Genomic DNA, 114,899 nt, shown 5'->3' on the forward strand with positions numbered 1-114,899 from the left:
GAACTAAATACAAAGATTTAGGGGGTTTCTATGCATTTAAATGTTAGAAACCCTCCTAATACAACTATCCTTGAAGGAACTGAATAAAAAAAAAGTATCAATTGTATTAGATACTGAATGACCTCGAAGGGAAAAGAGATCCTAGGCTTTATAGCTTTGAGAGGTGGACCCAATGTTCCCATCCTACAATTTGCAGATAATTGCATCATCTTTGCAAAAGCCAATATGGATAATGTGGTTAAGATCAAGGGAATTACGGAAATTTATTCTAAGGCCTCTGTTCAGAGCCCAAATTTTGTTAAATCTATTATTTTCTTCTCTAGGAATAATCATAGAAGATTCTAAAGAATTTTAACAAATATTCTAAAAATCTGTAGAAAAAAAAAGAGATTTATTTGGATGCCCCAGTTATAGAAGGAAGGGTCACTAGAGGAACTTTTAAACAAATAGAGGAAAGAATGGATACGAAGCTTGCTGGTTGGAAGAGAAGCCGGCAGAATAACCCTTCTCAAAGCTTCTCTAAGTACTCCTTCCTCAATTCCTTATGAGAGATTTCAAGCTTCCCAAGGGTACAATAGACAGACACAATAAAAAAGGAAACAAAGAGGCTTCAAGAAGCAAGGAAAAAAGGGCTTAAACTTACTCAAGTTGGAAAAGATTTGTACCTCCAAGATTAATGGAGGATGGGGAGGGAGTAAAGAACCTGAAATGGACTAATGCAGTCAGTGTTGCAAAATTGGGATGGAAAGTACTCGCTTAACCGATAACTTATGGGTCCAAATTGTCAAAGAAAAATATTTGAAAAGTATGGACTTGTGGGAAGGTATATAGATATATATCTTGGGCCTAGAGGGGAATATTTGAATTCAGAGAGATTCTCAAAAAAGGCATCAACTGGAAGCTAGGTGATGAGAAATCTATTAGATTCTGAAAAGATGTTTGGTTCGGGAGAGATAAACTAGAAGACGTTCTAACCAACTCCCAAGTTAGACAGGACATTAAAGTAAATGATTTCATCAATGATAATAACACATGGAACAAGGAAAAAATTCTTCAGGAAACATCTCTGGGGATATGGGAAAAAATTTGGGCAGTCCTCATCCCGTCGAATAAGAGGACTGATACTATAATTTGGAACCCAAACCCAAAGGGATACCATACAATGAAATCGGTCTATAGACATTTTGAGAAAGAGATACCGAAGATAATAGGGACAGTAGAATGAAAATCCAATATTTCATCTTCTTGCCTTTAAAAGGAAAAATCCTAACAAATGAAAGACTCAATAAATGGGGAATAAGGAGCGATGCAAATTGCCCTTTCTGCGGAGAAATAGAGAATATTAACCATCTATTTCTCCTCTGTGTAGATGCCCAAAACGTTTGGACAAATTTAAATAATTATAATCCAATGCCTCAGCAAAATGACCAGTTCACGGATTGGTGGTTCAATATGGAAACAAAAAGTAAAGGAACAAACATAATCGGGAATGGGGATTTAGAATTGGTGGGATCTGCCATTTGGCATATCTGAAAGAGAAGAAATGAAAGAATTTTTAAAAATGCCCTAGTCCCTCATAGACGTATTGTTCAAAAAAACATTGATGATTAGAATGAATTAACGAAAAGCAGTCCATCAACCGTAATGGATAAACAACAAAAGAATACAAGTTTGTCCATAAAATGGGCCCACCCAAGTAGTGTGGGTATATGAAGATTAACTTTGATACCTCGAGGAAGCCTAATGGCAAGAATGCAGTTGGGGTGACCATGAGAGATGAGTTTGGAAGGACGAAGTGAATCAGTTGCAAAGATATAGGTGTTTGTACCATCAACGAAGCTAAAGCCTGGGCGGCATTGGATGTTGCGAAGTTGGGGTCTCTGAAACATGGAGGAGAAGCTTTGAGGCACGTTTGAAGATACTGTCTTTAGAACGTTGTTTGCCTCCACTCAGTTTCATTGAGTTTACTATTGGGTTACAAGCAAATCCATTCTCAGGATACAATAGAGTCTTGGGCGAGAATTTGCAATCAGCAAAGTTGAAGAGTCTCCGAAGAAACCTTCTATGAGACTAGCAAACCGGATTGAGAGAGAGAGAAAGAAAAAGTGATTTTCGAAATTGTAGTTTCTAAAGAGTTATGAAGAACAGGAAGGTGCTGGTTCAAAGAAAGGCACCTTGAACAGTCACAATTTTAAACATTGTGACTGTTTAAAAGGTAGTTAACAGTTAATGACTATTAACTTTAAATTGTGCCCCTTGATCACATCCGATCGAATCGTGGTCGTTGATCACATCAATGGTCAGCATCGCACCAAAAAGCCAAAGCAACCATTCGCGAGCCATGCAAAGTGCGAGCAAAGTGCATCTCTAAAGTGCTTCATTGCGTCGCACACACGCGCGCACATGCGTGCGTAGTAGCAAGCCTCCATACTCTCCTCTTCTATTTCTAAGGAGTGTAAATCAACTTCTATTAAAAAACTCAAAACAAAACTTATAATTTTCCAATGTGGGACAAGTTCAAAGTTGGTCTTAGTAAGAGAAAAGCTATTTTTTAAAACAATTGTGCAGGTGCAATTTCTCATGTAATTGACCAATCAAATCCATTGGATTTAATCTCTAATGAGATTAAAATCCAATAGTCCCCCACATTGATTGATCAATTACAAAGGTCTCTCTCAATCCAAATACTATGACACAATTATGCATACAAAAGGTGTTTAACAACTTAAACATTTTATTAGTATAGATATCTCAGAGCCTTGTCAAAGCATAGCATACATCAGACTTCCTATTGCACTAGCATACTCAAGTTGTGCAATTACTCTACCAAAATTTTCTACTAGCTTTATACTAGAATCATATGATGTGCTATATTCTTTAAACCTTAAACGCTTAAATTTCTCAAGGATTCTCTCAATGTAATGTGATTGGCTTAATGCATAACCCCTACTTTGCTTTTTAACTTTTATTTCCAAGATGGTATCTACTTCTCCTTAATCTTTCATCTTGAAGATAGAGGATAAATAGTTTTTTGTTTCATTTAAGCCAACCATATTAGTACCCACAATAAGCATGTCATCAACATAAAGACATACAATTACACATAAGGTTCAAAGTAATGACACGTATTGGCCCGTATCGGTCGATACGTATCATTCCGGGACCCCACCGATATGCCCCTATAGTGGGTGTATCGGGGGTCTGACCAGTTCTGGGGATGGAGGAGACCTAAACCGGCCCCCTTGAACTGGTTTCAGAAAAAATAAAACAAAAAACAAATAGTATCGATTCACCCGATACGTCCACACCAGCATATCGGACGTATCGATATTTTGAACCTTGATTACACCACAATTTTCAATAAATTTTGAATAAATGCACTTATCAACACTGTTGTGTTTAAAACCAAAAGCTATAATGCAAGAATCAAATTTCTCATGCCATTGTTTGGGTGCTTGTTTTAAACCACATAGAGATTTAACCAATTTATAGACTTTCTTCTCATTTCTAGGAAGAACAAATGCTTTTGGTTGTTCCATATAGACTTCTTCATTTAAACCGCCATTTAAGAAATCAGTTTTAACATCCATTTGATGAACATATAAGTGATAAATGGATGCTAGTGCTACAAGTGTTCTAATAGAGGTTGTTCTAGCCACTGGTGCATAGGTGTCAAAATAGTCAATCCCTTCCTTTTGACTGAACTCTTTGGCTACCAATCTAGCCTTAAAAGTTTGTACAATTCCATTAATATTGTATTTTCTTCTAAACACCAATTTGCATTTGATTAGTTTTGATCCTAGAGGCAAGTCTACTAGTACCCATGCATTATTTGACATTATTGAATCCATTTCATCATTTATAGCTTCCTTCCAAAATGCAACATCTCTAGAGGTCATGGCTTCACTGTAGGTCTTTGGATCATTTTCAATGTTCACTACAATGGGTATCTTATTTCAAATCTTCTCTATTAGCCTCGACCAAAAATACACTTGATTGGTGTTTCTCTGTTCTTTGTCTTTGACTTCTTCTAGGTTCTATTGTAGGTGTTATAGTTGTGTCATTTCTTCTTTCAGTTTCATTATTGCCAATGAGTATTGAGATCTGAGTTTCTCTTCCTAGTTCTCTGTCATTTTCTGTGGATTCATTTCTTGTGGATTCAGAACACGATTTATTTTCAAAGAATTCAACTTCTCTAGTTTCAATAATTATGTTGGACTCTAAATCTAGAAGCCTATAGGCCTTGCTATGTTTTGCATATTCAACAAATATACTTCTTTTTGCTATGAGTCCTAATTTAGTTCTTTTTTGGTCTAGAACTCTGTAGTATACTAAGCACCCCTACACTTTTAGGTATGCTAAGTTAAGATTCCTTCATATCCATAGTTCATATGGACACTTATTATTAACTCTAGAAATAATTCTATTATGTAAATGACAGACTATTAGGAGTGCTTTCCCCCACAAGTTCAATAGTGCATTAGCTTTCATCAACATACAATTTATCATTTCTGTAAGTGTTCTATTTTTCCTTTCAGTCAGGCCATTCTGCTAAGGGGTATAGGGAGCAGAACTCTGATATATTATTCCAAACTCTTCACAGAAAGAATTAAACTCATTTTTAAAGTATTCAGCACCCCTATCACTTCTAGGGATTTTAATTTAATTTTCTAATTGATTTTCAACTTCAATTTTGTATAGTTTAAACATGTCAAATGCTTCCATCCTTAGTTCTCATAAGGTATACATAGGTGTATCTAGAAAAATCATCTATAAACGTTATGAAATATCTCTTATTTTCTCTAGTTAATACACCATTGAGTTCACAAATGTCAGAATGAATTAGTTTTAGAAGTTGAGAATTTCTCTTAACACTTGGAAAATGTTTCTTAGCCATTTTAGATTTACACATATCTCACACTTATCATTTGATTCATTACTACAAGCACTTATACCAAGTTTATTCATGTTCTCTATGGATTTAAAATTCAAGTGTGCTAATTTATTATGCCATAAAGAGAAAGAATCAACAATATAAGTAGAACACTTTCTTTCATTAATACTTAATTTGAACATACCATTACAACGATATCCCTTTCCAACAAGCATCACATTCTTGGATAGTGTTAGTTTGTCGAATTCAAAGACAACTTTGAATCCCCTCTTATAGACAAGATTTACTGAGACCAAGTTCTTTCTAATGTCAGGGACATGGAGAACATTCAGAAGAGTCAATGTCTTTTTGGAGGTGAAATTCAATTCTACGCTGCCCCTTCCAGCAAATTTGGCACATGTTTGGTTTTCCATATGTACCTCCTAGCCATCAGTCACTTCTTCATATGTCTTGAACAAGGACTTGTCCTTGCAAACATGAATTGTGGCGCCTGAATCAAACCATCATCCAGAAGATGATTCTGCCATGTTGACTTCAGTAATCATGACCACTACATTGTCTTCCACCATGTTTGCATACTTGGTTCCACCTTTTCGATGTCGGTAGACTTGGGCATAGTGCCCCTTCTTTCCACAAACATATAAGGATCATTTCTTATTATTGCTCTTCTTGAAGTTCTCGTCCTTCTTCTTTACTTGTAATGCAGGGTTAGTCTTCTTCAATCCATTTTTCACAAAATTAACCTTAGAGTTTAGCATATCGGACAGGGTCTTATCCCTATTGTCTCTAATCCGAGACTCTTCTTCAATGTGAAGATGTTACAAAATTTGCTCCAAGTTTTTCAGCCTTGTGCAGAAGCTTCTTCCTGTAATCCTTCCAAGAGGGTGGAAGTTTGGCAATTATTGCTCCCACTTTGAACAATTAAGGAATGATGATATCAAGGGATCGAATTTTATTGATTATCACCTATAGTTCGTGAACTTGCTCCAATATGGGCTTATGGTCGTTCATGATGAAATCAAAGTATTTGCGATAAAATACTTGTTTGTACCTACTTCTTGCACCTTGTATTTGAATTCCAAAGCCTTCCAGATTTCCTTTGGAGATATAAGTTCCTTGTAGAAGTTGTAGAGTCGGTTTGATAAGGCATTCAGTATATGTCCCCAACACAGAAGTGAATCATCTTCTCGTTTTGCTCTTTCCTTCTTCAATTTCTTTGAGTCTTTGTCAGTGGGTTCAGGAAGTGATTGCATATTCGAATCCAGGAGATAGTGCAGTTTTAGTGTGGTTAGAAAAAATATCTTGTCTTGCCATCAACTGAAGTTTGCTCCATCAAATTGGTCTAGTCAAACAAGATCTTGGTTCATCATCTTGATTGAAGTCATGCTTGCTTCCGCCTCCATTGCAAAACAACGTTTTAAAATTGTTGGGAAGTTGGGGTCTCTAAAACTTGGAAGAGAAGCTCTAGGCACATCTGAAGACATTGTCTTTAGAACGTTGTTTGCCCCCACTCAATTTCACTAAATTTGCTATTGGGTTACAAGCAAATCCGTTCCTAGAATACAACAGAGCCTTGGGTGAGAATCTGCACCCAGCAAAGTTGAAGAGTCTCTGAATAAACCTTCTATGAGACTATAGAAAACCAGACTAAGAAAGAGAGAGAGAGAGAGAAAGCGATTTTCGAAATTGTGTGAAATGTCTGATCCATGCTCCTTAAATAGTTTCTGAAGAGTTACGAAAAGAATGAAGGTATTGGTTCAGAGAAAGGCACCTTGAACAGTCACAATTTCAAACATTGTGACTATTTAAAAGGTAGTTAACAGTTAATGATTGTTAACTTTGAATTGTGCTCCTTGATCACACCCGATCAAATCGTGATCGTTGATCACATCAACGGTTAGCATTGCACCAAAAAGCCAAAGCTGCCCTTCGCGAGCCACACGAAGTGCGAGCAAAGTGTGCCTCTAAAGCGCCTCATTGTACTGCACACACGCGTGCACATATGTGCGCGCACGTTGTGCAATAGCAAGCCTCCATACTCTCCTCTTCTATTTCTAAGGAGTGTAAACCAACTCCTATTAAAAAACTCAAAACAAAACTTGTAATTTTCCGATGTGGGTCAAGTTCAAAACTGGTTTTAGTAAGAGAAAATCAATTTTTTAAAACAAGTGTGCAGGTGCAATTTCTCATGTAATTGACCAATTAAACCCATTGGATTTAATCTCTAATGAGATTAAAATCCAACATTGGAAGCCCATTCCCTTACGTCCAGATTCCCTAGTTTGAAGTGTATTATTGAAGACGACTCAAGCATCACCATCGATACTTTGAATGGAAGGATAGACCCCCTCCCCCCCATGGAACGTGAGTAGACATTTTCATGGGCCAGGCTGACTCTTCATTAACAGAAAATTTTCGAGCCCAAAGCCCAGGCCCGAGCCCGAAGCCTAATCTGGGAGTTTGAGCGCCAGTGCCTGAGTTCACCTTTGAGAGTGAGAATGGTGCCTGAGTTCGCCGGTTCCTGGGAGTCTGAGAGTGAGAATGAAAATTGAGAAAGTGAGAAGATAGAGGATGAAAACGGTGGCAGCCGGAGAGAGAGAGAGAGGACCTAGTTTTGGTGGCACCGGCCGTTGGTGCCTGAGTTCGCAGAGTGAAAATGGTGCCCCTGGATTCACTGGTTCAATGAGTCTGAGAGTGAGAAACTGAGAATGAAAAGAAAAGTGAGAAGATAAAATAGAACACTACTGAAAAGAGGGAAATGGGAAAGGGTTAGACAGTTTAGGAATTTAGGGTTTAAACTATATAAAAGTCGGGCCGGGCTTATTTGACAAATCCCGAGCCCGGCCAGAAAAAAATTGAGCTGGGCTTTTAGGCCTGAGGTCAAGCCCACGGGCTAAAACTCATGTTCAAGCCTGTCCGGGGGCTAGGCCGGGCCGGACCGGCCCATGAACAGGTCTAAACGTGAGTAACCTTATAAAGGAGTGCAAGAGTATGAGAGAGAGTACTCAGGGTAGCGGGCTAGATATCTTGTACGTGTATGCATTCAAAGAAGCTAATTTTGCTGCGGACCGATTGACGTCTTTGGGCATGAGCAAAATAATTCAAGTCCAAACTTAGTTGATTCCAAGTTGGAGTTTATATGTTTTTTTGACGCTTGGGGTCGTTATACTGAGCGCCCTTTTCTTTTTAGTTTTGTGTATTTCTCATATTTAACAAAAAAAAATGATACTGAATATATATGGATACTTCGATCCATGCTTGGCAATTTGATAACTGGATTTGCATGATTTATCTAGTGCATTTCCAGCTACAATCATGCAAAACCGGGCTAGATCTTTAGTTTTGTCAAGTTTCTCGTGTTCATATTTCTTGGACTTTTCGGGCTTCCCACTCTCTAGCCCAATTAGCAAAATCTGTTGAGAGAGATGTTATCTGGAGAGATCGCCCTCCTGCTTTTATTGAACCTTTTGTTCCCTCTTTTTGCTAATGCAGTTATTTAACTTATAAAAAAAAAAAAAAAGGGATGAAAACATAGAAGTTCCAAGAATTACTTGTTCTTAATGTCTAATGATGAGATTATAACAAATTCATTATTGACCCTTTAAGAATCCTCTTACAGGATTTTTGAGAACATTACATTATTTTGTAGTTTTTAATTTATTTATTATTATTATTTTTTATTTTTATTTTTTAGGGAGGATGGATGAAATATATTGCATAGTTATCCTTGGTTCCAAGACATGCATAGTTCTACGCTGTTAGAAACCTAACGAGCATTAAAAATGTGGCTACTATTTAAACGGATAACTTGTTAGTGTTGTTCAAAACAGAGGAAGTTTAACAGGTTTGTGGTGTGTCTAAATGAGTCGACCACGCCAAGATAAAGGTATTTATATTAATGCAAAGTAAAAGAACAAATCTGTCCCTAATATAAAAGACGTATAATACACAGTGAAAGAATGAAGAAATATGTACAATAAGAAGTAATTTTACAGTAGTAGGCCTCACTGTTCTTGTTTCTACACTCCCCCTCAAATTGATATAGAGATACTAACATCAATTTACTCATGAGAAAGGAATGGTTGGCTCTAGTCACAGCTTTGGTGAGGATGTTCACCAGTTGAAGGTTGGAAGATACATGAGGAGGTGAGATGTGGCCAGAAGTGAAAAAAATCCCTGATAAAGTGATAATCCATTTCGATATGCTTTGTTTTCTCATAGAAGACAAGATTAGAAGCAATCTTGATTGCATTAAGATTGTCGGCAAATAGGGGTGTTAGAGATGATTAATCAAGATTGAGATCACATAGAAGAGACCGGAGCCAAACGATTTCACTCCATGCTAAAGACATGACTTGGTATCTTACTTCTGTGGATGATTTAGAATTTTTCTACTGCTCCTTGTGTTTTAAGGAGATAAGGGACTAACCCAGAAAGATGCAACATCCTGTAGTGGACCGTCTAGTATCTAGACAACTAGCCTAGTCGGCATTGGCATAGGCTGATAACTGAAGAGATGAGGAGGAAGGAAAGAACATGCCATAAGAAACAATCCCCCTAATATAACAAATGATACAATGTACAACTATCATATGAGACTGGCGAGGGTTGAAACAAACTAGCTGATTATCTGGATAACATAAGAGATGTCTGGATGTGTCATTGTGAGGTAAATAAGACTTCCCACAAGCTAACCATAGAGAGTAACATCCTCTAAGAGTGGACCATCATTCTTACTCAACTTCAGATTAAGTTCCAATGGTGTATTAACTGCCTTAGTGTCAGTAAGATGAGCAAGTTTGATGAAGCCAGTGGCATATTTCTATTGATTAAGAAAGTAGCCACTAGAATTGTGATGCACTTTCAAGCCCAGAAAATGTTTTAGTTGATGTGTATCATCTTGGTCATCTCTAGTGATGAGAATATCATCAACATAAAGAAGTGACAATGTGATAGCTTGAGAGTGTTGTCATGTGCAAAAAGAGTTTAGTCTGAGGAGTTTTGAGTGAATTCAGCATCAGCAATAATGGATCTAAATCTCTTAAACCAGGAAAAGGGGACATGTTTGAGATCATAAAGAGACTTCTTGAGGTGGCAAACAAGATGTGGATCATCACAATAGCCCGGGGAGGTTTCATATAAATTGTCTCATTCAAATCTTTATGTAAAAAAGCATTTTTGATATCCAATTGATGAATAACCCAACTTTTCACAACTATAACATAAATGAGACAAACTTTGGTCTTGGAAACTAGAGTAAATGTCTCATCATAGTCAATTCCATACTCTTGCTTGAACCCATATGAAACTAATCTAGCCTTGTATCTGTCTAGGCTACCATCAGACTTCATTTTAACTAAATATACCCACCGACTTCTAATGACTGAAGCATTAGGAGGAGAAGAAACCAACTCCCAAGTGTCATTCTCTAGGAGAGCATCAATCTTAGAGTCCATGGCATCTCTCTAGTGTGTGTAAGCAATGTCTTGCTAGTAGGATTTGGGAATAACTATGACAGACAACACAATAGAGAAAGAACTATGGTATGAGGGGACACCATAGTGGTTAGGTGGTCTGGAAACTTTAGTAGAACGACGTAGGGTAGGAACATCAGTAGATGGAGGAGTAGTGGTAATAGGAGGGGATGCCATACTTACAAGAGCTGGAGTAGATCAAGAACCATGCTTTGGAAGAGGTAGAGAGGTTGGGAGCATAGGAGCATAGGAGCTGGAGAAGCTATCCACTTTTGGAAATAAGTTCAACGTAACAACTAAAGATGAGACGGTACTTCTGAAGCACCTACAAGTGCTAAGTATTACAAAATGGACATTGAAGGAGTAGGAAATTTGATAATATGCTGAATATCTAGGAGAGCATCAATCTTAGAGTCCATGGCATCTCTCTAGTGTGTGTAAGCAATGTCTTGCTAGTAGGATTTGGGAATATCTATGACAGACAACACAATAGAAAAAGAACTATGCTATGACGGGACACCATAGTGGTTAGGTGGTCTGGAAACTTTAGTAGAACGACGTAGGGTAGGAACATCAGTAGATGGAGGAGTAGTATTAATAGGAGGGGATGTCATATTTACAAGAGCTGGAGAAGCTATCCACTTTTGGAAATAAGTTCAACGCAACAACTAAAGAAGAGATGGTACTTCTGAAGTACCTACAAGTGCTAAGTATTACAAAATGGACATTGAAGGAGTAGGAAATTTGATAGTATGCTGAAAGAAATGGAGGTTTTCAAGAAAGATTTGAGAGATTCTAGTCCGATGCGATTTAGGGTCATAGCAGATAAATCCCATATGATCAGGACTATATCCCATAAAAGCACATAAGGCAAACCAAGCAGATAGCTTAGTCTTCTTATGAGGAAGAAAGTGTACAAAGAAAATGCATTTAAACACACAAAGCATAGAAAAGTCAAGAGGTGTTTTAAAAAGGGATTGATGTGGGGATAGGTTAACAAGAGCTGATGATGGAAGAAGGTTGATAAGATGTATAGCAGTGTTGACCATCTCTACACAGAAAGTTGTGGGAGCATGGGAATCTAGAAGAAGGGTTCTCACAACACTCAAGATGTAGCCATTCTCGCATTTAGTAACTCCATTTTGTTAAGAGTGTCAGGACAGGAGCTCTGAGTTTGTATTCCATGATGCTGCAAATAGGTAAGAAACTCCTCAACCATGTATTCTTCCCTTGAATTTGAACATAAGGTACAAATTGTAGCATTGAACTATGTGGTAACCTTGGCATGAAAAAGTTTAAACACAGAAAAGGCATCTAACTTTTTTACAAAGAAAACATATCCAAGTATATCAAGTATGATCATTAATGAAATAAAATATCTAAAATCCATTATAAATATCACAAGAGACGACCAAACATCACTATGTAATAACTAAAAGGGTGTAGTAACATGAAAAGTAGAGAAAGAAATTGGAAAAGAAATGTTAGATAATGTATTCTCTTAGCTCCAATGTACAGATACATTTATTGTAAATGAATAAAAGTGCATTATTGTTCCATATTAATATTGATATGTTTCTATATATTTACCCCTTAAACTAGACACTTATGAGACTCGTGTTAGTTTAGAATGTTCTTAGTCGTTGGATAGACTTGGGGAGTTTATCCTGCCAAGCTTGACATTGATGTGCTACCACCAAAGAAGTTGGGGCAGTTTGTCTCAACTGCTAGGGCTAGACTCGAAGAACATATAGTATGTGTTTAGATGAAACAATGACCCAGATCATTTTCTAGTTATGCCTTAGACCTTGGAAATTGATGGGTAAAATTGGAAAGTTACACATAACCTCGGATTTGATTATGGTACTGCATTACGTGTTGGATTGGACTATCTTTGATATGCCAATTAGTGAGATATATCAAGGGTCAAAACCTAGGTATGTTGGGGCAGTCTGAGAATTCACCTGAGTGGGTGATCATAGTGATAGGATCGGCCCCTTTGTCGGACAAAGTGAATGATAGGGTTTACACTCTCTCTGATGGAAACCTAAACTGTCGGTAGTGAATTCCAACCGTGTTTGAAATATGATTTTGCAAAATATATTTATGATATATATATTAATGTTTTATAAAAAATATTTGCAAAAGGTTTTGATTCACAAGATCCATCCGAGTAGAGAGTGTGACACTACACCTTGTAGCCAAGGGAATAGTCATTTCCTGTCGGACAGTGTTTGATCATTATGGGCCGAGAGGTTAAGTGTAAAAGACTCTTACAGGGTTGATTACCTAATGGGCTTTATTTTACTGAAGTCCATTATCCTTAGATCTTCATAGGATGGCTGAATTCAATGATCGTTTAAGTGTAAATGTTAGGCCCATATTGAGTCCATAGTGATGTGCTCAAGGGTTCAATGCATTTAGTAGTGAATTCGACTAAGCATTTTGACAAGTGTTGGGCCGAACCCATGTGAATTTATGTGAGGTCATTGTGGGGTCCCATGCCATATAAATTAGGCCTAAGTTGGCCATGCAACAACCTTGGGTCGTGAGCCTTTAAAGTAAATGGGCCTTAGGCCCATAATTAATAAGATTAAGTAAGCTGTCATATGACAACTTTAAAGGACAAGGCTTATCTCTTAATAGAGTTCATATCCAAATTAGATTTGGATAATCTCCTAATTTGATTAGGAGAGTGTTATATAAGGAGATAAAAGAAGAAGAGGGAGAACCAGACTAGAAGACCACTCTCTTTTGTTCTCTCTTCTTCTCTTTTGTCTTCCAAGAAACCCTATCACAACCTAGGCTTTCAAGAACTGATTTATATCAGTTTTCTTCTTTGTTTTCATAAGAAAAATTCAGAAGAAAATCAAGCTCACTTACCTCATTCGATTCAAGCAAGTTGGATCACAGTTTTGCTGAAAAACAGTGTTGCTGAACCAACTTCACTTATACATTGTGCCATCTTCGGTGGAGGCTGGTCTTAGGATTGATTTGGGCAAGAACTTCCACCTCGGGATCTACATCTGTGGAATCCATATTAGGTATACATCTCCCTCTTTGTTTGGTCTCAAATCTGGTTCGGTTTAGTGTAAGATTGATTTGGAAAATTTAGTTGTCAAACTCACCAAGAAATCGGTTCTTTAGAAAATTTTTTTAAATTTCGCCCAGCCAATTAGCATGGTTCGGTCATCCATGTGATGGATTCTAAATCCTTCCAACATTGGTATCAGGGCACTAGGTTCAGCTCTTGGACTGAACCATATTGGATTTGAACCAAAACTCAAATCGACAAGAACTAGTCTAGCAATTTAAGTAGTTAGCAAAAACCTCTAAGAATTCGGTTCTTAGAATGAGCCAACGATCTGATTTTTTATATATATTTTTTGATATATTATAAAACTATTCTATTATGGATTCTTGAATTCTTGGGTTGAAAGTGTGATGGAGATGAACTCTTGATGGTGGCAAGATTGGTGCGCACCAAATTTATTAATTTGATTATTTGGTCTGTAATTAATTATTTTTCTTTTCTAGAAAGAATGTATTAGGTTTTTCTGATGTGAGCAATATAAATTAGAGTTATTTTTATTTTTTTTACGTCAGAAAAATCGCCGGAGCTTGTAGAGAAGACAAAGGTTGTAGATGGAGATCGATCTGTAGATTGTAGGTTTGCAAGAATGCAGTTTTTGTCCGGATTGGATTTGAACCATCACACTGTCAGCCCTAGCCATTTATTTCTAATTATCTGCTATTTATTTGTTGATATGATTGTGAATCATAACTGAGAATTTCATATCATTACCTATGTGAATTGATGCAAGTTTTGGACACCAAACACTAGGCCGATCAGACTTAGTTTTGTTCCAATTTTGTTGGGTCGAACCTATAGTTCTTTGGAGTCTGATCACAGTCCTTAGGATCACTGTTTAAGAGACCCAAAATTGATATAGGCCAGGGGTTTGATGGTCCATTGCATGAACCAATTTGACCCATACTTGAAAACCCTTTTATGTTAGATTAAAGAAAAACTAGCCCATTTCAGCATGGATTGCTATATGGGTCGAACTACTTTCTGTAGTTTAACCCATATATCAAGATAAAATTATTAAATAATTTGGTTCATTGATGGATTGATCATGTGTTAATCTAAATGGATCTGGGTTTCAGAAGTTTTAAATTGATATGGATTGATTATGTGTATGAGATGTGCTAAATGGATGTGATTTGTTCATGGACCATAAGTGCTTAGCCCATGTATTGACTTATGTGGCTCTCCACGATCATCATGACTGAATGCACACCATTGCCATGATGCCCATGAATCATTGCATGATCTCTTTTTCTAATGGGCCTCCACAATAGCTTTCTCCCCAAGAAGAACCTCACGGGAACCCTAGCCCATTAAGGGCCCATTTGAATCTAACTTTTTGAAAGTCAGTGGAAGCCACTATAGTATGACATAAATCTGACCTAGGGAGTGATATACATGTTCCCTCATGATTAATATAAGTGAAATGAGATAGGGAATGTCATAAGATGATATCTCTAAAGGCCTTCTATCATTAGCATGAAAACGGGCTAAATTGGTGGGTAGAGATGCATCATAAAATTGGGATATTCATTTCACTAAGACAGTCAATGAAATTACTTCATGAGATGATAGGGGCGTCATAGACTGGTGGGAGGGGCCTATACTAAAATGGAAGACTTTTCCACGGTATCTCGAGGCTCCCGATATAATAGGTCTGCACTTATTAGTTAGAAAGGTTTAACTTAAAATGACAGTGAACCTTGTCTGATGGAGATCAAAGGGGAATCTCACTAGATGGGTCGGTATGTAATCCTTTAAAAAAAGTGATAGGGTTGTGCAGTTGAAACAGTTGGCCCCATGCACATATGTGATTTCCCACATTTCTGGGGAAATGAACTATGTCCTTGTCATCAATATTAGAGAAAAATCTCATAGATGAACAAATGGAGATGGAACGTAGATAAATGTTCGTTCTATGAAAGATAACATGAAACAATATTAAGGTTGCAGACTAACCAATCGTGTCGTTTATCAGAAATGGCACATAGACAGTTCATTAATTTGTTGAACAACAACAAATTGAAAGGATCCAACTATGCATTCTGATTTCGTAACCTAAAGCCGGTGCTCACGTCCGAGAAATTGGATAAGGTTACAAAAAACCTAGCATTGGAACGTCTGGGTGATAGGGCTTTTGAGTCTCTTTAAATTGTTTGACATTGTATGCCTTTAGCTCCAATCAAATTGATGTACAAATACATTGTTGTTTCATGTTTATATTGGTATGCTTTAGTGTAATTACCCCTTAAACTAGACACTTATGAGACTCGTGTTAGTTTAGCTTAGCCATTGGATAAACTTAGAAAGTTTATCTTGCCAAGGCTAACACTGGTGTGCTGCCAAAGAAGTCGGGGTAGCTTATCTCAACTACTAGGGTTAAACTTGAAGCACATGCAATATATGTTTGGATGAAACACCAAACCTAGACCATTTTCTAGTTATATCCTAGACCTTGGAGATTGATGGGCAAAACTGAAAAAATATACATATTCCCTAGACTTGATCATGGTACTACACTAGGTGTTGGATTGGGTTGCCTTTGACACGCCAATCAATGAAATTCATCGAGGGTCAAAACCTAGGTATGTTGAGGCAATCTGAGAATTTTTATGAGTGGGTGATCATAGTGATATGATCGGCCCCTTTGTCAAACAAAGTGAATGATATGGCTTACAGTCTCTCTGATAGAAACATAAACTACTGCCAGTGAATTTCAATAGTGTTTTGAAATATGGTTTTGCAAAATATATTTATGATATGATATGACATATATATATATGAATGGTTTATAAAAATGTTTGAAAAAAAGTTTTAATTCCCAGAATCCATCTGAGTAGAGTGTGACATTGCACCTTGCAGATAGGGGAGAGGTCCCTCCCTATCGGGTAGTGTTGTGATCATTATGGACTGAGGTTAAGTGTAAGAGACCATTATAGGGCTGATTACCCAATGGGTTTTATCTTACTTAAGTCCATTATCCTTGGATTTTCATAAGATGGCGGAATTCAATGATCATTTAAGTGTAAATGTTGGGCTCATATTGAGCCCATAGTGATGTGCTCAGGGGTTCACTATGTTTGGTAGTGAATTCGGCCAAGCCTTTTCACAGAGGTTGGGCCAAACCCATGTGGGCTTATGTGAGGTCATTGTGGGTCCCATGCCATACAAATCATGCCGAAATTGGCCATGTAACACCCTTGGGTCGTCGAGCCTTATAGCTGATGGTACTAAGGCCCAAAATTAATATGATTAATAAAGCTATCACATGACAAATTAAGTTTTCATGTGCCATGGAGTGAATATGGGTATAAAGCACCTAATCTTATAAGAAGATAAGGTATATCTCTAATTAAAGTCTAGATGTGATTTGGATTTAGATTATCTTCTAATTAGATTAGGAAATAGCTCTATAAGAGATTATAAAAGAGGAGGGGCAAACCAGTCTAAAGCAATTTCATATTTTTGCAATTTCTGGTTATCTCTACACCCTTTTGTCTCCTAGTTTTTTTCCAGTTCGACATTAGCTATATGGGACTAATTTGGATCCATTTTCCTCTAATTTTTGCAAGAAAATTTTAGAGAATATCAGGCTCATCATCCTCGATTCGATCCAAGCAGTTAGATTTCAGTTTTGCTAAAAACTGTGTTCAGTGGAGGCTGATTTTAGGACCAATTTGGGCATGAACTTCCACCTTGGGATCTGCATTTGTGGTATCTGTATCAAGTATATATCTCCTTTGTTTGGTTTAAAATATGGTCCAGTTCAGTGCAAGACCAATCTTGAAAAATGTAATTTTTCAAAACATTGAGAATTCAATTCCCAAAAAGATTATGAAATTTTTGAAATTTCGCCTAGCCATGCATGGTTCAGCCATCCATATGATGGATCCTAATTGAATCATAACCCTTCCAACAGTGGTATCAAAGCATTAGGTTCAACCCTTGGACTGAACCAAACCAATTTGAGTAGTTAGCAGAAATCTTTGATAATTCGGTTCTCAAAGTGGGCCAATAATCTAAAATTTTTATATATGTTCTGATATATTATAGAATTAATCTATTATGGATTCTTGAATTCTTGGGTTGAAAGTGTGATAGAGATTGAACTCTTGATGGTGGCAAGATCAGTGCACACCAAATTTATTAATTTGAGTATTTGGTCTATAATTAATTATTTTCTTTTTTAAAAAGAATGTATTAGGATTTTGAGTAAACTAATATAGTAGTTGCTAATATTTTTTAAATATATACATTTCAGTAATCAATTAATTTTTAGATAATTTTTGATACACATGTTATAATAGAAAATATTGGAAGGTAAAACTTTAAAACCTTAGTGTTGGGCATTTCTACCCAACCTGAAAAATTCTAATCGTCTAGGCCCTGCCTAATTTAGACCCACATCTAGCCCGTAGCTAATGCGAGCCAGGCCTAGGCCTAAGCCCGTTATATACACATGTATATGGGTCCAACACCAGAAAAGCATGAGAACTAAAAGAGCCATTTACTTAGACACCCCTATAGTTTTGCTTCTTTTTTTTTTTACAATCATACCCAATCACCCACTCAATGAGAATATAACCAGTATAACCAAGCATCCATATTTCAGGATTTCTACCCATGACCAACCCCGGAATCCATAGTGATATTAAGTTATTGGAGCCAAGGTTCAAAAAATCATTATGCATCGACCGTATCGATCGATACATATCATATCGGGAGAACCCCGACACGTGCCTACAAAGGGTGTATTAGGGTTTTGACCGGTTCAAGGGGTAGAGAAACCTTAAACCAGCCCCACTGAACAAGATTTGAAAAAAAAAAGTTTAAAAAAAAAATAAAAAAAAAACAATACCAATACTAACCAATATGCCCCTACCAGTGTATCAAGCATATCGATATTTAGAACCTTGGTTGGAGCCATCGGGTAATGCCACACTCTCAAACTCCAAGTTTTCCATTCAAGGCTCAAGGTATCAAAAAGAATTTGGCTGTTGGGGTTCAATAGCCTATGCTGTTGAGAGAATTTTTAGGAATGCCATGTTACTTGGGGGTCAACAGCCTAATTTATTTTCATAAAAAACAAAGGCATGAGCGTGAATAGGTGAACGTGCCCAACCCAAAAACTCTTTCAACAGCATTGGCTGTTGACCCAACAGCGAAAGTTATCCCCAAGGTATCAATCAATAAATGATTTTGCGATTAGTCTTAAAAATAAGGCATATTGGCCACCTGCCGATACAATCTGATATGCCTAACCTATCCCCTGTAGAAGTGTTATTGAAGATTTGATCTCACGTATCAACATTTAAGTCGAGCCATTATGTTCTCAACATTTGCATCTTCAATCCATCAATCCTCTTTACAAGGAGTGTTAATGATGTTTTTGAACAATGAAAAAAAAATTATGTATTGGTTATATGAAGTTATGAACAATTGATTTCTAAGCCGAGACCTGCAAACAAAAAATCTGCATAGCATCTAGCCACACATTGAGAAAATCTCCCGTACATTTATGTTTATTTATTCATGGGAAGATGTTCTCAATGTACAGCAGGGTTCCAATGCTATCACGGTGTGTGCAGCGATTTTGTAGACAAATTCACAAACCATGGTTTCTAGGGTGTTCATCAACCATCAGTCATCATACGAGATAACTAAGAACCGAAAAATCGGTCATCACATGAAGCGCAGGATAAGCGGTGGTATATGAAATATCAATGTAATTTGACCGCGATTCTGAAGATATACAAACAATTCTTAATGGAAGGCAGATTAAGTGGTTCCAACGTAAAACAATGGAAAAGGACTTCAATTCCTTTTTTTTTTATTTTTGATAGAAGAGAACTTGTAAAGTGAAAAATCAATTATGTCATTTGAATATAAAGAAAGGGGAGAAAGGTTTGAATTGGAAGTTAATGAGAGAATCATAGCTTAATATGGATAAACATGGGGGTAATGAGGCAAGTAGCGTACAAGTTTCAATGGAATTACGGCCATTCCGTCCATGCCGCTTCAATAATTCGAAGTTTCAAACCTTCAATACCACCAATTATTAAGCAAGTACTGTTCTCGGCAAGGATACTGGATAATACCTTTCACTTGAAATTTTAAAGCAACGTCGAATGAACGAATGAATGAACGAGTCGTTAATAATTTGAGATGAAGCGCCTACACTACAGATATCAAAGTTACCACGACAACACCACAAGTAGCGTAGGTTTCCTTGAGAATTGCCTAATCCACTAATTTATCACAAGGACCACAATTGAGGAGCCAAAAAATGATTATTAGTTAAGCAAGCTGAAGCACTGACTGAGCGGAAGAAAGTTGGCATTTGCAGACCAAAAACCAAACGATCTTGATTCCACATTTCCATGGTCAACCATTAAAGAGGACTAATTAAGTTCAAGCCTTCAATTCAAGCCTTATATCAAATCGCACGCCTTGGACACGAACATCCAGACCCAGAAAACATGAATGAAATATCTATTAGGTCATCCCTTCCAGCTTCAAAACGAAAGGATACAACAACTTAAATATACCAGTTATTTTATGCACGCACAGAAAAGTGAAAACATCGTATGACAATACTAATAAGCCCAGAACATCGGAGATACCGAGCCAGGAACTTGTGACAGAAATTTGTGGTTAAATCACCAAGGACAGAACCCATGGCCCTGTACCGTGTTTAAGGGCATGAATTTCAAATTTTATTTTTCAAGGATTTGGCTTCCATGGAGAATTTATGATGCCTTCAAATAATTTCTGCAAAGATCATCTTGCTAACCCACCCCCAAAAAAACACCATTACATTAAAACCGCTGACCCAGTACCAGAGTTCATTTCTAGTTTTACCGAGTATATGAAGATAAAAAACCTAAGAGGGATCCAGAACCATCCCATTACTACAGGCATACTACCTCAGCTCTGCGGAGACAAATTAAAACAAATGGAAAACACAAAAATACTGCATGGCTTCAATCCTATCATTCTGCAGATTCTATCTATAAATGCAACCAGGAAATCTACATAACATACCTACCAGAATAGACAAAAGTCCAATTCCAAAATTATAGGAACCTAACTTCAAACAAACAACAAGAACCAACCTGTAAAAGATATCACCAGCACCTTGCCTGACATGGTGTGTTCTGAGAGTAGGGTAGAAACAAAATAAAAGACCACAAATGACATTACCCAGTAGTAAACCAGTAGACAAGGGGTTGCTGCTAATACAACAACTTGACACTGATCATGAGAAGGCAGAGTAACTCAACAACCGCTGCAACATGACGACGACAAGACTCAACTTTTCAGACACCCATATTGAGCAAGCCGGACGAAGACTCTGGACCTTCTCAACCCTCAAAAGGGTTCTAGTACTCACTGGAACAATAGACAACTATGTATCAATGTATGCAATGGGATGCACAAACACAATTTTAGGAAAGAAAGAAGAGCAACCATTCCAATAAGAGATGTTTTTTCCCTCTTTGATCGGTGAATAAGAGATGATTGCAACTATAATGTTTATTGAGTTTGTGATGTCTAACATGTACAAGGAAGACCATTAATTGAAAATATGGGCATTTAAAGGAACAAGTAGACATAAATATCTCACAACAAACCTGTTCATCGTCATCAGATGTTTGTGCAGGAGACTTGCTTGTCTCTGATGGTTTTTCTGCCCCACAGTTCTGTCTATTGCACTTGGTCCTAAATGGGTAGTTTATATTGTTACATTTCTCACACTTCCAGCTACCTTCTGGCATCTTTTGTTCTGCAAGACAGGTAGTTCATAATGAGAATTGAAATGTCAAGCTAATAGAAATTGACAGGTTCCCAGTATAAACCAAAAAAAGACTTACTAGAATTTTTCTCTGATTTGGCAGCCTGCACCAGAAAACAAAAGCTCAATATAAGATGTACAAGAAAATGGGATGAATTTTTTTAGGAGGTGACAAAGGAAAGGTTTAACCAAACGAAAAATAGTATGTGTGCACCCAAAGAAAATGCCAAGCCATAATGTAAAAACCAGCCACCAGGAAAAGAAATTATACAGAAAAGAGAACGAGTATTTTGCCATTTCATCCAACAAGGATGCAGCAATACAAACCTGTGACCCAGGCTTTGGGGTATTGCACTTCCTCATGTTGCAAACTGTTCTAAAAGAAAAGTTAACATTCCCGCAATTGGGGCATGTCCAATCATTGTCACGTGTTGTATCTATGGAAACCAGAAAAAGGCATTACAATTAGCGTATCAAAGAAGACATTGCAGTGGAAAATCCACAAGAATGCACAAACAACTTAGATTAGGCCTACCTGCAGGCTTCTTTGGAGGCTCATCTGGAAAGACTCCTGGCCTTGCCCCCTGCACCAAAATACCATACATCTAATAATATATACACCTCATAAAAACCACTGTAATTCAAAACACCATCCATGCAAGATCAACCAATCAGATAGTGTTCCCTGAAGTGAACTACATCACTTGCATGCAACACGAAATGCCAAACTCGTGTCAGAAGAAAAAAAAAAAGCTCAAGTACAGCTCAAATAAGGGCCAAAGCTTATCATCGAGTTGAGTGGTCCTTTCTCCATAGTTTTAGAAAAACTGGGATTTGGGACTAAATGGATATCTTGGAAATGGAGTGCGTATTTTCAGTTTCCTACCAAATTTTAATCAATGGGAAACCTAGTAGGAGGATCTTCATTCTAAAGGCCTCAGACAGGGATTCCCTGTCCCCCCTATCTTTTACTTCTTTGTGCTGAAGCCCTTTCTCTAGTAATTGAGAAGCTGTCAAACTCATAAAATAGCTAGACAATGTCTGAAAATCACTCGTTTATTCTTTGCAGATGACGGTTACATCTTCACAAGGGCAAAGCTTGGAAGGATGAAACCTTTTGGCAGCTATCAAGGAGTATGGAAGAATCTTTGGCCAGCAGGTGAACCTCTCAATATCTGAAGTTTTCTTTAGCAAGAGTGCTCATCCTAAATTAAGGAAAATCTTAGACAAAAGTCGTCATTTAAAAAATGTTGCCACTCCATCTATCTACTTAAAGTTGCTTGCCTCTATTGGAAGATCCAAAAAAGAGGTTTTTAACTACCACATAGAGAGAGTGGAGAGGAAAACCTCCCCCTGGCACAAACAACTGGTCTCCTCTGTTGGCAAGTAAGTACTTCTGAAGTCTGTGGCCACAGCTATTCCTAGTTATACTATGTCCTGCTTTTTACTCCCAGATTGGATTCTCTCTGACCTCTCCAAAGTGCACAGAGCTTTCTGGTGGGGAAATACAAAAGATAAAGAAAAAAGAATAAATTGGATTAGTTGGAAAAAGCTGTTTGAAATCAAAGGCAATTGTGGCCCTGGGTTCAGGGATGCAAAATCTTTTTAACCTTGCTCTGCTAGCAAAGCTAACATGGAGACGTTGCACAAACAAGGAGTGTATGTGGGCAAAGATTATGAAAGCCAAATATTATCCCAAGTCAAACTTGGGGGGTGGAGAAGCATCCTTGCAGGGAGAGAAGTGCTTCTCAAGGGAGTTTGCTGGTCTATATGCTCGGGTGAGGAAGTAGACATCTGGTTGGACCCTTGGATTCCTAATCTTAGTGGTTTTTTAGGGTCATGGGACCAAGTACGGGGCCAATGGGAGCTTCGAAGGTCAAAGATTTAATTGACCAAAGGAGCAGGAGTTAGAACCTCTCTTTCCCTATGAAATCACACCAAAAATTGTTGACATAAGGCTTTCCCAATTTAGTTGACCTGACTCTCTTGTCTGGGTGCTGGATTCAAAAGGTATGTTTCTCTGTGAAATCAGCTTATCATGCAATTAGGAGTAATTTTGTTGAGACTTCTAGCCCAAACTCCTCTAGAAAGAGCTTCTCGGATTCCATTTGGAGACTCCCTGTTGGGCAAAAAGTGAAATCATTCCTCTGGAAAAGAGCTAGTAAGGCCTCGGCAGTTAACCAGCAGTTACGGAAAAGGAATATCCTCCCCTCCCCACTTTGTCCGGTGTGCCAACAGAATGCAGAAACAATTTTCCATGCCTTGTGTGTCTGTTCTTTTGCAAAAAGCATTTGGTTTGGTGGGAATCTGGGGTTCAGAACTGAATCTTATCCCTCTGATTTTGATTTCTCTGTTTGGATCAAACAAACCTTCAAAGAATGCTCAAGAAATAAATCCTCAAAAGTTTTTAATGTTTTCTATTTGGCCCTTTCTCTGTGGTCTATTTGGAAAGGTAGGAACAGTTTTATCTTTGAAAATACTAACCTGGACCCTCTTTCTACTATAAATAGTATTAACAGGAATGTGTAGGAAAGGCTGGCCACCTGCAAGTCAGCACTCTGGCCACCAGGCTGACTGCGAGAAAAGAAGCTCTAGTTTCTTTTTGGATCCCTCCGGATTATGGATGGTTAAAGGTAAACACTGATGGAAGTTTCTTTTATAACAATAAAGGTTCCTTTTGTGTGGTTATTAGAAACTGCAGGGAAGGACTATTGCAGGCTCCTGTGGTTTTTTTACCAAGATTCTTCTCCCCTTGATGCCAAAGCTATTTCCTTTTTGGAAGGCCTTAAATTGCTGAGGACTGCTGACCCGTCACAGTCCCAAGTGGTTTTTGAAAGTGATTGCAGGAACCTGGTTTCTGCTCTTGAAAGCTTGAATTTTAGACCTTGCTGCAGTGCGCTTTTTTATCAAAGATGCCAGATTCTGGATTCAAAATCTCAGATTGAAGTTGTCATGTAGTCATGGTTTTGCTCTGAAGCGATGGTCCTTGGTTGATTCTTTCTTCTCCCAGGTTCCAAACTGGGCTCAGCAAGTTCTCTTCGATTCTAGAGATCTCTTTGTTTAGTTTCTAGTTTTTGTTTTGCTGTTTAGTTTTCTGTTTCTGTTTGTTTTACTTTTCTGGTTGTATTCTGGACTACCAAAAAGATAGAATTAGGGCCAACATGACTGATGACCCTAAATCTTATTTTACTTCTTCCACTTTGGTTAAATTGAATGGCTCCAAAATGGGCTGAGTACAGCTAAAAAAAGGAATAAAAAAGAAGAAAAAAAAACCATATTGGCAAAAGTTCTAACAAACAACCATAGAGAAGCAATTCATGCAACCATTGAAGTGTAAGACTAACCAATAACTGCATACATACCATAGCATGGCCCATGGGTAAACCCAAGCCATAACGATCCATTAGAGGGGGCATACCGTACATCCCACCTAGGAAAATAAGAATCCTTAATAAAGTAACCCGAAAGCATATATTTTAAAAGATGCAATAAAGGTGAAGAAAGGAAATATAAACATCTTGGTTAATAGAACAAATGCAGATAAAAATGGAAAGGAAAGGAAAGGAAAGGAAAATAAGTTGGAAGAGAGATTACCACTCCCCAACATAGATCCACTGGAATATGGTGATGGTCCAGACAAATGCAGCGGACCATATGGGCTGCCAGCAGAAAGGCGGCTCCCATAATCATAATGATATCCAGAACCTCCAGAGAACCGAAGATCATAGGGAGGAAGAGAAGTTCCATTGAACAGTGAAGACCCATATGGAGGGACACCCAGGTACATAGAAGAAGGTGCACCTGACCCTAGATAGGCAGCTGATGAAGAGTAACTCTGAGGGGCTTGAATTGGCTTTGCAGCAGATTTCTGAAATGCAGGAACAAATTGGGTGAGAACACATAAGAAATAAAGCTCATCTGTTACCCTTGCAAAAAAGATGTGAAAAATTAAATAATGTCCACTATGACTAAACATTTGTTCAGCATTATTGAAAGGAAAAGGGGCAGAATAAACTAAGCAAAAGCACCAAGTACAAAAAAAAGGTTGAGTTTTGCACACAAATCAGCAGTTTGATAAAAATCCACAAATTTTCAAGTTGGGCACAGACATACCTTTCTTGCTTGTTCTGTTGTGACATGCATTTATTTTTATTTACATTATGCAAGAGTTGCTTCATCTAATTGCGACTGTTCCAAATAATTGTCTTTCTTTTCTGAAGGGTCAGATGAGAACCATAACAGGACTTCTTTTTGTGATGAAAGAATTGAGTAAGCTCCATTCACTGCTCTTACTATCTATTTACATGGTTTTGGGGATTTACTTTGAGAGAGAGGGGGAGTCATTTTCAGGTGCAAAGGCTTGGCTTAGCCACTGGTTCCAGCTCTATTTTATGGTCCAATGGTCATCTCCATTGTTGGTTCTTTGACACTAAGGCATGAAGTTTTTTGACACTAAGCCATTTTATCTCCAGCTGTATTCTAATTTACATTTGTTGATCAAGAAAGTCTTCCAATTCTAGTTCTTCATTACCAATTATCTTTGTGGCAATAGCTGTTCTAATTTTCCACCTTTTGCCTTCCATAGCCGCAGCCAGCTCTAGCTTACCAATATCCGGGTATTCTGTATTTCTGCATTGATTTGTATTCTGTTCAAACCTTCAAAAGTAACTTCACGGTAGCAATTGCATTGAAAGCATCAAGATTAACAAGTCCTCTCATTACAACAGTCCTAATGATAATAGCATCCTGTACCTTTTTCCATTCCACTATTGTCTCACGGTAATGTACCAAGGAGAATTAGGGTTTTATTAATTACATAATGGATCACTCACTATTTTAATTCATAGTTTTAAAGGCACTGAGGCGAGGCATTGAGTTGCATGCCTCAAGGCGAGGTAGAGCCAAAACCTCTGGCCTCAGGCACCTTGCCCCTCTACTAATAGGCCACTGCCTCTATTTTTGAGAGGCATATACACATCACCACCTCACACCTCAAATTGGTGAGGTGTACGACTCATACAAAAAAAAGTAAAATTGAAAAAGAAAGAAAAGAAAATATCATAAATTTGTTATAATGCTTCTTATGATTTAAAAATGATTATTTAGTTGTTTATAAATAAAATAAATCAATTTATACTAAAAAGTTTCCATAATACTTCTTTTAAACCAAAAATGTCATTTGTTTCTCTTACTAAATGTACATGTTATAATAGGGTTTCTTTTTCTTTTCCCCCTTTTGCTGGCTCTAAATTTCACCATTTATAAATTAGATTTTATATATATATATATATATATATATATATATATATATATATACAAATATGTGCAAATTAAATAATTGGATAATTTTATTTAGTTATTATTACCATAAAACATAATTTTAAGACAAAATAATATAAATATAAAAATTGCTATAAAATAAACAGTGTACTCTTATTTGTGAATCCAAGAACAGAATAGAAACCAAACTCTTTTCCTTATATAAACTCTAGCTATGTAGCTCTTCTCTACGTTGACCTTCAAATTGGGCATCTTAACAAAATTCAAACAACATAATTTGTGAATCCAAGAACAGAATAGAAACCAAACTCTTTTCCTTATATAAACTCTAGCTATGTAGCTCTTCTTTACGTTGACCTTCAAATTGGGCATCTTAACAAAATTCAAACACTATAATTTAAAGCCCCAAATTCCTCACTATCTCTTCCTCCCCACCTTCATGGAATAGGAAAATGGAGGTGTGTTACCACCATTCCTGTCCTCTTCCAATCCTCCACCCATTAATTAATTGAAACCTATATGTTGTCAATATTAAGATGCTAAAAACATCAGCTATGAAGGTAAAATTGTAAAAGGGAGAAAATGGATCCTGCTGTCTCAACCCTCTCCTAGCCAAAAAGAGAACTCTCCAACCATTCCATTAACTAATCATGAATAATGGCAAGACTTCAGACACCCCAATATCCATTTACACCACCTCTCTCCAAAACCACATCTCTTTCACCTCTACCAAGAAAGACCAGTACACAAGATCATGAGCTTTCTCATAAACCAAGCCCGTCCCACCAAATTTTCTGTTTTCCATAACAAGCTTGTTTGCTATTAAAATTTGATACATGATCTACCTATCCTTTTTATCAATAATATGAAAACTACAGCTGCCAAACCAAAAAATAAAAATTGTCATTTAAATCAGATACAGCATGCCCAGCCCTAGTTTCCCCATGGAAAATTTTCCCTTGGACCTCTAGCTTTAGCCAAATTATCAGATATTTAACTACACGATTGACAAATCCATCTAACAAGCAACTCAAATTGGATAACAAAGCAATGCTGCTCTGATCATCTATCAAAGCCACCCACTAAATGTGCTGTATAAATCAGATTAAATGGCAAAGCCCTTCCCGCCAAGTTCTCTTTTCCTCAACATACTCATTTGCTATTAAAATTTGATACATAATCTACCTTTCCTTTTTAATGAATATTTGAATAAATTCAGAAAATAAAAGCATCCCGAAACATAAAAAGAAACTATAGAAGCAGCATGAAGTTGACAAACCCAAAAACTTTGCATTTAAATCAGATTTATATCAATGCTCAGTCCTAGTATTTATTCACTCTGGTTTTAGTCAATTCAGATAAAATGACGAAGCAACACTGCTTTAATTATCTGTCAAAGCCTCCATGTGCCCTCATTTTTGTTCTCCAGCCATCCCAAAACCACCTTACAAACACCTTCAGAAATTTCATGGTACCACATTGATGGATATAAGAACCCCCCTAAGCCTGACAAAAAAATTATGGCAATGATCTTGCACAAGCCACACAACCAAGCTTATCAATCTAAACTTTTCAGAATGGCTAACTTCAGGTTTCTTAAGGATGAAGGCTAAGAACATAGCATTAACCCTTGGATTAATAATCCCCCCATCAAAAAACTCACCAAGTACTTCCACAAGTCCATTTTCAACAAGGCTGTGTTTGGTAAGAGTGCAAACACTGAAAACAATTTAAAGTTTTGCCTTGCTCATCAGTTCCATAATTACTCATCTTTAAAGCACTTTCCAATCCTCTCAATTCCAATGTATGATCTTAATCCTATCTTACTTTTGTTTCTTTTTTTTATAAGTATCCTAGCCTTGCTTTGTTAGCATCCTCTCTCTTTTTACCTAATCATAGGCACGATTACATTGCTGAGAAGAGCCAATGGGATCAATATAGGTTTCAATATAGAACTCCCCTATCTTTTCTAATTCTTCTTTCCTATCACCAAGCATGACTTTCAGTTCGATGTGCTCAAGAGATGTTTCATGATACATCTAACTACTGTCACAGTGGCAGGGCCATGAAAGTTCTTTCCCACTACTTCTCTGTTCTGCGATGCATAACGCAAAAGAGTTTTCCCCCAAAGTACAAATACACTGCATTCATTTTGCATTTGGTTGTATCTCTTTCCCCTCTAAGTGACAACTAGACCTGTCATAATCCATAGATGCAACTAAATCATTTCTTATCTGGTTTTTGCCCTCTTTTTCTTTGAGCAAAGTTAACTTTTATTTAAAGAAACAAGAGAGGATGTACAGCAGCCTGAAGAGGATAAGACAGAATTGCACGGGTAAGTATTTCCACTAAACAAACTTTCTCTCAGAACCCCTGATTTTGCTAGGCCGTCAGCAACAGTGTTAAGCTCCCTAGGAATCCAGACCAGCTTTACTTTTTTTTTTTTGATAAATGATCCAGACCAGCTTTATATTCAAAGAGCTCAAAATATCCCTAGCTTCAGCTAGCAAGTGTGCTAGTCTCCAAGACCCTCCTTCCTTCTCCCTTAACCAAGCTATAGTATTTTCCAAATCCCCTTCAATGGTTAGAGAGGATAGACCTAGCTGTTTAGCAAAGAGAATTCCTGTGAGTGCAGCCAAGACCTCTGCAGCTCTGCCTTTGCGGCACCTGGCATCTGCCCTCCCAATCGGACCACTAAAATCCCACCAAATATTCCCCCATTCCTCACGGTTAACACCTTCAATTCCTTCTTGACCTGTGGAGCCTTGTGCATTACCATCAAAGCTTGGGAGTCACCACTCCCTCCTCTCTAGCAGGAGATCTCAAAATCGATTCAGCTCTTGGAGAGAAGTGCAGGACTGCTAACAGGTTGCTCTGAAGATTGTTTAGGGAGAGATCTTTGAAAGCCTCAAAGTTAAACACCCAAAGATTACAGAGAAAAATAATAAGGGAAGTTAGGTCTTGAAATATTTTTAGCTTTATTTTCAAAAATTATGTTGTTCCTTTCTTCCCACATACCCCACAAGACTGCATGAGTCACTGTGTTCCAGTATAGCCTTCCTCTTTTTCCTAGCCCTCAGCCTTGCCATTGCCAAAGGATGTCACCACCTTCTCCAGGAATACGCAACTGTATTCCACTCAATTCAGGAAGTAGCACCAGACCTTCCTAGTGACAGGACAGTGGAAAAGAATGTCTTCAGCTGCCTCTAAGTATTTATCTTCTTTAAACAAGCCTCCCAAACAGACTGGTTTTTGCCTCTTGATTTTAACTACCCATCCTTGTCCTCCATCTGCATTCATTGCACTCCTTGCTTCCTTGCTAACCAGGTATAACCCACCTTTGCAATAATACCCTTTCTAATAGCACTTAGCCCATGGCTTTTCTTAGGGGCCATTGCTTGCCGCAATGGTAATATATTGGGCTAGCAAGTGTAAAAAACAGGTTCAAGCCTTGATGGTGTGTTGCTTATGTGATACAATGCCAGATTATATCCAAGACCCACGATGGCTAAGACAACACCCGCACTAGCAATGTCCATTCAAACAGCACACAGCATTTGTTCCTCCATGTGAAAATTATGCTCAGAGTGGACCTACTGATAATTTAAAAAAAAAAAAAAAACCTCTTTCATGTTAAATGAAGATATGGCAATATAAACACAGCTTACCGAATTATGGTCAGCTGGCCTCGATTGAGTACAATTGCGCATATTGCAAGTCGTCCTGAAGGAAAAATTGACATTACCACAACTTGGACATGTCCAATCATCTTCCCGACGACTACCTGAAGATGAGAATAATGCAAATATGTTGGCATCTCAAAAATTATAACATATAAGGAATTTGAATATGCAAATATACCAAACACTTGGCAATGACATTCTATGGCATATGGTCATGCAAATAGACGTATGCATAATAACATGTAATAACCAGAAACTAACAAATTCTTCTCAGGTCTAAAAATTAACAGGAACATTACGGCACCATAATCATCACATGATATACCACTTGGAATGAGTAGAAATAAACAAATAATAGCATGTCGCAATTGTGCATACTTTCAAGTTTCATGTTCAGTATTGGCTTGTAGCCAATGCAATATATGCTTTTATACTGGATATGCATATAATCAGAGAGAATGACCACAAAGTCCAATCTTATATAACTCGATATATAACATAAACCAACCACTCAATTTGAGCATATGGTTATCATAAGAAAACATTTGGCTAACCAAAAGTTAAAAAAAATAATAATAATAATCTTGCAATCAACCAAGGTTTTAAATTGTTATTAGCTAATATTTTTTTGATAAATGTTATTAGACCTACTCATGGTCCGGGTAGCCCGACGGACCAGGGTCGGGCTCGGGCTCAAGACCTAGGCGCACTGGTCGGGCCGGGCTCAAGCCCGGGCCTGGGTAGTGTTTTAAAAGCGCAAGGCGCAAAAAAGCGCAAGGGCACTTTGTGCCTGAGGCGCAAGGGGAGGCGCGCGCCTTTTTAAGAAAGGCGCAAAATTACAAAAAAAAAAAGCTAAAAAATAAAAAAAAATGTCAGAAATTTGAAAAAAATGCCAAAAATTCAAAAAACGTTAAACATAATGTTAATAAAAAATATAAACTTAAATTTTAAAATGACTTAAAAAACATATTATCTAAAATTAAAATACATAAACATAACATGTAAAGTGTATTCAAATGAAAATTTAAAAATAAAAGCAATCATATAAAGCATTTTCAAGCATGTAAAATCCATAATCTCTTTTTTTTTCCTTAATTGCATTGCTTTAAGTAGTTAATGTGTTGTAAAACATATTGCATTCTTGATTCTCTGAGTCGCCTTTGTACCACGCCCCTCAAAGCAAGCCCAAACAAGTCTATGTTAGGGTCTGAAATTCTTCCCAGCCATTAGACTCAAAAAAAAAAAAAACAAAAAGCGCAAAATTTTAAAAAGGCGCACACCTAGGTGCACTAGGCGCACGCCTTTTGAAAGGGGTGCGCCTAGGACCTGGGCGAGGCACATACCCCAAAATGTGCCTCGCCTATGCGCCTAGGCGCACCTAGGTATATTTTGTTAATATAGAGACAAAGCCCGGCCCTGACCATGAACAAGTCTAAACATTATTAGATAAATTATCAATAACTTCCAGTGCCAACCACTTAGCAATCAATAGAATGTATACATTGACACTAAATGTACAAATGATCAAATATAAGTGCATGTGCCTGGCTTCATTCCACTATGATTAGAGTCGAGATAGATACAAACAGCTTTGGGATGACATGAAGTCGTGCCTCTAACAGAGATAAGTTTGTTAAACAGCCACCATATCCACCTCAGGACCTATTGTTCCTTAAGATGGCCATGTTTTGTTAAACCATGTACTATTTTAGCTAATCTTGGAACCTCATTAAACAATCCATTTATATGAATTGCTAGCACCTCTGCTTCCCTTATCAATTGCATAGGAGCTATGATCCATCAATTCATGAGGATATCCAATCAATCACCACATAAAAGTCACCTTAGATTATCAATTTTGTCCAACACTCCAACCTAATATGTGTCACAACTTTAGAGTAAGAACCAACGTTTTGGCCCATCGGGTAAAACTATAGCCAAGTGAGATGTTCCCTGTCTGGTTTATAATTACACCTCAAATACCTGAAGCCCTGAAGGACCCCAAGTCCCCAACTGGCAGGGCTGCAACCATTTAAATTGAGTTTTTGTCTCTCTAATATGCTATTTTCACCATTATGAGTTCCATGGCAATATTAGCATCTTTTCTTTTGATCAGCAGACAGTATAGCATCTTTGTCCCTTATCAATGAAGATTCTCTTATTTATTTCAGTCCAGATACTTCATAATCCCTCCATGACCTTTTTTTTTATAAATATTCCTCCATGACCTTTTCACCAATTTCCATTGCATCATATTTCACATTTTGGATATATTGTCATATAAAATGTCAACTGTGTGACCCTCCATTACCACATATTATGCTTTTACAGAAATCAACCATATACCAGAGAAAACATTTCTAAGTATGTCAGATTAATGTCTTAAGGCTCACCTTAAGGCAAGAACCTCAAACTAAAACCTGAAGAAAATGCTCTAAGGCTCATGCCAAGCTTAAGGAAACAACCTTTGGCTCACACTTAAAAGTACATGGCACATGTCTTACACCTCTAGAGATGCCTTATTTCAAGAACATGTCTTTTACACATTAATCGAAGTAGGCTTCTCACCATAAAACCAAGTTAGAGATGACCTCTAAGTTTTCCATAAGTGGCTCTATCATTAATTTAAATATCTATGGTTTTAGCACCAATTTTAGGTTTTATTATACATTAAGGTCTTTCTAACATTACTTAATGATTTGTAAGAATGTTCAGTTAGTTCTTTTAGATAGCTCTTAGCACTTTGTAATCATTAAAGGCAATTAATTCATGTATATATCCTGATAAAAAAGTGAAATCCCTTTAATGCGTAATTCTACCATTTCTCTTGTTGTTTACGTTTAATTTTTTTTCTTGAGATAAGGAGATCTCACGGAGCATAAGATTCACACCATGAGGTTTATGCCTTGACTCAAACAAGCCAGTGATGTCTAATGGGGGATCCACCTGACCCTTCATTACATATCTTATTTGTATAGGGGATTCATTCACAAAATCACTTGGAAACCAACAGAAGGTAAGGTGTTGTCCTCTTCATAGTAACCATAAGTAGCTTCTTTCTTCAAATTTCACATTTTACATTACGCATAAAAACTATAAAGTATGGCAACCTTAATCACCAATGACTAAACTCGGACAAAGTATACACGAAGAGGACAACACATAGGTAACAATGCATTTGTATACATCATTCTTTAGTCGACACCTATTTAATTCTTACAAGTTACAACTATCCAATCATGCATAGTACAAGAACCTTTCAGTTCTTAAGATTGTGCATGTTCTATTAACGTACAGAGAACAACAATTTTTTTTCATGGCATACCAGCATAAATTAACCAAGTGATACAATCTTTTTTTTTTTAAGTTGTTAATGGTGAGATGATTCTGAACTCCCTTGAAAATAAAAACATCACATATACGGTGGCATTATTACATGAAGGAAATCCAAAACATAACAGATTATGCAATACATATATATATATGACGGAGAGTACCATCAGTTCGAGCACGCTTGGTTGCTGAAGAATTTCTGTTATCCACCTGCAAAAATTGAAAAAGGATAAAATTAGGAAAAGCGGATCAAAAAAACTCCCATCATTTTCAATCCCGAAGTTGATGAATGCGTTGCAACACAGTACAAAATAAACCTAAAAGTTTTACAATTCAACCTGTAAACAATAAAAATCAATAATACGCCTTGAATTAAAAGAAGCAATAATCCTAAGTTTCTATACGAGAAAACCCTAATTCCCAAAACAAACCACATAATCCAATAATAAACAGTGAAAATCTGCTATGAATAACCAGGATAGAGATGATTAGAATAAAGATCCAATATTAGACAGAATGCCAACGAAAATCATGAAGACGAAAGGAAGAGACAGACAGAACAAGAACCTGAGACATGGCGAGAAGAAACTTTTCTTAGAGCTAATGCTCGGGGTTGTGTCTTGAAGCGAGGAAACGAGAGAAGAGGGAGGAAGAAAAAGCACGAGGAGCCGACCGGGGGAACTGGTTTCGACGATTAGGGTTTCGGTGATCAGAACAATGAACGAATGTGGTAAAGGAAACAATATTCGTACTGGATCATGATGGAATGTTCCAAGTATAACAAAACGAAATTGTCCACTTCACTTTAAAACTGTTCGATTGGAACCTTTCACAAGATCAATTGAATTCATCATCTTCAGAGTATTCTTTTTTGAGACCGGATCTGTTTCACACACGGCGCCTCACAACGACCTCACAGATACATCCCACCGTGTATCAGAAATATCTTCCGTACTTATGTATTATTATTTACGAGAGAGGTTTCCAATGCTTGTGAGGTCGTTGTGAGGCTCCCTGGTGAGGAACAGATCTCAATTCTTTCTTTTTAAGCGTTTATTTACTAAGACAACCCTGTACTTTACTATATAAATTAAAACAACCTTTTGTAGTTTACATTTTACTAATACATCCTCTCATAGTTAATCCTTAAATCACAATGAGAGGATGTATCGATCGATCGACCTTCTAGCTATTGGGAGGATCTCCAATTGCGGGTTTAAATGATTTGATGGGGTACCCTCGGTTGTCTAGCCCCAGAAAAAAAAAATGTTTATAATTAGAGGTGAGTAAATAGATAGGTTGTACATGGAATTGAATGACATCAATTTTGAATTGGTCTTGAACCGACGCTACCCAATTTCCAATTTGTTATAGGGTAGTTCTTGGAACTAAACCTCACTCAAGTTGATTCTAGGGTCTCGAGGTTTATCTTATCAAAACTGACTTGATGAATTAGCCTTACAACTGAACTTGCCTTGAAATAACCCAAAATTTATTTTTAAAATATGAAAATTCGAGCCCAAGCACTCGTGGTTACAAAAGCCATGGTCTCACTTGACTATTGAGTTATTTAAGTGTTTTGATCATTTATTTTCATTTTAATATTTGTATGTGTATAAAAAATAATGTAAAGGTAATATTTACAAAATTTAAATTATAATGACAAATTTTCAACCATATATTATAAATTTATAATCTACTTATTAAACTACTCAATTTAATCAATAAAGATAATATAAGTTTTAAACTATATTGTCTTTTGAAGGACATGTTTCATTTTTTTTTCTTGAAGGGAGAGAGTAAGGAAATAATAGGTTCCACGGGTAGACCTTGAAATCAACCCCAAAACCGCCAAGGCCAAAACCAACCTTCACAGGGTAGGTTCTAGGTTCTACCATGGAACTGAACCGAACCGCCCCATGCTCACCCCTATTTATAATGGCCAAACGAAGGGTGGCTCAATTGGTACATTGACTAGTTTGTTCCAGTAGAAATGTAGATATGATTCCTACAAACTGCAACCAAGACATTTGAGACTGAGAAGTTAGTCTGAAATTTTCCCATCTCCCTTCACCATTGATGACCACCGTTACTCCCCCGCATGGGACGCCACTACGCTAGCTCAATTCACCTGAGAAAAGAAGGCGAGAACATTTTTAGGTCTAGTCATGTTGTCATAAACTTTTAAGGGTAAATTGTTGAAACCTCCCCCTAAACTTTTTCCACTGATGTTGAAACCTTCCTTGGAGTTCAATAATTACAATCACTTTTCCTAAACTTTTTGACACAATTGCAATAGACCCCCTCTCTTAGAATATGCTAATAAAATGCACAAAAATGTCTACAATACTAATACAATTAAGATTGAGAATGGTTTCTACCAAAAACAAAAACAACAATAATAAGAGATAGATAAGTTGCAAGTTTACCTTTGAGCAATTGATATGAATGGCAAATTTGAAAAATAAATCAATTTCAGAAAAAGAGAACGTAAGGGTTTGGGCTAGCCATTCATATGAAGAGAAAGTTTGAAAAATAAACATTTTGGTGAAAAGTAGTTGCATGGGTATTTTGGATATTTTCATGCTTCTTTCTAGAAAATCTTAACAAATAAAGTCTACTTGTAATTATATCACCAAATTTAGGGGAAGTAATTGCAATTATCAAACTCCAAGGAAAGTTTCAGCAATAGTCAAAAAAAGGAGGATGTTTCAGCAATTAATCAATTTTTAAATGATTATATGGTTTGTCAATATTTACAACCATTCTTTTAATAAGAAAATGGGTGTTGCCTCGCGTCACATTAAAATGGGGACAAAATAGATGTTTTGCTTTTAGGCTCAATTTGGCAGGAGTACAAATACAAATATGTAGAATGCAAAACCTTATATTTTGTATGTATTTATATTGTACATATTTGCATTTGTACTCTTTCCAAACTGAGCCTTATGATGAATACCATTGAATGGACAACGAAGGTTAAAAATGTCAAATTATACCTTCATTAAAGATAAATAGCATTAAGCAAAATTAGTACAAATTATAGGGGTGTTTTTTTGTTGGTAATCAACATAGGGGTGTTTTAATAATGCACGATTGTTTCTGTTAATACAATAAAGTACAAAGGATATTTTAGTAAATAACTCTTTTTTAATCACCACACACTTTTCATACTTGATAATTTAACAATGTAGGCTATGCATTTACCCAATTTTAAAATAAAGGGAAAATACTTGGTTAGTACCTTTTTTAATGACCACACACTTGTTATTAAAAAAGGGAAAATACTTGGTTAATACAATAAAGTATAAAGGATATTTTAGTAAATAACTCTTTTTTAATGACCACACACTTGTCATACTTGATAATTTAACAATGTAGGCTATGCATTTACCCAACTTTAAAATAAAGGCAAAATACTTGGTTAGTACCTGTACTTTGGGCTTAATGTCACTTTGGTCCCCAAACCTTAAAACACAGCAATTCAGTTTCCAAACTTTCAAAACGTGTAGTTAACCGGTCATCAAGTGGCATTTGAAAAGACACAAATGCCCTTTGAGTGTTATTTAAATTTCTTTATTAACCATCTAAATGTTGACAAAAATTGAACAGTCCTAAATCATTTTCTCTCCTATTTAAGAAAGTTGGGGTTACGTCTCAATGGGCATTTTTGTGACTCCAACTTTCTTGAATAGAAAAGGCAAGGATTTGGGATTGTTCATTTTTTTGTCAACGTTTAGATGGTTGATAAAGAAAATTAGATGACACTCAAAGGTCATTTGTGTCTTTTCAAATGCCACTTAACGTCTAATTAACCGTAGGTACAAATTGGCATGTTTTGAAAGTTTGGGTACTAAATTGTAGCATTTTAAAGTTCATGACCAAAGTGCATTAGGCCTAAAGTACAGGGTATTAATTAGGAATTTTCCCTAAAATAATAGGTCTTATTGACCGCAACATGAGTTTAATTCACCCAATGATACATGAGGGTGAACTAAGGGTGGCTAAAATTGGGTTGCACTACTCAAAATGGCCCCTATGAGGGATTTAGGTGTATTATTAAAAACAAATTGACTTGGTTAACAATTGTTGATTTGAATTTTGAACTGTTGACCCCTTTTGACCCAAACAATGGATTTTTTTTTTAATTATTTTTTTTTTATTTTTAAGTTGGAATGGGCCATCCATTCAAACCGGACGGTCGAACTGCTAACCCAAAAACTAATGGCCAAAGCGGTTTTGGTTCTAAGTCGGTTTTTAAAACTTTATAACCAAGTGTGCATGCGTGCACACACACACAGCGCTACGCTACTGAATTTAGCCAAATTTATACATGTCACATTTGCATATGTTGCTTAAATTTGTTATTTAGTCACACCATGGTTGAGATTTGAGAGAAATTTGATGATTTTAATATTTTATTTTTTTATTTTTTATCTTTATGACTGAAATATATATGCCTTGTGCATTATGAAATTTAAAGTCAGATTTCCTTGTAGACGGTGTTTGTTTGGTAATTTTTTCTCTCTTTCTTAATATAGATGTGTAAGCCAACTAGCTTTTGCGAGGCTATGGTAGTGGTCTACCTTCGAAAGTCCAAAGGAATGGCAGTGGTTGTAGACTAGAGGTCGGTAGAATAGAGAGGGAGAATATGGATCCTTTCTCCTCCATAATGGGTTTAACTAATGTATTTAATTAATTAGGCCCCCATATGGGTATGGGGCTTATTTATAGTGATTTGAAGCTTCATCTTACAAAATCTTTTTATTCTTAATTTTTGTCAATTTTGCCCTTATGCTCAATTAATGCATGTGCTCTTAGTTGCCATTCTAGAATGTTCTTAAATATCTTTTTTTATATAGAAAGTCCCAACTCTTGGTTCATTTGTAAATAATTGGCAAATAATTGGTTTGACTCAATCCGATCTAACTCTAATTTATGTTGGGTTAGCCTAGTTAATGTGCTTATATAAATCCATTATCTTAAATTACCCCCCCCCCCCCACTTAACAATGGTGAAAGTCTTTTGTTAAGCAAAAATTAGGTTAGGTGTTTAACTACTATATTCAGGTATTAGGCCCCATTTTGAGAGCAAGATTTCAAAATGATGTTTCTAAAATTGAATATATTGTTATTGTTGAAGATTTTTTGTTGCGATATTAGCCTATAGAGTTCTAAAACAATTTAACTCCAAAGAATTTTTTAAAGATTAGCCCCCAAAATATTGAAGAGATTTGTGAAAGATTAGTTCCCAAATGTTTGAGGAATTTTCTGAAAGATTAGTCTCTAAAAGTTTAAAGAAATTTTGCGAAAGATTAGCCCTAAATGTTTGAGAAATTTTCTAAAGGAGATTAGCTTCCCAGAATTTCGAAGAAATTTGTGAAAGATTAGCCCCCTAAGTGAGAGAAGTTTATAATATTGTAAGATTTTTTCGAGATCAGTGCATTAATTTATATTATCATTTTTTTGCGATTTTGTGCAATAAAAAACAATGCTAAAGTAAAATCATGGTCATAGTAAGGTTGAGTGATGTTATTCAGAGCAAAGTCGTGCTAAAATGGGTGAGGCCATCAAGCAATGTGGCCAAACTATCGAGGGTAAGGTGAGGCAAAATTAGTATGTAGTCATAGGGCATATTCTTAATGTAAGGTGACAAGGAGTGAGGCCAAATTTAAAAATGAGGCACAAGGCACACGGTACGAGGTGTGAAGCAAAAGTTACGAAGTTACAATTTTGAATGCATAACAAGTCGTAAGATTAACTTTATGGGGTGACACATGAGGCCAAGTTGTGAAGCGAGGTCTGAAACCAAGGTTCTATGTTTTGTGACTTTGAAGGGTGTGAGGTTTCTTTTAGAATTTAACTTTCTTGAATGTAGTTGTGCATAAGCCAATACCAAAATTGTGTATGATGTAAGACTTTAATATATACATGTAAAACAAATTTGTTGTATTTGAAAGATATTTTATGCATGGAATTATGAGTAATATGGAGTGTATATAGTCAATAATCAATAAATTATTCGTAAGTTTGTGAGATGTACAGATTGTGTGTCAATCAATATGAATTTATAGTACTATAAACTATAAGTACGTATGCTATCAATACAAATTTATAACCAGCAATATGTTTTTAGCAATATAATTCGGGGATAAGTTTTTTCATTGGAATTTGATGATCATGTGCTTGAATATAGATATGGGCATGACTATCATTAATGTTTTTTATATTCATAAATGCATGTGTATACATGTACATAGTTATTATTGTTAGTGTATAATAAGATAGATCATGAGTATATGTATCTATAATTTATGGGTCCGAACTTGCTATTACAAGTATCAGTCATAAGTATATACAAGAGAGTCTAAATTATGATAATATATGAGCATCAACCATAAAATCATAAGATAAGTATAAGCTTGTGATCTTGAATTATGTAAGCATGTAATGAATACTAAATAGGTATTTCATGTAAGAATATATACATATAATGTCTAATCATGAAATTTAAGTATCTATAAGCATGCAATTAAATAAAAAAAATAAACCAAAATGAAATCTACAAATTTCATCTAAGATTCAAACTACAATAATAAAAAATTAAGGATAAGAAATATAGGAATTAGGAACAAAATCAAAACTACAATTATTAGAATTTAAAACTCTCATCTAAATGCCCATCTTCCTACTCTAGGTTTTTGTTCCCTATCTTGTTTAAGTAGATGCATGACTCTATGAGTTCAACTCTTGAGAAGTAGCATCAAAATACCATTTTGACCCCTTTTATTATTTGTCCTATGTCAATTTCTTGGCTAAGTAGATGCATGAATCTATGAATTTAACTCTTGAGAAGTAGCATCAAAGCGCCACTTTGACCCACTTTAGGTATTTAAACTTCGGGAGTATCTAGTAGATATATATGTTGAAGGGTCTAACCCTCCCTTAACTAGTATCAAAGGATACTTCATTCCCTCAACTGAACTTAGGCCAAATAGATGTTTGGCTCTATGATTTACTCTTGAGAAATAACGTCAAAAGGCTACTTGGACCTTCATACCTTCAAAATTCCGAGATGTCAAGTAGGTACACATATGATGTAGGAATTGATATTCCCTTAACTAGTATCAAAAAGACATTCTCATATTCCTTCATAAACCTTCAAACTCAAATATCTTTCTTGCTCTTCTCTAAACTAAGTATATGTTTGACCCAATGAATTTGCTCTTGGAGAGCAACATAAAAAATGTTGTTGTTTCATAAGCATGGCACAAGGACTAATTACTCTTGGCATTTCCTTATAATCTTAACATTTTCCAAAATCCAAGAGTCTTTTCTAAATTAGAACTTGATCCTAATTACAACACTAGTTGCCTAGGTCCCAAAATTAATAATAAGAACAAAGGGAAAAAACAAATGCATCAAATAGCATCAAATCGAAATACTGACTCATAATAAAAATCTATTTCCAGAATCATCCAATATAGAAATCTATCAAGTCAACAAAAACACAATAAAGGAAAATCTCATGAAATGAAGTGAAATAAAATTGTCAAACCATCTAGTTTTATTGTAAGGATTGTCAAATAAAGTCTCTTTATCAAATCCTAACTCACATAATTTCAAGTCATGTATAGTCAATTGCAAAAATCAACATTCCATAAAATTGAGAAAATATTCAAGTTTATGAATACTCTCCCAATCTTATCAAAATCGACAAAGTTAATCAAGTTTGCACAAACCTCAAAAGATTTTTCAAAGTTACTTTTAAAAATTGGATTTGTTTTCCAACTTCAAGCTTAACCTTGGTTTTCCCTTTCTAAATGTTTTCCTATTTTTGAATAGATGCCCAATAATTTAAGACATTCCCCTTGCATAACCTAGTTTAGTTGCCCATAGATCCCTGCACATCCTTGCTAGGTTCCTTCGACCCCCTCCAAGGAAGCCATCCAATCAATAGCTAGACAACCCTAGAATAGGATCAATCCCTCCCTTTTGACCAACACTTGTGTAGAATAGGATCATTCCCCTTGCAACCACATTGAACTATTGTTCATGGGTGACCAAATTTTGTGCATTGGGGACATTGTCCTGATTTTCAACTATTTTTTGAAATGTTAAGTAGTTTCTTAGAGTTTTTGGAAAAAGGGTGAAGATGTTAAATCGTTCCCATAGACGGTGCCAATTAATGCTAGAAAATATGGAATCGAGGGCAGCAGAGTAATTTTTGAGGTCCAAGGGCTGTTGGTCCCACTTGCTAAGAGTGAAATACGTCAAAGGCCCTAGGAGTATTCCAAGGGGTGAGGACTCCGATGGTCAAGTTAGCTGAGGGCTTAGGCAAAGCTAAGGTCATTACAAGAGTGTAAGCAATAGCTCAAGTGTGCATGCATACCTTTAGAAGTAGTGTCCCTTTTATAGTAGGAGTCGCCCAGGTGGTGAGTAATGCACGACGCATAGCCATCCCGTAGATTGTGATCACATAGGGGGATTCAAAGAGGCGTTGATCGACTACGACCCCCTAATTAGTGGCTCAAGAGTAAATGCACCTAGAACGTGCACCCATATCAAGTGCTCCATAATCGCTAAGGGTGGGAATTAATCGATTGCCCTTAGGAGATTGTCTATTGATGAAAATATCCCTAGCCGATGCTACATGCCAGGTTTTGGCGGGTTGACCAAATATACCTATGTCGTTGACCATTAACAACCTAACACTTAGAAATATTAGAAACACTTATTTAAAGGTTTGGAGACTCCTCCTTTAGCATTCTGATGAGGGCAAATTTGGCCCTCCAATGACATTATGACACATGGCATCCCGAAATAGTTGGACGACACCCAAACGCCATCTAGGCGATGATTTGGAGTCCCAGATCGAAGTTCATCTTCACCTTGACCTGGTGACCTGGCTTTATCGCCAACCTAGTGACTTTGACCACAACTTAGGCTGGCTAGGAACACCTCGTCTAGGGCCAACCTGTAGCACCTCGTCACTGGCTGATGTGACCCTGATGAGAGGAGCGACCTCTCTCGAGGGCTTGCTGACCTACAAGTTGTGCTCGCCGACAAATTCGGTATGCATATCCCGACACTCCCAAGTTTCTCGAAAGTTGGCCCACGTATCGAGTGTTCTGGAGGATGGCCAACGTGCATGGTGGTTAGCTCTGGGGATCTCAGACCGGTTAGGCGACCTTCCAAAAATCTTGGATGCGGTACGTGAAGCCCACGCCAAACAAAGCCTATATAAAGGCACCAACCCCAATGACACAAAAAGGTACGTGCGATTTAGTGCATTCTAGCTCTCCTTGTTCTCAAAACTCTCAGCTCGCAAATACTATTACTGGCTTAAGCATCAGAGCGACCTTGCCAGGTTGGCCACCCCAAGTTCTTTGATACCTCCCTTTCTTTGTAGTTCGAGTGACCTACTTGGCGACAGGCGTCTGGGCTGCCCTACAGCTAGGAGCATCCAGATCGTGTACCATTAATTGACGCCGTCTGTGAGAAACGCTACAAGAAGCTAAGTTCTCACCTTCTAAAAGGCTAAGTCCTCATCTTCTAGAAAACTAAAGATCTCACATTTTAGAAATTAAAGTTCTCACTTTCTAATTTCTATTTTTATGAACTTAAAGACACTTTTGAGCAGCATCAACACCCAGAACGAATACCGATTACTAGGGGGCAAAAACATCTGTGATGAACCTGGAGAACTCCCCTGTGACAATCAAACAAGTTCAGCCCGAACTCAGCATCCCTAGTGCCCTAGATAAATACCCTGCTACCACATGTGAATGCCCCTCTCCCCGCGGTAGAGCCATCAGCAGTTCCCTCCGGGATCGAAGTGCGGCAGTTCCATGAGATGAAGCATGAATTTCTAGATGTGAGCATGGGAGCAGCTCGACATATTCATGTCGATGCAGAATAGGCAGCAACATAATGACCTTAACAACCAGTAGTCTGGCGACAGGCACCTCAAAGTAAGGCTGCCCCTGCAAGTCGAGCCAGTCATGGTTCTTGCGGGAAATTGATGGCCAACAAACTAAGCAGCTCTGTCGACTTTATTTCATCCTGGATAAGCCTCACTAGTCCACTTCGTGAGGTCTCCCCTACAGATTGAACCCTTCGCAGCTCCTGCGGGAGTTAGCGGCCTACGAACTATGCAAACGCCCTTGCGAGTTGAGCCCCTCAGGGCTCCCGAGCGAGTTGGCGGCCTACAGTTAGTAGAGCTGCCCTCGGAGGTCTAGCTCCCTATGGCTTCTAATAGGAGTGGACGACCTGCATCATTACGAGGCTGATGCTGTGCAACCGTGGCCCCGAACTTTCAACTTACACCGAAGAAACAACATTATGCCCTCGCAAGGGGGGGGGAACATGTCGTGGTCTCGCAAACACTCATCCAGGAAGATAATCCCACGGGATGACGTAGAAGCAACCATATGAGAAGTTACTACAAAATGACCACCCGCTTAATAAGGATAAGGAGAGTGGACCGAGAACTTAAAGGCTAAAGTGCCGAACTGATAAAAGACCTCGACACCACAGACCCAGTCGCTTCTTCGGCATGGGCAAGACCAAGGATAAGGAGAGAGGACTATAAATCACTCCCTAAGCCTAAGGGCTATGGTGTCGAGCTGACAAAAGACCTCGGCACAATACAAGTCACAGTCGCCTCTTCGGCATGGGCAGATAAGTCCTAGCCACCTCTTCAACATAGGCATGCTAAGTTCCAGTCGCCTCTTCGGCATGGGAAGATAAGTCCTAGTTGCCTCTTCGGCATAGGTGTGCTAAGACCCAGTCGCCTCTTCAGCATGGGCAAAATCAAGGATAAGGAGAGTGGACCGCGAGTCGCTCCCAGAGCCTAAGGGCTAAGGTGCCGAGCTGATAAAAGACCTCGACACTATATCAGACCCAAACGCCTCTTTTGCGTGGGAAAAATAAAAAGCAATTCGCATTCAGTACGAGAAAGAGAACAAAGGAAAGACTAGTTCGCTTTTAGCACCATGACAGACGCAAACTTAGTCGATCTCTTCATAGTAGACCTCCACCTCAGTTTCAGGCTCCACATCGAATTCGCTGGCTACTCTTAGCCAGCTCGAAGGATGCTGCATCGAAATCTACCTAGGTGGAGTGACCTGATAAAGCAGTCACATAGAACTCCCTCTTGAGGATGACATGATAAATTTCACTCTTGAGGTAATGGTCAGATTGCAGAACTCCTTGATTGTTCCATCCCTAATAAGGTAGATGTCCTCGGGGTACCTGCCCCGATAATCAAGACGGCGTGGTCCTACATAAGGCTACAAACACTTGGACTCTTTCGACCTAAGAAGCAAATTGGACTGATGCTTATGACTACGAGCTTATCGAATTAGTCATTTTGGGCCAAAAGGAGCGATCTACTCCCTTCGCCGAGCTACTTTCAACTCGGGAGTCGGGGCAATTGATGAGGGCGGATTTGGCCCTCCAATGACATTGTGACACATGGCATCCCGAAACAGCTAGACGACACCCAGACGCCACCTAGGCGATGATTTGAAGTCCTAGATCGTAGTTTGTCTTCGCCTTGACTTGACGACCTGCCTTTACCGCCAACCTAGCGATTTTGTCCACAACTTAGGCCGGCTAGGAGCACCTCGCTGTTAGACAATTTTGTATGCCCTTAGCTTCAATCAGAATGATGTACTTTATGAGTTTATTGTAAATGAATAAAAGTGCATAATTGATTCATGTCCCCTAGGTATATTTCTGTGTAATACCCTTAAACTGGACACTTAATGAGACTCATGTTAGTTTAGATTGTTCATAGCCAGTGGGTCGGTCTGTGGAGACCTATCCTGATAAGGTTGACACTGTGGTGCCACCAAGTCGGTTGGGGTGGCCTGTCTCAGCTGCCAGGGTGAGACCCGACGCACATACAGTGTAGGATTAATTGAATCTTTGATCTGGACCAGATTTCCAGTATTACCCTGGACCTTGGAGATTGATGGGCAAAACTGGAAAGTTACACCCGACCCCTAGACTCGATTATGATATTGCACTAGGTGTCGGATTGGGCTGTCTTTGATGTATCAATCAGTGAGATCCTTAGCGGGGGTCAAAACCTGGGTATGTTGGGACAGTCTGAGAATTCATATGAGTGGGTGATCATAGTGAAAGGATCAGCCCCTTTGTTAGACAAAGGTAATGATCGGGGATGCACTCTCACTGATGGAAACCAAGACTACCGGCAACCGATTTCAACCGTTGAGATTTGTTTTGCAAAGTATATTTTATATGAGATATAAAAGTATATATATTATGGTTTCTAAAATGTTTTAATTCCCGGGATCCACATAAGTAGAGAGTGCAACATTGTTCCTTGCAGCCGAGGGAGAGGTCCTCTCTTGTCGGGCAGTGTATGATCATTACGGGCTGAGAGGTTAAGTGTAAGACCACCACTCAGAGAGTTCAGATCTGAATGTGATTCAAATCTAGAAACCTCCTAATGAGATTAGGAGAAAACTAATATAATCTGTAGATAAGATAAGGGTTTATCCTTATCACCTAAAAGAGAGGGCTGATTCAAAAATGATTTGGATGAGCAGCTCCTAATTGGATTAGGAGCTGTTCTTTTAGGTTAACAAAAGAAGGAGGGGGTGGTAGCCTTTAGAAGACACACATAATCAGATCCTCTACAGAACTGAAATCACAGAAGAAAGAATTAAGCAACCCTGTAGAATTCTTTCTTGCCGCCTCCTTGTTTTTGCCGCCCTGTTTGCTAGTTCGATCTCTAGTTGTGGGAGAAGTCAAGTTTCGATCTTCACATCAGTTCTTTGAGAAAGAATTAATAGGAAGTTATGCTCGTGTGCCATCCTGTTGTTTTTTGCGAATGACATAATTCTTGGAGAAGAATACTGCTGATTCTGCTCCATCCTGCACTGCGTCATCTTCAGTGGGAGCAGTCTTTGGATCTTTCATTGGGCGTGAACATCTTCATTGGGGATATTATTTCTCCGTATCAGGTATAATCCTCTTCTACTCCTTTTGGTTTAGATCTGGTTCAGTTTATGGTTCAAGAATGATCCTTGAAAATATGATTTTCTAAATAGGGAATGCGATTCCCAGTTGAAGGGAGAGAAAAACTTTTGAAATTCGCCCCCTTTATTCTGCAAGATTTGGGCGTCCATACGATGGATCTCTCATCCCTTCAGTGGTACCTTGGTGTTCACGAATATGATGGGTAAGCACTCACTGGACAGAAAGTTTTACCCGAAAACGGCTCTGAACCTTGTCTGACAGAGGCCAAAGGGAAAACTCATATGATGAGTGGATATGATCCTTCACAGAAAGGTGGTGGGGTTATGCAGCTGAAACAGTTGGCTCCATGCACCCTATGTGATTTCTCACATTTCCAATGACAACTCGTAGTCTCCGTCACTGAGAAAGGAGGGAAATCTCATAGATGAATAAATGGAAATGGAACGTAGATTAAAATCCATATCAATGAAATGAACATGAATCAAATTAGGTTGTGAACTGATGTTTGCTCTTTTATCAGAAAATGGCAAACAAATCATTTGCAAAATTGCTTGATGACAACAAATTGAAGGGCCCCAACTATGCCGACTGGTACAGGAACCTTATGCTGGTCCTAACTTCTGAAAAGTTAGACAAAGTGGCAAAGAATCCTGCCCCGGAGCGTCCGGGTGATAGGGCTTCTGAGGCCCGAATGAGAGACTATTAGGAATGGGAGGAGAAGAACTCCCTTGCCCGATGTTACATCATTGTCTCAGGACGATGTACGAAGAGCAGAATCGTTTTACTCGACAAAAGGTCTTAAAACAGTTCATGACCGCACAAATGTCCAAGGGCCAGCAAGTTCATGACCATTGTCTTCGGATGATGGGATACATCAACGAACTGGAGGCTCTTGGATCCGGTATGGACCTAGCGACCCAGATAAATGCTATCCTTAATTCTTTGCCTCCTTCCTTTAATCCGTTCATCATGAACTATAACATGAACAAGCTGAATGTCAGCTTGTAAGAGCTCAGCAATATGTTGCAAAGAGCTGAATAACTGATTAAAAAGGACGATTTCCAGTAGGATCCAAGGGTATATAGATGCCGATTTCCAGTCGGATCCAGATGATAAAAAGTCTACATCTGGATATGTTTTCACGATAGGATCGTGTGCTGTTTCCTGAATGTCAACATACAGGGGTCCTGAGTAGCAAATTAACAGTCCACAACCCAAGCCGAGCGCATTGCCGTAAGTGAGGCTGCCTTATGAATGATGGTGTTCATTTCTAAATTTGGAATTCAGCACATCACCCATTCCACTGTGGTATGACAACACTGGACCTACGGGAGGATGATGTTAAGAGGTAGCATCAACAGAGAATGTGGTAGATCCATTGACAAAGCCACTATCACAGAAAGTGTTTTAGAAACACGTGGAAAGCATGGGACTTTGGCTTGTACCTGATTGAACCTAAGTGCAAGTGGGAGCTGTTAGACAGTTTTGTATGCCCTTAGCTTCAATTAGAATGATGTACTTTATGAGTTTATTGTAAATGAACAAAAGTGCATATTTGATTCATGTCCCCTTGGTATGTTTCTGTGTAATACCCTTAAACTGGACACTTAATGAGACTCGTGTTAGTTTAGAATGTTTACAGCCAATGGGTCGGTCTGGGGAGACCTATCCTGATAAGGTTGACACTGTGGTGCCACCAAGTCGGTTGGGGTGGCCTGTCTCAGCTGTCGGGGTGAGACCCTAGGCACTTACAGTGTAGGATTAATTGAATCTTTGAACTGGACCAGATTTCCAATATTGCCCTGGACCTTGGAGATTGATGGGCAAAACTGGAAAGTTACATCCGACCCCTAGACTCGATTATGATATTGCACTAGGTGTCGGATTGAGCTGTCTTTGATGTACCAATTAGTGAGATCCTTAGCGGGGGTCAAAACCTGGGTATGTTGGGACAGTCCGAGAATTCATATGAGTGGGTGATCATAGTGACAAGATCAACCCATTTGTTGGACAAAGGTAATGATCGGGGATGCACTCTCACTGATGGAAACCAAGATTGCCGACAACCGATTTCAACCGTTGAGATTTGTTTTGCAAAGTATATTTTATATGAGATATAAAAGTATATATTATGGTTTCTAAAATGTTTGCAAGAAGGTTTTAATTCCCGAGATCCATATAAGTAGAGAGTGCAACATTGTTCCTTGCAGCCGAGGGAGAGGTCCTCTCTTGTCGGGCAATGTATGATCATTATGGGCTGAGAGGTTAAGTGTAAGACCATTGAGGATAATACCTGATGGGCTAATCTTGCATCTGCCCACAGTCCCTGGGTGTTACAAGGTGGCTTGGCCCAAGGGCCACTTAGGGTTAGTGTTGGGCCCATAGAGCCCATTTGATGGGTTTCAGGGGGTGCACTGTCCATAATAGTGTATTCGGCCAGGCCTTATAACAAAGGGTGGGCCGAACCCATGTGGCTGATGTGTAGATCAATGCTTAGGTCCCACGCCATACAAGGAAGCCCAACTGGGCAGCAGTTAGGAAGGTTAAGTGACCACATAAGCTTAATGGGCCTAAAGCCCATTTTGAACTTGACTATTTAATTAGTTAATTATGGGGCGAATTCTGAGATGGATTAGCAGATAGGATAGGGTCTTGACCCTATCCACTAAGAGAGTTCAGATCTGAATGTGATTCAGATTTAAAAACCTCCTAATGAGATTATGAGAAAGCTAATATAATCTGCAGATAAGATAAGGGTTTATCCTTATCACCTAAAAGAGAGGGATGATCCAAATATGATTTGGATGAGCAGCTCCTAATTGGATTATGAGCTGATCTTTTAGGTTAACAAAAGAAGGAGGGGGTGGCAGCCTTTAGAAGACACACATAATCAGATCCTCTTCAGAGCTGAAATCACAGAAGAAAGAATTAAGCAACCCTGCAGAATTCTTTCTTGCCGCCCTGTTTGCTAATTCGATCTCCAGTTGTGGGAGAAGTCAAGATTCGATCTTGACATCAGTTCTTTGAGAAAGAATTGATAGGAAGTTGTGCTCACATGCCATCCTACTATTTCTTGCGAAGGACAGAATTCTTGGAGAATAATACTGCTAATTCTGCTCCATCCTGCACTGCGCCATCTTTAGTGGGAGTAGTCTTTGGATCCTTCCTTGGGCGTGAGCACCTTCATTGGGGGATATTATTTCTCCGTATCAGGTATAATCCTCTCATACTCCTTTTGGTTCAGATCAGGTTCAGTTTATGGTTCAAGAATGATCCTTGAAAATATGATTTTCTAAATAGGGAATGCGATTCCCAGTTGAAGGGAGAAATTTTTTTTTGAAATTCGCCCCCTTTATTCCACAAGATTTGGGCGTCCATACGATGGATCTCTCATCCCTTCACTTGTCTAGGTCCGAATTATAGCACCTCATCACTAGCCAATGTGACATCGACGCAAGGAGCGACCTCTTTCGAGGGCTTGCCGACCTGGCCGAGGTCCAGGAGAAGACCTGCTAGTTGTGCTCGCCGACAAATTCGATATGCATATCCTGACACCCCCAAGTTTCTCGGAAGTTGGCACATGTACTGAGTGTTCTGGAGGATGGCCAATGTGCGTGGCGGTTACCTCCGGGGATCTCGGACCAATTAGGCGACTTCCCAGAAATCTCGGATGCGGTGCGTGAAGCCCATGCCAAACAAAGCCTATATAAAGGCACCGACCCCAATGACACGAAATGGTACGCACGATTTAGTGCATTCTAGCTCTCTTTGTTTTCAAAACTCTCAGTTCGCATATACTATTATTGACTTAAGCATTGGAGTGACCTCGCCGAATTAGCCACCTCAGGTTCTCTGATACCTCCCTTTCTTTGTAGTTCGAGCGACCTACTTGACGACAGGCGTCCGAGCTGCCCTACAACTAAGAGCATCCAGATCGCACACCATCACTTTCAAGATTCTAAAAACTTATTTAAGTACAAAAAAGCTTAAGAACCAAAGCTATCCTAACATTTGGTCTCTAAGGTTGATTAAATCGATTTTGGTCTTGTTGAGTGTCATAGAAAGTGCATCTCAAGCTACTGAATCAAGTAATGATTCTATTTCATCTTCAACATTAAATTTGCTTAATACAATTATAGCTCAAAAAAATTTACTTGAGTTAGCTGCATACTTAGCACACTATTAATATTGTTTTGAATTTATTATCTTGAAAACACATACGATCAACAATGAGCACATATGGACTCGTTCTTTTGTACAATTCACCATTAATGGATTATAAGGGCATTGTCTACATAGAACTTTCTCCTATAGTGCTTTTGTGAAGACTTTCTATGAAGGAACCAAACTAATGGAGAAGAAAAGAAGAATCAATAAACGCATGAAGTCATTTTAGCGTTTAATTAGTTTGAGTTTCCTGAGAAGGAAAGGAATTTGCAATGGCAAGCAGTTCCACCATACAATCTCCCATAATTTATGTTCCGCTGTTTATGGAGAAGAGACTTTTCACAATGATGAACAGAAGACAAACAAATCATGTATTCTATTGGCCCTGACTCCAGAGAACAGCACTAGGAATGTGATTTTCTGTTGTTTAGGGGTTTGGCTACTCAAAACAAAAGCATTCCGCAAGTTCAGACAAGTGCTATCGGTTCACACGGCAAGATCAAAGTAGTGAATTCATCTTTTTGTGTTCATACTGGTGTGTTTGGTTGCAGAGCAATTTTATTTGCACTAGTGTAAATGAAAAAAATGCAATCTCTCCTTTAATTTTATTTGGGGGTTTACTTTATTCTGATTCATGTCATAATTTACTTCATTTGTATTACAATCAAACAAAATAAGCTAAAATTTAAAACAAAAATAGGTCAGAATTTGCACGGCCATTATTTTGCATCAGTGCAAATTTATTTGCATTGCAACCAAATACAGTCTACTGGAACCTTGTCGCTGTCTGGTTTGGTTACGTTGTGGTGGCAGAGAGAGAGAGAGAGAGCATCTGCTGGACCCTCCAGTTAGAACGTATTTCAATATTCTCAATTCTCATCTTTGCCGAAGTTGCACATTATAGTGAATCTAGTGATTAGTGCAAGAATGTAATAAACTCAAAAAATTATTGCATAAAAATTTTTACCGAAGTTGCACTATGATACTGATTAGTGATCGTGATATGGTCATTGCTATTCCGACAGAAAGGATGTAACAAACATTACTACAGCAGGAAGCAAGAACGTAATGAATTCAAAATGAGCCATTCAAGGTGATTAAGAGACTATAAGTTACAGGATCAAATCTATCTTATCTTCCTTCGTCTTGCCTATGGCTTTTGCTGAAGACCACGCAACAACTTTCTCACTTTCTTTCTGTTTTTTTTTTTCGCTATATAAAACGAAAATACGATATTCCTGCAGTGTTGCTAAAAAAGCAAAACATTCTCCGCAGGATATCGTTCTTTTTGATGATCATCCTGATGGGATACCAGATGTATTGAATTATATTGACTTACTTCCTAGCTAATATCAATATTTTATCTTTCAAAAAAAAAAAAAAAACTAAGGTCTTCCCACGTGACCAGATGATTCAAAAAGAATGGATTTAAGTTCAAGAATATGGCGGCTTGGTAAATGGATTTCGTTTTGAAGGCTTGTTGGATACAAGGGTAAGCTATAGCATTCTATATTTCTACCGTCACAACATTCATAGCTTAAGTGCGTGCAAATGTATGGAATTTTCTCTTGGCAAGAAGAGTAAACATTATATCAGAAAAATAAACAGTTCGGCATTATACTAGATAATTAAACATATCATAAGGCAACGATAAAGTTTATAAATATTGTGTTCAGCCAGATATTTAACAAACAAAGCACCATATGATAATTGGTGTCTGGAAATTTTCAGAAAGGAAAACCAGGAAATTTAACCAAAAGTTGACAATAAGTTTTTATAAGTACCATATGAACAAGAGAAAAAAAAGGAGCAATGTTATTCCCATCTTAGAGGGCTGTATGCGAGGGTGAGCCGCTCAGCATAAAATTTCAGGCTTCTGGAAATGCCCATAAAACTTGAGATTGGAGTTCGCATGCCGGCATCGTTGAAGTTGCAACAGAGATTTTGGAGGGTATAACCTAATGAAACAGGTTTTCCAAATTCAAAATGCAGAACTTGTACCTGCATTATGACTGGCACAAATTGTTAAGTGAGGACTTCCCTTCTCACACTAAAACTGAATTGAATTCCTTAAAGAAAAAAGAATTTCAAATCAACCAGTATGTTTTTCATGATGGAAAGGGTGGTGTTCAAGGAGAGATCGGAAGATCTAAAATTGGAATTTTCGAAAATATATTTTTTCTGTATTTTTTGCACAGTAGGGGCATTTTTGTCATTTTGACTAGTCCCAAGTGGCCCTAACCCATGATATCCTGTTCTACTTGTTTAGTAGGGTTTATCTTTTAATTTTCAGTTTAACTGCATAGTGGGTGCAAAGTTATGGAGCTTCTCGATGTAAATAATATGCAGTGGCATTTTTGTAATTATGATGAACAGTATTCTGAGCCACGCAAATCTCTTGTATTCTCTTCCTTTTGAAGCTAATGAAGATTTATTTAGAGCTCTTTTTGCAAGTTTTCTGTATCAAGTGATCCTAGGTCCTATAGATCAACCAAATAAATTTTTACACAACAAAAACTAATATTTGACTTCGTGTTTGAAAAGAATATCGAGCTGTCTCAAAGTGGTAATCATGTCCATCAGGCTGGCAAATAACATTGCTACTCCACATATCTCCAATATTGTCACCAACTTATAATACTATCTCTTGTATTCCACATAGTGCCAATAGTGTTATTCACTAGGGACAATGTCGATTCCAGAAAAAATTCGTGTAGGTACCAATGGAAATGGAAATGTCGTGCAAATATTAGGAAATTTATGGACATTTCAAACCATGATTGAAGCAGTGTTATTGGGATGTGTATCAAAGGGTAGTTGGTAGACTTTGATATCTTTGCATGACATAACATCACTAAAATACAGGGAAAAAAGAACAACAAGACAAAAAAGAAAAATGACTGACCTGTGGATGCAGCCACTCCTGGGGAATAATGCTTATGGATCCTCTGATCAGTTCATCTGATTGGAATAAAAGAAGCCAGACTCATATGGTGCTTTGAACAACTGGAACTCTTGAAATTGGTTACTGCCATTACTACGTACAGTTAATGAATGCATCCGGGGTCCGGCTTGTTGTTCAGCCTGCCAGTATTCTGATGGAGGTAGGCCTTGAGGCACCAAATGCACCACTGGCTGAGTCATCTTTGTACGGTTTGTATGTATTATCTGGTTGAGTGAATTGGGTTCAGGGTCACTTGAACCCCAAGAACTAGTTGACAGAAGAGAGAGAGCACGCCGGAGATCTGGTGTTGTGTCCAAGTTAGAAGTGACCCCAGATGCTTCCATACCTGAAAAAAGGTAGTCAAATCATACCAATAACATGAAAACCTTAACTAAGAGAAAATATGAAAAAACAACTTGCAAGATCTTACTAAACAGAATATCTTCTAGTTGGGCCATTTAACAAATGCTGAATGATGGTGTTCTCTCAACACCTATCTATGTTGTATTTTCTTTTTCTTTTTAATGAATTTTCTTTTTTTTCTTTATCAAAAAAAAGGAAGCTTCCACATGGCAAATTGGTTTGGGATCCAAAACGGTCCCACAAGTTCTTATTACTATTCTTTATTAATGGAGCAAATTTGATCCCAAAAACACTTGCCACATGCCAGAATATGCCCATCTTTTTGGATTAAAATATTAAATCTTCAACAGTCTCTTTTGTTTGACAAAATAATTGAAGTTAGCGTAAAGGGCTTTTATGAATTGGAGGATTGAGCAGGTCTCCCACCCAGAGAGTCCCTTGCTTGTTGGACAGCTCTAATTGGGCATATCCATAAGGTGAGGCTTGGAAACAAGGGGGGCGGGGGCTTGTCACCTAGTCAACCAGCAACCATCTTTCACTAGTAATTTAATCCTTATAAAAAAGTATAAACTTCATATTAAAATCTAGAAAATCAACATATTCATGAGAAGAAAAAGACGAAACAAAAATAAAATTCAGAAAATACAAAGAAAAGAGAAGAGGAAGAAAAATGTGTTGATTGGAAAAAAAAATAAGTTCTTCCTTGTTGGTTCAAGTTTCAAAGTCTTTTAGGGTTCAAGACAGCACACAACAATCATGTTTGTTGATTGAACGCTAACAAATAAGAAAATAATAAAATATAAACCCACAAAACAAACAAATCAGTTTAATAATGTCTATTTTATTTATTATAATCTCAAAAAAATAAAGAATATAAAGTATTTCATAGGCACCATATACAAAACCAAGTCAACAGACCACAACTTGCTATCAGTTGTAGCCTTGTAGCATGTGTAATGGTGCATCAAAATTAATAACATACATTAAATAGTATGAATCATCATAGGATAGAGTTTTTCTGAAGAAGAAACAAATGATACCTTGGTTGAGGACCTCGGCAGTGGTGCCCTTCAATGACAAGAGCCTTTGAGGTTCATGGCTAAGTGTAGAAATGGCATTTGGCACCTCATTGCTGGGCAAATGTAATTGGCCATCAATGCTTCCTGCTTTGGCCGGTCTCATCGGAGATCCCTTTGTTTGTGTAAACTTAAAGTCAGATGCGCTTTCCCAAGTTGGACTTACAGCAGGTCTCATGTGAATGATTGGGATCCTGTTTAACATAAGGCTCATCTGTTGCCTTTCATCTGTGAAGGTTGGCACAAGCAGATCAATTAACATGCATAAATTGGAAAAAAGGAGCAGTATTGCTTCTCTTTGTTTTACTTTACTTTTATTTTATTTCTTTTTTTATGTAAGAAAGTCCAAAAATTAATTCTTGAGTTGTCAATTTGTAAGTATCAAGCAAAATGGAAACATTCATGCCCAACCAGAAGTTACAACATGAAAAACAAACAAAAATAAATGATAGCAATAAAAATGTTGACATCTTAGAGAATACGTAGAAGATGATAACATTCTTACATGTCCAAAAATATTGTATATTATACCAACCAGTTGTCTGACAACAAATGAAATGAGATGATAACAAGCCCAAACATAAGTTACAAACAATGTTCATAGATCAGGACCAGGCATAGAACAAGAGAAAGGAGAGGTTCATGGGTCAGAGGTTCAACTGGGGTCAAACCAGAGGTCGAACCATGACGATGTGGCATATATGTATATGTAGGTGGGTCACATAAATACTATACATAATATATTTTACAAGTTGTATTGTACTTGAATGTGGTGGATAGATGGCAAATTTCCTTAGTTTTTAAAGAAAATAACCAGGCATTTTCTTTAAAATACTTGTATTAAAGTAATATACACAACAACATTTTAAAAAACGACCTGGAAACGGAACCTTTCTGGCCACCGGTTTCCGGATCAACGGTTTGACCGTCCGGTTCGAACGGACGGCCCATTCTGACAGCAAAATTAAAAAAGGTCAAAAAACTGTTGAACGGGTCGACGATTTGACCACCCGGGTCAATGGTTTGTTGACTTTTTCAACGGTTTTTGACCAGATTCCGAGTTTTGGGTAAAACGGAACCGGTTGACTGGACGGTTTGCAGGCCGAACGGTCGTCCGGGTCAACGGCGATTCGAAAACGTTGATACACAATAAAGGGTCATTAATTAACACAAATGAAGAGATGGATAAATGGTAATTGAGCAACACATAAACAAGTGGTCATGCGTTCAAATCTTGCCATAAGCATTTTGAAATTTCAGTTATTTAGTGACCAAGCGATTTCACGAAACCAGGATCAGCTCTCTGGTTAAACTGGCTGGTCAGCTGGTTTTGACTGGTTTTATATGAATTCCGGTTTTCAGTGTATGAACAAACCAGCCAGAGACCCAGATCACAGTTCAACCGGTCCGGTCCAGTTTTCTGAAGACTAGTTACAAACTTGGAGAATTGTACTGAAACTATGCATCAATCATTGATTTAATATGGAAAGTTGCAAATTAATAAACAAAATAGAGATGGCAAGGAAATGACTAATTGCAACAAAACATTGACATCTATGCAAAAGGTTATGTCAGTTATCCTATATATACCCAAACCATAGGCTTGAATGAAATAATAAGTACAATAAAATAAAGATGTCGGTGCAGATTGAACCGTCATCTATAATGTATATTTGAAAGGCAGAGAGGATCAACCATCATATCTACTGCTTTGCATTTAGGTCTATAGTCAACTCATCATTATCATCATTTAAGCCTTATACCAGCTAATATGGGGTCACAGCTACATGAAACTTGTTCCACCATTCCAGTGTATTCAATGCCATATACATTTTTGAACTATGGGCCCTTTAAATCATTTCTCACTACATCAACCCATGCCTCTTTTGGTCTGACCCTAGCTCTTCTAGCCCCTTTAATTTGTCACAGAGTACTTACTGGCTGTAGATGGTCTTCTCTGCACATGCTCAAAGCATCTTAGTCTACTTTCCTTAATTTTACATCCTAGTGGAGCTACTCCTAGTTCCTTCAAATTAGGTCTATAGTCAATAAGTTGTATTTTTCAGAACCTAACATTTTCAGGTGGACTCTAAAATTTCTTGGTTATCTTGTGAGCTTATCATGAAACTCCATTGAAACTTTGGTGAAAACTAGTTCCTTAACAAACAAACAGCATCTAATTATAGAAAAAATTGTAGCTGAAATCATGTTCAATTCAGTATCATTGAAGCTGAAGTCAAAGATTTTTTATTTTTTTTTGATAAATGACATAAAGTCAAAGATATTGGGTAAACTATACTAATATCCCAAGGGATTTTGCACCAATGTTTTGAAAACCAACCCAGACATCAAAATGGAAAGTTGGATGGGTCATATTTAGAATGGTTTAACCAGTGATTCATCCAGTGTAACAATAAAAACTGTCAAAAACCAATGACCCACCCAGAGGTGCAGTAACCAGTTCTACTACCCATAGCCATAAGGCTGATCATTTCTAGCCTACATAACATCTGTTTTATTTATGTTATATATGTGAGGCTTAGATGATGATGATACTAAATACAATGTATTTAAATTTGTAGGCCCAAAATCTCAGGATTACATTTCAGGACCAGGGTGCTGAACTGGGCCCAGGCCTGGGCTGTGCCCCTTACTATAGGTGCTAAGCCTGGCCCATGATTTTCAAAGGGTGCACGCCTGGACTGAAGTGCAAGGCATACCAGGTGCATGCCTAGGTGCACACCAGGTGCATGTCTTTTGAAGGTGCTGCGTCTGGGGGCTAGGATGGATTCGGATGGAATTATTCTAAGATGAGGATTAAGGAGGGGAGGACCCACAAGGATTTCAACACAATGCATGTGTTAGTCTTTGGACCCGCTATATCCTTTGAGTAGTTGAGTCAAGATTAGGATACAATCAGGATTTAGGAATTTAGTAGAGGCAAACTCTTCAAAGGGTGATAGTTTGAAAAACTTTTGAAAAAAAATACGATCATTCTTTTTCATTTTCTTGTGTATATGTTTTGGGACTTTGGAGAATTCTCCAAACAGGAGAAAGAAAGAGCAAGAAAGGGCCTTCTAATGGAAAAGTCTGGTAACACCTGTGCAATTGGAGCAAATCCTAAAGCAAGTCTAGTAAGGCAAAAGGGCTTCCCTGTGATGGGGATCGGTCCATGCATTATAAGGCCTATTCTTGTAAAAAAGGCCAACAAACAGGTTCTAATGTGGCATAGAGAAGACTCTTGGGACTTGGACTGATCTGGTCAGGGGTATTTTCGTCATTTGACCATCCCAATGTGGACTTGGGCTATAGAATCTTGTTCCTATAGCTTAGTAGTGCTTGTCTTTCAATTTTCAGTTTATTTGCATTAGTAGATAGAAAGTTATTATGTTTCTTGATGCACAAGACAAAGAGTGGCACTTTTTGTAATTACGGTGAACAGTGTTCTAGGCCACACAAGTCACTCTATAAATAGATGTATTCTCTTCTTTTTGAAGCTAATGAATGAATGAAGATTTCTTAAGAGCTCTCTTGCTGTATGGAGTGATTCCTACAAACCCTAGAGTGATTCTAGGACCCCTTGGAGTGATTCCTTGGGATTTCTCTCTCTTTTCTCTTTCTCTACCCTTTGTACTCTCTCTTCCTCTCTTTCTGTCTAGGACCCCTTGGAGTGATTCCTTGGGATTTCTCTCTCTTTTCTCTTTCTCTACCCTTTGTACTCTCTCTTCCTCTCTTTCTGTCTTGTGTTGGTTTGTCCCAGCCCTACTGCATCACCCTATTACAGATATACACTCTTGGAATGAACTGGGGAATGATATCTAAGACCTTGACATGTACAAGCAAAAAGCTAGTAAGCTACTAGATGTGATGAATGAGTCGAGAAGTTGGCACAAGCATCAACATAGAGGTGCCAAGAGAAATGATAATGGGTCCAAGGCTAGAGGTTAAGGTAAGTGCACAAAGAAATGGTCCCGTAGAGGCCTAAGGGATGATGAGTCCATTTGTGTTTCGGAGCTCTTGCTTCTTCCAAAGTCTGTGTGTTTGGACCCTTCTAGACCTGATAAAAGGATTTGGACACTAACCCTAAGTGGCTCCTTTACTTGTGCCTGATACGTGCCTTAGGAGAACTCATCCCTAAAGGCTAGCTGTAAGAGGGAGGGAACCCAAGCACATATATATAACACAACGGTATCCCATACTACCAATGTGGGATATCTCACATTAGCATCCCATGCTACCAACATGGGACAAATGGATTGTAACAGTGCTTCTTTCTTTAAATCCCTCTTCCATTCCCTCCTCTCAGGTTTTCCCTATTAAAGAAATCTGGTCAAGGCCAATTCCTCCTAAAATAGCTGTGTTGTTTTTTATCAATAACAGAATAGCTCATTAAAAAATAAGAATAGGTACAACAGGACGAGGAGAGATAAACTCTCTTAATTCCCCACCAAAAGAAAAACAAAATAGCTGTGTTCTGTTGCGAAGCCTTTTATGGTAAGATCAATACTTTGGAAAACTTGCAAAAGAAGAAACATTATATGTGTTTGTCCCCAAACTAATTCATTTTGTGTGAAGTGAAGAGTGAGCACTTTCACCATTTGTTGGTATCTTGCTCTTTTGCTGCTAGTATTTGGAATTGGGTTTTAACTTCATTTCGGTGTAGGTGGAACTTGCCCTCTGAAGTAAATATGCTTTTTGAACCGTTTTCCTTTGGGCAACTGACAAAGAGAGGGAATTTAATGCGGAAGTGTATCAGAGCAGCGCTTGTGGACAATTTGGGAGAAGATGAAAGCTAGAATTTTTCAACAAAAGGAGAGAAGCCTTGCTGAAGTAAAGGAGTGTATATTGACAAAGGCAACCTTCTAGTTGAAATTTCAGACCTGTTCGTGAATTTTTCTTATGATGATTTAAGGAGAAATTGGACAGTAGTGGCGGCATCCACAGCTTCCACAAAGAATAGACAACAAGCAGAATGGAAACCCCCTCCAGAAAGAGTGCTTAAACTGAACTTTGATGGAAGCAAACAAGGTAATCCAGCGCCCTCGAGTATAGGAGGGATCCTAAGAGATAAAGACAGCAACATCCTATCTTTGTTCTCAGGGCTAATGGGAGTTGGAGACTCTACAAGGGCTGAGATATTAGCAGCAGTACAAGGTATACAGGTTGCTAACCAACTTGGAGTTGAGAACATGATAGTTGAGGGGGACTCCAAGGTGGTAGTGGGCTGTCAAATCCAAAAACAGTTTTGGGGTTACAAAGATCTTTTCAAGAAAGTTAAGTAGAAAGCTTGCTGAATTAAGGAGTTTATTGAAGAAAGAAGGAGAAGAAGAGAAGTTGAAAAGAAATGAGAGCAATAATCTGGCCGCCCCTTTCACTTATTATTTATACTAAAAATAATAGAGCAGTACAAAGACAACTATGCCCTTATAGGGCAGCAAGACATAAAACAGCATATATAAGACACAAAAACATAATAAAATTTGGACTCACATAACTACTGTGGTCCCTACCTCCTATCTAACAACTAACATAAAACATCTACTCATAAAAAATATCATAAAATTGATTAATCTTCAACACTCCCCCTCAAGTTGGGAGTAAATGTCACACATTCCCAACTTGCATAGATCATGTTCAAGCTTGTTCTTTGCCACCCCTTTAGTGAGAACATCGGCCAGCTACAACTCTGAAGAGACATAAGGCAAACAGACTTTTTCGGTTGTTGCCCTTTCTCTTATAAAGGGCAATCAACCCACCATTCTTTGATATCTCCCTGCATCCTTTACCAACTCACCATCAACACCATTAATTTTGTGATTTGGATCAATAGGAGTGTCTACTAGTTTGGTCCCCAACTTCCCAGTCTCCCGTAATAGGTCAAGTACATACTTCCTCTATGAAATGAAGATCCCATGCTTAGATCTTGCAACTTCAATCCCTAAGAAGTATTTGCTCACCAAGATCTTTGATCTCAAATTCTTGCTGCAATGATTTTTTGAGATCATCAATCTCCTCTAGATCATTTCCTGTCACCACTATATCATCCACATACACAATCAGAATTGACATCAGAGCATCTCTCATCTTCACAAAGAGAGTGTGATCAGACTGTGTCTGTGTGTATCCAAAACGGATGAGTGCCCCTCTGAACCTGTCAAACCAAGCCCTAGGTGTCTGTTTCAGTCCAAACAGAGATTTTCCGAGCCTGCACACCTTTCCCTTACCAACATTCTCATAAAAGCCTGCTGGAATGTCCATATATACCTCATTCTGTAAATCACCATTGAGGAAGACATTTTTTACATCAAGCTAGAACAAAGGCCATGAATATGGCTAGTAGAGATAAAAGGATACGAACTAAACTCATCTTAGCTACTGGAGCAAAGGCTTCCAGATAATCAACACCATAGGTTTGAGTATACCCTTTTGCTACCAACATTGCCTTGTATCTCTCTATCTTGCCATCAGCCTATACTTCACTGTGAATACCCATCTACATCCGACTGTTTCCTTGTCTGAGGGGAGATCAACTATTTCCCAAGTTTGGTTTTTAACCAAAGCATCCATCTCATATTGAATGGTTGTTTTCCACTTAGGTTTGGAGAGAGCCTCAGTAACATTCCTAGGTATAGACACAGAATCCAGGGAAAAAAGAAAAGCATGGTAGGAGGGTGATAAGACACTGTAGGAAAGATGGTGTGAAATGCAATGGGCTGTACACTTTCTCTTCCCCTTACGAAGTGCAATGGGAAGATCAAGGTCAGTGGGATCAACTGCAACAATAGTGTTAGGGACAGGAGCATTATCATCAGAAAACATAACAGGCTCAGGCTCAAGAGGAATACCTGGAACTATATCTGCCAAATCTGGAGTTTCAGAAGGACTGATAGAGAGTGGTGTGGGTTGAGGATGTGTGGAGTCAACCATCATTTGCCGGCGCTGATATTTCTGTAAGCTGCCTGTAGTGGCTCAGATAATGAAACTAGAGGTGCAGGTGTTGGCTGAACTGATGAAGGTGCTGGTTGAACTGATGAAGGCACCAAAGAAACAGGAAGAGGAACAAATTGTGAGTGCTCCTCCCCAAAACTCTCCCCTAAGGAGAACCACTCGAGAAAAAGGTGGATTCAAAGAAAGTAAGATCCATTGTGACAAATTCTACTCTTCGACACTAGGTCATAACAGCAATACCCCTTTTGGTTCTAAGCATACCCAAGAAAAACAAATTTCTTGGCCTTAGGATCCAATTTCTTGCGATGAGAGCCAAGAATGTGAACAAGGAAACACACCCAAAAACCCTCAGAGGTATATGAAATATCTCCCCATTTGGAAAAAGCAGACTAAATGGCACTTTAAACCCCAAAGTCCGTGAAAGAACACGGTTAATCAAATGCACGGCTGTAAGAACTGCATCTCCCTAGAACTACATAGGAACTAAAGCACACACCATAAGACTCCTTGCAACCTCCACAATGTGTTTGTTTTTTCTCTCAGAAACTCTATTCTATTGTGGTGTATATACACAACTGCTCTAATGAATTACCCCATGTTCTAGAAGATACGTGGTCAAGTCCTTCTCAAAGTACTCTCTAGCATTATCTGATCTAAAAATCTTAGTTCCCACTCCAAATTGTGTGAGAACTATTTGGTGGAACTATCGTACCAAGTTAGGAACCTCATCACGTGATCTTATCAAATATATCCAAGAACATTGTGTATAATCATCCACAAACAAGATAAAGTAACGAAATCCTCCCATGGAAGGGATATGATATGGCCCCCATACATCAGTGTGAACAATATTAAAAGCAAAAGTACTTTTATTACTTGTTTTAAAAGGCTGTCTACAATGCTTTCCTAACTGACAACTCTCACACTCCAAAGTAGATAACTGAACAGACTCAAACAACTTTGGGAAAAGACATTTCAAAGAACTAAAAGAAAGGTGTCCCAAGCAATTGTGCCAGAGCATAATCTGGTTCACTGACTCTGACCCACTACTACTGCTATTGCTAACATGATGGCCCTGATCTCTCAGAATCTCATCTAGAAGGTAGACTCCATTCACCTCACGACCACTCCCAATCATCTTCTTTGGCTCCAGATCTTGCAAAACACAATTACCAGGAAGAAAAGTCACGGAACAATTCAAATTCTTTGTCAAAGAACTAACAGACAGTAGGTTGGTATGAAGTCTAGGGACATGTAAAACAGAAGACAGAGTTATATCATTATTGGTCACTCTAATTGTCCCTTTCCCAGCAATGGGAATATGTGGCTATAGAGACTTTGCCTCTACCAGAACACAACTGATAGGAACTGAAAAGGGTAGGGGCATTAGTCATGTGCTCAGATGCTCCTGAGTCTATAATCCAGGGAGGTCCCTCCTTACCTGAAGTGGATGCAAGATTTGCAGTTGCATATAAACTACCTGCATGTGCAAAGGAAGAGGTGTAGTTGGCTCCTGCATTCTGTTGTCCATCTGGAAGGCTAATGCTAGGTGAAAATTTCTTACTCATAAGTTGTCCAAACCTCTCCAATTCTGTCTTCACTACTGCTATTGCAATGGATTCCCAATCAGTTTGGGAAAGAGGGACCGAAGAGTCTCCTGTAGTGGCTACATTTGCATTTCCCTTTTTGTTCCTTATCCGGGCAGGCATAAGATTTGGATGTAGCTTCCAGCAAGTATCCCTGGTATGCTTAGGCTTCTTGCAATAATCACACACCAAGTCCTTCTTATCTTCCCTTCTAGTCTCACTATTCCCCCTGTCTCCATTCGGCTTAGGTTTTGTTGTACCAACCATAGCCGACTAGTCAATCCCAGGCTGTCTCAGCATTACATTCCTCCTACTCTCCTCTCTAGAGACAAGGGCATAGGCTTGAGAGAGTGTCACACCCTCCCTAGAAAGAATATGTTGCTTAGCAATGTCGAATTTAGGGTTCAACCCTGCCAAGAACTCAAAAACCCTATTCCTCTCTACCAGTCTGTGATAGGTTGCTGCATCATTTACACTTTGCCATACCACAATTTCTAAGTGATCTATTTCCTGCCATAGGGTTTTCAACATGGAGAAATACACAGCAAGAGGTTTTTCTCCCTATTTCATACTTATCACCTGATTCCTTAACTGATAGGCTCTGGCTTCATTTTGTTTCTGAGAATAGGTTTCAATCACTCCATCCCAAATTTCCTTAGCAGTATTAGCCCATTGGAAATTTTTTGCAATATGAGGTAACATAGAATTACACAGCCAGGACATGTAATTCTCTTGCACCCACTGGGAAGAGTCTGCATCAGGTTTCTTCTCCTCCCTAGTGAGATACCCTAATTTTCCACGGGCATCAATAGCCATCTTAGCTAATTGTGCCCACTCCAAATAATTTGTACCATTAAGTTTTACTGTAGAAATGATCCTAAACCCAAAAATATCACTACTACCTCCAACACCCAGTCCCACAGTACTGATAGATTTCATCTCGATATTCCAACTCTCCATCTTACTTCAAATAGTTTAACAGTAGGAAAAAATAGATTGGAAACCTTCCAAAAACAATTTAATATCATACACACAAAAACAAACCCTTCCAGAAGAAGAAAACCCTAGTTGGAGAGAAATCTCTCTCCTCCCCACGCCTCCCAACAGAGAGGAGTGAATCGATCACTCCAGGAGGCTAAGAAAAATCTAGAAACCAAACCACACTCTTCATCTGCTAGCAATCTACAGCAGATCGATCAACCCTTTATTACTTCATGCAGTCGGCTGATCTAGGGCTGCATGAGAATGCTTCTAGAAACCCTAGCCGCCGCTTTGACACCAAGTAGAAAGCTTGCTGAATTAAGGAGTTTCTTGAAGAAAGAAGTAGGAGAGAAGGAGAAGAAGATAAGTTGAAAAGAAAGGAGAGCAATAATCTGGCCGCCCCCTTCACTTATTATTTATACTAAAAATAATAGACCTGTACAAAGACAACTATGCCCTTATAGGGTGGCAAGACATAAAACAGCATATATAAGACACAAAAACATAATAAAATTTGGACTCACATAACTACTGTGGTCTCCACCTCCTATCTAACAAATAACATAAAACATCTACTCATAAAAAACATCATAAAACTGATCAATCTTCAACAAGTTAATTGGCTGACAAGGAATATGGTAGTTAGTTTTCAGTGGATCAGTAGAACGTCAAATGCTATGACTAATTCATTGGATAAACAAGGGATATCAAGGGGTGATCTGTTTTGGGCTACCTTATAATTGTAATTTCAGGCTAGACCGTGTTTTTTTCTCAATGCTCAGCTCTAAGGGGAGGTAACATGTCGTACCTCCTCTTAGGCTGATTGTACACCTCTTCTATGCTTAATAAAATACCAATCATTTATCAAAAAAATAAATAAATAACAGGTTGGTGGTTTGGTTGCTTGTAAATAATGAAGGAAAGGTTATTGGGTAAAGGAAGGGAAGTGCACATGGAGATGGAAACAAGGGATCATGTGTTGTAGGAGTAATGCCCAGGTAGGTGGTTAGATGGGAAAAGGTGAGAAGGAAGGAGGGTGGTTTGGGAATAGGTAATGTGAGAAAGAAGAATCTCTCTTTTGGGTAAGTGGCTGTGGAGGTTTCCTTGGAGAATGAAAAGCTTCAAATATCGTTATAACTAGCATTCATGGGCTATTAGAGAATGGTTGGAATGCTGGTTTGTTGCATAGAGCTACTCACACTGCTCGGAAAACAATACATGGTGTCCTTTTCTTAATCATATAAGGTATGACTTGTCCTCTGGTAATAAGGTTAAATTTTAGGAAGACATTTGGCTTGGGGAGTCTCCCTTGAAAAACTTGCTTCCTACACTATATTCAAACTCAAGGAGACCTATGTTTGGTTTTATTCACTCTTTAAACTCATCCTTTAGGTTGACCTGGAACTAGTGTTTTAAAAGGCATGGGAGGCATATGCCTGAAGGCATGGTGCCCCCAAAATACCTTAAGGCATATGCCAGAGGTGTTGATACCTCTGAGGCGTATGCCTCATATGCCTTTTTCATAAGGCATGCTAGAAGCATATGCCCCATGCACACCTCATATAAAATACAAAAAAAAAAGAAGAAAAAAGAAAGGGAGGGTGAAAGAAAAAGAAAGAAAGAAAGAGAAGAAAAAAGATAAAAGAAAGAGGGCCGGGGGTTCTACCCACTTCTTAATATAAAAGATTTTTATTAAAAATAAAGAAAAATAAGATTATCCTTCCTCTTCCTCCTCCCCGCTCCTTCCTCTTAAGGAGATTTATGCCTCTTACGTTCTGAACTATGCCTCATGCCTCTAGGTAGTAGAACATCTCACGTCACGCCCCGCATTTTAAAACATTGCTTGGAACTTGGGACTAAGGAGGAATATTAGAGATTCTGAAAGTAGAGAAATGAATACATAGAATAAAATTAGAGAGCACCTTTTTGATTCTGACTTAGAGAAATGAATACATAGAATAAAAGAAAAGAACAACAGAGTACTTCTTAAAAGGAAAGTCCTTTTCCTTCCCTGTCTTCCCTTGGGAACTTCTCTTTTCTTCTCTCTTTATCTTGGCTTTTCTTAAGAATCTCTTGAGACACAATTTTCTCCAAAGAGGGGGAGACTCTAGCTTCAAGGAGCTTAAATAGGGTGGGGTAATTATGCAACTACCCCCTCCCCCTAGGTGGACACCTGTCCCTCCCACTTAAAGAGAGGGAACTCCCATACAGGACACCTGTTTTTAGTTTTGATGATTAGCTAGCAGACTAGCCAACCCACTTATTTGGGTTATAAACTATTTAAATATTATTTGGATTTAAAAAATGCGTTCTAAAGTATTTAATGACTCTTGCGGATGGGTTGTGTGTGGTCTCTTAATCTTGCTGGTAGTTTTTCTTGAAAGTCCTTTTTTAATTACCTAGTGGCCCTTTCTTCCTTTCCATCATTTCCTATGAAGGAAGTTTGGTGTTCTCCTATTCCCCGAAAAATCAGTGCCTTTTGTTGGGAAGTATTCCATTGGAGCATCAATACTTGCAATTTGCTGCAGAGAAAAAAGACCATAATGACTTTTGTCCCCTACCTGGTATATCATGTGCAGATTGAATGGCGAGACTGCCTTCCACCTCTTAATCTCCTATCCATTCATTTACTGCATTTGCAAATGTCATTCTACTCTTATTTAGGTGTAGGTGGAACCCCCCTGTTAGTTTGGACAAGCTGTTTGACTCGTCCATAATAAGATGCACAACAAGGAGGGGCATAATCATGTTGAAATGCAAAAGAGCAGCAGTTATTTGGATACTATAGGAAGAAAAAAATGCAAGAAATTTTTATGAGAAAGAAAGAAGCAAGGTAAGGAGGCTCTAACTGAAACCATCACAAGAGTAGAACAATGGATGAAGACTTTGGTACTATTCTTGGAGTTCACTGTGGAAGGTTCTTTTAGAAATTGGGGAGCAATATCAAGGTCCTCCATAAACAAAAATTATTGAGGATTGGATACCTCCGCACCAACGTGGGTAAAGATGAACTTTGATGGTTGTAGCTTGGGTAATCTGGGCCTTTTGGAACAGGAGGAGTGTTAAGGGACGAGAATGGTACCATAAGTGCAATTCAGGTCCAGTAGAAGGAGATTCAGTAAGGGCAGAACTTTTGGCAGTAGTGTTCAGGGTGCAAAAAGCAAAAAAAATGGGAGTTGAAAGGTTGTTTACTGAAGGGGATTCAAAAGTGGTAGTTGAATAGTTAATGAAGGAAGAATGTCGTGTGGTACTTCAGGAATAAGTTAAGACGATTTAAATGGTACTCAAAAGACATGCAAATACAAATCAGATGGGTTTAGGCCTGCAAATCGTTTGGTTGATGATTTGGCTAAGCAAGGGTTAATAAACAACAAATGTTTTGGGCTCAAATGTAAAAAGGATGTTGACTTGAGACTATAGTGCCTCTTTTTTCTTTTGTATCCACGATCTCTTGTTGTAACTCTTTTAATCTTTAATGAATGAATTTCTCTCTTTGCTACTGATAAAAAAAGAGCCCAAGTAGGTGGTTTCTTTGCTTGTTGAGCTGGGTGGTTGTCTTGTTTTCCTTCTACTATCTATTTTGGTTGTGGATATATAAATAGATGTACACAAGTGTCATTTTATTGAGGTTTCATAAGACCTATTCATGGTTCAGGTAGCCTAATTGGCTGCCTAGATGGCCTGGCCCAACCCGTTCTTTATCAGTCTTGGACAAAGTTTTAGGCCCGTGGGCTCGGGACCTAAGCACCAACCCCAACTATTTTTGGCAACCTTCATTGTCAGCTAGAGACACCAATCAGTTGGCTCACTGGCCTAGTGCTGCAATTGAGATCAATGTTTGAAAAATGGACTAACACTACCATATTTTAATAATAGTGCGATTTCAATATTACAATCCATATTTTATTAACTGAAAAAACACAAGGGCAATAATGAAAAAGGAGATACATTCATTGGTATAGTGACCACAAGCGAAATTGTTGGCAGCCTCCTTGCTGCTAGACCTGTTCATGGGCCGGGTAGCCCGATGGCCTGGCCCAACCGCAGTCAGGCTTGGACATATTATCAGGCCTATGGGACCGGGCTCAGGCCCTATTATCTAAGGTCTACTTAATTTCAAGCCAGGCTTGGGATTTCACAAAAACGCCCAGCCCAACCCAACAATATTTTATAAAACAAAAATATTAATAATATATTACATATTATTAAAAACAAGGTTGAAAATATCGTTACGTATCGGCTCATATCGGGGCCTTCCCAATACACCCCCACGGGTCAGGCCATGGTTCAGAGGGTAGCTGGGACTTAAAACGACCCCTTTGAACCGGTTTTGAAAAAAAAAATAAATAAAACACAAAAAAACACTGATACCGGCATATCAGCCTGTATCGATATTTAGAACCTTGATTAAAAATATAATAATATACATACTTTTTTCTTAACCGGCTAACCCTAAATCCCTAATGTTTTCATTCGACAACCTCCCTCATCCTTGTTTTTTGTTCAAACCTGGATTGAAAGAATTTGGAAGGTTTCTTCCCTTCCACATCGATGGCTAGTGATAGCAGCAGTGTCATCTCCTTCTACAGGTGGTGACTGGCGACTGACGACAACAACCAGACAACTTTTGTGTTTTTTGGGCTGTTCCTATTGGATGTAATGCTCGTATGTCTTCTCTTGTATGCCCTTCCCTTTTTTCAAGAAGTAAGCTTTGTACAACGTTGGCACAAGCAAAGCCCAAACAAGAGAGAGAGAGAGAGAGGTTGGAGCAAAAGAAATCTTCCTCCTTAGAATATGCCCTTCTTGCTTGCAAAATGAATCTATTGTATGAAGTGGAATTCATCCATGGTGAAGATGGTGAAAATGCATCCCCTGCATCAAACATAGAAACAACACGAGGAAGATGGCAAAGTTTCTGTTGATTCAAGTCAATGTAAAGAAGGTTGGGAAGAGAGGATGAAAGTGCTAAATGCAAGTCTAGTAGGGAGGTTTGTGTGTCTGGATTTGGACATGAAGAATATTGAGGCTTGGGCACACCTTGAACAGGGAAAGGAGAATGTTTTGGGGGGAGTCAAAGAGTTGAATGGAGGGCTATTTTTGTTTATGTTCTACAATAGAGAAATAGCGGAAAGGATCTTAAAATCAAAGGCATCAATGGCTAGGGAGGTGGACCTCCAATTGGGATGGTGGTTTTCGACACCTAGTGCATTGAGCGCAAGGTTTAAAATTTTAACATAATACACCATATACAAGGCATATCATATCATATCTTTGAAGGTTTGATACGGGATATGGTGGGAAATAGGTGGTATCGTCTTTTTTCCATCATATAGTACCCGTATCGATGGCGTATCAATGGTGTATCAAGAGCGTATTAAGCGCATTGGTTGATGAGCTACGAAAAAGATACAAACAAAGAACGATAAGCCTTCTCACCCCCAAACGACTTTAAAACTCCAAACCTCATTCCTAGAGTGTTATATCTGAAAAAAAACGCAAGAAACAAGTGTGAATCAAGGTTTTTGAAGATTTTTCAAAAACATGTAAGTTTTTTCATAATTTCTTATGATTTCTTTTCTTTTTTTGATTGAATTCTTGAAAATGTTCAAATCTATGATGATCCTTTTTTTGGTGTTATGAGTAGATCTATCATCTATGGAAATGTTATGAATAAATTTAGGGAAAAAATAAAATAACAAAAAAATGAAAAATGTGTTTTTATCTGCCTATAAAGACTTAATATGTTTTAGATCTATGGATGATCTATCATATCCATAATTGAAATTTCTTGTACAATATGTTTTTATTTTTTTGTAATTTTTGGAATTAAATAATAAATTTTAATTATTTATATTTTCTTGTAATTTGCCCATAAAGACTATGTATGTTGTAGATCTATGAATGATCTTTCACATCCATAAAGAAACTGAAATTTCTTCTTCAATATTTCTTTTTTATTTTTTATATCTCATAATTAAAAAATAAATAATAGTTAATTATAGTTTGATGATCTAATCATAAGGATTGAATATATTGTAGATCTATGGATGATCTATGGATATGATCGATCATATCCACATAGTAATAATTATTTTTTGAATATATTGTACAATGTTTATTTATTTTTTATTTTTTGTATTTTTAGAATAAAAAATAGATATTAATTATTTAAATAATAAATAATTATTAATTATATTTTATCTTAGAAGTTGTGCCAATGCATGTTTTATGATTTATTAAAGTATTTATGATGTTTTTATGTGTATCTTAATTTTTCTCCGATACACATGCATATCCAAGGTGTATCCTAAGACGTCTCTTAAAATTGCCTTTCCGATACACTAGGCGTGTATGATACTTTGAACCTTGGTTGAGCAGAGGGAGGAGGGTGGTTTGGACCAATGTAATCGGAATTCCACTTCATGCTTGGAGCATCCTCATGTTTGAAGCGATTGGAGACCTTTTTTGGGAAATACTTGAAATTTGATGGCAAGACATTTCAGTTATCCCAAGCAGAATAGAGCTGCAATTTGCTAGGGAAGATTTGTGAGATAAGATTAATGATAGAAGGGGAGGAAGGAACATTTCTAAGTTCAGTAATGGATAAGGAGGCTGACTCGGATTGAAAGGCAGAAGGGTTTGTGCATAAATGCATGGAGAACAAAAGTTAGTCGTTGAAGGGGTAGGAGGTGTCTTCAGAGATGAGGATGGAAAGGTTCTTGCAATGTATTCAGGTCCCATTGGGATTGGGGACTCTTAAAGTTGAGGTATATGCTGTACTGGAGTCTGGAGGGTATAAGAAAGGCTAAGGAACTGAATATACACAAGTTAGTCATTGAAGGGGACTCAGAGTTGGTGTTAAGCTGGTTACAGAAGGAAAGTGGGCTTCGGAAAATTGCTAATGAGAGGAGGGAAATTAAAGGCTAACTAGGGGGGATGGGAATCCAATTCCAGTGGATGAAGAGAACAGCAAATGCATTTGCAGATGCTTTGGCAAAGCAGGGAGTGGGAAGGGACCAAATGTTTTGGGCTGTATTGTAAGCATTTTTGTTTTTTGTTGTTCTCTTGGAGAGAGTTAAGCTTTTTTATCTCTCTCTGGAGTGTTGTAACTAATTTTTATTAATTTAATAAATTCCTGTTATTGATCAAAAAAAAAAATCATGGAGAACAAAGCATAGAAGGGAGAGGCGAAGAAACGATCACAAGAAGGAGATGAAGATGGGGTGGAAGGGGCAAAGGGAAGAACTGGAAGTTCAGGGGAGGTTAGGGGTGGAGAAGTAAAAAAGGGAGGACACGTGGAGGATGGAAAGAAGGAGAGGGAAGAGCAAGGGGCGTGTGAAAAGGCTGGGGAAGAGAAATAAGACAGCTGATAGAGAATATTAAAGAGTTGAAGCATTCAGGTAGGGCCCACACTAAAATTGGAAGGTCAAACTTAAGAGATAAAAACAGGTTAAAGGGGCTAGGGGTGTTAAGAGGGAGGGGCATAATTGGAAAAAGGCAAAGCTGTTGGGTTTTTCGAGAAACTCGACAAAAAAAACAAGCAATGGCTAGGAGAAAGAAAGCTAGAAGCCAAAAAGAGACTGGGTTTGGGTGGTGACAACATTCAAGAATGGTAAGAAAGTTTTGAAGGCATTGCATGATGGGAGATTGGTTGGGGAGCTTAAGAGTGATCGCCCGTTACAATAGAAAGAAGCAGAGGATGACGACAAGGGCCCTAAGGTTTGTAATGACAGTGATTTGCAGTGGCTTAACAAAGCAAGAGATCTGATTGGGAGAGAGTGCTTTAGCACAAGGTAGGCATCAACCAATTCAGCAAGAGGTTGTCAACAGTCTTAATCCCTTACAGATTACAATAGAGGAGAAAGAATAAGGAATAGGGGAAGAAGAGAGAGGGGATGCTCCAGAGGAAACGTCTGCTGTTGGTTTGCTCATTGATGAGGTAAGTCCATCTAACTCTAATTCATTGGCCACCTTGGATGAGCATAGGGAGGAAAGAACGAAAGAAAATAAGAAGATAATAGAAGAAGAGAGGGGAGGAAGTGGGAAGAGAAAGGAACTGTTCAAGGTTGAAGGGAGTGGTCCTCAGAGGAGGGTTTATAATAGGAAATGGAGATTTGTGGGTTTAGCGAGTGGTGAAGCTGGAGTGAGGGGGGAAAGGGGGGATGCTCCAGAGGAAACGTCTGCTGTCGGTTTGCTCATTGATGAGGTAAGTCCATCTAACTCTAATTCATTGGCCACCTTGGATGAGCATAGGGAGGAAAGAACGAAAGGAAATAAGAAGATAATAGAAGAAGAGAGGGGAGGAAGTGGGAAGAGAAAGGAACTGTTCAAGGTTGAAGGGAGTGGTCCTCAGAGGAGGGTTTATAATAGGAAATGGAGATTTGTGGGTTTAGCGAGTGGTGAAGCTGGAGTGAGGGGGGAAAGGGGGGGAGGGAGGAGGAAGAGAGAGGGAGCAGAGAGGATTAAGATGCAAGAGGGATTGAAGACCAAGACAGAACTGAAATTATTAAAAATGGAGAAGTGGTTATTAATAAACTAGTGGAAAGGGAGGTGGCAGTGGGGAAATTGTTGGGTTTATTCTTCTGTGGAGGGGAAGGTTTTGTGAGGGCTGATTTGAACAGTTTGAAAAGAAGAGACGAATGGAAAAGAATAGAAAAAAGGAGAGGATTGAGAAGGATAGGGATTGGGATGAAGAGGGGGTGAAGAGGAAGGTAGGGGCAAGAATGAAGTTATTAAGTTGGCATATGAGGGGACCAAGGGAGAGAACAGCAGGGCAGTGGTGAAGAACTTGATTAGAAAACACTGACCAGGGATAGTGTTGGCTGCAGGAAACAAAATTGGAAAATTTTGATGTGGGCATGAAGGAAGAAATCTGGGGAGTGAACAGTGAAGAATGACTGGATTTAAAGGCTGAAGGGTTGTCAGGTGGGCTGCCCATACGGAGCCAGGGTATTTAGGAAGGTATGAATCGTTTGGAGCTGCATTACATTTGTAGTGAGCTGGATCATTTGAAATGAGAGGAACGGATCAGTAGATTGGATCTTGGTCCCTCTGGATTTTGTTTATGTCAATTGAGTAGCCTTGGGAGACAGTTTTTGGGACATTCTAAAGCTTCAAAGATGTAATGTGATCGGTGCTGTGTAGAGTAGTTTTTTTGGGGTGTCTGTTCAGATTGTACTATCTTTTTATTTTAATGAAATCCTTTTTTATTTATTCTTCACAGAGAGAGAGAGAGAGAAAGAGAGAGAGAGAACTAAGTTTTATACAGCAACATTGGCACAAACTACTATTACAAAGCCCCTTTCAATCATACTTGCTAGCTTGTTAGTGTTGAAACCAGTTTGTAATTCAACAAGGCAGCTAGAAAATACATAACCATAGCCCAAAGTTGTTCACCCATTACCAAAGGAAAAAAGACCAATACCTAATGTTGGTCCCAGCTACTGGGATCTTGAGAGGGGTGGACCATATATGGACCTAAGGCTCAGTTTTGGAAGAGTGGAAATACAAATATGTGCACTGCACATACAAGGTTTGGAAATACCTTATACAGGGTTTTGCACTGAACAATTTGTATCTGCACTCTTCCTTTGCAGTGAAAATGAAATTCGTACTGGTGTAAATGCATGGAAATCCAATGGGCTGAGTGTAATTTCCTGTTTACTTTTGTTCTGGGTTTGAGCTTGTTTCATTTGTTTGTGAGGAGTAAAACAGGGAGTACAATGATGTTCTCCCCACTATATACATGAAAGAAAGTGAAGGGGAGATGGGTTTTTGTTTGAGAGGAGTAAAACAGGAAGTAAAACGATGGAGCCCCTGCTTTATATGAGAGGGATTAAGGTAGGTAGGTGGTGCAAATGTTGAATCAGTGTATGGGATACAAAATTTTTTAGCAAAAAGTGCAGATTTTGAGAATCATAATAAGAGTGTAAATCATGATGATAACAATTTTATGCAAATCTAACCTAGGAATAAATTTGCATCTGGTTAAGATTTACACTGCAAACAAACAGAGCATAAACTTTCGCATTTCTTGCACAAAGTGGCTGCTCTCAAACTTAAAACCGTATTCTCATGTTTATCAACCCATTTCTTGCACAAATAGAGAACTTCCTTTTATGCTAATTCCAAGGAACTAAAGGTAAATAGAGAACTTCCTTTTATGCTAATTCCAAGGAACTAAAGGTAAATAGAGAACTTCCTTTTATGCTAATTCCACATTCAAAATTATAAAGGAACTTCCTTCTGTTCTCAAACAGTTGAGACACAGAATTTCCGATAAAACAAAACCAAAACAGGAATAGAAACAACTAATCCATAAAAGAAAAGAAAAACTGAGTATGGAAACACTTATCAGGACTAAGTTTGGTGGTCCAAAAGCTGGCATGTTTAGTATATACATCCATTGGAACATAACAAAAACATTGTAATTGTATTAGGTATAAGCCATAACATAATTTTTTGAAGCATTTTCACCATTTATCTCAATCAAGAATTGATTTTTATTGCAACGCAGAACACAAAATTTCAATATATATCTAATGTTCATAAGTAACAGGCTCACATTTTTTCATCTAAAACAATGTGAGCACGTTATGTGAACATCCATTAAAAATTTACATCTACAAGAAAGTGGTTCAAGAAGTCAGAGCTAAAAATAGTACCATAAAATGATGAAGACAGTCTTGCAGAATTGAATTGGATTGCCTCAGGTTGTGACTTGCGGCGACGTGCATTGTGATCAGAGAGACGCCTACGACAGCTACGCTTTTTCTCATCAAACTCAGACAAATCATGGAACCTTTAACATGATCAAGCAGGTGGTTGTCACGACAATGTCTTCTAGCATTCTGAGAAGCTAAAATTTGGCATTCACTTAGAGCAAAACTTTACAACTACAGTAGATGACTAGATGACAACATGTAAAAATGTCTTACGTCATTGCCAGCATATGCAAAGTTAAACCACAGTGGTCAAAAATAATAACAATAGAAGATCAATCTTCTAATTAGGAGTCATTCCAGTTACTCAGAAATATTATATGATGCATACCTGCTACATTGTTGGCAAAACCGGCGTTCCAGGCCTGCTACAATTACCTTTGGGGATTTGGAATGGCTTTCACAAACTCTATGCCTGCGATGGTAATCTTTAGCTGATGTAAGGTCGAGGTTACAACCTTCTACTTGGCACTGTGGGGTCTGAGTGCTCTGATAAGATGCCCTGGATCTCTTTGCTGTGGTAGAAGATGATGTTGGAATGACAGAAAATGAGTTCTTAATTGTGCTCCCGGCACAAATGTCTTCAAAGTAAGTGCGCTTACCAAGCTTTAAACCAATCACTGGTTCACTCGAGCCAACTGAAGCCCCCAATGTTGGAGAAGTTCCAGTATCTTCTAATCTGGGAAATTCTTTTTTCTTGCTAAAATCCTTAGGAAAATCTTCAGCAGCCTCAAAATTAAAATTGGATATTTTTATTCCCCCCTTCAATGATGAGTCAACAGATGCAGAGATCGAACTCTTGGATGAGGAGCCATGTCCCAAATCAGAGCCAGAACAACCACCTCCCGCAGATGAATAGACAGATCCATTATCAATTCCTCCATCCCCTTCAATCCCCCAATCTGTCGGTTGCACCTGCTTGGGAATGTCACTTGCTTTTCCATTGAACATTACTAGGTTATCCCAGTCCCACTGTGAGGGAGTCTTTGGATTCCACTCCATGACAGAAGTCCTCATAGGAAAGGTTTCACAAACTGTTTGACTCATAAAACATGCAATAACTCACAACTCACCCAACTACGTTGGACAGGATCAGATCCTGTAGGAATTAAACAAATATGTCATCAAGGGAGAGAGCTGTTAGCAAGCCAATGTGAAAGAATATATAGAAGGAAACTATCATTTTTTTTGAGAAAAAAAGGAAAGTTATCATAAGTACAAATCATGCAGAGCAGGAAGGAATCCATTATATACAAATCAGATAGGTAAGTGAATTTTTGGAAAGATAAGAAACAATCATACCCTCTTTACTTTTTTTAATTATTGTTGATATTACATCAAAGATAAATTCAAGCATACCTCCAAAATCATATAATAGCACTGGCTAGTCTTTTCTCGGCTTCCTCTCTCTCTACTCAGCAGTAGCAGATCAACAGCATAGACTAGCGTATAGCAAACCTTTCCTTTGAAATGAACCAGGGTCAGCTCCTTTCCTCTCTGATCACAGACAAGTGCCACCAATACCCCTTAAAACCCAACTCTACCCATCTAACGAGAAGGTCAAATGGCGGAGGGAGAGACAACAGCTTCTCTAGCACCAGCACTCCAGCACTTTGAGCACGGTTAACCTTTATTGATCCCTCGAGATTAAATCCCCTACTTCAATTGGCTAAACATGTAACGTCAAGGGTTCAATGTAGTAGATACAGAGAATGTGTATAGAGGAAGCAGCCCTTACAGAGCCAGCGCCATTACATGAGCTGATGGAATTAGTAATACCTTTGCTATCTTCAATGCTTTGCATCTTCCACCAATGAAGATGAACCTTCCTCCTGACCCCCTCACCCTCTCTCTCTCCCCATACTACAAATCTCAGCTTCTCAGTACTCTAAGCCTCAGACCATCGGCAATATTCAAGCTCTTCCAATAAAAGAAATGCCCTTACTCTTTTATCTAAGAACTGTTCTGTTCAGCAAGACTCACCCACCCCCTGAATGCCAGCCAACCTGCTCCCTTCTCGGTTTCAGAGAGATTACAAAAGATTACGCCTCCATTATTTCACCATATCCAACTAGTCTCCGAAAAAAGTTACCGTTACCCACTACACCAAACCAGTTTAATTCTCCTCTCTTTCCTTCTCATCAACCATCCAAAAGTCCCCTTTATATCCTTTTGCAATTACTTTCCCAATTATTTATGTCTGGACCCAACTGAGCTTTTTTCTGTCAAAACTTTTACTGCGTTATGTTAGACTAAAACTGCCGCCTTTATATCCTTTGGAAATTACTTTCCCCAATTATTCTTTTGCCAAAATTATTGGAAGAAAACAACCTTTTTTACCATCTGTTGTCCATCTTCGGCCTCTAATTAATCATCCATTTCCCCCGAAAACTCAAAATAGAAACCAGAAATCCACTTCCTTGATTTTATCTCACTCAGACCCAGAACACCAGACATTCGCCTTAGGCGGCACAAATCTCTTAGAAAAACAAAATCGTGGAATTTATGGTAGATGAAAAGCTTCCAATTAACCGCTCATCAAACCCAACTCAGAAAATACAGAAGGAAACGATACTTTTTTTCTGCATTGCAATATTTGTATCTTAGTTCTAATCCCTGATCAATCATCATCATCATAGTCACACAGTCTCTCCTGCAACAATGAAGACAGGGATCCAACTAACGCTCAACGTGCTTGCTCCACCTAATCAAATAACAAAGGCATCGTTACTTGCAAAGACATGTATAGATTAACGAAAAAGAACGTCGAATTGACCATCTGAGTTCAACGAAAAAAGCTGTTTAAACACGGCATACTTGTTTTGGCCCTTTTGGGTGCATAACAAAAACGGGTCAAACTCGCATTGACCAACTCAGAAAATGCAGAATTTTTTTTTCTTTTCCATCTATGAATCTGCTCTGAAGCTTTTTAAAAAAGAGATTAAAACAAACAAACCAATTTTTTTATTGATCGTATTTGACGCCTTTTTGCCTTTTCTTTTTAAATGTTTTAATGGGTTGTTTGGTTAATACTTCAATAGAGAAAAAAGCATTTCCCGTTTTCTTTTTATTTCCTCAATACATTTTGGAAGTATCGTAAGGCAGAAGCTTTTTCTTCTCCGTGATGTCCGTACTTCAAACTGGAAAATTTTGGATTTTTCATCAAGGTCAGAATTTCCTCTACGGAAATATCAGAGGAAAATCTTTAAAGCTAGGGAGTTACAACATAAATTAAAGAGAATTTAATTTCCCTTAACAAATACGAAGCCTTCTATTGCTTTCTTCTGTGGGCAGACCCCACCTTCTATCTAGGGCTTCAGCTCTTTCTTCTTTCTTTTTTTTTTATTTTTCTTTTTCATGATTTCAGAAATTTTGGCGGTGAATTTATGTCAAACTACTGAGCGAAAACGTAGAAATTTTTTACCGTTTTCAGCAACATTTCTAACGATTTTTTTCTTTTGTTTTCTAAATAATCCATCTAGGGTTCCTCTCTAAGGAATCGAAAAACAAGTTTTATTTAAAAAGAAAAATTGAGTTTCAGACATTGCAACTTTGCAAGTACCCATGTCCATCAATACAAGTACTTGAACACTGAACTTGGGAGAAAAATCCAAAAAACAGAGAAACAGACTTATTTTTTATTACTGAGTTGAGAATTTCTCGAGGTTGATAGTTGATCTCTTTATTAGGGCTAATTAGCGAGAGAGAGGTTGAACTGAACTTACGGGGAGTAAAAGGTGCTGATGGTGAACATGTGCGGAGTCTGCCATTTAAGAAGCTGCAAAGCTCTGGAACACAAGACAGGTGGACGAACTCCCCACCAGTGGATCCAAACACTCTTACACACCACTCAGACAAACAATTGCAGTTTTTGCCCTCTCCCGCTCTCCCCCACCCAACTCAGTCCTTTCTTTAAATTCAGAGTAAGAAGACAGACAGGAAAAGCGCCGGATGTTGATAACTGATACGAGAGAGAGAATCACGGCTCAAGTTAACTCACACGAGTTGCCGATTCGGCTCAGCATATAACACAGACAAAGAGAATATAAATATCTTACCTCTTATCCATTAATAAAAATAAGAATGGCTCAATGTTATCGTCAAAGACCCGATTAAAATATATTTCCATCTTATTACATTTTCAGAAATTTAATAATGTAATTTTATTAGTATAACTTTATTATTAGTGTAATAATAATTATTAAGTTACATTAATTATTATAGTAAAATTTGTTATTTTCAAAATACTGTAATTACAGTAATTTTGAAATAACTGTAATTCCAATAATCATTATAATAAATGTTTTACTAAAGCTACAATTTCTTAAAATTAATTTTATTACACTAACAATTAAATTGTGTTATTTTCCAGAAAAATTATTAGAAATCAATGAATATACAAAATTTTCAACCAATAATTTCTTTATAAATGTCATTTAAAATTAATTAAAAAATTAAAAAATTAAAAAATTAAAAAATTAAAAAATTAAAAAATTAAAAAATAAATTCAACAATTATAGCTCCAGAAAATAATTGGTGGAGTTTGCAAATTGGCAAACAAAATATCATAATTTTGGAAAATTTTGGAGAAGAAAATAAAAAAATATATTAATGCAATTTTGGAAAATTTCTTTAAATGTAGTAAATAATTATTGAAAATTATTGGAATATTTTGGAAATTTGGGAATTTGTATTACATTTGATAGATTTTGAAAATTTATTTAAAAATTGTGTGATTTTCATTTTAAATTATTAAAGATAAATTAGTATTAGTAAAGGCTAACATTAATTTGAACCAATAATTACACAAATTATTTCTATTATTAATATAAATTAGTATAATATTGGAAAATTTTAGAAAAGGGAATTATTAATTAACTTATATTGAAAAATAAAAAATAAATTAGTATAATTTTATAAATAATATATTTAAAAAAATAAATTATTTAATATATTTAAAAAATCAATAATTTAGTATATATACTTTTAGAAATTTACAAGGAGCTAACATTCAATATATCATTTTAATCATTTTTACCGGCAAATTAGACATTGGGTTTTTTCGTACATCGCACAGATTCCCTGTATAATGTAAAAGTGGAAGTGTGAAACCAAACGACTAATTTGGTACGACTTTAGGAGGAGGAGATTATAATACGTCATCTAATTTTTTATAAGGTTTGACAGGTGGCAAGTGTTAAAAGTTTGCCACGTGGCAAAAGGATGATTATGATTTATGACAAGGCAGATGAGGGTGTGAGCGTGTGACGCTGAAGTCTGAACGCTCCTTCACTGTGACTGGCGGTGTCTGGTACTTGTTAGGTTGGGTTGAGACCATCAGAGCGGGACGGAGACGGACATCAGCAGATAATGCAGTGGATAGCGGAATTGCCCTTCCTTTTCGACAAAATACCAAAAGTGCCACTATCAGGGTCAGTTCAGTATAGAGCGACCGCTTCTGAAGTCTGAACCACATACACACAGCTTCCGCATCCGCATCCGCTGACCCCTGCTGCCTTATGTGGTTTGTTTTTCGTAAAAAACATTTCCGTAAATAAAAAAATAAAAACTCAGATATTTTTCTCTCTGAAATTCTTTTTCACCAATTCTACCGTGTGACTTCTGTTAATCCATCTACTTGGGAATTCGAGAGACGCGAGCGATAATGGAACGCAAAAACAAGACGTCTTTTTGTTATTATTACCATCATGGGCCATGGCTTTGCTTGGGCATTTGGAGTGTTGGATTTTACCATTTTGCATTTTGGAGGTTGATTAAGCCATTAAGGTTGCGTTTGAAAATGATGAAAATGGAGTGTAAATTTCGGTTTAGGGTAAATTTGTATTTGTGTTTATTTTTGTTTATGTTTGGTAACATTACATTTATGCATTGACAAATGATAGATCAATAATAAATAATGAGATATAAAAGTATATCAATAAAAATAAGTAAATTTGCATTCAAGTGGGCTTTTGATAAAAAAAAAGCATATATATGTTTTATTGAAATTCATGATTGCATCCATTACAGCTAAAAGTATGTTGGTAAGAAGGTAAATTTGTTAGTGCAAAACTATCCCAATTTTACAATTTATATGAACCGTTTTATACTCTACATATTTGCATTCACACTTATTTGTATTGTTTTCAAACGCAACCTAAAGTGGTGTTCTATTAAGAAGAGTTACATCTTAACAAAAACTATGTGATGCACTATAACATCCTAGCTGCACATCGGAGGCCCCAATATCCTTGCTATGTGGACCAACTACCTCTCACCGTAGCCTCATGAATTTTTTCTCGGTATTGAATAGCATATTTCATTTTTTTTCTGACATAGTACAACACTTTTTCAACAATAATATAACAACTCTTCTCAAAGGTGTGGTGGTGGGAACTAGTAGTGAGGTTTGAAATTGCATTGCTTCTGGGACTATCTAGTCTACGTATCAATTAAGTCACTGCTCATCTATAGCCTCATGATTTACCCTCATATTTGCACTAATCCTATACTTCACAGAATATGCCTATGTTAGCACTTAAGGCTACATTTGTTTGGGGTGGAAAATTGAACCGGGGATCAAAATTATAGATGTTATAGATACATCTCTCTCTCTCTCTTCTTCTTCTTCTTCTTCTTGTCATGGATGTTGAACGGGATCTGAACCCACCTCCAAAGGGAGAGCCGAAGAGGAGCAGTTGCAACCCACCTCCGAAGGGAGAGCCGGAGAGGAGTAGTTGTGGCAAAGAAGAGCCTCAGTGGCGAAGAAGCTCTTGTCATGGATGTTGTAGATTTTGATACCAAAGCCAAATTTCATTCCCAAAATTTGATCCCAAAGAAGCTTCGGAGTAGTGGCAAAGAAGCTCCAGGTTTTGATCCCAACACCAGAGCCTCAGTCTATAAGCTTAAATCCTACGAAGCTCTTGTCATGGATGCTGCAGGTTTTGATACCAAAGCCATATTTCATTCCCAAATTGATTTTTCATGGCTAGATTTTGACTAGAAATCCTATGAAGCTCTTGTTCTTGTTCTATGATGAAAAAAAAAACATTTAATCCCAATTGCAACTTAGGATTTTGAAGATCATGCTCAATGCTGGAGTGGAAAAAATAGGAGAGGGATTGAGCAATCGAATGCTTAAGCGACACTACCTTTTACATCAATCGTCCAAATACACAAGAGTGTAAAATGAGTATATATCCAGTTTGCTTTTTATATTCAGAAATCTAACCATTGTTAAACTCCATCGGAGTAGTTTTGTATTTACACCGCAAACAACTGCAACCTAAATGTTTATTTTAGAGTGGTGTTTCTAGTAATGCACGTTGCTAAGTTTCTAGAAGGGGAAGTAGTTGCACTTATGCTCACATGTGGATTGCGAGGAAAGAGAGATCTTTTGCACTGACATAATTGCATGGACATGTGGTGAAACCCTAAACCACTTTTCAATCCCAGATTCAACTAACTCAAGATTGCTTTTCCAAAGATAGGAAAACTTTCAATTTTTTTTCCAAGGAGATTCCTATAAATAGAGGACTCCCAATCATATTCACATAGATCATTACTAAAATTGTGCATGAACTCTATAACCATTACCTCTTTCAACCTTCTACTCTCTTGTCCTCAATCTCACTGGAGATCGCCACCACCACCATCCAACGTTGTCCTTTAGGTAGATATCCCTAGTATCTCTAACCTTAAACTTACATTAAGAATCTTTGGTTGTTATACTGGTCACGAAAATGGTAGAAAGAATGAACAACTTATCTCCTATCCCCGAAGACCTAGCGAAGGACAACCACCCAACGGTCCCTGAAACATTATCGAAATACAAAGACAATGGCGAGTTGGAGATCCTAACTAACAAGGTTTATAGCATCACTACTACATCGTTAGGGTCATGAACCGCCTGGATACCTTCGTCATTGAACTCCAAAAGGCTGAGAGGATTGACCACCTAGAGCAACAACAAGTTGAGATCAAAGAAACACTGATGTAGTTGCTTCAGGGGCCCTAGATTTAGCCTCAACCATAACCCTGGTTTGCATACCTTCCCAAACCCAACCATCGACGATGCCAATCAACAAACTTAGTTATGGAATTAGAACCAACCCTAAGTCCATGTACTGAAAACACCTGACTTAACATTCTAGACATAGAGCCATTCCAATTAGCCTACTTCACCAACAAGACCTTCCCTACCACAGTTTCAGCGCCATCGCCTTGCATGATTAGCACGTGATACAAGAAGACTTGGTAATGTAATGCATTAGAGGAATGCAACCCAAGTATTGTATTGACATAGAGAATCTAGAGTTGTCCAACTTTTCACAATTGTGGAAGTGTGCTAAACACACCTATGATTACTAGGAGACCCTAACCGTGCCAAAATAGGCCATAATAGCATAAACAACGAAAGTTGTCAAAATTCCAAGAAGCCTATACAATGGAAAAAAGTTAATGCATTAATACTTTAGTTGCATGAGGACCCTATACATGGCGCGAAGATGACGGTCGATCACCTCCCCACCCCACCCTTTGGATGTAATAAGAGTGAGATGATTTTAATAATGAACAAACTTGTAGAGAATTTAGTGATTGAATTTCCCTCACCCCTTCCCTATGTAAACCCAAACTAGGGTCACCTTAGACCAATATGGCGTGATTTTTCCTATGCCACCATGCATGATTTAATGGAATGCTTCACATTGCAATGAACCTCCATGGCTAAGGTCAAGTTAGAAGAGTACCTCTAACACAAGCTAGTAGAAGTGGAAAGAAACCCCCTACCCAACCATCAACAAGGCAAAAGCATCAACGTGGTAAGTGTAGTAAATTATACCTTAGCCTCATATAACATTTCATATTTGCGATTTCAGTAGAGTGACAAACTATAGTAGTTCTTGATCAAGAAGGGGCTGATGAAAATAGAATTAAAGGCATTGGTATAAATCTTTAGAAGCTCATAACATTATTGCAATAGTAGAAGAAGTACAATTGAATTCTCTATGGATGACATGCTAACAACGGATCCCTACCACACCAAGCCACTCTATGTTGTAGCCAATGGCAAGGGGTCCTACATAAACCAAGACTTGATTGATTAGGGGGACTTCAGTAAACCTTATTTTCATCCACACTCTATGATTGATGGGATTTACGAGCAACTTGGTGACTGGTCTACCCATGTATGTGATAAGCTTTAACAGTAACATTTCATCCACCAAGGGATCAATTGTGTTGCCTCTTATCCACCAAGAATTCTAAGTGGTTTAAGGGCACACATCATACTTTATCCTATTGGGCAGGCCATTCATTCACCACTTGTGACCCATGCCTTCTAGTGACAAAGGTGCCATTTGAGAAGTCTAAGGCACACCTACATGACACCATCTACTATACTGATCTTTCCAATGACGGAGAAGCTAGGATCATACAAATTGAGGAAATCAATCTATCAAAGTGTGATAAGAAAGAGAAAGCTACCCCTATGCCAATTAATCCCAACAACTAATCATACTACACTTTGGTGGTGGAGGAGAATAATTGCACAAATAGTGTGCCAAAGAAAACAAAAGGCACTAATGAGTCAGAAAACAATTCCTTACAATTCCAACATGTTATGTCATGTTAACCTTCATATATGCTACACTTTTACACGAGTACAAATTATGAAACTTAGAAAAATACAAAATTATAAAATATACTTGACATTAACTAGGTACAACTAAACAACATTGAACTTTAAAAAAAAAGACTCAAAACTTTTACATCGCAACACTTAACCTATACACATGAATGCACAATATGTTAAATCAGCACTTAGCGAGTTAACTAAATATTACAATGAGATAGAACCTTCCCCAAACATTTGCAAGATTTAAACAATGCTATAGAGGAACCCTTATAAGAGATTGGCATTGTAGAAGAGATTGTGAAAAGCATCCATTATTCATTTCAACTAAATTGCAAGGTTAATACAAACTAGCCTACTAGAATTGCTGAAAGAGTTTTAAACCAATGAAACAGCCCTAACGCATTTTTAAGCTAGAAATAGCCTTTGAGATCAAAGAAGAGATAGAAAAACTCCTTAGTGTTAAGTTCATCAAACCCTTGTACACCCTAGCTAGTTGGCTAAAACTTGTTTGAAAGATAAATTCTCTTTGCCAAACATTCATGGCGATACTGATTGATGCAACAGTAGGCAATGGGTTATTTTCTCTCTTGTATGCTTATAGTGGCTATAATCAAAACTTCATTGATCCTTTATACTCTACACACAACTTAAAGACACCTATAGAGAACATTTACAATAAGGAGATGCCACTTGGACATAAAAATGTTGGGGCCACATACCAACGAGTGATGACATGTATATTTTGTAATATGATGTAAAGGGAGATTGAGTGTAATGTTGATGACATCTATAAGGAACTTTTACTATAAAGTGATGCCATTTGGACTTAAGAATATTAGAGGCATGTGCCAAAGGGTGATGACATATATATTTTGTAATATGATGCATAGGGAGATTGAGTGTTATGTTGATAACATAGTAGTTAAAGTAAGAAAGAAAGAGGACTAGAAGTCTTTAAAAAATATTCTGTTGGAGTAGGCAGTACAACCAACAATTAAATCCTTTGAAGTGTGGTTTTGGTGTAGAGTCAAGAATATTTTTGGGCTACAAGATTGATCAAGTAGAAATCCACCTAGATGATGAAAAATTGAATGTAGTCATAGAACTCTTCCCCCTAATAATGAATCTTAAATCAAACATTTATAAGGAAAGTCTCCTACCTCATATGATTCATCCTTAGATTAGCACCAATGGTCTCATCTCTCCTTAAGCTCACTAAAAATGCTATTAGTTTCTAATGGATAGAGGAGCATAACAAGACATTTGAACATATTAAACAGGCCTTAGCCAAGGCACCAGCTATGTACTCACTCCCAAAAAAGTAAGGAATTTAAGTTGTACATCACAACTAAGCTAACTAGGAAGTCGTAGGGTCTCTCATCACATAGGATAATGTAGAAGGTCAAGAATGACCAATTTACAATGCCAGTAGGACACTTAAGTGGGCTGAGAGGAATTATTCCCATATGGAACAATAATGCCTAGCCCTAGTCTTCATAGTGCAAAAGTTCAAACATTATATTCTCTAGTAGAAAGTCATCCCCATCGTAGAAAGTTCAGACATTATGTTCGATGAATTGGAAAAATTACATATGTTTTCAAAAAAAAAATTCAAAAATAATGAACAAGAAAAAATTAACCTTTTTGGATTAAATTATCCTATTTTAAACTCCATTATTCATAGTCTCCCTCCTTATAACACCACTGTTCATTGTCTCCCTCCTTCTAATGCCATTGTTCATTCGAACGTATCTGAGAATTCGTAGATCTGAGCTATAGAGTTGTGAAATTATTCATTCAGACACCACTATTCATTCAAATGAAGAAATCAGTATGAAAATCCCTTTGTTGCATTCATGATTACTCCTACGAACACCTTAAAATTAGAGTCATCCATTGTGGGTCATGAACCACAATGCAAAAAAGAATTAAGCTCCTATGACATACCTGGAGAAGATCCAACATAGTGGAATATTGATTCTCAATTTGAAGAAGTTGTTTACGGATCAAAGATAAATCCTCATTTTCCTTGTGGTTCCCATAAATATCTTTCGTTGCATTGCTAACCACAATAGTGGATTCAGAGCCCTCGTCATGAAATGGAACACTATGAGACCCTGATCTCAACCCACCAAACCTGTATGCCTTGTCTTTGTTCTTATTAAACAGGGCTATTTTTATTTCAAGCATTCTCACATTTTTCACTGATTTGAGAACCATCCCTTCTCTATGCTTAGAATACATCATATAGCACAGTAAAAGACTGGGCATGAGGAACAACAATGTCAAGTTTCCAAACAGCGGGCTTCTTGAAATTTAGTTTGTGAAACAAAGCATCAAGAGGGCCAAGAACATCCTTCCAGGCTTCCAACATCCGATTCATAGTGTCTCGAACAGCCTTCACTTGTAACAACATTGAAAAGCAATTGACTAAATATCGCAATACTTAGAACAGACCTAAAAATCACAATCGATTGGATGCAGAAAGCAAACTTTTTCCTACCTTATTGAACCTCTAAGCCTCAAAGGACATCCAACATGAAGACTTGAACTCAACTTGTTAGAACATATAGCTCGTCATCACTAGAATTGTAATAGAATCCATGCATAAGTACTGTATAGAGTAATCCTAATCGAAGAGAACACAATGATCAAGCTATACAAGACAATAAATAGTGTCTAAGGTACTAGAGTAATCGAGATTCCCCCGTGATAGTATGACGACACTTCACCAAGGCAATATGAGTTTCATACACTTATGATGAGCACAAAATGCCATATAAGATATGTAAATGCCATCTAAGACATGCAATGAGCATAAAATGCTATTCGAGACTTGCAATGGACATAAAATAACATCACAAGCCTGTGATGAACATAGAACACCACCCAACCCTACGATGAGTATAAAATAGTAGTTCATGCCATGATGAATAGTAGATGAAGCCCAAAGCTAGCGATACCTGTTCATAGTTGACTTATGCCTCTCATAGTTACAAGGAACTGTGACGAGGCACATCGACCATGATTAATGAGATGCTCAAATACGTCATCCGACCAAAGACAAAAATCCCAACACATGGCCATGGAAGAATTCATGAGGGGACGTAGCCAACACGTGTTATGCGAGAATCCTTAAGAAAAGGAAACTCTATTCCTAATCTCGCTAGACACGTGGCAAAACCCCTAGTGGAGTTCATTCAATGGATGGCATAAGATCAAAGATCCCCTTCTCTAATAGGAAAATTTCTCATTTGGACTCTTCCCCATATAGTCTCGCAATTACCTCTATAAAAAGGGGAAGAGACCAATTGCGTGGGATACGGAAATTCTCAGAATTCACTAGCTGAAAACCCCTTAGCCTTTCTTCCTCTAGGGAGCTAAGATTACTTGCAACCTCGATTTGAAACCAATCCCATATTTGTCCTTCAAGAGACCATTCCCTATTGCTTTACCACCTCACTTACATTAAAATCTCTAGTTATTCGCCTCGATCATAAAAGATGATCACAAGTAGGATAAACCTCCTGGCTATCCTTGAGGAGAAAAAAACCAATACCAAAAAACGGTGGCTCCGAAGAGCAAGTCCCTCAAGAGTCGAGTAATTAAGTCAACACCGTGATCCTGTCACATAAAGCTTATATGAGTTTGAAACGCGTTTTGACTGCCTGGAGTATATGCAAACCGAGATGAGAAATACCCTGCAACTACTCATGTAGTGGGCAACCACACTAGAAAACTCCCCGTTCACCCCTACTAAACCATCAATAGCTCCCTCCGGCTGCATGAGGGCTTCAGTGCCCAAAGTACGTGGCCTTGAACCGACGGGAGGGGGTAACCAACCCATGACCAACACCGCTCACAAGATGCAATACTCTATCCCTGAACAAACGCCAATAATTGTGATCGGGGAACAGAGTAATGTACCCATTGATGCACCCGTAAGTAGAATGGAGATTCAGGAGTATGTGCAAGGCCTCATTGTGGTGAGCAAAAGTAAGACCCAACCTACATACATGCTCCAGAAACCATACTCAAGCCGCATCCTGCACAAACCATACGTTGCGGGGTACACTCCTCCACAACAATGGCCCTTGTACAATAGACAAAAAGGAAGCCCGCAGGAACACATAAGTAAGTTCAAAGACACCCTAGGAGCTTTCGCCTTAGACAGTGATCTGAAGGTCCATGAATTCTCCAAATCCCTCACCAGATTGATATACTTGTGGTTCATCAATTTGACCCCAAGAAGCCTAGACTCCTAGGGAGAACTCACAATAAAGTTTTTGTCCAAATGGTTCACCCTGGAGCGAAGACTGATGATGGCTGACCTTCACAATGTTGAGCAACGGTCGAGAGAGGATCTCCTGGCCTATGCCATGCACTTCTAGAAACTCACTCACATTGTGTTTGATGAACACACAATAAAAAAAGGGATCAATAAAGTTATGTATTCAGGGGATGCACCTAGCCTATTGGGTTAGGATAAAGAATATTAAGCTTGAAACATTTAGCCAACTATAGAAGTGCACTAAAAGGACCGCAAGGATTGTCACTGTGCTTGAGACACATCAAGTCAGCCCTGGGCTGACGTACCAACGACCAGAAGCATATATTGTTGATTGCAAGCCATGAAACACTAGAGGGCCTGACCACGCTCCATACTTTTAGCCCAATAACCAAGGACGATTGGAAGGTGGTTTGTTGCCCCCACCCCCTCCACCATTTGGTCGTAACAAGAACAAAGTGATCATGATCATAAACAAGTTGGTGGAGGATCGAGTCATCAGCCTGCCCCCATCGCCCGTTGAGGTGAACCCTAAAAAGGACTGAGATGGTACGACTACCACCAATCCCCGGACCACGACTTGATGGATTGCTTCACCCTACAATGCCTGTTTGCCCAAAAAGTCAAGTTAGACGACTTCGTCAAGAGGAAGCCCGCATAGGTCGATGTGAACCCTCTTCTAGCACACCAACAACGGTTTGACTGTTTGGGTTGAATGGTTCGGATGGTTCATATTAGGAAAGGCCAAATAGTATATTTGTCGTGAGAAATAGAGAAAGGAGGACTAAAGGAGTGGAGAAGAGTATTTTGTTGGCTGAGAAAGAGAAGGAAAGAAAAAAAGGAGAAAGGAAAAAAAGAGGAAAAGAAGAGAAAGAAAAGGAAGGAAAGAAAGAGGGAAGGAGGGAAGAAGAAGGAAGAGGAGGAGAATGATTTCACAGTCACCGGCAACGGCGACAGCGACGACGAGATGGCAACGACGACGACGGTAACACAACGCAGATGACAGATGTCATACAAGTTCTTAGATCTCAGATCTGAAATTGATTTTTCATTTTTTCTCAAATCTAGATCTAAGATCTTCTTCTTCTTTTGAGATCTGCAACATTTTCTTCTTCTTCTTCTTCTTTTTCTTGGATATCAGATATGAGTTCGTGTCTCAGATTTGCAATTTCTCAAACCGCGAACCGCTGTACGGGTCAAACGAATTGACGGTTCGACCGCTCGAGTCAGCGATTTCCTGACTAAATCAACGGTTTTTTATCCAAGAGCGGGTCATGGGTGAAACGGAACCGGTTGCTTGAACGGTTTTTGGGCCGAACAATCCAACCGTCCAGGCCAACGATGGTTCAGAAACATTGGGTGGACTAAGGGAGTTCTATAAATCTGATATCTACTTACACCCTAAAACTGATGAAGATAGAAGAAGAGATTAAAGGTCTACCCATGGAAGTTACCGACTTCAATGGGAACGTATTTTCCACTAGAGGCTCCATCATGCTCATCATCGCCATTGGCCTATTATTCATAGAGTAGGAGTTTCAAAAAATCTCAGGAGGGACATTCTACCATGCTCTCCTTAGGTGACCACTAATACATGCCTTAGCACTGGATCCTTCCACTTACCACTAGTGAATTAAGGCAAAGTACAAAGAAAGAATAGTCCAAATTCCAGCCACCAAAGTCTTGTTTGATATGTTAGAAGCGTACATTTAGGATGCAATTTACTATACTAACCTGGCCAAGGATGGCAAGGTGTAGGTGGTGAAGGTCAAAGGGGTGGAATGTGGTGACCTTAGAAGAGAAGAAGTATTAACGCTGCGTCTAAATGATAGATGGAGACGGAAAGAGATACTACACATGAAGGATGAGAGATCCATCATATGGATGGCCAAACCCTACATGAAGGTTGGGTGAAATTTCAAAATTTTCTCTCTCTCCCGTTTGGGAATCGCATTCCCTATTTTAGAAAACTGCATTTTCAATGATCATTCTTGAAACAAAACTAGACTACATCAGAAACCAAAGGGAGAAGAGGGATATACCTGATATGAAGAACAAATCTAAAACCAAAGGGAGAAGAGGGATATACCTGATATGAAGTAGCTGTAACTCCCAATGAAGGTGTTTACACTCAAGGAGAAAACCAAAACCCGCTTCCATTGAAGATGGCACAGTGCGTAATGAAGCAAGATCAGTAGGACGGCTCTTCAGCAAGAACCGAATTCTTCAGCAAGAATGGGGTAAAGGGCTGGTGAGCACGACTTCAGATTGTTTCTTTAGCCAAAAAATAATAACAAAACACTTCTTGATTAGTTCCACAAGTGGAGATCAAACTGGGTAGAGATAGCAAGAACAAGGAGAGAATTCTACAGATTGTTGTGTATTAAAACTGAGGAATTCGCCCCCTATTTATAGTCTTCTTTGGATCTACCTCCTAATCTAATTAGGAGAGAGTTTCTGGATCCAAACCTGATATTTGAATCTGGACTCTTAAATGGATAAGACTTATCTTATCCTTTCAGCTAATCCTAATCAGATTATAAATCAGATCTTGCCTCCTTTTAATTAACCAATTTAAGCCCAGTTCGAATGGGGTTTTAAGCCCATTAAACCTATGTGCTCACATACACCTTTAATGCCCAGTTGGCTCTCTTTGTATGGCATGGGATCCTTACATCGATCTACATATCAGCCACATGGATTCAGCCCAGCCTTTGTTACAAGGCCTGGCCGAATTCACTATAGGAGACAGTGAATCCCTGAGTCCATCACCATGGGCTATTAATAGGCCCAACATTTACACTAAATGGTCATTGGGTCCAGCCATCTTATGAAAACCCAAGGATTGTGGGCAGATGCAAGATTAGCCCATCAGGTATTGCCCTCAATGGTCTTACACTTAACCTTTCAGCCTATAATGATCAAACACTACTTAACAAGAGATGACCTCTCCCTCGGCTGCAAGGAACAGTGCTGCACTCTCTACTCACATGGATCCTGGGAATTAAAACATTTTGCAAACATTTTGAAACCATAATATATATATATATATATATATATATATATATGTATATGTATATGTATATCTCTATATAAGTATATTTTGGAAAAAACAAATTTCAACGTTTGAAATCAATTGCCGGTAGTTTAGGTTTCCATCAGAGAGAGTGCATCACCGATCATTCACTTTGTCCGACAAAGGGGCTGATCTTGTCACTATGATCACCCACTCAGATGAATTCTCAGACTGTTCCAACATACCCAAGTTTTGACCCCTCTAAGGATCTCACTGATTGGTATATCAAAGACAACCCAATTCGACACCTAATGCAGTACCATAATCGAGTCTAGGAGTCCGGTGTAACATTCCAGTTTTGTCCTTCTGTCTCTATGGTCTAAGGCAATAATAGAATTTTGGTCCAATTCAGGGTTTCAAGAAAACCCACATTGTATGCACCTCAGGTCTTACCCTAGCAACTGAGACAAACCACCCCAACCAACTTGGTGGCACATCAGTGTTAGCCTAGGCAGGATAAATCTCCCCATATTTATCTAATGGCTGTGAAGATTATAAACTAACACGAGTCTCATAAGTGTCCAATTTAAGGGTATTACACAAAAACATACCAAAACACATGAATCAATTATGTAATTTTATTCATTTACAATAAATGCCATCAAGTACATCAATCTGATTAGAGCTAAGGGCATACACTATCTAACAACACAACAATGGAAGAGGATAAGTACATCAATCTTTCCTTTTTGATAAATATTATTTTTCAATAAAACAAATTTGAACCTACGACGCCCTCATCACAACTCCATAATGAATAAAACAATGTTGGTGACATTGTGATGCTCCCATTGCATCCAGAAAGTGTATCACTTCGAGCACAACTAGCAATAAACAAGGTATATAACCCATCGCATAAAAAAACTAAGATATTTAAGGACAAAGAGTAATAACAAGGGAATATTTAATAGGAGGGACCCATGGAGGTTATCAAAGACTACGATGAGGTCCATTCACCGCCAAAACACATGCAAGATTCTAACAGTGTGGTGGAAGAACTACTAGAGGAAATCAACCTAACCATAGAGAAGATAGACAAAAGACCCCTGTACATCTCATCTCCGCTGGGTTGCAACATGATGATAGGACAAAATTGATCAAACTACTAAAAGGTACTTTACCATTCTCTTTTACAGAATTAGATACTTTGCTAAGCATCACTCTCACTTCTTTTCCTTGTGCTTGTTAGAGTTATAAGATGTCTTCGCCTGGTTGTATGACTAGATGTCTGGGTTAGATTCAGCACTAGTCAAGCATTCATTGTACATTGACCCCAAACGTAAGCTTGTCAAGCATCCCCAATGCGTCTTCAAGCTTGAGGTAGTGTTGAAGATCAAAGAAGAAGTAGAAAGGCAACTAAAGGTGGGCTTCATCAAGCCTATCACACACCCTTGGTGGCAGGCAAACGTTGTACCGGTAAAAAAGATGAATGGCTAGTTAAGGTTAGTTCTTAAAACCTTCCCCTCTCAAGAGCACATAGCGCGGTACAAGCTTCGCTTACCTTTGACATCTATCATCTTCTAGGTGTTGAATCGATTTTTGAGATCTCAATAGGGCCTATCCAAAGGATGAATCCCCCCTACCAAACATGAAAACCTGGATAGATGCCATAGCTGGGAACGAAGCTTTCTCTTTCCTAGATGCTTACAATGGGTATAACAAAAAATATGGACCCTACCGGTGCACCACACACAACCTTCCAGACACCCATAGGAAACTTCTCTTACAAAATGATGCCCTTTGGCCTGAAGAATGCCAAAGTATCATATTAGAGAGCTATGAGAAGTGTCTTCTATGACATGATGCACAAGGAGATTGAATGTTATGTGGATAACATTGTGGTGAAAGCAGAGAAGAAGGAGAATCATATAGAAGTTCTGAAGACGGTATTCACAAGATGTAAAGAGTTCAACTTGAGGCTAAACCCCTTAAAGTGTGCATTCAGAGTAAAATCAAGGAAATTCCTAGGTTATAGAGTCGGTCAGTCTAGTATTCATCCTTTTGAGGGCATAGTTAAAGCAGTCCTAAATCTTCCCCCTCCCAAGATAGAATCACAACTCAAGATATTTTTAGGGAAAATGTCATACCTCAGAAGGTTTATCCCCAAATTAGAATCAACCACATCTCCCCTACTCAAGCTAACTAAAAAGGATGTAGAGTTTAAGTGGTCAACATAACACTAACAAGCCTTCGAGCAATTAAAACAAGCACTAGCCAAATCTCCAACCATGTCACTCCCAAGAAGTGGTCAAGAGTTTAGGCTCTACATATCGTCCAATTCAGAAGTCATAGGATGTCTACTAGCTTAAGAGAATGATGAAAAACAAGAGTGATCGATCTACTATGCCAGCAAAACATTCAAACTAGTAGAAAAGAATCATTTTCACATGGAGCAATAGTGCTAAGCACTTGTCAGTTCAGAAATTTAAACATTACATACTAGGACAAAAAGTGGATCTAATAGAAAAAAGCTATCATGTACGGTATTTCATATATAGACCCTCATTTTCCAAAGGTTAGTGAAGTGCATGATGTAGTTGAGAGAGTATAGCATTGAATATAGCCAACCAAAGGATATCAAGTGTCAATCCATAGAAGATCTCTTACTAGCCTTCCTTATGAGCGATGAGTTCCATATTTCTAAAGAAATGCATGGGGAAATCCCCCTCATTGTAGCAATAGATGACACCGAAGGGAAACACCATGCTTATTCTTTTAAATTCCAGTTCTCCTGTTCCCATAACATCGCAGAATTTGAAGCACTCGCATTGGAGTTGGCCGTTGCAGGGGATTCCGAGGACTGCAAAGTAAGAGTGATAGGAGATCCTAAGATGGCGATTGGCCAAATGGGAGGGGCAACCACTTAAAGGAGAAATCTATACTTCCCTATAGGACCACAATTCAAAACCTTACCAAGGACTTAGAGGTGGCGTATGAACACCGAAAAAGGGTCAATAATAGATATGCAGACGTGCTCACTACCCTTGGGTATAAGATATGGACAAGTGAAGAACCCATCACCATAACCACTAGGATGCAAGGCCAACTCTCGACAAAGAAGCTAGTACATTGGATAAAGGCAAAAGTGCAAGAGGGCAATTGGAAGCTACCCATAATATAGAAGTTGTAGAACCCAACATCCACTACGAGACAACAAAGTATTGTTGTGATATCAATTAGTCCATTGGGTGCTTTACAATAAAATGATAGACGGGGTAAGGGCACGGTGTTTAGTGCCCAAGGAAGTGACAATAGTGTTAAGGGAGACCCACGAAGCTTATTGCGGAAACATCACCACATCCCTCAATAGGAGACTACAACGCCTGGGTTACCATTGGCATGAGATGAAGAGCGATGTAGCCAAGTTACATAATCATTGTAAGAGATGCATCCCAGAGTCAGACAAGGAGTGTCTCACAATAGGTGAGGCTGATTGGAGGGAATCCTATATCGTGTATCTAATGGAAGGAACAGAACCCACAGAAGCCATATTGAGAAAGAGACTCCTGTCCAAGATCAAGAGGTTCTATTTGCAAAAGGTCTTACCATACAGGAAGTAGTATACAGGGCAACCTCTACGATACATCACAGGGGATGAAATAGAGGAAGTCCTAGATGCAGCCCATAGTTCCGAGCCCACCACCCGCCAAGGATAGATGGCTCCATATAACCATATCTTACACTTAGGTTTTTACTGGCCAACCATGCTAGAGGACATACAAAAACATGTGCACAGGTGCCATACTTGCTTGCAAGATACATGGCCGTTGGATTCACTAACTAGCTAATGAACTTCACCTAATAATAACACATTTGGGGTAGATCCCATTGGGAAAATAAATCCCTTATCTAGGGTATATTGCTTAATCGTACTAATTACGGACTATTTCACCAAGTGGGCCGAGGTAATTCTCCTTCAGAGAATAGTCGCAAAGAACATAGCAAGCTTCATCAGGCAGCACATTGTTCATCACTTCAATGTCCCCATCTAAGAGTCTACAATGCACTGATTATTCAGTAAACTGAGAAGGTTATAAAGTAATCACATAACACCAGAATGAACTCAAATGTCATACCTCTTCAAGAGTGATTTCCCACTAGGAAATTGGGGGACAATGAAGTTTGGTGAATTGAGATGGTCACTCCCTTCGCCCCTCCTCAGTATAAATGTTTGAAACATAACAAATTCATTAGTCGAAACTGAACGACCAAGTAAAACATAAAGCAATTAAGTATAGAAAATCTAGAAAATTACAAGGTCAGGTTCTCTCTTGTCCCCTTCTCCTGCGAACGAGAAGCGATCTTCTTGATGTGCTTATTGGTAACCAGGACAGTAATGACCAGCTCCGTAATAGAACCCTCCCTTGTTGATAGATTGGGGCCATCACCCAAGTTCTATAACTCCCCCTGAGTTGTTTCTTTCTGCATCTCTTCTTGAACTGTCTCTCTCCATGCCGGTTCCTGTGTCGTATCTCTCTGCATAGTATCCACCTAGGTTGTTCCTTTTTGGGCCACCTCCGTTTGGGTCACATCTTCCCTCATCGTTATCTGCGATTTCTGCCCATGTATCTCAATGATTGGAGCGGTAGTCACGGTTGTTGCCTCTATAGGTGGCTGGTTTGTTGGTTCATTCGATTCAAGCTTGATAATAGGGTGGTTGGTTCCAATGGACGTTTTTGCATATCCCAGTAGCTGGGTTCAAGCACACAGAGGTGTGTAGCTCACTGAGTCGTGGCTACCTATGCTCTCTATTTGGCAGGTTTCAGTTGTCTTTAGTGACAATGGCTAGGTTCAACCACGCGCTTGAACCCAGGCAATAAGGAATGTCCAGCCAGCACTTGTCACGACAAATGTCCAACGTGACATTCTCTGAGTCTATCCCCTCCAAGTTAGCCATGTAGACCTCCAAAGGAGACAGTTCCTAGGGAGTGACGTCCGAATCGAATCTCTCAAAAATGAACATAAAAAGGAAAGGGCGAATACATATGAGGTCCTCCTAGTGCAGTTCGGGTCCATTATCTGGTGGTTGGTGACGTCCACTTGCCCATAGAGATATTCCAATAACATAGAAGCTAAAGGAAGCTAATACTCGCCTATTACAAGAATCAGATTTAATTAATAATTTTATTTTTTTATAAATTTTGTAAATTAATTTTTAGCAATTTTAGAGTAATTTAATAAAACTAAGTTATATAATTTATTTTAATTAATAAGTTAATCATGTAAAGTAAGTTGTTGATTTTTAATTTTCTCTTATCTTTATTTTTAGTTACTTTCTGATTTTTAATATTTTCTCGATAAATATTAATTTTCATATGTTAAAAAATTTTTGTTATTTTTAGTGATTTTTTTCTCTTATTTTATCAATTAATTAAAAACTTAAGTTTCTATTTTATGTTATTTTTTGTTTTTTTTTGAAAATTTCCCTTATTTTATCATTTTTCTATCTATTAACAAAATCGTTAATACTTTTTTTTCTATTAACTTCCCCCTTTTTTAATTTTTTTATTATTTTATAATTAATATAATTAGTTTTTTAGTGAAAAGTTCCCTTATTTGCTCTTTTTGATTTCGAAATTGCATAATTGGGTCAAATCGATAAAACCCAATTGGTCCAGTTCAATATCAACTAGTAATTGAAGCTACTAGGTGGATGATTTTCGAGTATTCAAATTACCCTACCTTGCTTTTTTTGTTTTGAAAATTGCATAACTAAATCAAATTGTTCTAGTTCAGTATGAGTTGGAAATTAAAGCTAGCAGGTTGGGTGGTTTTCGGGTATTCATATAACTTTACCTAAGGATGCAAATGGATCTGATCCGATTGGAATCAAGTTATATTCAAATCCATCCTGACACTATTTATGTCGAATCCAATCTGATCCGAAGATTCGATTGGATCTGATAGGACTTGATTTGATTTCGAATCTTATCGGTAAGTTGGATCTTCGACTCTGATCCGATTTGACTTGTTTTCTTTAAAAATTAATAAATTATTTAAAGAAAAATAAAATATACTTATTTAAATAAAGCAAAAACAAAAAATACAAGTATTTTTTAATTATTTTCATCTTATATACACATTTTTATAAAAAAAATAAATAATATATATTAGATCGGATCGGATAGGAGGGTGAATCAAATTTGATCCGATTTTTTATCAGATCATATTTATCCAATCCGATCTGATTCGAAGGTCCAAATAGGGGTGATTTGAATTCGACCAAATAGGATTAAATCTCGGATTGAATCGGATCATGGTCCAATTCATTTGCACCCCTAACTTGACCCATAAACTTCAATTCGTTTTCTTGATGCATAGCGAGTTTTAGGTCGCTAGTTCATTTATTCTTTTCTTATTCTCTTTGAAAATCTAACAAAGCTGGGGGGAAACGACCTGATCCATTTGATCTACCATTACTCAATGCTTCAAAAGATTAATTTAATCATAATGGAGCTATAAGACAAAGGATAATTCATGTTCATTGAAAATATTTTTAGAAAATTAGTAGTTCGTTTTTCATATAATTTGTAGAAAAATTAGTGATTTTTAACCATTTTTTTTTCTAAAAATATAACAAAAATATTTATTGAAATTTTAATTAATTATTAAAATAATTTTTAATAAAAACATGTTTAATTAATATATTTTCTAAAAATTTATATAACAGATTTGGGCCATTTGGTAGAGCAAATCAGATCAATCATGATTTGTTTGAATTGATAACTAAATAAATTGGAATGATCACTTTTTGGGTTATGTAATGAAACATTACATTAGAGTCGTCTTCTTGACACATCTTCTTGTTATAATGTTCGCTCAATGAACACAATAGCATTTCAACATCAATACAAATACAAATAGTGATGTGTGGGCCCTAAAACATCCCATAGAGCTAGATAAATTTTCTTATTAAAATATTATTTATAATTGCGATAAGATTTTAATTAATTATTAAATTTTTTGACTTTACGTTTATTATTTGTCTTTTTGTATTATATATATTTTCCCTTAATTTAGATATTTTTACACATAATATATCAATATTTAAATTTTAATGTAAACATTATTATTTTAATACATTGATGAAAAAAATAAATGCATATATATAGAAGGTGGAGAGAAACAGAGATAGAAATAGATAGATAGGATAGATAGAAGGTGGAGAGAAATAGAGATAGGAGGAAGGGAAAGAGACATTGGAATTAAGTGGTTTATTGGGAATGTTAGATAGATTAGTAGGTGTTTTAGGAGTAAGTTTTAGGGAGTTCATATCCTCTATATTTCTATACTAGATCATTTCAAAATTAAAGTGATTTTTTAAATGATGTGGTAGGTTTCTATTGGTCTTAGTATAGAAAATGTTTTATACCATACGAAGAATGTGATTTCAACTTTACGTAGGGGTGATAATCTAGAGAAATTTTAGGAGGGGAGAAAGGTTTAGGTGATTAGGGGAGGGAGAAAGAGGGAGGAGTTAGAGTGAGACTCTAGTGAAGGGGAGAGGAGTGCCACATGGCTACATGGGCATGAGAGGGCTGGGAAGGGGAAATGGATGAGAGATAGGGGTGTTCACAGGTTGGGTTGGGTCGGTTTATTGGGGTTTTCCCAACCGATCCGACCTGGTCGGGTTACCTGAGGTGGGAACCGAAACCGACCCACTGATAGGCCAAACCGACCTAGTCGGTTTGAGTCGGGTTGGGTCGGTTTCTGTTTTGCTCCTATATTTAAATATATATATATACATAAACAAAAATATACATACAAATAAAATATATTGGAAATTTGGAATACATATTTTCTGGAAATATATATCTCATATATTTCAGAATATATATTTTTTAGATATAAATTTTTTCAGATATTTCGGTTTTTATGTAAAACCGAAATATCTTTATATAATAGTTTTAAATATAAAATATATTTAAATTAAAACCGAAATATATATTTAAAATTTTAAATAGATTAGGTTTCTCATACAAAACTGAAGTTTTTTGTGTAAATATATCATCATTAACTAGATTTTTTTCTAAGCTTAAACTTAAACAAAACACAAATAAAATATATCAACTTGTAACATGCATTAAATTAAAAAATAAAAATAAATACTAACCTTTGAATGACTGAAGTTGAGACTTTGAGAATGAGACTTGAGCAGTTGAGCTTGAGGCCTTGAGTTGAGAGAATGAGAATAGAAGAGATCAAGAGATTAAGAGAATAGAAGATTTCTTGAGTTGAGGACTTGAGGGGGGCAGACCAACCAAGTTACAGAATAGAAGATATTAAGAGAAGACAAAAGTTGTCAATAAAATAGAAAATTAGAAACCTTCTAAATTCTAATCTAGGTAAAAAACTAAAAAAGGACGCCTAATTGAAATCTAATTGTAATTGCCTAATGGGTTGCCTATTTGGTGTAAAAGACTATAGAAAGTTAGAAACTAGGATAGATTGCCTATTCTAATTGTAATTGCCTAATGGGCCTTCTAGTTCTAGTAGAAGTCTAGAAGACTAGTTATAGTTAAGTAGGAAACTACTCAATTTAGGAACTACCGAACTAGTAGAAGACTAGTTCTAGTTCGGTTCGGGTCGGGTTGGTTTCGACCCGATATATCGGTTTATATATTTGCCCAACCCGAAACCGACCGATACTGATGAAAACCCGACCGACTCGGGTTGGGTCGGTCCGGGTTGGTCGGTTTGGTCGGGTTGGGCATTCTTATGAACAGCCCTAATGAGAGAGAGAGAGAGAGAGTTAAGGAGGAAGCATGAAAGGGGGAAGGGGAAATGAGAGAATGGGTGGTGTGGACAACCTTGATTTTTATATACTAGTAAGTGCATACGTGCTTTGCACATGAGAATTTTTTATGTTCATGATAATAAATAATATATTTTTAATTTTTTTACATTTTTTATATTTCTATGCCTATAAAAATCTTGCGTATTTGTTACACATATTTTTGTTTAATATGATGAGTTTACAATATTAGAGAGGTGCCCAAAAGTTTTCAACATTTTTTTTTGTGTTTTTATACTTCTATGTGTTTTCATATTTTTTAATTTTTATTATTATTTAATTATGAATCAAGGGTTTACACATTTGATCCAAAAGGTAGACTTATTGACTTGCCACCAAATAGGAAAACAATTCTTTGTCACACTTATTTTCATTTAATATGGTTAATTAATATATGATTCAATGAAAGAATAATAAGAGTTAATACCCTAAATATAAGACTCTTTGAATGAGGAGAAAAGTGGTTGTTCAAATTAGGGGTGAGCAAAAAAATAAAAAAAAAATCGAACCGACTGGAAAATGATCGAAATTGAACCAAAAAGTCGGTAATCAAACCGGTCAGTTTGGTGTTTTTAAAAACCGAAGATATTGGTTTGATTTCGGTTAACCAATATAGTGAAGGGATGAGAGATTCATCATATGGACGCCCAAAGATTGCGGAATAAGGGGGCGAATTTCAAAATTTTTCTCTCCCTTCAATTGGGAATCGCATTCCCTATTTTAGAAAATCATATTTTCAATGATCATTCTTGAACCATAAACTGAACCAGATCTGAATCAAAAGGAGTAGGAGAGGATTATACCTGATACGGAGAAATAGTATCTCCCAACGAAGGTGTTCACGCCCAAGGAAAGATCCAAAGACTACTCCCACTGAAAATGGCGCAGTGCAGGATGGAGCAGAATCAACAATGTTCTTCTCCAAAACTCTGTCCTTCGCAAGAATCAGCAGGATGGCACGTGAGCACAGCTTCCTATCAATTCCTTCTCAAAAAACTGATGTCAAGATCGAATCTTGATTTCTCCCACAACTGGAGATCGAACTAGCAAACAGGGCGGCAAGAGAGTATTCGCAGGGTGCAGAATTCTCTCTTCTTGTGGTTTCAGCACTGAAGAAAATCTTATTGTGTGTTTTTTAAAGGCTGCCGCCCCCTCCTTTTGTTAACCTAAAAGATCAGCTCCCTAATCCAATTAGGAGCTGCTTATCCAAATCATATTTGGATAAGACCCCTTTTAGGTGATAGGGATAAACCCTTATCTTATCTGCAGATTAGATTAGCTTTTTCCTAATCTCATTAGGAGGTTTCTAGATCTGAATCACATTCAGATATGGACTCTATGAGTGGATAGGGTCAATACCCTATCCTATCTGCTAATCCATCTCAGAATTCGCCCCATTATTAACTAATAAAATAGCCCAGTTCGAAATGGGCTTTAGGCCCATTAAGCTTAAGTAATCACTTAACCTTCCTAACTGCTGCCCAGTTGGGCTTCCTTGTATGGCGTGGGACCCAAGCATTGATCTACAGATCAGCCACATGGGTTCGGCCCAGCCTTTGTTACAAGGCCTGGCCGAATACACTATTATGGACAGTGCACCCCCTGAAACCCATCAAATGGGCTCTATGGGCCCAACACTTACCCTAAGTGGTCCCTGGGCCAACCCACCTTGTAACACCCAGGGACTGTGGGCAGATGCAAAATTAGCCCATCAGGTATTATCCTCAATGGTCTTACACTTAACCTCTCAGCCCATAATGATCATACACTGCCCGACAAGAGATGACCTCTCTCTCGGCTGCAAGGAACAGTGTTGCACTCTCTACTTATGTGGATCCCGGGAATTAAAACCTTTTTGCAAACATTTTAGAAACCATAATATATATACTTTTATATCTCATATAAAATATACTTTGCAAAACAAATCTCAACGGTTGAAATCGGCTGCCAACAGTCTTGGTTTCCATCAGTGAGAGTGCATTCCCGATCATTACCTTTGTCCGACAAAGGGGCTGATTCTATCACTATGATCACCCACTCAGATGAATTCTCAGACTGTCCCAACATACCCAGATTTTGACCCCCGCTAAGGATCTCACTGAATGGTACATCAAAGACAGCCCAATCTGACACCTAGTGCAGTATCATAATCGAGTCTAGGGGTCGGGTGTAACTTTCCAGTTTTGCCCATCAATCTCCAAGGTCTAGGGCAATATTGGAAATCTTGTCCAGTTCAAAGATTCAATTAATCCTACAGTGTATGTGCCTAGGGTCTCACCCTGGCAGCTGAGACAGGTCACCCCAACCGACTTGGTGGCACCACAATGTCAGCCTTGTCAGGATAGGTCTCCCCAGACCGACCCACTGGCTGTGAACATTCTAAACTAACACGAGTCTCAATAAGTGTTCAGTTTTAGGGTATTACACAGAAACATTCCAAGGGAACATGAATCAAATATGCACTTTTATTCATTTACAATAAACTCATAAAATACATCATTCTGATTGAAGCTAAGGGCATACAAAACTGTCTAACATATAGAAAACTGGTGGTTAATCGAACCGACCGGTATACATATATTTCTATATATTTATGTATATTATATATTATAAATTAATAAATATGCATTATATATATATTTATAATATATGATATATTATTTATTATTTAAAATATAATATTTTATATATTTATAATTTTTTATTATATATTTATATATTTTTTATAATATACATTGTAAAAATTAAAAAACCAAAAAACTGACGAACTGAACCGATAGTTAACCAAACCAGTCAACCGGTTAATCGATTGGCTTCGGTTATTGGTTTTCCAAAAATTGGTAGTACCATTTCGGTTAAAAAAAAGGCCCTCCATTTTTATCCTTAAAATTAGAGAAAAACAAAATAAAAATTGGGGTATTTTAGTCAAGCAAAAGTTTCATACTCTAGCTTACATTTTTAATAATAGTATAGATAAAATAAATAATATAATGGGACCATTTGATTTTTGGATTTTGAGAGGTAGGAAAGTTGGTAAATGGGATTTTGGTTCCCATTGACGAAGATACCCATGTTTTTTTTATCAGATTTATGTGGAGTCCATAGAAAATTTATTTTCCCACTTGGGTGAAGTTGCCAATACTTAGATGGTACAAGATTGTCCATTTTAATAATGATTTTTCATGGCTAAAATGATCATTGCCTTATTTACTTAAGAAATAAAAACATATTTTTCTAGGTAAGTACATTTACCCAATAAATGGGCTTATATATGAACATAAAATTATAAATACATTAAGTTGAAATATGTACGAAACAAGGATTAAGAAGGCAAGAAATGGAATCTAATAGTAAATTTTGATTTTTTTTCCTTTCAAATTACAAGAATGCCACACTCTCTCTCCCTCTCTTGTTTTTTTTTTCTTTCAAATTACAAGAACGCCACTCTCTCTCTCTCTTTCTCTCGCTCTTTTTCCTTACAAATTACAAGAATGCCACTCTCTCTCCTTATAAATTACAAGAATGCTACTCTCTCTCCAATTGAGGGAGACCTCAGCTCGACATCTCATCTACTAGGGACCTGCAATCAAAGGTAGTCAAGCTCGAGCTCAAGTGTCTAATTTGAATCGAGCTCGAGCTAGACGACACCTCGACCAAGCTAGACAACACATCGACAACTGAAAGAGGCCTCAATCTGGCACCTCGTCAACTAAGGGAGACCTTAGCTCGACACCTCACCTGTTAGAGAAACCTCAACTTGACACTTCAGCAGCTAAGGGAGACATCGGCTATTGAGGGAGACCTTGGCTTGGCACCTCGGCTGGTAGGGAGACCTGTAATCAAAGGTCTCATGAGCCTAATCGAGTGTGTACATAGGGTGTCACCTCTGCTTGGCACCTCGGTCATTGAGGGAGATATCGACTCAGCACCTCAACAACTGAGGGAGACCTCAGCTCGACACCTTGTCAATTAAGGGAGACTTCAGCTCGACACCTTGTCAATTAAGGGAGACCTCAGCTTGACACTTCAGCAACTGAGGGAGACCTCAGTTTGGCATCTTGGCAATTGAGGGAGATCTCGGCTCGGCACCTCGGCTGCTTGAGAGACCTGCAATGGAAGATAGCCAAGCTCAAACTTTCGAGCTTTTGACTCGAGCCGAGTTCGAGTTCGAGCTCAAGTCTCTAATTTTAGTCGAGATCGAGCCTGATAGTTTATGAGCGAGCGAGCCCCTGCAACGCAGGCCCCCCTCCGCTAATTATCATATTAAAGTAGAATGGGTGTGCAACATGACCCTACTTTTTCTCTAAATGGAATCAACATGTATTGGTCCTTCCTAAGTCTCAGCCTCTCTAAATGGAATCAACATGTGTTGGTCCTTTCTCCGTCTCAGCTCTCTCATAAGTACAAAAAAGAAAAAACAAAAGTAGGTCGGGTGGGTTCCATTTCTTTTAATTGGGTTGTGTAAGAAACCATTCTTTTAACGATGGGTTTAGATATGATCACTGGGAATGTAAAGAACCTGAAAAAGCATGGGTTAAGTGGGATCCAATTCTTTGTTAAGTACCAAAACCTTTTCTCCTCCCCCCAAAAAATGCGTTTTAGGATCGCGTTGCATGTAGTCCATGTATTTTGAAGGAATTGTGTGTTGTACGAGCAAAGTATTTGCTTTGATGAATAAGCATCGATATCCCTTCTCAGCTGCTGGTAAGGGATGGATTGATTGCTTTTGGTTGAATCGACAAGCACTCAATGTCAAGTGCAACATTTGATTCGATGATCAATTGTTTGAAAATGGAGTCAAACGCCAAATGATGGGCAAAAGACAAAGAATAGAATTCTGAAAAGATTTGCTGCAAATAATGATCGATGCCTTACACAGTGTGATCATGACGGTTATTATATGTGACTACTCATCAAAATCTTAATTGTCCACAAGTTTCAGCCATTTGATTATTCTTTATTGCTGCAAATATGAAAAGCAAGTTCGTATATCTATCACTGTTTCGGGATCTGGGCTTTGGATTTAATTCATTGAAATTTTGACAAAATCTCAACCCTAACGCAGTGCAAATGATTTGAATGCAGATTATGATTTATTTTTATTTCAAAATTTATCTTATTTTGTTGTAATAATAATGATATAGAAATTAAAACAGAATTTGCATTTTTTTTTATTTACACTCCCATGCATTTATACTAATGGAAATAAAATTGCACTGCAACCAAATACAGTCTAACTTGCAAAACTTGCACCCCTAGTTTCATAATCAGAATCAAGCTTTCGAGCACCAATTATGCCTTAATGCTTTTGACAATTTTCCTCCATTCCTTGCCTCTCTTTCCTATCTAATCCCTGTCAATGTTATCCTTTCATCCCACCTTGATCATCTCTTTCTGATTGCACAAAGATGGAAATATCATGTGTTCTCACAAGAATAAAAAAAAAAAAGTCTTTTTGCCCCAAACTCTTCTCCAGTTTCAGGGGCAGCCAAGGTTAAAAGTATTGATACACCTCTATGTATATGTAAGTTGTATCAGTACTTTGAACGATATTCCTTATATTTTTTTAGTTTTTTTTTAAGTTTCAGTTTCAAATATATTTATATATAATTTAAAAAAATGGGTTTCTGAAATACCTATAAATAGATGTATCAAGAATCAAAAGATACGATACAATATGCCCAACCATAAAGTTTTATAAATCATCCAACATCAAAAGTGAAATGGAATAATACAGGGGAGGATGAGGTCCACGACATCACGCACCCTCAGCTTTACCCCAAAACCCAAAACGCTAAAACATAATCATACATTCATACCTCCTTACTCTCTCAACCCTGCCCAAAAGCTCAATCAAAACAGAACAATAGAGGACAGTTCCTCTTTTCATTGGCAAATCAAAACTAAACTATTAACCATGGTTCAAATTATCAATAGGTTCTGATGAGGGCAGATTTGGCCCTCCACGGACATCATGACATGTGGCATCTCAAGAACAACTGGATGACACCCAACACCACGTAGGCGATGACCTACCTTAGCCAAAATGATGGAGACCTGAAGACCTAATGAAGACCTGAAGACCTACCTCCAGAGACATGTTGGAGATCTGGAGACCTACCTCCAGAGACCTACTGGAGACTTGGCGACCAACCCTTAGAGACACATGGCATCCAAATTACACCTTGGTGCTCAGTCAGTGAGCTAGCTCAGTAAAAATAGCACGGAGCATCACACTCAGACCGACCTCTACCTCGGCAAGACCGAACTAGCTGACCCCATAGGATTACGGTGAACTGTCCTAGGAGTCAGTCGAGCTGTAGGGACTTTAGGCGACCTGCTAAGGAGAGCTCCGCTAACCACCCCCTATAGTTCCCAGTATAGTTCGGCAAGGCCGAGCTGGCAGACCTGTAAGATTACGATGAGCTATCCTAAGAGCCAGCTGAGTTGAGAGGACCTAAGGTGACTTATGAGGAAGAGTTTGCTAACCGTCTCCAGCAGCTTGCTACCAAAGGCGCCGATAGCGCGACCGTTGGAATAGCTCACAATGTCGCGTGCCAGATTCTACCGAATGAATCATAACTCTTGCAAAAATCTCCCAACTAACACCTTAATGTGCCTAAAAATAAGGAAACAGCTCCACAAAGAGCTCAAAATTGTTACCCTGAGCCCCCAGAGTCTAGGGGCCCATATAATACGTCCAGATCCACCTAGAAATGTATGCAAACTGATACCCTAAAAGCTCCCTTATGTTCTCAGAGATTACTCCAACACACTCACTAACTTAAGCATCAAAGTTCCCTCATCGGGTAAAAACTACCTGGGCACCCTCACCTCCTTTCTTTTTACAGCTCACACTCAGCTCGATCACACAAATACCAGTTCGGCCATGTAGTTCGTCAATGCTAGGTTGGACCCCTATTCGAGCCAGATCACAAGACACGAGGGAGTGTCCAGATTGTGCATCATTAATTGTTGTCGTTTGTGGGAAACAACTACAAAAATCTAAGTTCTCACCTTCTAGAAAGTTGAGTTTTCACCTTCTAATTTCCGTTTCTATTAACTCAATGACATTTTTGAGCAGTACTAACATTAAGAATGAAGAATCAATCACTAGGGGGCATGAACATCCATGATGAACCTTGAGAACCCTCCTTGTGACAATCAGATGTAGTCATGGGAGAACAACGAGCATCAGAATGACCAACAGTAGCAGAACAATCAGTGGCAGAACGATCAACCTTGATAACAACCAACTACCAAAGGAGAGCCAAGCTATGACTCCTCTTAGGATTGAGCTCGCTAGCTCATCCGCGGGGACCAAGAAAAAGTGTGGAAGGCGTACTCACTGTGTTAAAGCTAACAGCAAGGAAGGGACAAGAAGTAGCGAGAAAAAGAAGAGAAGTAAATCTCCTAGAAGAAGTAGGTCACCTCGGTGCAGGCGCAATAGCTCGCCAAGAAGAAAAAATAGGTTGCCATCTCGGGGATCGACTCAACAACAAGCCACTTCACCTCTGCTGTTAACCAAACTTGAGACCGAGGACGAGCTTAAACTCTACCTCTCCGCAAGTGATGAAGCGGTTAGCTCGGTCCTAGTAAGTTAAGTAGATACGACACAACGACATGTCTACTACGTTAGCAAGGTTTTGCACACAGCAAAAACAAGATATCGCGACATAGAGAAGCTCGCCTTTACGCTGGTGCAAGCCACCTAGAAGCTAAGACCATATTTGCAAGCCCACACCATTACAGTTTTGACCGATCGACTTCAAAACCAAGTCCTTAAGAAACCTGAAGTCTTGGGCAGGCTGAGAAAATGGGTCAATAATGCTCAGTGAGAATGATATCTGATATGAGTCGCGACTAGCAATAAAAGTGCAAGTCCTGGCAGATTTCATTGCCGAGTGTACATTCAGCTCGCTACCCCTTAAAGCAACTGAGCTAGAAGCAGAAGCTTCGTCTAATGTGGCACCACCCCCAGCTTGCGAGATAGAAGGCTGGGATGAGGAGCCCTAGATACTTCATGTGGACAGCTCGCCCAACCGGAGCGGGAGCGGAGCTGGGTTAATGCTCTACGGACCCAGCAACATGAAGCTGGAATACGCGCTCCGGTTTTAATTCTAACCTTCAAATAACGAGGCTGAATATGAGGCACTGTTGGTTGGCATGGCACTACAAAGGAAGTTGGAGCTAAACACCTTGTAGTGTGTAATGATTCATAGCTCGTCGTAAATCAAGTGAATGGGGAATACGAAGCGCAAGAACCTTCCATGGCAGCCTACATGGCCAAGGTGAAAGAACACCACTCCAATTTCAACTCTTGGTATTTCCAACAAATTCTGAGATCGGAAAATACAGAGGCTGATGCCCTTTCTAGACTTGCGAGCATGATTGACTTGACAAAAAGAACGAAATGCAGCTTGGCTCATAGAATGACAAGCAGCTCGCTACGTGATATTAAGCGAGCAACTCTACAGAAGATCTTTCATGTACTACAAAGCCGAGCTAGATAGATCCAACCTTCGACAAGCCATATTACCAAAAGAAAGAAATGTAGCTCAGCTCATAGAACGACAAGCAGCTCACTACGTGATAGTATGCGAGTAGCTCTATAGAAGATATTTCATGTACTATAGAGCTGAGCTAGATAGACCCGATATTCAACTACCAAAAACACGACACAATGCCGAAAGAAGGCCCTTCGCCGACTTGATCTACATAGCTCGATACGTGATAGTAGACGAGCTACTCTACAAAAGGTCCTTTACCCTTCTCCACAGAAGGTCCTTCTGCCGACCTAGTGACCTGATTCTACTGACCTGTAACCTGCAACAACTGACCAGTCAACTTGGGCCGATACTTTTGAGCTCAACAAACTAGTCACTCTGGGCCAAAGGACCCACAACAAGCTACTCCTTCGCTGAGCTGACCTCAGCTCGGGAGTGTGGGCAATTGATGAGGGCAGATTTGGCCCTCCATTGACACCATGACATGTGGCATCTCAAGAACAGCTAGATGACAGTCGACACCATGTAGGTGATGACCTGCCTTAGCTAAAATGATGGAGACTTGAAGACCCACCTTCGAAGACCTGATCGAGACCTAAAGACCTACCTCTAGAGACTTGTTGGAGAACTTGAGACCTACCTCCAGAGACCTACTAGAGACATGGCGGCCTACCCTCGGAGACACATGGTATGCAAATTACACCGCGGCTCCCAGCCAATGAGCTAGCTAAGTTAAATTAGCTCGTAGCATCTCACTCAAGCTGACCTCTACCTCGGTGAGACCGAACTAGCTGACCCCGTAGGATTACGGTGAGCAGTCCTAGGAGTCGGTCGAACTGTAGGGACTTAAGGTGACCTATTAAGGAGAGCTCACAAACCACCTCCTGTAAGATTACGGCGAGCTATCCTAGGAGCTGGTCGAGCTGAGAAGACCTAAGGTGACCTGCGAGGAAGATCTCGCTAACTGTCCCCAGCAGCACGCTACTAAATGCGCCGATAGCGCGACCATTAGAACGACTCACTGTGTCGCGCACCAAATTCTATGCGAATGAATCGTAACTCCTACAAAAATCTCCCAACTAACACCTTAATGCACTTGAAAATAAGGAAACAACTCCACAAAGAGCTCAAGACCGTTACCCTGAGCCCCTAGAGTCTAGGGGCCTATATAAGACGTCCACATCCACCTAGAAAGGTATGCACACTAATACCCGCAAAGCTCACTTATGTTCTCAGAGATTACTCCTATAGATTCACTGACTTAAGCATCGGAGTGCCCTCCCCGGTTAAAAACTACTCAGGCACTCTGACCTCCTTTCTTTTCATAGCTAACACTCAACTCAGTCACACAAATACTAACTCGACCATACAGCTCATCCCTGCTGGGTTGGACTCTTGTTTGAGCCAGATCACAAGACATGAGGAACCGTCCAGATAGTGCGTCATCAGGTACTAATGTAGGCGCTTATAGCTCGGGCCAATGGTGTGCACATGCGTGGCAGAATGCGGCGTGTAGACCGGATCTAATGGGTGTGCGCATAGCATGGCTGCACGCGGCAGCCTCGCGATGGTTGCACGGCCTACGCCCTCGAGATCAGACCACGTTCTAGCCGTCCGCGTCCACCTACTTCGTGGCGGTCTCAAGTATAATTAGTGGGTAACCCCCAAGGTGAGCATCTAGACACTTGATTGCTAAGAGATTTCTTGCCTCCCTTGTGGCCTCGTCTGAGCATCCCAACCTCAGGCCTTGCCCACCTCTTGTCTCTCCCATGCTAACTTGACCATCAAAGTCCTCGCCTTGGGTCAACACCTGAAGCCTCTAACGTTCTCTCTCTTTGTAGCTCTGATCTACCGGCCCTCAACCACAGCGGTCCTCGGATACTTCAATCCGTCCTTGGCTTGGAAACAGAATTACCTTGTTGCTCTCATCCCATCATAGGCAGCAACAATTGGCGTCATCTATGGGATGCATCGCTAAGACTTCCCTCAACCAAACTTGCAACCTAAATGACTTGTTTTAAAAAACTAACTCCTAAGCTTCAGACGAGATAGCAAGAAACATCAAGAATGCTAAGAATTTGGTCACAATGCACCAATTCCAAGCGGTCCTTGACTGGCTTGACAACTTCACATAGAGGCTGGACGAGGTGAGGCGCCCGATAGGAGGCCGACTTGTTGGAAGCCTGGGGCACCATGGCGGTCGAGTGTCTCCGGATCCGCTAGCCATCGGCCCAGTAGGATCCAACAGGGCCGACCCCACAGAGTCCAACAGTAGTTGGCGTTCTAGCCAGCCAATGAGGGGATGAATCAACAAAGTCTTGTGACCACCGTCGAGACCAAGGACACCACTGCCGACGAGAGAGCCCCTAGGACGAAGGCGGGCGATCGGGCCACCATAGCCCTCCTTCAAGGGCCAAGGGCCAACACCGCACCTCTCCCTTTCATGTCTCGGACCTCCGGGACCTCTTGAATGATAGGCTGGCCAGAAGGAACGAAAATGTACCTGCATCATAGTACTCAGGGAACAAGGCTCCCCCATTCCACGTCTAGAGAACTAGGACGAGACCTAGATCCCAATCGACCAAAAGATCATCGACCTACAGGCTTAGCTCAATGTTGTAAAAAATGAACTCCACGAGGTTAAAGAGAGCCGAGCCGAGGCCTCGATAAGCCAAAACCCATCATCTAGGAAAATGGACGCCTTCACTGCCAACATTACCTCAGAGAACTTCTCGCCCTACTTCAAAGCTCCAATGCTCGACCTGTACTGTGGGACCTCTGACCCGGATGACCACTTAGAAAGTTTCAAGGCACTGATGCATCTCTGTGAGTTTTCCAATGCACTAAAGTGTAGGACCTTCCAGGAAACCTTCAAAGGGGAAGCTCACTGATGGTTCTCCGGACTTCCCCCTCAATCCATCATCTCATTCGAGTAGTTCACCAGCTTCTTCCTCGCTCATTTCATCAGTAGTTGATAGTGCCAAAAGAGCATCATCTCACTTATGACCATGCGATAGAAGCGCGAGGAGAGCTTGCGGTCCTACATCGACCGCTTCAAATAGGAGCTCAAGGTCCAGGACCTCGGTTCCATGGTCTCCAGGCACGCAGCCATCAGCGGCCTCTTGTCGGGCTCGGCCCTCAAGTGCTCCATTGACAAAACCCCACCTAAGTCCAAGGCAGAATTTCTGAAGAAAGGCCAGAAGTACATCACCGCCGAGGAGGCCTTGGCCGGTTACCATCAGGAAGGAGAGGCTGACCACCATCGCGGAGGCCCGGAGAAGAAGAGAAGAAATGGATACGGCCACAACAACAACAAAGACAACAAGAAGCCATTGGCCTCGACCCTGGCTTATAGCAAGTACACGCTACTCAACTCCACCCGAACATAGACCCTAATGCAAGTAGGGAAAGAGAAGTATGTGAAGTGGCTCGAAAAGATGAAGAGAAACCCCAAGAGGGGGAATCCGATGAAATACTACAAGTACGACCATGGCCCCAGCCACGACACCGAGGACTACTATGAGTTGAAGAACGAGATTGAGTCCCTCATCCACCCCGATCACTTGAAGCAGTACATGGGTAGCGAGGTTGGTGGCTCATCCTTGCAGTAATAGCGGTAGCAGTAGCGGTTAGTAGGCATCATCAACGTCATTGTTGGGGGCACGGCCTAAAGTGGCTCCTCGGCCTCGGCACGAAAGGCATACACTAAGCAGTTGAACATCTAGGGGCCAGCCCCCAAGAAGCCAAAGCAAAGTGAAGCCCTCACCTTTACGGACAAGGATTTGAAGGGGATCTCAGTCCCCCATGATGGCATGCTAGTGGTGCCGTTCGTCGTCACAAATTTCATGGTGAAGAGGATATTGGTCGACAGTGGCTCCTCAGCCGACATCCTCTTTTACGATGCTTTTGAGAAGATGAAGTTGACGCCCGAGCACCTCCAGCTCTTCGACATTCCACTCACCGGCTTCTTCGGGTATGTTGTCAGACCGGAGTGAAGAACCACCCTACCAGTTACAGTAGGAACATAACCCTAGCAGGTGACGAGAATGAATGAGTTCCTAGTCATGAAGATTAAATCCCCCTACAAGGTAATCGTTGGGCGGCCGACCCTCTATGCACTTAAGGCAGCCATTACGTCCTACCACCTCACCCTCAAGTTCCCCGCTAAGCATGACGTAGGACTCGTCATAGGGGATCAGCAAACTGCCTTCCAGTACAATGTGGTGGCACTAAATGGCAAGAACAAAGAAGCAATACCATTAGAGGGCCTCGACCTTAGGGAGGAATTAGCAAACTGAGGCTAGCCAGCTGAGGACCTCATCTCGATACCCCTAGATGAGGCTGAGCCCAAGAGAACGGTGTGCATCGAGTCGAACCTAATCCAAGCAGCCTTTCCGAATTGGTAAGTTTCCACAAAGTTAATGCCGATGTCTTTGCTTGGTCTGCCACTGACATGCTCGAAATTGACCCCTTGGTCATTACCCACAGGCTGAGCGTGGACCCAAGCTCTAAGCCAGTTCGGCAGAGGAAGAGAAACTTTACACTGGAGCGGTGGAAAGCCATAGGAGAGGAAGTTGACAAACTGCTTCACAACGGCTTCATCCGAGAGGTACATTACCTAAACTAGTTATCCAATGTGGTTATGGTAAAGAAAACTAATGGGAACTGGTGGATCGGTATTGACTTCATAGACCTCAACGAGCCTCTCCCAAAGATAGTTTTTCTTTGTCGAGGTTAAACCACCTCGTTGACGCCACCACAGGGTACGAGCTATTCAGCTTCATGGACACCTTCTCCGGATACAACCAGATTAAGATGCACCTCGAGGACGAGGAGAAGACCTCATTCATCACCGAGCACGACACATATTGTTACAAGGTGATGCCTTTCGGCCTCAAGAACGTTGGGGCCACCTACTAGCAACTAGTGAACAAAGTCTTCAAGCACCAAATGGGAAGGAATGTCGATGCCTATGTGGATGACATGGTTGTGATGAGCCTAAAGGCCGACCAACATACCTCAGACTTGGCCGAGACCTTCGACACCTTGTGGAAGTATGACCTGAAGCTCAACCCTAATAAGTGTGCCTTCGACGGGCAAGTTCCTAGGCTTTGTCATCACGCAGCAGGAAATAGAAGCCAACCCAGAAAAGGTCCAGGCCATACTCGATATGACACTACCTCGGTCAATCAAGAAGACTCAAAGGCTTACCAGCCGAGAGATTTCCCTTAGCCATTTCATGTTGAAG

At 38.7% G+C, this 114,899-nt stretch overlaps 2 protein-coding genes across 4 annotated transcripts; both read right to left on the minus strand.

The window, feature by feature from the left end:
- Positions 1–20,437: 20,437 nt before the first annotated feature.
- LOC104593840 (ranBP2-type zinc finger protein At1g67325-like) lies at positions 20,438–34,303 on the minus strand. Its single transcript, XM_010253865.3, has 10 exons — positions 34,118–34,303; positions 33,715–33,760; positions 30,203–30,318; positions 24,849–25,122; positions 24,617–24,684; positions 21,790–21,838; positions 21,582–21,691; positions 21,334–21,358; positions 21,094–21,245; positions 20,438–20,851 (listed from the first exon to the last, which is right to left on the minus strand). Exons 1-10 carry the CDS (start codon positions 34,124–34,126, stop codon positions 20,849–20,851), a joined length of 852 nt encoding a protein of 283 aa, XP_010252167.1. The 5' UTR covers positions 34,127–34,303; the 3' UTR covers positions 20,438–20,848.
- Positions 34,304–52,370: 18,067 nt separating this feature from the next.
- Positions 52,371–79,242, minus strand: LOC104593839 (squamosa promoter-binding-like protein 3). 3 transcript variants are annotated; one of them, XM_010253864.3, is made up of 8 exons: positions 79,075–79,242; positions 76,709–78,053; positions 75,952–76,448; positions 75,681–75,864; positions 75,293–75,429; positions 55,078–55,341; positions 53,636–54,020; positions 52,371–52,742 (listed from the first exon to the last, which is right to left on the minus strand). In XM_010253864.3, the coding sequence occupies exons 3-7, from the start codon at positions 76,394–76,396 to the stop codon at positions 53,683–53,685; spliced, it is 1,368 nt and encodes a 455-aa protein (XP_010252166.1). In that variant the 5' UTR covers positions 76,397–76,448; positions 76,709–78,053; positions 79,075–79,242; the 3' UTR covers positions 52,371–52,742; positions 53,636–53,682. The 3 variants fall into 3 exon arrangements, with proteins under 3 accessions (XP_010252166.1, XP_010252164.1, XP_010252163.1); XM_010253862.3 differs by having other exon boundaries at positions 52,371–52,731; positions 75,681–76,448; XM_010253861.3 differs by having other exon boundaries at positions 75,681–76,448.
- Positions 79,243–114,899: the final 35,657 nt, after the last annotated feature.

This window comes from Nelumbo nucifera, chromosome 5, assembly GCF_055504915.1.
Source record: "Nelumbo nucifera cultivar China Antique chromosome 5, China Antique-T2T, whole genome shotgun sequence".
Classification (NCBI taxonomy): domain Eukaryota; kingdom Viridiplantae; phylum Streptophyta; class Magnoliopsida; order Proteales; family Nelumbonaceae; genus Nelumbo; species Nelumbo nucifera.

What these genes read in the sequence shown, in the direction of transcription:
- LOC104593839 (XM_010253862.3), bottom strand. Translation starts at nt 76,396, where the DNA reads ATGAGTCAAACAGTTTGTGAAACCTTTCCTATGAGGACTTCTGTCATG. An exon ending in TTTTGCCAACAATGTAGCAG is followed by an intron (nt 75,430 to 75,680) that starts GTATGCATCATA and finishes ATCATGTTAAAG; the next exon opens with GTTCCATGATTTGTCTGAGT. An exon ending in TGCCGAGGTCCTCAACCAAG is followed by an intron (nt 54,021 to 55,077) that starts GTATCATTTGTT and finishes ACCTTTTTTCAG; the next exon opens with GTATGGAAGCATCTGGGGTC.
- LOC104593840 (XM_010253865.3), bottom strand. An exon ending in TGGATCTATGTTGGGGAGTG is followed by an intron (nt 24,685 to 24,848) that starts GTAATCTCTCTT and finishes TTATTTTCCTAG; the next exon opens with GTGGGATGTACGGTATGCCC. An exon ending in TACCCATGGGCCATGCTATG is followed by an intron (nt 21,839 to 24,616) that starts GTATGTATGCAG and finishes ATTTTGGTGCAG; the next exon opens with GGGGCAAGGCCAGGAGTCTT.